General features: G+C 37.3%; 8 protein-coding genes across 12 annotated transcripts; 5 read left to right on the forward strand and 3 right to left on the reverse strand.

The window, feature by feature from the left end:
* Positions 1-10,913: 10,913 nt before the first annotated feature.
* Positions 10,914-24,365, forward strand: arfgap2 (ADP-ribosylation factor GTPase activating protein 2). 2 transcript variants are annotated; one of them, XM_054607766.1, is made up of 17 exons: positions 10,914-11,042; positions 13,359-13,477; positions 14,265-14,337; positions 14,501-14,632; positions 15,572-15,652; positions 16,171-16,276; positions 16,419-16,475; positions 17,717-17,761; positions 18,980-19,032; positions 19,152-19,288; positions 19,456-19,587; positions 19,670-19,798; positions 20,681-20,833; positions 20,917-21,043; positions 21,842-21,929; positions 22,293-22,417; positions 23,042-24,365. In XM_054607766.1, exons 1-17 carry the CDS (start codon positions 10,971-10,973, stop codon positions 23,060-23,062), a joined length of 1,650 nt encoding a protein of 549 aa, XP_054463741.1. In that variant the 5' UTR covers positions 10,914-10,970; the 3' UTR covers positions 23,063-24,365. The 2 variants fall into 2 exon arrangements, with proteins under 2 accessions (XP_054463741.1, XP_054463749.1); XM_054607774.1 differs by lacking the exon at positions 17,717-17,761.
* A 100-nt stretch (positions 24,366-24,465) lies between these two features.
* pex16 (peroxisomal biogenesis factor 16) lies at positions 24,466-34,146 on the reverse strand. Its single transcript, XM_054607785.1, is given in 12 exon segments — positions 24,466-25,027; positions 25,389-25,453; positions 25,814-25,933; positions 26,424-26,496; positions 27,559-27,604; positions 27,606-27,730; positions 28,593-28,673; positions 29,546-29,646; positions 30,392-30,525; positions 30,771-30,847; positions 31,057-31,092; positions 33,881-34,146. Coding segments are annotated over 12 exon segments (1,050 nt in total). The 5' UTR covers positions 34,014-34,146; the 3' UTR covers positions 24,466-24,968.
* A 28-nt stretch (positions 34,147-34,174) lies between these two features.
* cars1 (cysteinyl-tRNA synthetase 1) lies at positions 34,175-52,837 on the forward strand. The gene is made up of 22 exons (XM_054607755.1): positions 34,175-34,295; positions 38,648-38,739; positions 41,934-42,022; positions 42,511-42,607; positions 43,373-43,471; positions 44,056-44,205; positions 44,547-44,687; positions 45,579-45,667; positions 45,756-45,877; positions 46,141-46,253; positions 46,347-46,475; positions 46,643-46,772; positions 47,333-47,436; positions 47,534-47,631; positions 47,744-47,933; positions 49,251-49,319; positions 49,945-50,026; positions 50,372-50,452; positions 50,658-50,725; positions 51,247-51,306; positions 51,386-51,469; positions 52,307-52,837. Exons 1-22 carry the CDS (start codon positions 34,274-34,276, stop codon positions 52,433-52,435), a joined length of 2,238 nt encoding a protein of 745 aa, XP_054463730.1. The 5' UTR covers positions 34,175-34,273; the 3' UTR covers positions 52,436-52,837.
* A 1,901-nt stretch (positions 52,838-54,738) lies between these two features.
* Positions 54,739-61,014, forward strand: LOC129101484 (G2/mitotic-specific cyclin-B2-like). 2 transcript variants are annotated; one of them, XM_054611325.1, is made up of 8 exons: positions 54,739-54,858; positions 55,837-55,887; positions 57,059-57,334; positions 58,142-58,300; positions 58,375-58,611; positions 59,295-59,435; positions 59,976-60,086; positions 60,177-61,014. In XM_054611325.1, the coding sequence occupies exons 1-8, from the start codon at positions 54,745-54,747 to the stop codon at positions 60,285-60,287; spliced, it is 1,200 nt and encodes a 399-aa protein (XP_054467300.1). In that variant the 5' UTR covers positions 54,739-54,744; the 3' UTR covers positions 60,288-61,014. The 2 variants fall into 2 exon arrangements, with proteins under 2 accessions (XP_054467300.1, XP_054467308.1); XM_054611333.1 differs by lacking the exon at positions 55,837-55,887.
* Positions 61,015-61,183: 169 nt separating this feature from the next.
* crybgx (crystallin beta gamma X) lies at positions 61,184-65,069 on the reverse strand. The gene is made up of 6 exons (XM_054618948.1): positions 65,026-65,069; positions 64,647-64,695; positions 63,874-63,995; positions 63,002-63,137; positions 62,120-62,259; positions 61,184-61,316 (listed from the first exon to the last, which is right to left on the reverse strand). Exons 1-6 carry the CDS (start codon positions 65,067-65,069, stop codon positions 61,184-61,186), a joined length of 624 nt encoding a protein of 207 aa, XP_054474923.1.
* Positions 65,070-67,606: 2,537 nt separating this feature from the next.
* lctla (lactase-like a) lies at positions 67,607-76,396 on the forward strand. Its single transcript, XM_054616191.1, has 13 exons — positions 67,607-67,736; positions 67,820-67,980; positions 69,035-69,122; positions 69,502-69,611; positions 69,688-69,816; positions 69,900-69,995; positions 71,261-71,315; positions 71,450-71,611; positions 72,431-72,705; positions 74,122-74,248; positions 74,351-74,550; positions 74,628-74,691; positions 76,281-76,396. The coding sequence occupies exons 1-13, from the start codon at positions 67,607-67,609 to the stop codon at positions 76,394-76,396; spliced, it is 1,713 nt and encodes a 570-aa protein (XP_054472166.1).
* Positions 76,397-78,836: 2,440 nt separating this feature from the next.
* tipin (timeless interacting protein) lies at positions 78,837-84,730 on the forward strand. 3 transcript variants are annotated; one of them, XM_054618489.1, is made up of 8 exons: positions 78,837-78,892; positions 80,447-80,582; positions 80,722-80,818; positions 81,821-81,896; positions 82,014-82,136; positions 82,238-82,295; positions 82,689-82,925; positions 83,734-84,730. In XM_054618489.1, exons 2-8 carry the CDS (start codon positions 80,459-80,461, stop codon positions 84,114-84,116), a joined length of 1,098 nt encoding a protein of 365 aa, XP_054474464.1. In that variant the 5' UTR covers positions 78,837-78,892; positions 80,447-80,458; the 3' UTR covers positions 84,117-84,730. The 3 variants fall into 3 exon arrangements, with proteins under 3 accessions (XP_054474464.1, XP_054474482.1, XP_054474473.1); XM_054618507.1 differs by having other exon boundaries at positions 83,746-84,730; XM_054618498.1 differs by having other exon boundaries at positions 83,737-84,729.
* An 866-nt stretch (positions 84,731-85,596) lies between these two features.
* dis3l (DIS3 like exosome 3'-5' exoribonuclease) lies at positions 85,597-111,204 on the reverse strand. Its single transcript, XM_054611835.1, is given in 19 exon segments — positions 85,597-86,745; positions 86,747-86,859; positions 87,816-87,987; positions 88,929-89,074; positions 89,162-89,340; positions 90,001-90,155; positions 90,817-91,052; positions 92,842-93,130; positions 94,051-94,143; positions 95,038-95,288; positions 96,199-96,360; positions 96,539-96,708; positions 98,432-98,611; positions 98,713-98,791; positions 99,415-99,582; positions 101,661-101,796; positions 103,699-103,827; positions 105,559-105,712; positions 111,029-111,204. Coding segments are annotated over 19 exon segments (3,171 nt in total). The 5' UTR covers positions 111,177-111,204; the 3' UTR covers positions 85,597-86,534.
* Positions 111,205-144,179: the final 32,975 nt, after the last annotated feature.

Below are 144,179 nucleotides of genomic sequence, written 5' to 3' on the forward strand. Positions count from 1 at the left end.
TACAGCGATAGTATTCCTCTCACTCCAGCTTAAATACCTGCAGCACTCTTTTGCAATTTGATCAGTTAGAAATGTTTTTGCCCACCTCAAGTTTTGTCCCGCAGGTGCTGAACGACATAATGCCCACGATGTGAGTGTTGTTGGAGGTGAGAGAGCACGACGAGTCGCTCAGCTTCAGGTAGTTGACGTCGATGCCGGGCATGGAGGTTTTCTCCAGGGCCACAACCATCTTGTTGGGTGAGCATTTGACACTGGCCTTTCCTGTAAATCAAGTTTTGTGTTCAAGTTCCATATCAGCAAGCACAACAGAGCTACAGAGTGTAACTCACACAGACTGCAATGTGGCTCAAACATTAAAACATTACTCAAATGTTAAAGTAAAACAAATTTGGTTGTGTTCATTGCTAAATTAGCTAAATAAAATCCTTGGGAGCATAGTATAATGATTGCATTGCGTTCATTTATACATGCATTAACTGGATGTATCATCTTTATACAGTGCAGTACAGAGAGGAAGAAAATGATGTTTCTCTTGGGTCCCCGTGCAAACCAAAACAAATAAATGATGCAACATTAAGACCCAATTTGGTGCCAATAGTGGCCCCTTTCTTTGATGCAAAAGCAGTTGAATTCCCAACGATCTTTCCAGTGATTATGGTTACATTGAATTATATTTTTTCTTGTTTTACAGTGCGTTTAAAAACAGAGTAGGGTATTAAATCAAAAACAGGGTTTCTCTTCCCTCACGTTTAGAGGATTGCTTCATGTAGCTCACTTCATTGATTTCTTTATCTCTCTGCCATTGTTCTGTCAACATTTATACTGTAGGTCAGCTCTATCAACAGGGTTTGATATTGGTCAAGCAACTGATCAACAAACCTTGAATGAGAGCAGCTTGGGTCGCCATGACAACGACACACCTCATGTCTGATTGTCTGAAAGCCAAAACAGAGAAAATGCATTTTTTTTCACACATATACTGATTTAGATTTAATGGAGAAACGGTTTTATATCATGAGAGAAGATTAAAAGCGTAGTTACAGAAACCAGAAACAAATAATCTCCAAATCAATAGAGGCTTATTCATTGTTAGTTCTCGTCAGTCACTCCCCCAGCTTATTGAAACAAACAAAAGATTTACGCTGTGCGAACGTGACAGAAAGCAGTATTAAGAAAAAACTTTACTTTACTGTACTGTTCCTGTAAATGTAGATAAAAGGACTCACGTTTTATTTGTCTCTGCAGTGAAGCAGACTGGAACAGATCTGTACAGGTCGTATTTATTTGGTGTCCAGCTCAGAGTCACTTCAGCTATTCCATCACTATTGATTTTGAACACTTTGGTCATACTATTGGGGCCGCTCACCTGGAAGGTGTGAATGCTACAGGAAAAATGGAGACAAGTGTGAAACAATTATCTTTATCTGTTTTCTCGGTTACATGTCCATATTAAAGGGTCTTTTTTTAAGTCAGGCAGTTTGGACTTAACTACAAAATGTCACAGATACACACAATTACCACAAGAAAACACAAAAAGAGACTAAACAGGAGTAATAAAGTCACAAAATAGCCACAGCAAATAAATAACTAAGACCAAAACTTCTACAAAGAGACACAAAACTACATCAAAAAGAGTCTTAACAGCTATAAAGTCTGTGATTCTCCTCCTACAGTATGTACGACAGCTGGTAGGTATTTTTGCATGTCTGTGTCCAGGCAGCTCTTTGTCTCATTGGTCTACAGATTGAAGAGGTAAATACCTGGAATTTTGAACTTGTGCTCGGGCAGAAAGCTGGAAATTCTGACCCACGGTAGCATAAAGAACGTCACCATGAGAAGGAGTCCGGGACAAGAACATGGGCAACACATTACCAGGTTCACAGGTTGGTATCGCAGGAAGGACTGAAACACAGACAGGAGATTTTATCAGGACAGGAAACAGGAGATACTTCTTCTTATTTCCTTAAGACTTCAATAGTTTGCAGTGGTTTGTTGTTCCTTTATGACGGCATTTACGTAGCTTGTTTGTGTTAGATTTGGTTGGTCAACATCGCGATAAATCAGTATTTTAAAGACAGTCATTCCAATACAGGATATTAGGACACAGGAATGGGTTTTAATCTCTTACTTCAGTCTCTTACTTGAAAATACTGTCAACAGCCATAAAAGATATTGATTTTCTCCATGTTTTTCCGTAATAAAATGTTTTATAAATCAGTCTATGAATGATATATGAACAAACCCCTCTGTAGAAACCTCCAGAATATAGAGAGGAATGAAGCTGTAAAGTTTGGTGTATGTAAGAGCTACTGAAGTGGAGATTTCTGGATCAGAGTCTGAGAAAAAACTCATTTAGAGAAAACGTCCTTTAAAGATATGTTTAGTTAAATTACATACATGTTGAAGACTCTACAGGTGAATAGGGTAAAAAAATAACTAATAGATATCAACATGAAACTTCACCAGCTGATTACTGACATTAAGACAATTATTTATTGTGTTACAAGTTTTCTGAAATGTTATGCTTGAATATGCAAATTAGGCATTTTCTAATGCTATTTCTTCTCTTCAATAACAGCTTTATTATCATAAACATTTTGACTCTTTTCCTCATAAGAACTGCAGCAAGATTATTCCGCTGTAAAAAATGTGTAAAATCAAGTTGGTTTCCTTGAGGTGTCAAAGAATCACTCGTGGCCTACTCACTCTCCAGGGAGAACTGCAGCGTCACTTTGCAGAGAGGTGTGTTCAAGTCCGAGGCCTTCAACCGCACAGATGATCCACCTGTGTAGGTCAAGGTGATGTTTTTGCGAGGAAAGTCCTCCAGCAGCAGCTCAAACACATGGTGACCCAAGGCGACCTGACCTGTGGCCCTCAGCACGCACTCAGTCTGAGAGGAAGATTAAATGAAGATGATTTAATAATTGTGTCACTTTGGGTATTGATCTACGTAGATGGTTAAAAAAATCTGCATTACCTCGTCCACAGTGAAGTTTGCAGGATTTGAATCTTTTGAAGCGAAGCGGCATCTCACGTGATCTCCGTCTGGATCGTGAGCCAGAAGTTGAAACCTCGAAAAGCAGTTCTGAGGCACCCTGCATGAAAATGAAACGTTATTTTTTAACACAATACACATGTTCAGATTGTGGATAAATGACACGTACATGTGTAATATAATCTGTTCTTTATGCCACTGGTTCCTTACATGAAGATTGAAGTGATAAAAAAAAAAAAAGTACATTTCATTTTATATATTTTTAATTTATTTTTTTAGTTGTGAAATACTGGAAGCTTGCACCATTTCAGACCTATAACAAGAATCCTTCAATAATAAGGAAATTTAATTTAAAATCCCCAAATACTCATGAAAAGGGAGTCGTCTCTGATAAGACAGGAAGTTAGTTACTTTAAAAATAAAAATACATATATGTATGTATGTATGTATGTATGTATGTGAACAGAAATCTAAATGCAACATTTTTGTTTTTGTTCCCATTTTTCATGAGTTGAAATCAAATATCAAAAGTCTTTATTTATGCACACAAAAGGCTTATTTCCCTCAAATACCAAAACTTATAGCGGTTTATGAAATACTCTTAGCTTAGCACGACTTTCAAACTAATGTGTTTTGCTTAGAAGTATCACAACATTTTTTTTTCTGACAGTCTGGAAATTGTATGTACACAGTTTCTGTATATATATATATATATATTTTGTCGTTTGGGAATTACATTTTTTGGGATACAGAGCAGGTCCTGCAGATATTGTATAATGGACGGTAACTTGTGTGCAACATCTGACCTTGTTTGAATGTGTTGCTTTTAAAGCAGCGTCTAAAGCACTTTATTACTATGAAGGAGGCTTTATTTTCATTGTGAAGGCACTTTGTTTGTTCATATTTCTGTTTTATGTCTTTAGGAACTAGTCCTCAGGCTTCTTCCTGATGCGCTATATTTTTTACATTCCTTATGCCCTGACTGACAGGCTGATATCTTACTACTCTGCTCTACCTGCAGAGCTCTGCTTTGTGTGTTTGGAAAGAAAAGGTTCGCACCGTAAAGACGACACTGTGGTCGTGACGGGACAGCTGTTGAGGCCGTGCAAGTCGGACCGACTGCCCAGGTCCGACTCTGCGTAAGACGTCCAGTTAGTCTTTCCTTCCTCATTGGACCTCCAGCAGCAGCCCGAGTCCCTGAGGAGGAGGAGATGAAATGTGTTAAATAAAAACACTGATGCACACACACACACACACACACACACACACACACACACACACACACACACACACACACACACACACACACACACACACACACACACACACATTTTAGCTTTATTACCCTTACCACTCATATTAAACCCAAACATTATGTAATATATATAGAACATTTTTTATTTTATTTTATCTCCCTTTAACATAATTATCTTGTGAAATACTGAACCCTTTCATCATTTCAGATCTGCATAAAATAAATCAAATTAAGTAAATCAAGGTGGACAATAATAATGTATTATAAATAAAATTAAAAAATAATTAAATCTCAATTTCCAAAATGTGCATGAAAAGAAAGGCATCTCTGATGACAAACAAAAATATTATATAGTTGCATTGTAAACATAAAAATATGTGTGAGTTTGTACGACTTACAATCTATGTGATTTTTCATGAGTTCAAATTAAAGATCAAAGACTTTGCACACAAAAGGCTAATTTTCTCTAAAATGTTGTGCAAACATTTGTTTCAATCCGTGTTAGTGAGAACTTCTGTTTTGCCAAGATAAGAACTGCAGCTGACAGGTGATGTTGATCAAACAGCATGGTTATTACCCAGCTGTGCATCAACAGTTTTATATAGAAATAACTACATTTGTAGGATTTCACAGGACTAGAGCTTCTATGAGACGGTTTCTGACTTAATCATGGGCAGATATGGGACGATATCAGAGTTTCATGTCACATTAACGTGGCTAAAATATGTGCGAGGTCACGATATTATCCCAATAATAATCAAATATGATAATATGTAAGATAAACATTAGGTTGCCCTGCATAAATATCAACATTGTGTGACTCTGTTCTTTTTTACAGGATAATTCCTGTATTTTTTAAAAAACAATATAGAGAAAGACAGCTCATCTCATGAGACGGTCTTCATGATTGATTTATCCATAAAGATATCGTCCCATTCCTATCGACGGGGAAACAACATGCCAATGGGAAGCTCCTTCAAGACACAACATCTGAGGAGTTGTCTGACAAAACTGCACAATTCCGAGTTTTCTTTGTTTTGACGAGAAGCTGGAGGCACACCTGTGTCTTATCAGTGAGATGGACAGATAATCTTAATGAAGGGGAAGAGCTCACTTACACAGATTTAAGTACATTTGCATGAATATTAGACAACAGTAAATTATGAGATTAATGCATTTAATAATACATTTACATAAGATAACTAAAAATGTAAAAGTCCCCATGTGGTCCTAAACTGATGGATGACTTTCAGTGTTTCATTCCTTCCATCTTAACAAGATGGAAGGAATGATTCTCCTGTTTCTTCAGAAACAGGAGAATTACCGCCACATTTCAAAAAGCACAGGTGTTCCTGATGACGTCAACGACGCCCGGCAGTGTGGCGTTGAGTCAGCATCAACCAAATTCAACCTTATGCTTTTACTTTCTACTGTCAAAGATATCGTATGATATTTTGTTGTTCTTCCAAGGAGCGCTTTCTATCTTTTTTTTATTTATCTTTCTTTGTATTTATTTATTCATTCATCTATTTTTATTTGTTTTTATTGTCAATTCAGTTGTATTTGTTCTAATCTATTTCTATTTATTTAGTTTTATTACATTTTCTTTCTTATTCAGCTATATATATGTCTTTTCTTTTACATGGCAATACATATATAAGTCGTGATAATTGTTGTTTTCTGAAAACTTCACTAAAATATAAATCATGAAAAAAGAAAACAGTGACCCCTCAAACATCTTTAAAAGTCTTTACAGACATGTTTTGTGTTATAACTGAGGTTTGGTTTATTTAACACTGTATTATACATTGATAATTAATGCTCCTGCATCTGCCCAACATCTGCATTTAGTCCACAGCAAAAGATGAGTGAACCTATAAATGTCCACAGGCCGGATGACTATTTAGAGAAGAAGAATATTGTTCATGCGAGCGCGTCTTACCTCAGAGAAAAGGAGGTTTTATTCGTTGAGATGGTCGCTGCCGTGCGCTGTATAGACTGGCACCACCTTTCCTTTCCGGTGCTGTCGTGGTCCGTTTGCACCACACTGGACTGGAAGCTGTTGCACACCCCACCCTCACATGTGTAGGACGTCTGGTTCAGACAGCTGCTTCGGCCATTGTGTCTGCGATGAAAGATCACCTACAGAAATCCACAGCGTTCATACCATCAATACTTTAAAAGCACTTAAAGGTTCCTCAAAGAAACACAGAAAACAGGATGAAAAGGATCCGCCCACGTCCGTTGACCTTGTCTTCTGTGTCTCGGCAGTTTGTAAAAGTTCCACATAGTTTTGTAAAGGCCACAGTAGGAGGTATGATTGACATGCAGGTGTTTCACAAGCCCAGGAGCACTTCTTCAAAGGTCCCATCTTAAGTTACATTTGTTCTCTGTTTTTCTTAGTTTGCTCAGGCAGAAAGTTTATCAAACAGCATAACTTCATCATTTTTTGCTACAGTAGACTTGTCAAATTGTTTTGCTTTTAATCCTCTGGCAAACCTCCAATGTTATGATTCATTTTGCTGTTCTTTTTTTAAAAAAATGTGATGAAAATTGAAAGAAAACACAATACCTTGAATGTCCCATCCTTCTTCTTGTGCAGGGGCATGAAATTGATGCTGTCTCCGTAAAAACTGAGCGTGAAAGAAGTCCCAAACAGTGCGAACAGCAGCAGCAGAACTGTACCTGCCTCCATGATGTCTGATGATATCTGATGGCCGAGAAGCTCGTTCAGTAAATAGTGATGTGAGAGAAGTGAGAGGCGGCTCCATCTGGAATTCACCAAACTGGACGAACCAGATCTCTGCAGCACTCTAATATGTTTTGGTGCCGTTTTTTGTTGAGGCGAACATTGTTGAGATTTTTTTTAGGTAACCATGAAAACAGGTTCTGTGATTGAGTACATTGACTGGTTTGGGGTTCCAGGTATGAAGTCAGGGGGTGTGTCTGCGTCACTCAGGGCCTGTTTCATTGATGGACAGTGAGTGAAGTGGGGGAAATTGAATCCCTCGACACAGACGAGTTTAAGAGTAGATAACAATCAATAGAAAATGTGCAACATGTATTTATAAAGGGTGACATACATGGTGAGAACAGGATGAGCTGCATGTTTGCATGTGTCCAAAAAAGACATCATGTTGCCTTTGTTGCTTCCTGTTGTGTGTGTGTGTGTGTGTGTGTGTGTGTGTGTGTGTGTGTGTGTGTGTGTGTGTGTTTGTGTGTTTTGCATTGCATTGCTATATAGATAGATAGATAGATAGATATATATATAGATATATATATATATATATATATATATATATATAGATAGATAGATAGATAGATAGATAGATAGATAGATAGATAGATAGATAGATAGATAGATAGATAGATAGATAGATAGATAGATAGATAGATAGATGGATGGATGGATGGATGGATGGATGGATGGATGGATGGATGGATGGATAGATAGATAGATAGATAGATAGATAGATAGATAGATAGATAGATAGATAGATAGATAGATAGATATAGATAGATAGATAGATAGATGGATGGATGGATGGATGGATGGATGGATGGATGGATGGATGGATGGATGGATGGATGGATGCAAAATAAATGCAAAACAAATGAAATGAAATGAAATAAAATAAAAACTTGTGTCAAATAAACAAAGTTAAATTAAAAATAATCAAACCTGGCTGAGCTAGCATTAGCATTTTGATATTGGAGCTGATTGAGGTGGAGCCAATTTCTAAAATGTTGCATGATTTATATATATTGATCTATGACAATGGATCATATTCTTTAAACTTCTTACAGTTTTTTTATGTAACATCTTAATCCATAAAGTAACAGTCACTCTAGCTGTGAAATATATGAAGCTGAGTTAAAAGTACAACACTCTTAATAGGGAAGTAGAAGTACCATAAAAGAGAAACACTTTTTTTGTACTTGAGTATTTCAGTAAACTAACTTTATGCTAACGCTGGTTGGTGAAGAGGAGACAAAAATAATATGCATCAACTGCAAGTTTCTTGTATTGTTATAATTGTCTGATTTGTTTCCAATGCAATCCCATTTTTTTTAAATTCCTGTTTCAACTGTATATTATTATAATAATTGTTGTTATTCACATTATAGGTTATCAATAATAATAATATGGTTGTTGTTATTTAAAAGTATTATTATTAATTGTTTTATTATTATTATTATTATTTTTATCAATACAATTATGAAATGTATTGATTTCTGTGAATTTTCTTTCAATTTCTTCTTCTTCTTATATTTTCTCAACCGGTTTATCACTATGGGAGATTGGGTCCTACAAGAAACTTGTTTCTTCCAAAATTAGACCCACCGTTGTTATTTCAACGTGAAATATTTGGTGCGATGTGATGACAGATGAGGAATTTGTGCTCAATTGATGCCTATTGTGGAGACGTTTCTGTCAATCAAAGCCTGATGACGCAGGTTAGCTGACGTTTTAGGTGTTATGCTGTTAACAAATAATACCTATGTTTTTCTTCTGCACATTATCTTGAATTGATGCTAATTTAACTTGGCCTTATTCTAAGGGAAATATTCCGAAGAGCTTGGTCTCACAATAAAGTTGTTTTTAACAAAAGTGTTGCTGGAGTTTTGACCTCTTTAAATAGTTTCTTATTGAGCAATAATACTAATAATAATAATTTATTCGCACATATATTGTACAGTTGGAAGAAACAAACATAACCACATGATCGCTTGGAGACTGATCATGGTCTTAATCACATAATCACAGGCTTTTATTTTTGTGGCTCTTTTGTCTCCTAGTTTTGTTTTTTGGCCAAAAATCTATTAAAAATAACATAAATCTGTTAGGAGGGTGTGTCTGCGTCATGAAAGCAATAACTGCTGTAATAATTGATTTACTGAACACTGAAATGGATATAAAGTGTTTTAGACAAATGATTAAACTGCCATCTGTTGAAAAATTGATCAACCAGTATTTGTTGTTTTAACAATATCCTTATCCAAAGTACAGTACCAGTCAAAAGTTTGGACACACCTTCTCATTCAATGGTTTTTCTTTATTTTTATTTGTTTCTACATTGTAGATTAATATTGAAGACATCCAAACTATGAAGGAACACATATGGAATTATGTGGTAAACAAACAAATGCTCAACAAACCAGAATATGTTTTATATTTTGGATTCTTCAAAGTAGTTGAATGAGAAGGTGTGTCCACACTTTTGACTGGTACTGTATATATATAAAATAAAAATAAAAATAAAAAAAAAGAAAAACCATTGAATGAGAAGGTGTGTCCAAACTTTTGACTGGTACTGTATATATATAAAATAAAAGAATATATAAAATTAAAATTAAAAATAAAGAAAAACCATTGAATGAGAAGGTGTGTCCAAACTTTTGACTGGTACTGTATATATATAATATAAAAAAATAAAAATAAAAAAAAGAAAAACCATAGAATGAGAAGGTGTCCACACTTTGACTGGTACTGTATATATATAAAATAAAAATATATATATAAAATAAAAATAAAGAAAAACCATTGAATGAGAAGGTGTGTCCAAACTTTTGACTGGTACTGTATATATATATATAAAATAAAAATATATATAAAATAAAAATAAAAATAAAGAAAAACCATTGAATGAGAAGGTGTCCACACTTTTGACTGGTACTGTATATATATATAAAATAAAAATATATATAAAATAAAAATAAAAATAAAGAAAAACCATTGAATGAGAAGGTGTCCAAACTTTTGACTGGTACTGTATATATATAAAATAAAAAAATATATAAAATAAAAATAAAAATAAAGAAAAACCATTGAATGAGAAGGTGTCCAAACTTTTGACTGGTAATATATATAAAAAAAAAAATAAAAAATAAAAATAAAAATAAAGAAAAACCATTGAATGAGAAGGTGTGTCCAAACTTTTGACTGGTACTGTATATATATATAAAATAAAAATATATATAAAAATAAAAATAAAAAATAAAGAAAAACCATTGAATGAGAAGGTGTGTCCAAACTTTTGACTGGTACTGTATATATATAAAATAAAAATATATATAAAATAAAAATAAAAATAAAGAAAAACCATTGAATGAGAAGGTGTGTCCAAACTTTTATATATATAAAATAAAAAAATATATAAAATAAAAATAAAAATAAAGACTTGAATGAGAAGGTACTTTTGACTGGTACTATATATATAAATATATATAAAATAAAAATATATATAAAAAAAATAAAAATAAAGAAAAACCATTGAATGAGAAGGTGTGTCCACACTTTTGACTGGTACTGTATATTCTTTTAAATGTGTCATTGAGAGGAGTTTATAAATAGTTATTCATAACTATAGTTAACAAATAGATTTAACTAATCTCACTCTCTGATCCCATTCAGGGCTTAATGCTGATTGGCTGGTCGGTGGAACAATTAAGCCAATAAAATTATAGCATTTTTAAATGTCTGTAAAGCGTCTTTGAATCCTCTAAAAATCGCTCAATAAATAAAACATATTATTACTATTATTATTATTTAATTGAATATATTTTTTTCTACAGGCAGGGAAATGTGAGAGAATTATTTAAACACACGAATTCTACGCATTCGACGTTGGGTGTGTGCGTAAAAACGGCTTTCGCGTTTCGTTAAACGTGCCACCGGCGGGGACCCGTAGTGACGTCAGAATCGTCCGAGTGGCAAAGATGGCTACGGAACCGACCAAGCCTGAGATCCTGAGCGTCTTCAAGCGGCTCAGGTCGACCCCCACGAACAAGGTAACGACGCACACGGCCCCCACGGCGTGCAAGCGACGTGTGTTCGAGGTGCTAGCGCCGGCAGTTTGTCCGTCACGCTACATCCGGTCCGTCCAGAGGCCCGGTTAGCCGTTAGCTCCCCGTTAGCTCCCGTGTGGCTAACCCCAGCTAGCTAGCCGCACGGGAGCTAACGGGGAGCTAGCCACGTATGCGAGCCGTGCGGGCTAACGGAAGCGGGCTAACGGGCTGGAGGGTGTTCAGGGGGGTTAACTGGGTTAGATGGACTCGGTGTGTACCCGCTATAACACGCGTTATTACGGGTTAACACCACGTGACCCGCCGCAGAGACTCCACGTAGAGAAACACACGCTGCCCGGGGCTGCGCGGTGACGTCACAGCGACGTCAGCGACGTGACACATGGAGGAGAGTGTTCTTTAATATGTACTTTATACTACATCTCAGGTTAATGAAGTACTTTATACCACATCTCAGGTTAATGAAGTACTTTATACTACATCTTAGAAGTACTTTATACTCAGAAGTACTTTATACTACATCTCAGGTTAATGAAGTACTTTATACTACATCTCAGGTTAATGAAGTACTTTATACTACATCTCAGGTTAATGAAGTACTTTATACTACATCTCAGAAGTACTTTATACTACATCTCAGGTTAATGAAGTACTTTATACTACATCTCAGGTTAATGAAGTACTTTATACTACATCTCAGGTTAATGAAGTACTTTATACTACATCTCAGGTTAATGAAGTACTTTATACTACATCTCAGAAGTACTTTATACTACATCTGCAGGGCAGCTGTGGCTCAGTGGAGAGCAGGGCCGTTCTCCAATCAGAGGATCGGCGGTTCGATCCCTGGCAGTCCATGCCGGTGTGTCCTTGGGCAAGACACTTAACCCCAAATTGCTCCTGCAGGCTGTTCCTGTGGTGTACGTGTGTGAATGTTAGTTAGAGTCCTGATGGGCAGGTGGCACCTTGCATGGTGGCTCCTGTCATCAGTGTGTGAATGGGTGATTGATTAGTAATGTCAAAGCGCTTTGAGTGGTCGGAAGACTAGAAAAGCGCTATACAAGTACAATCCATTTACCATTTACATCTCAGGTTAATGAAGTACTTTATACTACATCTTAGAGGTTAATGAAGTACTTTATACTACATCTCAGGAGTACTTTATACTACATCTTAGAGGTTAATGAAGTACTTTATACTACATCTCAGGAGTACTTTATACTACATCTCAGAGGTTAATGAAGTACTTTATACTACATCTCAGGTTAATGAAGTACTTTATACTGTACTACATCTCAGAGGTACATATTGTACTTTTTACTGTACTACATCTCAGAGGTAGATATTGTACTTTTATCTGTACTACATCTCAGAGGTAGATATTGTACTTTTAACTGTACTACATCTCAGAGGTAGATATTGTACTTTTATCTGTACTACATCTCAGAGGTAGATATTGTACTTTTATCTGTACTAAGATAAAATAAGATAATCCTTTATTAGTCCCGCATAAAGGATTATCTTATCTTATCTTATCTTAGTACAGATAAAAGTACAATATCTACCTACATCTACATCTTTACCATTTACATCTCAGGTTAATGAAGTACTTTATACTTCATCTCAGAAGTACTGTATACTACATCTCAGAGGTAGATATTGTACTTTTATATGTACTACATCTCAGAGGTAGATATTGTCCTTTTATATGTACTACATCTCAGAGGTAGATATTGTACTTTTATATGTACTACATCTCAGAGGTAGATATTGTCCTTTTATATGTACTACATCTCAGAGGTACATATTGTACTTTTATATGTACTACATCTCAGAGGTACATATTGTACTTTATACTGTACTACATCTCAGAGGTACATATTGTACTTTATACTGTACTACATCTCAGAGGTACATATTGTACTTTTTACTGTACTACATCTCAGAGGTACATATTGTACTTTTATCTGTACTACATCTCAGAGGTACATATTGTACTTTATACTGTACTACATCTCAGAGGTAGATATTGTACTTTATACTGTACTACATCTCAGAGGTAGATATTGTACTTTATACTGTACTACATCTCAGAGGTAGATGTTGTACTTTTACTCTACTACATCTCAGAGGTTAATATTGTTGATAATAGGTAGTATTAGGTACACTACATCATTGTGAAGTCGTGGGGCACCAGCTCACTGCAGTGTAATTACCATTCAGATGTTGTGTACTCGTGAATCTTCTTAGGGTGTTCCCGGTAATAATAGTTCATGAAATATGCGTGTTGTTTCTGCACAGGTGTGTTTTGACTGCGCGGCCAAGAACCCCAGCTGGGCCAGTATCTCCTACGGCGTGTTCTTATGCATCGACTGCTCCGGCATCCACCGCTCCCTGGGAGTTCATCTCAGCTTCATCAGGTGGGCGGTGGTGTATCTCAACAGTGATGGTAGTTGTCAACCGTCATGTGTGGCACATACCTCTGTGACAGTTTTAGTGAGTGAGTTCAGCTTGCTGAGGGAAAGGCACGAATGCCACTTTAATTATAGCGTGCTGTGTAGAGATTAGTTCTGTGAGAAAAGTTTGTGATTGACTCCGAATTCACAGAAACATCGGCGACGTTCACACTAACATCATTAGTGCTCCATGGATCCGTCGCTAAGCCCCGACACCTGCTGCTACTGCGTGAGAGCCACGTTATCGTGGAGCACTGTCACTAACTGCAACCCCTGAAGATATATTATCTAATATTTGGAAAACAGAAAAAAGGGATTTGAGAGAGAAGTAAACAGAAGGGTCTACAATATGTGTTTGAAGGATACGTCCAGGATGAAAACAGGTTAAACAGACAGAAGCTAGAGTGTAAAAGTAAACCACCACATCACATGGAGAAAGAGATAGAAGACAATACAATTAAGGAACTGTTCCAGTAAAGCCGGGTCTTAATTCACTGTTGTAAGCATTAAAAAAAGCAAAAGCAGCGTATGTTAATATTCCAAGTATACCAACAGTAGATGGCTACCCGAATCAGAATTGAACAGATCAGATTTCTGCTCTACACAAAACCCAGATCGGAGTCACATACGTGCATAAAAAATAATCAGATTTTTTTTTTTCCACTTTTGGTTGCAGTGTGATGATCAGGTCACATGTGTACCTGTCATATCAATGCTGATATTTCTCCATATTCTTCCCGCTTTGCCTCAGGTCCACTGAGTTAGACTCCAACTGGAACTGGTTCCAGCTTAGATGCATGCAGGTTGGAGGCAATGCCAATGCGGTAAGTCCCGCTGAGGGTGAGGCATGAATCAAAATGAATTAATGAGATGCAAGATCTTTAATTTTATGATTCATGTTCAAGTGAGTGTAATTAGCTTGTATTGATTGGACAGATGTTTGTTGTTTTATTGATATGATGCAATAACTCCTCCTTCCGTCAGTAGGCGGCGTTCTTCCGCCAGCACGGCTGCGCCACAAACGACACCAACGCCAAGTACAACAGTCGTGCATCCCAGCTGTACAGGGAGAAGATTCGGCAGCAAGCGAACGCCGCACTGTCCAAATATGGCACCGATGTGAGTATCACGAAGTGGAAACAGTTTTGATTTCTGCCAAAGTTTTTTTTTAAGTTCAGCTTGTTTTTGACTCTGAGAGAACCTCAAGCCGTCAGACAGACTAAACCTGACTTTTTTAATCCTAACAGGTTAGTTTAGTGAAAATGATCTCTGCAGAACAAACTCACACTTCATGCTCCGTCACTACATTACATTACATTACAGTCATTTAGCAGACGCTTTTATCCAAAGCGACTTACAGGAAGTGTATTCAACATAGGTATTCAAGAGAACTACTAGTCACCAGAAGTCATAAGTGCATCTCCTTTCTTAAACAAGCATCTTAAAGCATAAACCAGAGCAAAAGTATAGTGCAGAGGCAAATTACTACGAAAACAATAAGTGCAACAGACTAATACGAATACAATAAGTGCTACGAGGAAGGCTCACTACCTACTGGAACATCAGTACAGTCTGTGAATACAAAGTGTCTGTATTTTTGCACGCACACATCCCCTCTAATCCTCTTTGTGTGTGTCAAAGAAGTACAAACACACTTCTAACCGTTAGTTAGAAGTTACTAACTGAGCTTTTCTGCTCCAGGATGTTTTTACAATCAAGCGTTATACATAGTGTGTGATACGTTGAATACTGATCTGATCTCTGGTTCTGCTCCTGTAGTCTGTCTGCAAACATCAACCATCAACCTGATGAAGTCACAGACATTAACCGGTGACCTGTCAATCATTGACATAATTATATAAGTGATTATCAGAGTCTGAGCCACGTTGGCAGCTCTAGTTCAGAGTCCACATGGTGTTCACTGATCACAATACACCGCGATCACGTTTCTGGCAATATGCCCAATAACCAAGAAAATAAATCGGCCTTGTTAACCTGCAGTGTGAACATCGTTAATGAGGTCATGTCTCAATAATAACGCTTCTTCTCTTTTTGCAGCTCTGGTTCGAATCTTCTGCAGGAAGCACGCCTTCAGCTCCGGAGAAGAAAGAGACCGACTTTTTTGCAGAACTCACACAGGTATATGTTGTTTTTTTCATTTTTTTTGTTTGTTTTTTCTTTCTATTTTTAGTAATAGTGGATTATTTGAGACCCTTGAAGATATTTGTAAAATTCTGGCCAATTTGTTTTTTAATATAATACATAAAATATCTCTTTAAAATGATTATTATTGAACATTTAAGTTAAATATAACAATTAATCTGAAACTTACTTGATAGTAGTATCAATAAACAGGAAAATACAACAAATAAGTCTAAAAAATCAGAACTATAACAAGTTATAGAGAAATATAATCACCATTAAATGAAGTAGTGTTTGTGGTGTTGGAAAGTTTGTATTAATAACATATTGTTGACATTACTGTGATGCAATATCCTGTTACTTATTAGCTATATACGTGTCTATTGATACATCTGTGATAAGCTAAATGGTAAAATGTTTTATTCTTCTAAAAGAGGATCTGGCTTAAGAAATTCTTGTGCGCTTAATTAAAAATTTAAATAGCTTGGATTTCTTTTCTTTTTTTACATGTTCAGCGGGCTGATGACTGGACCATGGCGCCGCACAGCGAGCTGGAGCAGAATGGAGCCACTGTCACCCCACAGCTGACGGAGACGGCGGCCAAAATCCAGGACGACACCCGTTAGTAACACAAGCCTATGTGTTGTCTGATTCACACGTTTTAAAGGGGCATTCTGTTAGATTTAAATATAAAAAAAACTTAAACTTAGAGTTTAGAATAATCAACATGAATAAAAGGACTATTTTGTTGTTGTGTGTGCAGAGCTGGAGGAAGGACCCAGCATCGACGGTCTGAGCACGTCGCCCAAAGCCTCCTTTGGTGAGTCTGTGAGCCGACTCGGCCTCTGAGAGTCACGAGCTCGGCTCTTTCATAACCTCAGCGCTGTCAGACGCATTTCCCCGTCTCGTGTTTGACATTTGTGCTCGTTCACAGTCGTGTTCTTCATGTCTCTGGTTCTCTATATCTTTATCTGAGGTTGTATATCTGTACAAACATCAATCTGCTGATTTGTTTTCCTGATTAATCATAATAATTCAACCTAAATTATGATATAAAAAAAGTACAATGTGCTTCACTGAAAAGATGAAAAAAGATGTGCAAGAAATAACATTAAAAACAGCAGAAGAATAAAAATCATAGAGAGACTGATTATTAATAATCAGAATAGTTTCTAATATGGATCTCGATAATTAACAGCTTGTGGTCTATAGGTTACTTTATGGTCTATATGTTTATTTAACATGTTAACTGAGCTGTTCAGACAGGACGCTGTGTCGAGTAGTGAAAAGTTCTAATTGAGAATGAATGCGTCAGCTGATCGGTCTTCATTAATACCAACGATCAAAATATCTCGAACAAACATCAGCTGATAAAGTTCAGTTATCTGAGCACCTGTGACCTCATCAAAATGTGTCGATGAACTTTATCAAAACCAACAGAAAATAGATGTGAGGTGCACAGGAGTAAAAGAAAAGTCCCTTGTGCATTTCACGTTGTTTTTTCTTAAAAGCGTTAACCTCAGTTATCAGTTGTCGGGCTTTCCAAAGCAAAATGATCCAAAACTGACATCCTAAGTTGCTCATTACTTTATCTGTCGATTGATTCATTAATCGATTGATCCTTTACATGACGAGGAAGTAGAGAGCATTTTCATCTTGTAAACCATTCTTTATTTGTTTAACTGTGTTTAAAAAAAAAAAGATTTTATATGTGTAGCTATATATTTATTATCTTATTATTATTTTCTACAATTTTTTTATTAAAGTTTTTATGTGTGTAGTCAGATGATTTTTAGAGTGAGGTGATGGGAAGAGAACAGGGAGGAAAATGTTTGCTGTGTGTAACTGCTATATACTCTTTTAATCTGATGCATTTTGCAAACTGAAAAACCAATGAATATATTGTTGAAAAGTATCCGTGGCACAAATCCAACCTGCCGTGTGTTTAACAGTCTAACTAGGGCTCATCCTTGTTGATTAAAAAGCTTAATTTTGATGTTAAATCAGCTCCTTCTGTGTTTTGGATCTTTGGTTGTGCTGACGGTTTGTCCCGTCGCGTAGAAGACTCCATGCGTTTGTCATCACAGGACGGAGGGACACCTAAAGGTGACTAGACGCTGTCTGCACCGGCCGGTTTACGCCGCCTGGTTTAAGCCGCCTGGTTTAAGCATTGCTGTGCCGCTTGATTGACAATGACATCCTCCGCTTTCTGCTGATCTCGCAACGGAAACATCTCTCTTATGAGAGCCTGTGATGGCTGTGTGCTGTTTCTGCTGAACACCTGCTGGAAACAAGTCGCTTTTTGTCAAGACGGAGCTTTCCAGAAGAAGTTAGCCAAATCACTGTCAAGTTTAAGTACCTGCAAGTAATCCGTGTAATGCTGCTAGCATTTCAGATGACATTGTGGCATCACGGCTTGTAAAGAAAAGGTTCAAAGGGCTTTAATAACAATAGTCTGGTGTCTGAGCGAATAGTTTCCTGAAGTGTCTGTAATTTAAGGACCAACCAGTCACTTTTTTAATGATGCAAATACCTCTGACTGACGAACATCTCTGCTATGAGAGCTTGAAGGGTTTTTTTGTCTTGCGGGTAGATGTTTTAAAAGCCGATGTGTTTCCACGCGTCCTAGAACACAATTGAACAATTATCCAAGTCATAGAAATCACAAGAAAGATGAGAGAAAGAGTCAAAGTTCCTGGAAAGCTGTACAACATTCTCTGTCTGTTAGAGCTCCGAAAACGGAAACTTTGCCGTCTGAAAGTGCAACTTTATTTTCATATTCAGGATCCTATTAACGTTGAATTGGTAGTTTATGGAGAAGAGTATTTGAAACGTGTTGTGGAAGCGCTCTGAACACACATGGTAGCACATGCAGGTTCCAACTTACCAAAAATGTAAATATTATTCCTTTTTGGTTGGTAGCTGTGGTCATTTTAATTATTCTATCATCAGTTTAGCAATATTTCTAATGATGACAGATAAGTTATGGGTATAGACTGCATTTCTTTTAAATCAGACTTCCACAGAGAGGAACATATTGGTCATACCAGCTAGATCATCACTATAAAATCTTTAGAAAAGAGTGGGAACCCTGGGTGAACTGGTTTACATGTCCTTCACTGAGTAAAAGCAGTTAACAATAAAAGCAACCATCGCTGTGGTTCTTCTCTTTGGGTTCTTTTATGACATCAGCGTTACATTCTGAGCTGTGGTGTTTTTCTTGCTTGGATTTCAAAGCAATTAACCTACTTGGCTAAATGAAAGCTTAAAAATAAAACCATCTATTAGTTTTGTTTTTTTAACAGATTTCCACTTATGTTACAGATGTGAAGCCATCACTCATCGGCAAGAAGAAGCCCATGACGGCCAAGAAAGGGGTGAGTCATATCTTCACCAAACCACAAACCTTGAAGATGAACTTTAACCTTTTTAATATGCATCTTTAAATGTCACCTGGAACTAATATCTTTGTGTATCGCATTTTCCCACAATGCAGCTCGGTGCAAAGAAAGGTCTCGGAGCCCAGAAGGTGAGCAGTAAGAGTTTCTCGGAGGTGGAGAAACAGGCGCAGGTGGCCGAGAAGATGAGAGAGGAGCAGGCTGCCGAGTCCAAGAAACAAGCCGAGGAGTCCATGTGAGTTTACCTCTTACTCTCACTCCTACACGTCTCCATCATTTGGAATATTCCGCTTTTATAAAGGAGATTTTTTTGTTATTGTTGTTTACGTTATTTTCATTCTACAATCCCCTTTCAAAATAAGAGATAAAACAGTCCGACGTAACTCCTTCTGGCTCTTGCAGCGTGGCCTCGATGCGTTTGGCTTACAAAGAGCTGGAGATCGACAGGAAGATGGAGGAGAAGAAGATCCAGAACATGGAGGGCAAGAAGAGGGAGCAGGCCGAGAGACTGGGGATGGGCTTCGGCAACAGGAGGTAAGGTCAGGGATCAGACTCTGACCTCTCGTTGTCACTGAAGCGTCTTGATTCCCCTCTGAACGTGTGCGTCCTGTTTCAGCGCCGTGTCTCACTCGGTGATGTCGGAGATGCAGGTGATCGAGCAGGAGACTCCCGTTGGAGCCAAGTCCTCCTCTCGCTCCAAACTGGACATGTTTGACGAGCCGGGCTTCACCTCCGGACCCCCAAAGTACGTAAGACCCCTCAAAGGACGGCTACTTCTTTATCTACCAGAGTATGAAGGTGTAACATGGGACTTTTCCAAATTAAGATGTCTAAAAAATAAATAAAAAAAAGATCAGATCTATGTTGTGTATTAAAGCAAACCAAAACCTTGCATTCACTTCCGTTAGATGCTCTTACTGTCTTACATATCTGATACTTTTGTGTAGTTTTGTCTAGAGTCATCACTGTGTTGTGTTGTCTGGTGAGGGAACACAGACAAGAATTAGCTCTCTAGCTTTACTCTGGCATATTTTCATTGAGTTGGTAACTGAAACATAGAATAATGTTCACTGTCCCTGGTAAACAGATAAATAAGTGTCATTTCAGTCAAGTAACGCTGCGTTTCATTTGGTCGCCTGTCGCATGGCGTCATATCCTCTTTGTGCAGCCTCAGCGTTGGTCATAAACTGACTTTTTATCCAGTTTCAAGACACATTTTTACGATACATTTTTGGAGATCTTGGAGTTCATCCAGGATGAGGGATTTTAGTCATCTGATGTCTGGATCTCCAGTTATCAGAGAAACCAGCTGAGCTAACGTTAGCGGTAGCGCTCTTCTTAGCTCCTCCAGGATGTCCTGCGTCCTCTGAACAGAGTTGGATAAACACAGATGTTTTTCTGTAAAGCTGCTTCATTCAGTGTTCTAATCAGAGGAGGAGACCTTTTTTGTAAAAATCTCCTGAACCATGAACTCTTGAGGAATCCTAACGACTGCAATGAAGACAACAACTCCCATGATGCCTCACCACGTTACAAAACTGCGTCTGCTTTGACCATATGAATGAAGATTAAAGCATAAAGAGTTGAATAAGACTCCATTAATAATCCGTTGTGTTTGACGTTCCAGGTATAAGGACAACCCGTTCTCAGTGGGAGACAGTTTTGGATCCCGGTGGGACACCGAGGGAGGAACCGCCTCCTTCACCACCTCCTGGGCTCTGGACAAAGAGGACCCCAAAGAGGAGGTCACCATCTCTAGTATTCAGCCAATCGGAGAGAGGTATCCACACCGTCTTAAATGAGTTTAGACCGTCCTGTCCTCTGGACTGTGGTTCAGCGCTGACGTGTTCTCCTGTGTTTCAGACTTCCCAGCAGAAGAAAAGCCGACGTATCGGCTCCGGTGTCCGAGTCCAGCGAGGCCCGACAGAAGTTTGCAAACGCCAAGGCCATCTCATCGGACATGTTCTTTGGTCGGGAGAGCATCGCTGAGGTGAGAAAACCTCAACCGTTGGGTCATTATTACTCACCTCATCAATATTCACTTGCAGAGTTAAATTTGTGATTAGATTTAGGAGCAACAATTATCGAGTGGCTTTTTTCCCCACTTGAGAATTTTTTTTTTTCCTATATAGATGTTTCAAAAGATGCTTACAAGGTCATTTAATTTATGTTTTGTAAAAGCATTCCTTACATATTGTTGTCCATGTATTCCATGTTTCATATTTAATATAATATTTATAGTTGTTTCACTCAGTGATGTGGTTTGATGTCTATAAACCAAAATCCCCCTAACAAGCGCACAAACACACACACACACACACACACACATCACACACACACACACACACACACACACACACACACACACACACAATCGCATCGTTATTGTTGTAATTACATATATCTTAAATCTCTTTAAATGCTTTGTCAGCCATATTACATTTTCATATCTTATGTTTATTAATTTAGTGTTCTCTATATTATATAATATCTATATATTTAACATTATTTAGGTGAAGGTTTCAAACATGCCCAGTGTTTTCTGCATCTTCCTACACTGTGATAGTTTTTTTTTTAATTTTGCAAATACACTAAACTGCATTTCAGTTTATAATAATACCTTAACTCTAGTACTACTTAGGTTATACATTCACATTCTGTATATTCTTGGTAAGTGTGTTGAAAGCAGTAACTCCTCGATGGAGAGAGACTTGTGTGCTTATTGTTTATTAGTAAATCTGTGGACGGTTATTAACCAGGTGTTGACTTTTGTTTCGTCTTCTCTCAGTACGATGCAAAGACCAGACTGGAGACGATGTCTGGAAGCACCTCCATCAGTTCAGCTGACCTGTTTGGGGAGGGAAGTGACCATAAAGGTAAAACACCTGTTTGTTTGTTTGGGGACCTGCTACTCTTCTACTAAAGATATTTATTTATTTGTCAGCAGTCATTTCCTTGACTGTAGTTTTTAATCAAACAAACAGGAGGAAATAGTGCATTTGTTGGGGACTATTTTCAGTGGCGGATGAATCCACATTTGGTGCATGAAGGTGTATGTGGGAATCAATATAAAATATAAAAATAAAGCATATTTTCACCCTCATCATCCAACTTATTACTCACAAAATGAATGGTTAAATGTTTCCTCATTGATTCCCCTCATACAAAGAAAACTAACCTTATGTATGACATTTCCTTAAACATCTGTGACTCTTAATATCCTCCTCCCGTCCTCTCAGGCCGGGCCTCGGGCTACGACAGCGTTCTCCCCTCCGGACCCGACATCGCACAGTTCAAACAGGGAGTGAAGAGCGTAGCGGGCAAGATGGCCGTCCTGGCCAACGGTGTCATGAATACAATCCAGGTGAGACTACAGCAGATTACACATCCTCCTTAAAGGGACAGATCTGATGTTCAGAAGTGAGGTTGTATGAGGTTCTTCTCCATAGTCAGTGTTTTACTACAGTAGATGGAGCAAAGCAATGTTTGTGTGATTGAGTGACTTTAGTGTTTTAAAGGGTTAGTTCAGATGTGAAGAATACACAAACAAACCAACAGATGGAGGCAGCAGTAGAGCAGCAACTCCTGTGTTCTTTGAGGTAAAATTCCTGTTTTTGTGAATGTAGTCTGGTGTCTTTGAAGAGAGCGTAGATAACAGCTTCAGTTCCCGTCATAAAGGTCTGTCTGACAGAAAGGTAAAGAGGTGAAAATAGTCTAAATATAGCGTTCACTTTAACTGATATTGAATATTTTAGTGTCTAAAATACGTCCACAGCAGAACATTGATTTGCTCCAGTTCTGTTTCTACAAACTCCATCTACTGTAGTAAAACACTGACTATGAAGAAGAACCTCATACAACCTCGCTTAAAAACATCACAACTGTCCCTTTTTTAAGCTGAGTTGTTTGACATTGTAGTGGGGTTATGGGGTAAATTAATCATCAAAGTTTGCTCATTTTTCTGGATTCTTTTTAAATGTTTTCTCAGGATCGTTACGGCTCCTACTGATCAGCTCCGTCCGCTGTGAAGATCCAACCGGCCTCCTGACTGACGGTGCATTTGGGCGGAGTAGACGGGACAAGAGAGAGACAGGAAGGATTGCATGGGGAAAACAAAACCATCCTTCTCTCTCTCGACCTCTTCTAGAGACAATTTTACAGGAGTGAGACAGTATTCTTCTTCTCTTGTTTTATTTTCATAAAGGAAACCATCGCAGGGTTTAGTTGTTTTTTTTTTTTTCTTCTAAAACTTTATTATTTTGGTCTTAGTTTTCAAATATTTTAGTAGTTAATTCTACTTCGTTTTATTTCTTTTACATAAATCAAAGTGTTGTTTTGATTCATATTATCAAATGTCTTTTTGTTTTATTGTGATATTAAAGGAAAAGTGCAGTATATATATATTTTAAACGTTAATTTTGAACAAGAATACAGATTTTGTTTTTTGCATTTAGTGTTCGATTCACTGCTGTTCACCGACTGTTTGTCCACAGGTTTTTATTTGTCATTTACACAAAGCACTGACGGCAACTGTCTCGACTATTTCAGACAGTTTGTGAGCTTGGAATTATGTGTTTCTGTCTGGGTGAAAGAATATAATGTAAAAAAACAGCAGAGCATCAAAGAACCGCTCTGGTTATTTATTATCTATCTTTTAAAAAAAAAAAACTAGTTATACCCAGTCGTTAACGACCGCAGAGACCAGAACCTCCTGTGATCCAACAGACACAGAGGGGGGCGGAGCTTTTAAATTAAACAGAAGTTGTTTTAATAAAGTAAGTAGACACGTCGGTTTGGATTCAGACGTCAGATAAAACACGTGAAGTCCCAGCTCATGAAACGACATCTCCACTCCGCTGGTTGAATCTGAAGTCTGCCTCGATGTTCCTTCTCCTCTCAGCAGTAAAACCTTTTGGGCCGACTGTCTTCAGTTTACATTTTTATCTGTTTTGTTCACTCAAGGTTCAAACCCACATCGTGACAATTGTCTTGTCAATTTTAAATATAAGATAAAATGTAATTTCCGAGCCAGGCAGCATGCAAGTCTAGTGCAAACCCCTCTGTGATGACGTCTTTATGTCCCGGCAGACTTGACATTCAACGAGTTATGGACAGAACCGACTGGTCTGGGAAACCGGTTTGTTATGACCCTTTCATAGATCATATATCTCTCCTGTATGTTCCACCACCGTGATAAACTCTCCAAAATATAAAGAAAACGTGAACTGAATGGATGAAACGTTCAACTATTTATTTGTAGGCTACAAACAGGAGACGTATTCAGTATGTTAATAAAGATTTGAAAAACATCAGGCTTGTTCTCGTCGTTGACTCCACACCCAAACCTGTCTCTTGGTGTTTAATCGGTTTCCACAGCTCTCCTTACTGGAAGTTCAGTGGTGGGAATGAAGCCGCTCAGGTTTCACGAACCTCTCTGTCAAGACTCCTGCCCTGCAGCCCAACTGCAGACGCCCCCTTCATGGTCCACCGAGGATGTTCTCTTCAACCGGAGAAACGCTGCAGGGGCCTCCGACAAGAATGGAATGGAACGTCTCTAACAAAAATAGTCGGCCACATATCTGTGCACATTTCAATGTGCACAGGTGTGTCTCAGAATCATGAACTCTAAAGTTGTCACGACATCTCACGAGGCGAACATGTTTTTTAGCATTAGTCACACGGGGTTCTTCTTAGTGTCACGAACGTGTCCGCTCTTATTCCTGAAATAGCCTCTTTTGTTGTTTTTTTTTGTCACTTAAAAAAAAAGAGCTCGCTGTCAGTCAGAAGTGGTAATCAGTTCCACATCATTCTTATCTGATTTAAGGGGGTTAATAAGGAGCGTCTCTGTCCCTGGGCAGCTCCTCTCCTCGTTAACTTCATCAAAGGTCAAAGGTCGGAGCGCCACCAGCAGGTTTTTATCCCCAGTTGTAGAAGTAGATCTTCTGCCAGGTGGGGAGGTAATCCATCAGAGGGCCTGAGCAGAGAAACAGCAGCAGAATGTCAGGAATACACAGAAGGAGAAGGCCATGACCTGCTGATCCAAAACTGGCTAAAGTCACTCAACATGTATTTTACATTTAGGCACTTAGAACATAATGTTGGAGGCTCTGGATGACAATTGTCTCCACTTAATAAATAGAATTATTCCGTTGGGGTAAGATATTTATATTCAAAGCTAAATCAAGAATTAGGTTTCATAAAAAAATGTAAATAAATGCGACAAACAGGAAAGCATTTGTCCTCTAGTGTCCCCCTCAAACTGCTCAAAACAATAAGGATGACTCGTGCTTATTGATGTCATGAATGTTTAGTGTAAACATCTCTACGGTACTTACGAGCCACGAGGCCGATTCCTGGAACGTGATCGGCCAGAAGTCTGAGCAGGAAGAGAATCTTTTCCCTGCAGATCAACAAAATATCAAAAGTTGTGCTTTTTCTGCTATTCGACAAATATTTTAAACAGCTTTAATTCTTGCAAAACAGACTTTTGATTTATCGATTGGCTGGTTTCCAGAAAATGAATCGCAGTCAGTTATGATAATCAATTAATCAAAATGGGAGGATTTAATGCTTTTTTCTCTGTTATATTAGGGTGAATTTAATATTTTGCATGTTAATTTGACAAATTGAAGCTGGCATTTTATAGTCTTAACAACAAATTCATTGATTGAAAATATAATCAAGTAGTAAATCCTCAATAAAACTATCAGTTGCATGGCTGATTGTAAAGATCCTCTCCTCCTGATCCAGACACACTTACTCAGAGTATTTGTCGTAGAAAGGAGAACGGAGGAGGTAGTACAGCAGGAGGAAGGTTCTCCTCCTCATCTCAGCTTTTTCCCAACGATTCAGAAATTTCACATCGTTGAGGACAGCGAAACTAAAGGAAGGAAAGACAAATAACTGACACACTGATGAATAGTGGTAGTACTCTGTGATTTATGACTCAGCATTCACATCAGATATTATGCAAATAAGCTCCTGAATGACTAATGAAACATAAAGCAGCTTCATTCTGTGTGATTTATGATGTTTTGATTGATTCATTTAGATTTTATTTTTATTTTTTTTAAAAGAAGTATGATGCAGCATAAATTACTACTTTAAAATAATTTTACTGTCCTACTCATTTATTAATGAAAGGGACATATTTCAACATCCAGAGTAGGAAAGTGAGGAAAAAAAACAATATTCTGTCTGATTAATATTTGTTAAAAACTAATGATCAAGTTAAAGTCTATCTCTATGGATTAAAAACATAAATAAACATAATTAGTATCCTACATTTTCTGCTAACTAGATAAAGATGTGAGGGTTTATCATTCATTAGATGAATGAGGATTAATATTGTTAAGGGGGAGCTTACAGACCTGGAGAGTTCGAGGACTCCGGAGACGATCCACGGCTTCCAGGACTGTTTTCCACAGAGTCCGAGGCAGAGTACTGCAGTCAGGAGGGTCAGCTTAAGGAGAAACCGTCTCCAGTGCTAACAAGAGGAATCTAATTACAAATACTGTGACACTAATGCTTTCAAGGTTTTAAATGTTTCTGTGTCGATGGTCATACGATGAGGCTTTTATTCTTTCTAGAGTAAATCATTGTGTGTTTTGGGCTTCAAATATATTGGAATGGAGGGTTAATATATTTGGGGGTTAATATATTTTTGTTTACAAAAGCATCTTAAAGGAACACCAATTTATATTTACATCAGCGCTTTTCTTCAGAAACACATGAAACTTTAGCTTCAGGTTACTAAAGTCTGCCATCTAGAGGTCAACAAGACTAATGCAGGACAACTTCACAATCCTCAGGCAGTCGTTATTAAAAATAATAACAATAATACTAACGATAAACTTCATTTGACAGCACCATTCAATAAAAGGAGGACAACAACTGTACAACAAAAACATTTTAAAAAATGTGAAATAGGTTTTTCTTAAGATTTCAGGTCAACAGAAAAAAGAATGTTGAATAATTAATAAGATGCTTTCTGTTCTGGTTCATCAAATAGAAATAGTTGTAATTGTTTAAAATAATGAAATTATGATGCTTTAGTATCGGTTTACTTTTGTCTGAACGGCTCTGCTGCTCTGCCCTGAGGAAAGAATTTGAATTACAACGAACATGAAAAAATGCAGCAGAGATGTTCAGCTGTATGATACAAATAAAAAGGTAATAAATATTCTAAACCTCTAAGAAAAAGGCTGTAAATCCTGTCTGGTTGTCAGTCGGCTTATTTGTTTTGTTGGCAAAATACCCCCGAAAAAGAACAAGTGATCATATTTGATATAATGCCAGGATTTAAAAAGAATTATGTTTAAATACTGCGATATATCCCAAAAAATCTTTTCTCTAAAGAACTTCTGCACAAAATCTACAACATGCAACGTGGGATAATCTTTGTGGACCAGATAATATATTTTATATAAACATTTAGAGGTGAAGGTATGTTTTCATATATATGTGTGACTGTGTGGCAGATGATTGAAGGATACGGTGATGTACAGTGGCTCCCCGGTCCGATGTACACGGACTCCCCAGCGAGGGTCTCCCGGGTGCCCCAGCCGGGACTGAAGGGAGGGAGCTGTTGGTTTGCTGTGGAGCTTCTCCCCACTGAAGCTGCTCCTCCTCTTCCTCTGACTCGGTGCTCCCCACAGCCGGGACTGAAGGGAGGGAGCTGAGACGGAGACAGAGGTGAGAGGAGGGGGACAAGTTTAGCACAGGGACAGGTGACAAAAAGTCTATTTACTGTTGCCTATCATTTTACTATTTAAAAAAAAAATAATTATGTATCTATATGTTTTTTTACTATTTATTAAATTAAATTAAATAAAAATCTGTTTTGTTTTATTTTATTATATTTTATTATTTTATTTTATCTCATTTTATTTTATTATTTACATAAATCCCAAACCACCCTGTACAAATTCCTTGTAAGTGCAAACGTTTATTTACTTGGCAATAAATGTTTTTGGTTCTCAGATTCTGACTGATGTGTTTTCAGGGCCTTTCATTCAAAGAGTGAATGTTTCACGGAGCAGAAAGCTGAAGCCTGACTTCCTCTCTGTGGGTTCAAATTTCTGGCCAAACCTCAAACAGTGACGTCACATTCTTGAAAGTTAGAGAGCAGCCAAGCAGCGGGTTTGTGACCTCTGTGACCTTGTTGTTTTGACCTTTAACTGTGTAAAAGGTCATGTTTTATGGTTATTAATAAGTTACCTTTTGAGTAAAAGAAGAGATTAAAGATTAAAGATTGCTTTGAAGGGACTGACTCAGGCAGGAGAAGAGAGTTGTTGTTTTCTGAGGGATGACTGAAAATGAAACCTAAGTGTTTATAACGACCGTCAAAGCAGCATTTGGCATCCTGGCATTCATGTAGCCTCCAGCTCTTCTGGTGAGCATGTTTCTGTTCAGACGGGAACTGAACGTTTCCTGTTTCAGATCAAGTAACAAGACTTGGCACCAGCATTCAGTCAAACAGGTTCTTAATACGCTTAATTAGGATATCAATCTCAGATGTAAATATTAACCAGTCTTACCGCTGCCCATTGGCCTAATGACCCGGCCTGACCTCTGACCCACAAAGCAGGTGTCATCTTGCTGCTCCCCGTTACCGTCATCTGTGGAGAGGAGAGAAAGAAAACACAGCTTTCAATGCACAGTTTCAATGTGACTGAGAAGGAGCATTGTTTTTGTTTTTTTTATAGTTTTCTTTATGTTTTCAAAGAGCAATATTATCATTCATTTGGAGTCTTGTGTTTGTGTCAATTAGAAGGATTTAGGTCCCAATATTTCCTTCCCTTATAGTCTCTTTAGCTAAACGGAGTCTGGCTGTCTGCTGCTCTGCTGCCAGTGTACAGTGAGTTCATCTGTTTTTGGGGGAAACAGCTGCCTTTGATAAAAGCAGCTTTCATTTTTCCAACGCTGAAAACTGTGTTTTTTTTGTGCTGAGTCATGTCGGGATCAACAAACTGTTTAAATAAATGACTTCGAGTCTAGAGCTGAGCGGAGGTCATTAACTGAATTTGTTCAAGAGACAGAATTTCTCTAACAGACAATGTGAGGACTGGACATTCAAATAAAATATATATATATATAAGTCAGGGTTTGATATTTACACTTTCTTACAAAATGAATGTTACTTTTATGAGTTAGTATCTGTGTGAAGAGAATCCATTCATATTGATAACTAGATACTTAACTAGAAAATGCCAAGGAGGACATTCATGCACATATTTGGAGGTTGGTAAATCCTTCCTAATAAAACTATTTCCATCACAAATGTTTAATGGTAGAACAAAGTCTCACAGTTTCTGAATTGATTAATATTCTGTTGATTATATATACTTTGACACAGTGGTGATTTAAGCTAAAGGCTAACGTCACACTTACAATGCTAACAGGCTGACGTATGAAGAACTCTTTATCAATAAATATCAAGGACAAGCATTTTAGACTTTTTCTAACCAGTGAGGAGAAGAGGAGCACTGACCTTCGCTGACAAACTCAGCGCCTCTGTCCAGGGGGATTATGGGAGGTGAAGTCTGGATGCCGGATTTGTACCACAGAAGAAGCACGAGGCGAAAAACTGCCCTGGAGATAAATGTGAGGAGAAAATCTGGTCAGAGACAGGAGAGAAGACGGAGGATGCCATAATGCTACATGAAGTTTTTAACTATTAATACTATCATAAAGATTCAAACTTAACACTAATTACATACACACGAGTATTATATATACATAAACAAGATATTTAACCAATAAATAATAATGCACACAGTTTAAACTGGGGCACTCTCTTATCTGAATTAAAGATTTATTAAACTACATGGCCAAAAGTATGTGGTATATATGAGGTACATACCCGTCGTACACTCCTAAGTCATGAACACACACGTGCTGCTCTAACAGCCTCCACTCTTCTGGTTTCAGGCTTTCCACCTGAGCTTTTGTGAGGTCCAACACTGATGTTGGTGATCAGGTCTGGCTCTCAGTCCTCATCCTAAAGCTGTTGGATGAGGGTTGAGATCAGGACTCTGTGCAGACCAGTCAAATTCCTCCACAACAAACTGGGGAAACTATTTCTTTAATGAGCTGTTTTTGCATTGTCATGTTGAAACAGGGAAGAACCAAACTGCAACCCAAAGTTGGAAGAACATCAGTGTACGCTTCTATCTGAACGTCTATCCACAAGCTATGCGTCCACATACTTTTGGCCATGTAGTGTTTGTTGAATTCATCATTTCAAATGAAGTCAAATTCCGAAACAACAAAAAAAGTTGAGTTCAGGATTCTAAAAGTAAATCCTACAAAAGGCCACAAGCGGACGGCGCCGTACTTAAATATCTGGATGAGTGCGATCACCAGCCAGCGGCCGATGTCGCCCCACAGCCTACAGGACCCCATCTCCAGGAAAACCTCCACGTGCTCCAACACGGACAGCCATGTGAGGAGCCTCTGCTGAGAGAGAGACTGAGCACACAGCACCAACATGAGTCAGCACCTTTCACATCACAACCACCTAACCAGAGGTACAGGACTTTAAAATGGAGACGAGCTCGACTCTGTACATGAAGAATCTGGTTATTGTCTATATCTGTATGCTGCTGTGTGTTTGTGTGTTGTGCTGGATGTGAAAACAAATCTGCCTCTGAGGCCATAAATCTGAATCTATTTGTGTTTGAGAGGTTGGATGTGTTCCATCCAGCAGAGCTCACCACAGAGATGGCACATCTCAGCCCTTTGCGCAGAATACTGTCATTGAAGAGCACCAGCAGATTGGAGGCAGAGTACACTGAAAAAAGAGACAAGAGTTTATCAGGAAATGTGTCGATCGTGTATAATCATATTTTATAATCATATCTTACTTTCTTGATGAGTAAATAACACAATATAGCTTTATATCTATACAATTTTAATAGGGATAAATAAAGTTTAGGCCTATCTTATAAACCAACTGGCCTTGAAACAAGCAGATTTTTGGGACTGTTGACTTTTACTTACCTAGTTCAGATATTACATGTGAATCTGCAAATCTCCCTGCAAAAAGTAAGATTCAGAATCAGCTTTATTGCACAAATAAAGACTTTAACTTCACTGTGTTTTGCATTGCTTTCTATGCACTTACACAGAAATGGACATAACATATAAGAACACAGAAAACAAAGCTGGACAAAACAAGGTAAATAAGTATGAAAAACAACATGGGTGTATGGGTTTATACTATATATATATATATACTGTATATATCTTGCATCTCATATCCACTGTTTAACTGTTTATACTACTCATACTGTTATTTTTCTTTTTTTAATTATTATTTATCTGTTATGTATCCAGCACACTGCACTGCACCTTTACTGCTTCATTTTGCACTTGTGGTTAGAAGCTAAAACTGCATTTCGTTGTACTAATACCTGTACTCTGTGCAATGACAATAAAGTTGAATCTAATCTAAAAAATGTTTTTAGAAATATATATATTTAAAAGGCACCAATGTTAAATAAAATGTTGTGATTCATTATGTGCTTCAAATAAATGTTTCATTTTTAGTCTCAGGTCATCATGCATGGGGAGAGAAAGTAAATTGCAGTTTCTATTTGACTTTTGGGTTTCACACTGACAAAGGGAAATTCATCCATTTCAAATAGTTTATGTCATGTTTTAAATATAAAAATCGAGTTAGCAGTAGTTAGAATTCAATATTATATTTCATATTAATAAAAGTATATTATATTAATATTAATATTAAATGTAATATTAATACAACAAAGGATTAATATTAATACAATTATATTATACTTAATATTCATATTAATATTGCATATTTAATATTAATAACATATTATATTATATAGTAATATTATATTTCATATTTATAAAAGTATATTACATTTAATATTGTATTTAATATTATATCTAATATTAATATTATATATTATATATTATATTTAATATTAATACTTAATATATATTAATATTATATTTAATATTAATAACATTATATTATATAGTAATATTATATTTCATATTTATAAAAGTATATTACATTTAATATTGTATTTAATATTATATCTAATATTAATATTATATATTATATTTAATATTAATACAATTATATATTAATATTATATTTAATATTAATAAAACTATATTATACTTAATATTAAAATTTAAAATCTGCTCCTTTCTAAAGTTACAATAACATGATAATGACAGGAGAAAGAATGTTCCAGAGTGTTGCACTCGGTCAGACTGCTCTTTTGGGACACAAAAAAGAGATTTGTGTCATATAATCTATCGGACTTCAGGTTTAAATTCTTTGTTACATAATTTGAGTTTAATACTTAATAATGTAATTATTTTTATGTTTGCTTTTACTTTCAGTTTTGCACTGTTGCATCATCTTGTTTGATCTGTTCAGTTTGTGTTTGACAATTTCACTTTGTCACACTCGTGTCTATGTACATTTTACATAAGGTTCAAGTACCAAAGGTACTTTTTCCGAGCTCACTTTGAAAAACTGGTGATCAGCTTTACAACTTTTTATTGAAGGTTTTATAGTTAATTAATTTAGGACTGCATTGTGTCAATAAGCCTCAATAAATCAGATTGTTTATTGTCCCCGTTGCTTATGAAAAAAACATCAACTGTTGCCTCCGAGGCCTCGTGGTCTGTGTAAACCTCTATGTCCATGTTCTTTAAAAGCTGCCAAATTACCACATTCATTTTCTACTGTGTGTTTTGGAGCAAATTATTTTTCACGATCATCCAGGCAACGTTGTGTAAATCTAATTTTCTATCTACTTTTCCTTTTCCAGCTGTTCACTTTGTGGTTAATCTCCATCTGCAGCTTCACTTTGTGTTTGTTTGTTTCTGACTTTGTTTCATTTTTAGTCTCAGGTCATCATGCATGGGGAGAGAAAGTAAATTGCAGTTTCGATTTGACTCTTTGGGTTTCACACTGACAAAGGAAAATTCATCCATTTCAAATAGTTTATGTCATGTTTTAAATATAAAAATCGAGTTAGCAGTAGTTAGAATTCAATATTATATTTAATATTAATAAAAGTGTATTATATTTAATATTAATAAAATGATATATTAATATTATATTTAATATGAATACAATTATATCATACTTAATATTCATATTAATATTGCATATTTAATATTAATAACATTATATTATATAGTAATATTATATTTCATATTTATAAAAGTATATTACATTTAATATTGTATTTAATATTATATCTGATATTAAATATTATATTAATATTAATAAAATTATATATTAATATTATATTTAATATTAATAAAACTATATTATACTTAATATTAATAAAATATATTATATTTAATATTAATAAAATTATATTATATATTATTATATTTAATATTAATAAATTATATTTAATATTAATAACATTATATTATATATTTAATATATATATTAATATTAATATTATATATTAATAATATATATAATATTATATTAATATTAATACATTATATTATATTATATTATATTTCATATTATATAATAATATTATATATTAATATTATATTTAATATTAATAAATTATATTATATGTAATATCATATATTACTATTATATTTCATATTTATAAAATTATATTATATTTAATATATTTACTATTACTATTATATATTAATATTATATATTAATATTATATATTAATATTATATTTAATATTGTATTTAATATAATATTACATTTAATATTACATCTAATACTATATATTCATATCATATTTAAAAACATATGAATAAACTATGCATTAAGCAGCCCTCGGTCCCTGACCTGCTATCAGGTATGACAGCGTCCTCACGGTGCTCTCCAGCTGCGCCGTGGCCGCCGGGTTCCTCCTCACGTACTCGGTGTACCGCTCATACCCTCGAGCCACCCTGTGGATGTGCTCTTTAATGTTCGACATCACTGCAGACCAACCAACCAAACCCTCCACGAATCCGAGTGTCGCAGCTGTGAGGAGGAGCTGGACACTTTAGAAACACTTCCGCCTTCACGCCATGCTCCAAAACAAACTTCCGTGTTGACGGTCCGTCGGTGATTACCGTCCGTCCCCGCGCTCAGGCCGCAACACTTTAGTTCCGCGTTCCTACCTCTTGTATTTAGGTCTCGGGTTCTTCTTCCGGGCACGCTATTGTTGCATCAGCATCATCCAGCACTGTGGACATGTCGACCTCAGCAGAGCCAGGTGAGCAACTCGTGTTTGTGTTTCTGCTCTTATAGGACACGTTAGCCCGGAGCAGCCCGGTTTAATGCGGGTTAAGGAGCTGTCACTGCTAACAGGCTAGCATTAGCACGCTGGAGCTGCTGGTGCGCAGACAAACAGGGCCCCCTCCTCAGAGCTCTGCTTCATGCAGCAGAGCTCTGCAGAGACCTGCAGCAAAACACACTGTTGCATGAGCAGTTTATCATGGAAATGAGATTATCTTTACACATATATATATATATATATATATATATATATACATATTCCATAAAGCAGCATTATATTTAAGTTATTGTCTTATAATTGGGTCAGGATCTTGAATGGTGTTTGGTTTGGTGTCATCATTTACTGGGAGACTGGGATGTAAAAAAAAAAAGAAAGAAAAAGGCAATAAGTTAATTTGAGGTTATTATTTTATAATATAATTCTTTATATGTTTGCTTTTACTTTCAGTTTTGCACTGTTGCATCATATTGTTTGATGTGTGTTCTGTAAAATATAACCATCATAATTTACTGAGCTACTGTGATGTAAAATAAAATAAGTTATAGTTAAACATGTAACTGTACAAAACTGTATTTTACAGCCTAAGAGAATAAAGGATGTTGCAGCTCAGCTGATCTTTTTAGTTTCAGTTTGATAATTTCACTCATATAATCTATAGGACTTTAGGTTTAAATTCTTTGTTATATAAATTGAGGTTATTATTTTATAATATAATTCTTTATATGTTTGCTTTTACTTTCAGTTTTGCACTGTTGCATCATATTGTTTTATAAAGAAGTCTTCACATATGGACAGATGATATTTTACATCCTTTGTTAAATGATGTTATATTTCCAGGGATCATAGAAAAAAAATAGTTTCTTGACATATGTGTTTATTTCTTAATATGCTTGTTTTTGCTTTGCAGTGTTGCATCATCCACTTTGATCTTTTTAGTTTCAGTTTGATAATTTCTCAGGGTTTCACTCTTATCCAGTTTATTTAAGGTTTCCTTTAAACCTGGATCATTTCAGAATCACTTAAATATTAATATAATAATTATTATTAGTGTTTTTTATTCTTATTGTTGCATCCTCTTTACTGTAATAAACATAGCACTACTTCCCCTTTAACTCATCATGTGTGCAGTATTAAATCTGTCCATGGCATCTAAACATAATTTAATATTCTTTTGAGATTTAAAATCTGCTCCTTTCTAAAGTTACAATAACATGATAATGACAGGAGAAAGAATGTTCCAGAGTGTTGCACTCGGTCAGACTGCTCTTTTGGGACACAAAAAAGAGATTTGTGTCATATAATCTATCGGACTTTAGGTTTAAATTCTTTGTTACATAATTTGAGTTTATTACTTAATAATATAATTATTTTTATGTTTGCTTTTACTTTCAGTTTTGCACTGTTGCATCATCTTGTTTGATCTGTTCAGTTTGTGTTTGACAATTTCACTTTGTCACACTCGTGTCTATGTACATTTTACATAAGGTTCAAGTACCAAAGGTACTTTTTCCGAGCTCACTTTGAAAAACTGGTGATCAGCTTTACAACTTTTTATTGAAGGTTTTATAGTTAATTAATTTAGGACTGCATTGTGTCAATAAGCCTCAATAAATCAGATTGTTTATTGTCCCCGTTGCTTATGAAAAAAACATCAACTGTTGCCTCCGAGGCCTCGCGGTCTGTGTAAACCTCTATGTCCATGTTCTTTAAAAGCTGCCAAATTACCACATTCATTTTCTACTGTGTGTTTTGGAGCAAATTCTTTTTCACGATCATCCAGGCAACGTTGTGTAAATCTAATTTTCTATCTACTTTTCCTTCTCCAGCTCTTCACTTTGTGGTTAATCTCCATCTGCAGCTTCACTTTGTGTTTCTTTCTTTCTGACTTTGTTTCATTTTTAGTCTCAGGTCATCATGCATGGGGAGAGAAAGTAAATTGCAGTTTCGATTTGACTCTTTGGGTTTCACACTGACAAAGGAAAGTTCATCCATTTCATTTCAGTTTCTTAGTCATTTCTGAGAATTAGTGTTTTGTGCAGACAAAGAGGAGCTTTGTTATTTCAGAGGGCAGAACGGATTCACTAATAAAGATGAATTGATATATGAGTTTACTTATTAATCATTATGTTATTTTTATTACTTTATATGTGTTTCTCTTTCAAATCACATTTAGAGTCATTTCCCCTGTAGTGTCTCTGATTCATGCCCCGTTTACAGTGAGTCCTGTCCATCCAGCATCAGAGAAAGTTATAACTCTATACATCATGTCAGTTACACGTCTCTAAACTGTCTTGAAAGCCTCGTGTAAGACTATTAAAAAAACACTTCTTCTCCTTTTACTCAGTCATGAGAGCAGTATCTGTCCATACAAAACATATTTGACAATCCACTCTTTTCTAAAGTTATTGCATGATACTGAGGAGAAAAATCTGAATCCAAAGGCAAAACATGTGCCAGTCTGCTCATGTGTGACACTGGGAGTTTGGGTCATATCATTTGTAGGATTGTAGTTTAGTTTTAATGTAGTTTCTAGATACATAACTTGAGTTTGAAGTGTTCTGACAGAGATATCGGTGAGCCTGGTCCCTGATGACCTGGTGGTTCTGTCGTTGGTGTTTCCTCCAGCTGTTGCAGTCTGGTCGGTAACTCTTTTTGCGAACATCTGCCCTCTTGTTTCTGCAGCCTTTGAGTTTGGCTTCTTGCTTCAGATAAATGAGGAGGCCGCGCTGGTGGCGGCCCTGAATGACTACCTGACCCCACGCAGCTACCTGGCTGGGTTCGGCCCCTCCCAGGCCGACCTCAAAGCCTTTAGGCTCCTCGGCAGGCCCCCAGACCCGCAGCATGTCCACGCTCTGCGCTGGTACAGACACATAGCCGCCCTGCAGCAGGACCTCCAGCCTGAGAGCAGCAGTGAGTAGACAGTGTTAGACGTGGTCTTGAGGCTCGCTGAGGTCCGTGAACTGATGGCAGCTCTAACGTGCCCCCCCTGCAGACACTCACATGCATGAACCCTGCATCATTTTTTGCATTTGATTGGATTCAGTTTCAGCTTTCGCTCCTCATGGCAGCATGCAGAACGTGGTGCTGGTAGCTGAGCTCAGTTAGTTTATCAGTGTTCAAACAAAACGACAGCAGCTGGTACAAACCCACTCAGTCAGCGTCCTGCCCGGAGACATACAAAACCACCTGCTGTTGAAACGGCTTTGCAGACACAGAAATGTGACATTTACAGGATTCATTTGTCTCAAGGTTGCATGTGCTACAAAACATTTTGAATATATCAAAGGGGTAGGTTATCCATCCAAAATATAATATCAAGATTTATTATATTTAAAGTTACCTTGAGGAACTTCTATCTGGTCCTGAACCAGTCTCAGTTTAGTCCTGATCCTCTATAGACCTCCATCAGTAAACCAGACCATCAGAGAGAAGATCGTCTGTTTCTATAAAGTTATTCTTAAAGCTCGTCATCGGAGCCACCGGGTCGGATTCTGGTGAAACCAGATGAACTCATGCTGGAGACCCAGACCGTTTATCTGGACCCGCTGGAGGGAAGGGGGGCACCGAGAACCAGAACCAGGACTGAGCGGGTCAGACTGTCAGACCCTGCTGCAGTAAAATGAGAGGTTTTCTAAAGGGACTCTGGTGCTCAGAAACACTACAGCTTTAGTCCACAGGGGGCGCCAGAATCAACATTAAATAAAAGTTCCTCTCAGTAGCTTTAAATTATGTGTAAATGTATATATTTGGCACTAGCTCCTCGTGCACCGTCACCCAGTGAAGAGCGTGAAGACGTCATGTGTCCAGTCAGCATCGAGCCCTCTAGTCGGTCACTTCACTCTGTTAGTTTGTTCTCGTAGCACAGATCTGCTTGTCAATGAGGTTTTCTGAAGTTTGGAAACAGAAGTGTGTGGCGTTGACAGTAAATCCACTAACTGAACGTGTGTGGCTTCATTCCTTTGAGATAAAGACGATCCTTCACTTTTGTGGCATCTGACTGAAGGAACAAAACCAATGAGCAGATTCTTCTCTTTTTCCTGAAGCTGTCTGAGATGAGAAACCGCTCCTTCATTTCTCAAACTTGATTTGCATGTTGTTGCCTTTTGCAAATGTTTTTACTGGAAATCTAAGCATCATGATGAAAGAAATCCACTTGTTTGAGCACTATTCTTATTCATATTAGTAGACCTGAGGATGTTCAGTGTGTTTACTTTGCAGAAAGAGACATTTTATGGCTTCAACATAAAAAGAAAGTAACGTTTATAAAACTGGCTGTTCATTTCTGCAAATTCATGTTAGAATTGTCTTTTTTTTTTTTTTTCTTTCAGCGAAAGGAAAGCGGGTTCAGCCGCCCTGGTCTCCACCAGCAGGAACAGATGTTCCCAAACTACGCCTCTACAACAGCCTGACCAGAACAAAGGTAGGGAGGAGGAGGAGGAGAGAGGAGAAAGAGGAGGAGGGGGAGGGGAGGAGGAGGTGAATATATGAAATCCTTGTCAAAGCGATCTTCATCTTGTCTCTGGCCACGTCCACATTAACCCGTTTTCACTCGTTTTCAAATGAAAACGGGGTTTCAGATCTCCGTCCACACATCGTTTCAGCATCGTTTTTTAAATGATGTGCGTCCAGACTTGCTCCCCTGAAAACGAATATCACGTGACTGTTCACTACACTGTGCATGCGCGTGCCGGTGTAAACGGGAAGCACATTGGTTGCTTGGTTACAGATAATACGATTACACTACTCTTGGTACTCGTCGTGCTTGATACTTAAGAACTTCCTCTAAAATCTTCCTCCATGAACTCAAACAGACACATTTCATGGAAGTTTTTAGAAGTTTTATTTTTCAAGTTTAGTTACAACACTGCAGGTCTAACTCTGTCTCTCCCACACAGACAGCACGTGTACTGTAAATGAACAGTTATTAAAGAAGTTTACTAGATGATGGGTCCATACATCTGGTCAACAGTCCGTCATTAGTCCGTTCTGTAGGGCTGATGACGTCACTGGACACGCCCCTCTAATCGCTCCATAACAGCTGATTCCAGCTGAAGCCAAAGACCGCTAACCTCCTCCGGGTTGCCATGGGTCACCTGTGCTCCCCTGGGTCCTAAGTCCCTACACATGTTTGAACGTCTATGTACAAACATTTGTAACAAATACCACATTCTCCATGTTGAATTAACCTGGTAGTCGATCGGTATCAAGGCTGTTGTTGTTGTTCTCTTCCGGAAAAGGGTCACGTGGTAAGGGGGTGACGAATCAGGGAACGACACGTCATAACTGCTAAGAACCAATCAAATAGCGGACGCCGGTGTCTACGTCATCGTTTTCGGACTTCTTCGTTTTCAGTCATCCACACTATCATGAAAACGCGGCGTTTTCAAACATCTCCGTCCTCGGGAGCGTTTTCAAACTTCTCCGTTTTCGGTGCCCTAAAACGCTGCGTAGTGTGGACGCTCGGTGCAAACGCAGAAAAAGATATGCGGATTCATTTGAAAACGGGTCAGTGTGGACGTGGCCTCTGAAAGAATATAAACTTCCTCACAAAGACGGAGCTCAATGAAGCACCTAGAATTTTAATCTCGTTCCTTTAAACCATCCATCCATCCATTTTCCGTAACCTGCTTATCCAGTTAAGGTGCTGGAGCCGATCTCAGCTGTCAATGGTTGAAGGCAGGGTTCACCTGGACAGGTCGCCAGTCTGTCACAGGGCTGACATATAGAGACAGACAACCATTCACGCTCACATTCACACCTACGGGCAGTTTAGAGTCTTCAATGAACCTAAGCTGCATGTCTTTGGACTGTGGGAGGAAGCCGGAGAACCCGGAGAGAACCCACGCTGACACGGGGAGAACATGCAAACTCCACACAGAAGGTTGTCTAGCCCGGGAATTGAACCCGGGCCCCTCTTGCTGTGAGGCGACAGTGCTAACCACTACACCACCGTGCAGCCTCCTTTAAACCAGTCGTTTGTTAATTAATAACAAGTACTATTGAACCGTCTGCGTTCTTATTGAAGATTTCTTTTATTTCAGCACGATAGAATTAACAACAGCGTCAGTAAACGAAAGTAAAACTTTATCTGTTTCCTGCGCAGACGTTTCAGATGTTCAGGTGTTTGCGGTTGTGAAACTATCCATCCGTTATGATGTGAATCCGTATAAACGCCAAAGGAAGGTTCTCAGTTTACTCTCCTGTTAAAGATGAAGCTCCTTATAAGGCGATAATAAAGAGAAGAGGCAGTGACTGTCAATGTGTGAGACAGCAAACGTCTGTCACCGTCGTGAAACTTGTTTGTGTCCTCGAATAAAAAGATGTGTTCAGCATCGATGCTTTGCAAAGACTCGGTTAAATGCACATTGTTTGTATAAAGATAAAATCGAATATAAATATAAATACATTCATATAACACAGCAGAGACTCTTCAAGTGGCATTCCTTAAGATGTCAATCCCAGTTGATAACTGACATTAAGACAATTCATTAATTATCATGTTTAGATATGGAAATGAGGCATTATCTTATCAAATATGTGCTAATTTGCATAAATCTTAACATTTGATAAAAAGCCAGGTTCAAAATTCTTGTTTCATTATGTTGACATGTTACAGTCAAAGGTTTTTACAGAGGGATGTTAGATAACTTTTTGAATCACTCCATGAATCGTTTTTGAAATGTAAATATTGTATAAATCAGACTATGAATGATATCTGAACAAACCCCTCTGTGTTAACCTTCAGAATATAGAGAGGAATGAAGCTGTAAAGTTTGGTGTATGTAAGAGCTACTGAAGTGGAGATTTCTGGATCAGAGTCTGAGAAAAAACTCATTTAGAGAAAACGTCCTTTAAAGATATGTTTAGTTAAATTACATACATGTTGAAGACTCTACAGGTGAATAGGGTAAAAAAAATAACTAATAGATATCAACATGAAACTTCACCAGATGATTACTGACATTAAGGTGATTATTTTTATTTTTTTTGAATGAAATGTTATGTTTAAATATGCAAATGAGGCATTATCTAATGTTAACTTTTGGTGAATTTAGGTGAAATCTAGAAACGCAAATAGACAAAGTAATATAATAAATGTTTTCTTTCCACTAGTTTGAAAGAAGACATGTTATGGAAAAAGTATTGACCAAAATAAAAATGAAACCTATGTTTTTGCCTGTAGTGTCTCCCATTAATAAATAACTTCATCATCATCATCATGATGAAAATAGAATTGTGTTTCGTCAGTTTAATTATTTTAATCTGAAGCTGCAGCAGTATTATCACAAAATAAAGCATTTTTTTTCTGGGAATTTGGCCTCATAATACTGCAAACCTCTGGGATAGATGGTGACTTAACAGACATTCTTAAAGTTCTTATTAATGACGAATAAAATGAAGTAAAGTCACATTTGTAGTTTTTTTTTAATCAAATCAAATCTCTGTGAGCTTAAAACCTCAACTGATTTTTTTTATTTTGATAAAAAACTCTTAAACCATCACAGGCTATAAATCCGCAAAAAAAACCCTCATCTGATCGTTTTCTTCTTATTTATCACAGTTACATGTTTCCAGAGATTTTCTCTGATTAACTCACAAACTTTATTGTTTCAGGAGCCATTTGTTCCCCAGAATGGGAACCGGGTCACATGGTACTGCTGCGGACCGACGGTGTACGACGCCTCTCACATGGGACACGCCAGGTAAACACATCACAGTACACAGTATGTGAAAGACGCCAGGTAAACACATCACAGTACACAGTATATGAAAGACGCCAGGTAAACACATCACAGTACACAGTATGTGAAAGACGCCAGGTAAACACATCACAGTACATGAAAGATGTGAAATTCATCCTAACAACTTTAGGACTGCAACTTATTATTATTTAAATTGACGATTAATATGCCAATTATTTTCCAAATGAATTGTTTTGTCTATAAAATGTCAGAAAATTGGTTAAAAAAGTTGATTTGTGTTTCCTAAAGCTAATAACGTCTTCAAATATCTTGCTTTGTCAAATTTATTTAATATACTGTCATAGAAGAGTAAAAGAAAACAGAAAGAAATCACATTTAAGAGGATAGAAACAGAGAATTTTGATAGTTTTTAATAGTTGACATCGAATCGATTAATTATTGATTGTTGCAGCTCTGAGCAGTATTCTCTAATCCGTCTCTTTGTTCAGGTCCTACATATCTTTTGATATTCTGCGAAGGATCCTGAAGGACTACTTCAAGTACGATGTCCTCTACTGCATGAACATCACAGACATCGATGACAAAGTGAGTATCAGAAAGGTTTATTAGTCAATTTATTATCTTTTAATTAAATGATCAAATACATTTCACATATTACATTTTCATGTTTTTTTACCTGTTTGCTGTTTCGTCCCTTTAAAATAAAATTGTCGATAAATAAATAATAAAACAGTATTTAAATGATCAAATAAACTTCACATATTCCTTTTCCTGGTTTTTCTTTCACATAATTCATGTTTCTTGTTCCTGTTTTCGTCCTCTAAAAGAAAAATTGTCGAGTTTCTTTCATCTTGACATGAAAAATATTTGTATTATAGTATTTAATACAAGAAAAACTTATTTCTGGACACATGCTCAATACAACATACACGTATAAATATAAATCTTTTATAGCCGTCCAAAAGAAAATCCATATTTTCCAGATATCTTCATATTCTAGACCCCATCTTAAAAGTGTTTTGAGATAAAAAAAAAAAATAAAACATTTAAGATTCAATATTGTAGTTTTGATTGGTTTGTAGTTTTAATAAATGGTTTGTAGTCTTTATTAAAACTTGATCAGCACAGACAAACAGAATGAGTTATAGTTAGTTCACGTGTTACTACATCAAATGGATGAAATCATGAAGACATCATCAGAGAAACATCTACGAGATTATTAAGCAGTAATTTATGAAGATAAATAAGAAAACAGCTACATGTTGATGTTAACAGTTTCATACATAGTCTCTTAAGTTACATTATGTGTCTTTATTTCTTTGACTAAACATCGGTGTTTCTTCCTCTCAGATCATCAAAAGGGCCCGGCAGAACCACCTCCTGGAGCAGTACAAAGAGAAAAAGCCACAAGCTGCTCAAATCCTGCAGGATGTCCTGAGCGCCAAAAAGGTGAGAAGCAGCTGACGGAGGAATAAACTGGTTTTTTTAAATTATTATTACAAAATAATTTATCTGAATTAGTTATTCGTGTTTGAACTACAGACTGTATATAAGAAATGAACGTTGTCATTGTCATTGGTTTTTGGACAGCACGTCTTTTAAATAAGAAATGATATTAATCATACCAGCTAATTAATCACTGAAAAAGTCCTGGAAAATGATCTTTAGAAAAAATTTGGAACCCTGATAATTTATTTAAATATTTAACAATAATTAATAACCCACAATTTTGCATTGTAAACACATGAATTAGTACAAAAAGGTGAAGGAGGGAATTGTTTTGTATTAAATAACTGCATTTAATAGATTAAAAAACATTAATTAAGCTCTGGGAACATAATCCCATAATGTACATTTACATGATATTTCATACACACATAAATCACAGGATCAAATTCTTCATAAATAAAATGTTAATTAAAATACTAACTACACAATTAAACTCCTAAACAGAAAAATAAATGAATCAATAATGATTACACAGTTTATAGAGATTTATAGATTCAAACCCTCATGTTCGTGTTCATCTTCAGCCCTTTAAGGAGGTCTTGGCTTCGACAACGGACCCGGATAAGAAGCAGATGCTGGAGAGGCTGGACGCCGCCGTCACCGCCGCCCTGCTGCCCCTTCAGGCAGCGATGGAGGGCAAAGCAGCACAGGAGGTGGTGCAACCTCTGGCTCAGGTGAGACGGAGCCACTTTAAAAATATAAACGATTTATACTGGTAAATATACATATATATATATTTGAATAAAAGTGTGTGTGTACATATATATCATTCTTTTTATTTATCTTAAAATATAAGATGTCTAATTATTGTTTGATAATTATAATTTTGCTCTCCTTTTTTCTTTTTTACCGTATTGTTTTTTGTGTATTTTTTGTTGTATTTTCTAAACAATGTATGCTTAGTTTTATTTCTTTTCTCTTGTTTTCCATCTCATCTTTGTTACTTTTTATTTTTCTCCTTATCAGGTCTGTTGTGTTACCACATGGCTTTAATTCGTTCTTTGTTTCATCCCAGGTTTTGTTGGAGAGCTCAAAGGACCTGCTCTCTGATTGGTTGGACAAACAGTTTGGAAGTCAAGTCACAGAGAACTCCATCTTCTCCATCCTCCCTAGTTACTGGGAGGGAGAGTACCACAAAGACATGGAGGCCCTGAGCGTAAGTAGAAGCACAGCAAACTGTTTTCTGTTTTCTGACAACATAACACAAGAAGCATCAGAAGGAGGGGGAGAAGTCAGATTGTTTGGTGCTCTCCGACAAAACGATACAGTGTAGAAAACATAAATGCTTTGAGTCCTTTAGAACTTCAGCCTCTTGTGACCAAAATCAACAATCATAGAAATGATCTTAACAAAAAAACCTAGCTGTTTCACCGGTTACAATTAGAGACATTACAGTAAATATAATAAAGTAACCATTTTTAACATTACATTGCACTCATACTTTTGTTAATTTACGTTCAAATATAAAATATGCCCTAAGAATGTGACAAAAGTGACCCTAATCTGCTTTATAAGAACATTTCCAGGGTTTTAAAACAAACAAGTTCCCTTTAAATAAATAAATATATATATCTATATCTTTGTGTCATATATATGACAAAGATATCAATCAATCAATTAAATATACATAATACTGTCCTCATACACAATATATATATATATATATATATATATATATATATATATATATATATATATATATATATATATATATATATATATATATATATATACATATATATATATATATATATATATGTATATATATCCTGAGTGTAACTGTGCCAAAGGGATCTTTGTCTTTTGTTTAAGTTATACTTCACATAAAGTTCTGCAGTATATTTATTCATTATGAGACAATAAGTTCGTAACTTTTGTTTACGTCTTATATCAATAGACCATTTTTCTCTATGCATGAGAAACTGTTTGGTCCTCAATCTCCTAAATATCACAACGTAACCTGTTCTGGAAAACAAATGACCGATCGTTCATATTAAACATAAGTAGTATATATTAGTAGAGTATAAATTGTCGTTGTGACCACCAGGTTCTTCCTCCGGACATTCTCACTCGAGTCAGTGAATACGTTCCAGAGATCGTGGAGTTTGTGAAGAAGGTTGTCTCCAACGGTTACGGGTGAGGAAGATACTCACACTGTTTACACCGACATAGTCAGTTATTAACACTGTCGTTTTTAATTATTTGGGTTTTTTTACGTTTACAGGTATGAGTCGAACGGTTCTGTGTACTTTGACACCTTGAAGTTTGACACCAGTCCGCAGCACTCGTACGCCAAACTGGTGCCAGAGGCCGTCGGAGATCAGAAGGCTTTACAAGAGGGAGAAGGTAGATATCTGCACATTTAAACGACCAGAACTGTTGTTTTATTTACTAGGTTTTGTGTCATTAAAGCAGCTTTAAAATAATTCTGATGGTTTGTAGATAAATTAAATCCATGGTGTCTTCTTTAAATCTACCACCAGGAGTCAGAAATTCTCTAATCTTTCACTTCAACATGAACGCTAAAGATGGATTTCTCTTTTGTGACTGTATTACTGTCTTTACAAGTCAGTTGCTATGGTAACGTTGGTCCATTATGTGACTTGCAGGTGACCTGAGCATCTCCGCTGAGAGACTGAGTGAGAAAAAGTCCCAGAATGACTTTGCCCTGTGGAAAACCTCCAAGCCCGGAGAGCCGTCATGGGATTCTCCGTGGGGGAAGGTGAGAGTTCGTTCTTCTCATGCAGAAAATCTGTGGAAACCTTTTTTTTATGTGATTGTTTTTTTAAATTTGAATATTGTTATTTTGTCACAGGGAAGGCCGGGCTGGCACATTGAGTGTTCAGCCATGGCCGGCTCCATCTTGGGGGAGTCCATGGACATCCACGGCGGGGGGTGCGATCTCCGATTCCCCCATCACGACAACGAGTTGGCTCAGTCTGAGGTACAAAAAAAATCCACCTTTACTGGTTATTGAAAATACTTACTGTACTGTTGGAGCCATTTTCATTCCTAGAAGTCAAAGAATATCAACTGTGAAGTATTAAAAAGGCGTTTCCTGTCAAATAGAAAGTAAAAGAGTTTGATGAGCTTTGGTGGTTTTCCTCGCAGGCTTACTTCGAGAACGATTACTGGGTGAGATACTTCCTGCACACCGGACACCTGACCATCGCAGGCTGCAAGATGTCCAAGTCTCTGAAGAATTTCATCACCATTAAAGACGCCCTGGCGAAGAACACAGGTGACTCATCTGGTTCTGCTGGATGTTCGCAAATCCAATGGAGAAAGGGAAAGTTCAGATAGAGTGTGTTTGTATGAAGTTCTTCTCCATAGTCATTGTTTTACTACAGTAGATGGAGTTTGTAGAAACAGAAAAGAGAACCAGCACGGAGCAAACACTCCTGTGTTCTGAGAGGTAAAATGACTGTTTTTGTCAATGGAGTCTTGTGTCTTTACAGAGAGCATGCATGTAGATAAGGGCTTTAGTTCTCTGACATCAAGGTAAAGAGGTGAAAATATTCTAAATATAGCGTTCACTTAAACTGATATTGACTCTTTTAGGTTTCTAAAATACGTCCACAGCAGAACATTGATTTGCTCCAGTTCTGGTTCTCCTGTCTGTTTCTACAAACTCCATCCACTGTAGTAAAACACTGACTATGGAGAAGAACCTCATAAAGACACACTTCTAAACATCACTACTGTCCCTTTAGGTTCCATCAGAGAGCATCTGTAAGAGTTTTGTTTCTGTGTCTGATAAGTGACAACAGTAAAGATCGTTGCCTTCTCTTCTTGTTGCAGCTCGTCAGCTCCGTCTGGCTTTCTTAATGCATTCCTGGAAAGACACCCTGGACTACTCTTCCAACACAATGGAGTCGGCCGTCCAGTACGAGAAGTTCTTGAACGTAAGTTGACGGGATGACAAACGGGCTGTTTTTACCTCAGTTTGAGCCTATTTGTTTTTTATTAATCAGCCGTTTTGTGCCCCTTTTCATGTGACAGGAGTTCTTCCTGAACGTCAAAGACATAATGAGAGCTCCTACCGACATCACCGGTCGGTTTGAGAAGTGGGAGGCAGTAGAGGTGGAGCTCAACAACAGGTGAGAGAGTAAAGACGTAGTTTAACCTCCTGAAATCTTCACCAAACATGTTAAGAACAAGCTTCAAACACCTGAAGGCTCTTTTTATAAAGGGGTTACTTGTGTCGTCCAGTTTCTTAGACAGGAAGTCCGCCGTCCACGAGGCTCTGTGTGACAACGTGGACACTCGCACCGCCATGGAGGAGATGAGGGTGCTGGTCGGCCAGAGCAACACCTACATCGCCAGCAGGAAGAGCGCCAAGCTGAGGCCCAACCGCATGCTGATGGAGGGCATCGCCCTGTATCTCACCGGCATGCTGAAGGTCAGCACCACTTTACTGCTTTACCGCTGACCTCTGTGGGTTAGAAGGTTCAAGTCTGCTGCACTTCTCACCACAGTGCACACGTTTAGCTTGTTGCATAGCGACAAAACTCACTCTTTGCTGCAACAGAAAGTTCTGATGGTCTAAACTAGACAGAAGGAGGCACAAGAGACTCTAACTATTTAATCTCCATAAGCTGATCAAACAGTAGAAGCAATAAAGGAATTAAAAATATTTCACTTTCCGTTTGGATTTAATGATTTAATTCAAGAGTACATCACAGTACTTTTTACATTTACATTTAGACATGAGACATGTGCAATATGGGGAGCAAAGACCCATTATTCCAAAACCATAATAGTTTGAAAAATGTCCTATTTGAGCAAGAAACCCGACGTCCAACTCCCTGTTACCACGAAAACAAAATCCCACTGCTCTGAAGACACAGAATAGACACACTGTAGAGATGGAGTTCAGTGACTGTCTGCTTTAATACTTTCCAGACTCTGTTAACATTAAGCAAAATTTAACAGTCAACATAAAATCAAAAAGTAAATCATAACGTATGAGTCCTAAAGAAACATGTTTTTCGGGATAACGGGCCGTTGGACATCCGACTTTTGATCAAACGGGACATTGTTTTAACTATTGGAGTTTCAGAATAATTCATCGGTTTTGGAATAAAGAAACGTCATTGTGAAATATGTTCTTGAATGTAGTACTTTTATTTTTTTATCCTGCGTTTGGTCCTCGGGAACAGATCGTGTAGCAACCACTAGATGGAAGTGTAAGCTTTTACTTTTTAAACTCGGAAGGCCCTATTATTACTGAAAATAATCAATAAAAAATAGAGAGAACACAAAAATGTTGATTATTTAAACATGTTTTAGCAAATTAAATTGCCTGCTTTAATGTACCCTGTAGAGTTCTCTTGTAAACAAACGCTGTGATTCTAAGCATTCTGGGTATTCTAATTTTAAAGATTTACAGCACATATAAACAGTATTCATTTTATATTCAGACAAATTGTTGTTATTTGAATTATGTTGATTATTTAGCTTTAATTTGAATATTGTGAGTGAGGTGAAACGTGTAGCTTTAGATGTATTTAATGGACTGTATTATCGGTGGGTGGTGTGATGCTAATGCTAATCTATCTTTGGTGTTATGTGCTCTATTTCATTTTACCCATTTGATTCATGTTTTTATGCTTTTATGACTGTTTTATGGGTATGGATATTATTTTATTATTATTAAAGGATTTGCCGCAGTAAAAGTTTGCATTCAACCCACTGAAATGAGGCTTTTGTCATTTAGGTATTTGGGGCCATTGAAGGATCGGAGCCCATCGGGTTCCCCGTTGGAGGACAAAGAGAGAACGTTGATGTAAGTCAAGAGACACTTTTGCAGGAATTCTTTGTTTTTATTGTTGATGGAAATATCTCTGTTCACATTGATTGATTGATTGATTGATTGATTGATTGATTGATTGATTGATTGAAATAAAGCAGCTTAATTATTTAATATTTATATTGCATGAATATATGTTTTAAAAATTTAAATTTAAAAATCACTTTAACTTGCAAAGTGGATGTTTCTTCTGACTTGATGTCCATCATTCAAATTTTAGATTGTTTTTTTCAAGTAAAATAATTTACATGAATAAAAGTAACTTTGACCAATGACTTCATCTCGACACGCAGCACTATATTAAAATGAAGCTCAGATTACTGTGAGGCAAACAAATGATTTCACAGATATCAAGCTGTTGTTGCTCAGGTTTGGGCAAAGCACATTAATTTATAAAGCACATATCATACCCAAAGTGCTTTACAGATAACACTAGAGAGACATAATAAACACAATAAAAGCACACAGAATAAAAACAATGAAACTAAATAACAAGAAATTTAATTAAACATGTGGGTCTTTAGTTTGACATTATTTCAATCTGCCTCTATTAAAGTAATTTACAGTAAAATGTTTCTCCTGCTGTGTTTGTGTTTGCCAGCTGGAGAGCACCGTGATGCCGTACCTCTCAGTGCTGTCAGATTTCAGAGAGAGCGTCCGAAGAATCGCCCGAGAGCAGAAAGGTAAGAACTAGATACGAGTGTCCAAAAGGTGCTCACAGTTCTGGTCTCCTGTTTACATCTGCTAAGAATATCATGTTAAAGTCGAATCAGAGAAGGTAGAAACATTTCTCATCATAACTTAACACTTTCTACCGTCATAGTTTTTCTTCAGGGTCTATTCATTAAAGCTTTCATATAATTTATTTAATTTTGTTTCTATTTCATTTGACTTTATTTCATTTCCTTTCATTTATTTTATTTTATTTATTTATTTTTTATTTCATTTTACTTTATTTCATTTCCTTTCATTTTTTTATTTTTATTTATGTAATCATATTTTATTTTATCTTATTTTATCTAATCTAGTGACGGAGTTGCTGCAGCTGTGTGACGTCGTCCGTGACGATACGTTACCGGAGCTGGGAGTCCGACTTGAAGATCATGAAGGTAACAGAACTAAAAAACTTTAATATTCTTTGAGTTTTCATCGATATCACCTCTTTATTTTGTTCCATGTTAAGTCAAACAAGCACGAGTGGGTCTTCTTGTTAAGATAAGCGACTCCGGAATCCAAGATGTGATTGAAAAAGAAAAATGAAACATGTTTCACAGTACGAGCGTCTCTTGATTGAATCAGTGACTGTGTTTTCAGGTCTGCCCACAGTGGTGAAACTGGTGGACAAGGAGACTTTACTGAAGGAGAAAGAGGAGAAGAAGCAGGTGAGGGAGGAGTCAAAATGTCTCTTTTTATTGTCCCCACATTAATTACTACATGATTACAAGAAATCATAAATAAGAAAAACACAATGGGTTTCCTGTTTGGAGTAGTTTGCTTCCTGTATAAAAAAAATATATATATATATATATATATATATGACACAACCACACAACACAAAGGATTATGGGTAAATAGCTCAACTCTTGTATAGCCTAAAGCTACTGTAAGCTCTTTTACTGAGTTCCCTTTTAGTAAAATGCTCTGAGTGGGGTGTAGGGCTTTTATTGTGAAAGGTAAGAGCAGAAGGAGTGGATCTGGTCTGCGCTGCGTTTGTCACGGTTAAAAAGAAGTTATAAAGTTTTTCATCTTGTTTCGGATTACGGAGCCTCCTTGTTGTTGTACGATATAAGTGTCCGCACAACGTGATAGTTTGATGCCGCTATTTTAGGTGCGTAAACTCAGAACAATCTATTTCTAATATTACGATTATTAAGTGAACGTTGCTGGTTTTCGTCTCTCACAGATGGAAGCGGAGAAGAAAAAGAAGAAGGAAGAAGCTGCCAGGAAGAAACAAGAACAAGAGGTCACTGAGATGGATCCACATGTTTGGTTTCTCTGATCATGAAACCAGTTCACTCACTGGTGTTTTTCTGCTGTTTCAGATGGGCAAACTGGCGAAGATGAAGGTTCCTCCAGGTGAAATGTTTCGCCCAGAAACTGACAAGTATTCCAAGTTTGACGAAATGGTAAATTCCTCGTTTTTTTACATTTACACTTTTATCATGATAATTTCAAGAAACAGTCACCTCTACGTTTAGAGCTTACCTGCACAGGTACCATAACGTACTGTGTTAACACTAACTAGTTTATTGAGCAGTAGAAAACAGAAACTTGTAAACAGTCAAACACTTAAATATTTGTTTTGGACGTTTTCTTTACAATATTCTGAAAGAAGACACGTTATGGAAGTAAAATAGACCAAAATCTCAACATGTACAAGAATATTTATGCCTGTAGTGTCTCTCCTTAAGTACTCAAAGTACTTTTGAGTATTTTTACTTTCTAATTATACTCCACTACATCTCAGAGGCATATATTGTACTTTTACTGCACTACATTTGTTTCTTTTATAAGGTACTATAAATCAACTAATAAGTGTATTATTGTATTATTATACTACGTAGAAGTATATAAAGTCATTAAAATGAACATTAAAGGGATGAACACATGAATGCATCAATTATTATAATTTAGTAATATTATATATGTGATTCTGCATAATGAGTACTTTTACTTTTGGTACTCTAAGTATATTTTGATGCTAATACTTTTATACTTTTAAGAGTGCATTACTTCTACTTGTGGAAGAGTATAGTACACTATTGTATTGGTACTTTAAGTAAGATCTGAATACTTCTTCCTCCACTGACTGGATAATCAGCTCAACCAGCTGTTTATCCTCATAATATTCATTCACTTGCATTTTCTTTTGCTGTTTTTCTATAAATGTATGGGACTTTGTGCTACACTGAGATAGAAAACTCATCAGAATGAAGTCTAAAGTTGTCGTTGCTGTTAAACAGGGTTTCCCAACTCACGATGTCGAGGGGAAGGAGCTGAGCAAAGGACAAGCCAAGAAGCTGCGGAAGCTCTTCGAGGCCCAGGAGAAGCTGCACAACGAGTATCTGCAGATGAACCAAAGTGGCAACTGATTGTGTTTACAAACTGTCCGAGGCCTCCTCACGCTCTGCAGAATAAATGTTTAGCCAGAGAAGCCGGGTCGTCGTTTGTCTCCTCCTTTATCTGTGTGTAATCAAAAAACAATGTGCTAAAAACTGCAAGTGTGTTTTTGCTTTTTCATATTTTAGAATGAAGGTTAAAATTGACATTTCATAACCAAAGTCCATGCATCATGTTTTTAAATGAGGGAGGAGAGATATCTGAAAAAGCCATCACTGAAAGACCTGAAGTGAGGTTTTTATGATGTTTTTTTATACGTGTATACGATGTTTAGGACTGAAACGCTGCCAGTCAGTCGAAGGATTAAAACTTTTTTTTTTACTGTAACTTTGAGTTTTAAGATTAACTACAAATTAAAGAAACATTGTTCCTCATTGGGTGTCCATAACAGCTTCAGTGATTCTTGCCATTCGCTTTCCAGGAGATTTCCAAACCCTCCAACAAGTGTACAGTGATATCGGAAGAAAGAATAAAGAACCAGTATAGATATTTAAACAAAACAAATTTTATGCAATGCACAGATAAAGGCTACGAGACATGACTGCACTGGGCATTGGTCTTTACCAGCAACTGTTTGAAAGATTATCTGTACTTTCTTTACAGTGTTTTTGGATCATTCCTCGTTTCAGTTACATATTCTGTAAATTCCCTGGATTTGTCTTAAAGTATACGGCTGCTGATGTTCTATAGCTGTCTTCTGTCATTGAATCCTATATGAAAAGACCAAAAGAAACAATATGTTCGTCCATTTCCTAATACTTTCTGGCAAATCTTTAAAAACACCTCACAAATATAAGGATTCATTTACATTTGTTCAGGAGTGAATCAAGACAAAGTTGGTGCTCTATTGAGCTCTATGCCACAGAGAGAATCAATACATTGTTAGTTTTGGTCTTCTTATTGGATTTGTTGACAATAACAAAAATATAAAAGATCATCTTTTAAATCTGTGCAGCTGTTTTCTCACAATTCTGTGAAAATATAACTTCTTAAACTCTCTGTTGGTGTCGTATCTCGTGACCTGAGTGAAACCAACCCGTCCACTAGTAGTCACGTATTTTTGTACTGTGTGTGTATTTCAATTTCATGGTTATGTGAATGCACAGCTGCAGTAATGCTGTCACATGAGAAGATGCTCAAATAAAGAGACAGTGAGCGCTACTGATTTCATTTTGCAGAAATAAAATTGGTCTTTCTTGACCATCCATCCATCTAACAGGGAATCCATGCCTCCAGACAGGGAACGGATTTTGATAACAAACTATCAATTTATACTAATTTATAGCCTGTTTCCATCTAATTTGATAGGAAGCAGCTGCAGGGTGTTAATAGCAACCCACATGTGCAGGTCTGATACATCTTAAAATCCAGATCACAGTTTGTTCTGCAGCTCTAAACACCTGCTTTAAGGCCACAACGAGCTACTGGTTATAAGGCATTCTATAAACTGGTCTCATACAGGACCAGTCAAAAGTTTGGACACCTTCTCATTCAATGGTTTTACTTTATTTTATATACATTTTATTTATATATATTTTATTTATTTTCTACATATACAATGTAGAAGAAAATAAAAATAAAGAAAAACCATTGAATGAGAAGGTGTGTCCAAACTTTGTATGTGTATATATTATGTATATATATATATGTGTGTGTGTATGTATATATGTATATACAGTACCAGTCAAAAGTTTGGACACACCTTCAATGGTTTTTATTTATTTTAATTTTTTTCTACATTGTAGATTAATATTGAAGACATCCAAACTATGAAGGAACACATATGGAATTATGTGGTAAACAAACAAATGCTCAACAAACCAGAATATGTTTTATATTTTACATTCTTCAAAGTAGTTGAATGAGAAGGTGTGTCCAAACTTTTGACTGGTACTGTAAATCAGTAAAAACAGGATTTCATAAAATACATTTTATTAATTAATTAATTTCCATTAATTGATTTTAAATGGAAAATACATATAGTATTATTATTATATATAAAATACAATAATATAAATAAGAAAAAAAAGAAAATCTGAAAAGCCTTAATTTTTAATAATTTAACTATTTCATTAATATATTTTTATTATTATCCTCCTCCCCCTCACAACGATAATAACAGTACAACTATTATTGTTTGATTTTCACACTCCATATATGGGACCTTTGACCTCACGCTGTCAGCCAATCAGGAGCGTCCTCCCAAAGCGCTGACCAATCAGATTTGAGGGAGCGCTATTTGAACGCTGCTCTGTGCGTGTTGTTGACATCAGAGGAGAACATGGCGTCTGTGGAAGCTGGAGCAGAGGAGAACCTGATGAAGATGATGAAGAGGAGTCAGACCACAGCAGGGCCGAGGAGGGCTGCTCTGGGAGAGATCACCAACAACACCAAGGTCTGTTCACCTGTTCACCTGTTAACCACAGCCTCACCTGTTCATCTGTTCACCTGTTCACCTGTTAGCCACAGCCTCACCTGTTCACCACAACCTGTTCACTCACCTGTTCACCTGTTAACCACAGCCTCACCTGTTCACCTGTTAACCACAGCCTCACCTGTTAACCACAGCCTCACCTGTTCATCTGTTCACCTGTTAACCACAGCCTCACCTGTTCACCACCTGTTCATCTGTTAACCACAGCCTCACCTGTTAACATCTGTTCACCTGTTAACCACAGCCTCACCTGTTCACCTGTTAACCACAGCCTCACCTGTTCATCTGTTCACCCTGTTAACCACAGCCTCACCTGTTCATCTGTTCACCTGTTAACACCTGTTAACCACAGCCACCACAGCCTCACCTGTTCACAGCTGTTCACCTGTTACAGCCTCACCTGTTCACAGTTCACCTGTTAACCACAGCCTCACCTGTTCATCTGTTAACCTGTTAACCACAGCCTCACCTGTTAACCACAGCCTCACCTGTTAACCACAGCCTCACCTGTTAACCACAGCCTCACCTGTTCACCTGTTAACCACAGCCTCACCTGTTAACCACAGCCTCACCTGTTCACCACAGCCTCACCTGTTCACCTGTTCACCTGTTAACCACAGCCTCACCTGTTAACCACAGCATCTCACCTGTTAACCTGTTCACCTGTTAACCACAGCCTCACCTGTTCACCTCACCTGGGCTGCACTGTGGCCTAAAGTATGTGGACACAAACACGTTTAACTTCCTCTAAAAATGTCCTTCTGGGATTAATAAAGTTAACTATTGAACTGTGTTAATCCTAGAAGGACATTTTTGTGCCACTTGGATCAAATATTACAGAAAAGAAGTCAAACACAAAATAAAAAAATGTGTGTGTGTACCAGTCAAAAGTTTGGACACCTTCTCATTCAATAGTTTTTATTTTTTTCTACATTGTAGATTAATATTGAAGACATCCAAACTATGAAGGAACACATATGGAATTATGAGGTAAACAAACAAATGCTCAACAAACCAGAATATGTTTTATATTTTACATTCTTCAAAGTAGTTGAATGAGAAGGTGTGTCCAAACTTTTGACTGGTACTGTATCTATATGAAAAATATAACAAATGGGTGTAAAATAAGTAATACTGACACTAGTGCAGAATAGAATTGCAAATGGAAGTAATTAATCTTTTAAGTTTTTAGTGTGTAGCTTTTATATGCTGTTTTTAATTGTCTGTAAAGCGTCTTTGAGTACTCTGAAAAGCGCTCTATAAATAAAATGTATTATTAATTAAAGGTTAAACATTTTGGCTAAAATAGGAGAAGTTAAATTACTACAACAAAGATGCATTGAAAGAGTAAGACAAATAAAGTGTCGAAGAGGAAACGCTTGCACCAGTCACACGTTGAAAATGTAATATTGATGTGAGACTCAAAGATTTAGAAATTCTGACTGACATTTTAAGGATTGCCACTTTAAATAAGATCACTGCAGCTTAACGTAACAAACCAGCCTACAGCTCAAAACTCAGCGACAAAAAGGATAATTTATTGTCATTATGCAACACAGGAATACACCATGAGATTCAGTTTACCTGTTTGTAACCAAACAAAAACAGAAGTAAAGTCCTGTTGTGCATTTTTTGAATTTGCATCATAAGGAATGTAAACAGCAGCAACAAAAACTAGACAAATATGGCCGACATCTTCACGTTAAAAAACTCAACATGAGGAGAACATTCATCAACTTTGACTGTTTGAGCTCCAAGCATCTTGATGTAAACACAGTCCACCTCCTCTCGTCCCACCGGAGTCTCTACTGTCAAGAGCAGCTTGATCCTGGACCACGATGGATCCAGGTCTCTGAAGATGTGGACTCAACAGTCACCGACCTCCTGCTGCTCTCATCCATCTGCTTTTCCTGCTACCAGGCTGCAGACAGCCAGGAGCATGCTGGGTAGTGGAGCAGCCTCAGGTCCCAGCTGGGTTAGCTTAGCCTCCATCTCAGCTCTCCTCCCTGGGACGGTTTGGTGGTGTTTTGTCTGGCTGGTTACCTGGTGATCGTCTCAAAGTCTGCTGCTCTTAATCCCCACGCTATCTCTACAGATGTTGATGAATGTGTTCTGTCATATGACATTTCTGAATAACGCTGCATTTGACTTGTATCCTCAGAGGACGGGACCTTCAAAAGCATCAACCAAACAACCGTGTGCCCAGAAAGCTAAACCGGTGGTGCATCCAGTGATCCAGGTCCCGGAACCTGCAGATCTTCTCCTCCCAGTTTCAAATGAGTCTGCTGACGTGTCCCTGGAGGAGGAGGATGAGCTGTGCCAGGCTTTCTCCGAGGCGCTGCTCACTGTGCAGGACGTCGACGAGCAGGACTCAGACCTGCCGCAGCTCTGCTCAGAATACATCAAAGATATCTACAACTACCTGCACGAGCTGGAGGTAACTCAGTCCCTCCGTCTGCAAAACTCTATCAGCCTGCATTGTTAGGAGATTTGTCAGTGGAGGAAGAAGTATTCAGATCTTACTTAAAGTACCAATACAATAGTGTACTATACTCTTCCACAAGTAGAAGTAATGCACTCTTAAAAAGTATTTGCGTCAAAATATACTTGGAGTACCAAAGGTAAAAGTACTCATTATGCAGAATCACATATATAATATTACTAAATTATAATAATTGATGCATTCATGTGTTCATCACTTTAATGTTCATTTTAATGACTTTATATACTTCTACGTAGTACAATAATACACTTATTAGTTGATTTATATTTTCTATTATTAATCTGAATCAGTACCTTTATACATTAAACAAATGTAGTGCAGTGAAAGTACAATATATGCCTCTGAGATGTAGTGGAGTATAATTAGAAAGTAAAAGTACTCAATTGTACTTAAGGAGAGACACTACAGGCATAAATATTGTTGTACATGTTGAGATTTTGGTCTATTTTACTTCCATAACGTGTCTTCTTTCAGAATATTGTAAAGAAAACATCCAAAACAAATATTTAAGTGTTTGACTGTTGACAAGTTTCTGTTTTCTACTGCTCAATAAACTAGTTAGTGTTAACACAGTACGTTATGGTACCTGTGCAGGTAAGCTCTAAACGTAGAGGTGACTGTTTCTTGAAATTATCATGATAAAAGTGTAAATGTAAAAAAAACGAGGAATTTACCATTTCGTCAAACTTGAGAATATTGTAAAGAAAACGTCCAAAATATTTATTTCTCATCACTCCACAGGTGCAGCAGGCTGTACGAGCCGACTACATGCAGGGTTATGAAATCACTGAACGCATGCGAGCTCTTCTGGTCGACTGGCTGGTCCAGGTCCACTCCAGGTTCCAGCTGCTGCAGGAGACCCTGTACCTCACAGTCGCCGTCATGGATCGTTTCCTTCAGGTACAAACAGTTTAAACAATCTTTTCTTTTAGTTTTTTGGAGCTATGTAAAACATTTTCCCCGTCGCCCTGCAGGTCCAGCCGGTCTCACGCAGGAAGCTGCAGCTGGTCGGTGTGACCGCCATGCTGGTGGCCTGTAAATACGAGGAGATGTACGCTCCGGAGGTCGGAGACTTCACCTACATCACGGACAACGCGTTCACGAACGCTCAGGTTCTGGAGATGGAGCAGCTGGTTCTGAAGGCCCTCAACTTTGAGCTGGGACGTCCTCTTCCACTGCACTTCCTCAGACGGGCCTCCAAGGTGGCCAATGTGAGTTTCTGCATGAATTTGACGTTGGGATGTAAATTATTGAGTTTGATTTATACAGATTCTATAAACCAACAGTGTAAGAAGTTGGTGTAACATGATCTGTTTTCAGGTTTGAGCCCAAGCTGCAGTAAGCATCTGTTGCATTTAGCAGATGTAACAAAATGTGCACAAACTTTCATACTTTTTTTCCAGCAAAATACAAATCCGATTCTTAAAATGGATAGCACACATGTTGACAAAATACAAATCCAAATACAACATTGTTAACTTGTACAGCGTTCCCACACGTCCTGAAAAAGAGTTGACCAATTGTCTAGTCTTTGAAAACATTCTCCTCTAGCTGAATATGAACAATTTGTTTATTAGAAATCCACAAAACGGATCAAACTTTGCCATCTGAAAGGGCGAAGTTATGTTCAGGGTCATATTTATGTTCAAATGGGGGTTTATGGATGACAGTATTTTGGTTACCATGGTAGCACATGCAGATGAGGTTGGATTCTTCCAACTTGAATAGTGTTAAATTGGTTAGCATTAGCAACTAGATCATCTCTGAAAACGCTACGTAGAGAAGATGGAGAACCCTGTTTTCTAATGCCTTTGTTCTAACGTTATTGGACAGCTGTTGTGATTAAAGGCCCACTGGTAGGAAGTGTTCTCAGTGGTCTGGATGTTTGTCTCAGTCTGACGTAGAGAGACACACGCTGGCCAAGTATCTGATGGAGCTGACCCTCCTGGACTACGACATGGTTCACTACCGGCCCTCTGAGATCGCTGCTGCCGCTCTGTGTCTCTCCCAGCTGCTGCTGGAGGGGCTGCCCTGGGTGAGTTTGATGGCTTTGATAAAGAAATGTCTACTCTGAACAGGTGTTTTCAGTTAATCTGACTGATTAGACTTTGTGGTCAATTCTGAATTTACAGGAAGTCCTAGAGAATCAGTTATATATCCTGTTAGATCTGATCTGTAGGATACTTGTTTGCAGAACACGTTTTGATAGTTCGTAATAAAATAAATGTTTGAACCAGGAACCAACATCCGGTTCTGAAAAGTGAAGTCAAAGCTTCATGTCTTAAAGCTGCATTCTCTCTCGTCCATCAGGGGGCGACTCCTCTGGTTGTATAGAAGTCTATGAGAAAATGACTCTACTTCTCTCTTGATTTATTACCAAAACGTGGCATCTGTTGTCAAAAAACTGAGCTCAGGCAACAGCCATGCGTTTCCCATCATGCTCTGGGTCTTACAGTTAGACACTTAATAATGTGGATGCCTCCATGCATGATATCAAAGAGTCTGACACAAATCATCTCAATGATCTTATTGGCAAGTTTCTTTTTGCTGCTTTTTAATTGGTCCATCTCTTCAGTCTCCCACACAGCAGCACTACTCCACTTACGACGCGGCTCACCTGAAGCCGATCATGCAGCACGTCGCCAAAAACGTCGTGATGGTGAACGAGGGGAAGACGAAGTTCCAGGTGAGCTGAGTTTAAAAAAAAACACGTTAACTTTGTAGTCTGTGTTGATGAAACTTAAATAATGTGTTTTGTTTTTTCTCCTCTCTGCAGTCCATCAAGAACAAGTACTCGAGCAGCAAGCTGATGAGGATCAGCCTCATCCCTCAGCTGAGGTCGTCCACCGTCACGACGCTGGCGGCCGCTCTGCTCAGAGAACCTTGAGGAGAACTTTTCATGAGTGGACATTTTTAAAAAGCACTTTATCTCTGATTCATCGCGATCTGTGGAGACACTTATCTAAACATGTTTTTATAATTTATGAACCAGGCTTTGTTTTTTTGGCACTAGTGAGATTTAAAATGTTTTACTGAAACTCTTTATGGTACGACAGATTTTGCTCCAATGCAGCTTCACCTGCAGCGTCCATCAAACCCGGAGTTGAGAAGTTGTGCTGCTTTTAATCAGAAGTTGTCTACTTCTTTACTAAATGGTTTATTTTCTAGTCTACCTCGTGGATGAAACTGGAGCCTTATTGTGTTTTGTTTAAAACATTTGGAACCACATACAACCTGCTTTAGTTGTGTCTCATGTTCTCTATCATGCATTTTAATGTGTTCATATACATATTGTGCATAATTGCATTTTGCATGCTGTGGAATTCATCTCTTTGACTTTGTTGGATATTTATCTGAATCTACTTTGTTCACAACACTAAAATTGTTTTAGACTTTTCTTGTATTTTAGCAGCCGTGTCTGAGGTCTCAGTTTGGATCTGGTTTTTAGTTGCAGCTGTTTGTTTATCCATCACAAGTTTCGTATTTGGTTAGAACTTGTATGTGTTGTGTGCTACCCTGTTTAAAGTGAATTACCTTTTTTATTAATATTTATAACTGTTTTGAACTTTTAAAAAGCTGGAGCAACCCGTTCTAAAATATTAAACATTTTGCAGACTCAAAATAAAAAGAATCAAAACTCTAAACAAAAGTTGTTGGTTTTTTTTATAAACAGTTTATTACTAAAATAGGTTTTGTTGGTCGTGTGAAAAGCTGACAGGTTTCTTGCGTGTTGACGTTGGGAGGAGTCCTGTATTCTGGACTCCGTGGATCAGAGCCGGTGGTTTAGGTGAAGCGGACTCGGCGCATGGAGCCCACGGTGCTGTTCTGGCTGCCCCAGTCGGAGAAGTTGTTGTAATCACGCTTCTCCAGGATGTAATGAGACCCTCTGTAGTTCGGCTCCTGGTACACAGCCCACCTGCACACAAACACACACACACACTAGTGTTTACTGTAAAGCCTAATGATGGCTCATGACAGCTCTTTGGACTTCATATTGAGAATTGACAGCAACAGATTCCAAATGCAAATCCCACACTTGAAATGAACTCTAGACCTTTTTATCTGCTCCTTGTTAATGAAATGAGGGAATAACACACACCTGGCCATGGAACAGCTGATCAGCCAACTGTCCAATTACTTTTGGTCCCTTCAAAAGGGAGGGACCACGTATAAAATGTCTTGTAATTCCTACACAGTTCACCTGATTTGGATGTAAATAACCTCAAGCTGACAGTCTGCACTCAAAGCACATCTCGATTGTTTCATTTCAAATCCATTGTGGTTGTGTACAGAGCCAAAATGATAAATTATGTCAATGTCCAAATATTTATGGACCTGACCTCAAGGAAGCAGTAGACCAGCAACTCCTGTGTTCTGTGACATAGAATTGCTGTTTTTGTCAATGGAGTCTGGTGTCTTTGAAGAGAGCATAGATAACAGATTCAGGTCCCCGTCATAAATGTAAAGAGGTGAAAATATTCTAAATACAGCGTTCACTTAAACTGATATTGATTCTTTTAGGTTTCTAAAATACGTCCACAGCAGAACATTGATTTGCTTCCCTGCTGGTTCTCCTGTCTGTTTCTACAAACTCCATCTACTGTAGTAAAACACTGACTGTGGAGAAGAACCTCATACAAACATCTCAACTATCCTCAGCCATTTTCCTCTTGAACCAGCTGGTCAGAAGTTAGAGACCAAACAGGATGTTTGACTTACGCTCCTCCGAGCACGCGGATGGAGGCGACCCTGTTGAGGCTGTAGCGGCTCATCAGGTTGGGGATGTCGTCCTGGATCTCCATCTTCTTACCGGAGAAGCCGGCTCGCTCGAACAGCTGAGCTTTGCCCGGGTTGTTGTCCTGGAAGAAACAGAAGAAAACAACTCTCAGTGAGTGTGTGTTGGTGGATGAATAAGTTCTAAATAAGTGAATTATTCCTCTAGCGTCTAAAATAATTATAAATTTAGATTCATCTCCAATAAAATGGGACTTTATTTTCTATTTAACTAGTTTATGTTTTGCCTCAATTATCAGCTTTTTTATTAACTGGAAATTTAAAATTTAACAGTCTGAACTTTGACAGATTTTCCTCAAGCAATCCAAACACTTTTTTTTATAGTGTAAACATGTTTTATATACAAACTGTTTTCACCTATAAGAACAAGGAAGTACAGTGAATAAAGGGGTAAGACCTTTATTTTGTAATAAATCATACTTTTAAAATCACCTAATCTTGCAACTGTTGAATAGGTCTTCTGTAATTTAAAATAATTTATTTACACAAAAGTTTTCTAACAAAGTGCAGGTGAACCAACACATTTACTAAATAACTGGTTTTAATTTAAATGTAAAAAAAAAAATCTGTAACAGAAAATACTTTTTATTTCCTGTAATATGTCAGATTCAACAATTATTTCTGTCTATTTTTTTATTTATTTACATGCTCTGATGAATTCATTAGAGAAACATCTGTTAGAGGTGTAGAAGCTGTGATTTCACCTCATTAATCCAGGTGTGTGTTTTCTCTGCACCTGTCCTCCTGTCTGTGTGTGTGTGTGTGTGTGTGTTTGTGACCTTTAACCTTTCGAGCTTCGCGTCTCACCTGTTTGACGGCCCGGACAGAGGACACATGGTCCACCTGAGCGCACCACTTGTCGTAGCAGTTGTACTCCCCCCGGTCGGACATGTCCCACAGGTACTGACGGCCACGGAAGTTCTCATGCTCGTAACCGACCCATCTGTTAATGAAAGAGGAGAGAGAGGAGAGTCAAACAGCAGCAGGAAAACAAAATCTGTTTAGGTTTTGTTCATCTGTCTTAAATATAAACTGTTTTACATTAAGTTTGTTGGACAGAAGAACTCCTAGACTTGATTTTTCCTCAATTATACAATAAGAAATGTCCAAAATATGTTTCCAAACCAGGTGAACCAGGTCCTAAATTCATGTTGAAGCAAAGTCACAGTTATATATATATCCTAGACATTTTGTTTTAATGATTTAAACTCAATCAAACTCAAATTTAGTTTGTTTATTTCAGATTATGTCTGTGTTTCCTTTTTTTATATTAACCGCAATTTCGTGACATGCGTTTTCTACCTTTAGATTTAGTGCAGTTTTTAAACTTCATCTAGACATAGTTTCACCTGCATATTACTGCATGTAACTAAATCTGTTTTTTTGTTCCATTTTCTCATCTGTCCACCAAAATTTGTTTACATTTAATTCTGCTCAGATGAATATGGTGCATATTTATAAGCTCCCATCTGAACCACTGGGTTTTAGGTGAAATAACTATATTTTACATTTATACATTTGGAGTTCATCTCATTATTTTGGGAAAAAAAGTGTGATAATAAAAAATATATATATTTCCATTGTTGTCCACTGAAATACTTTGCTGTTAATCTGTTCTTTCTCTGTCCTTGTCTCTTGTGGACCCTCCAGTTCTTCAGCTGTCGGTGCTGTAAACTTACGCTCCGCTCTCCACCTGCACAGAGTTGCATCTCTCTGGGAAGTTCTTCTCGCTGATCCGAGCGCAGTCCGAGCTCAGGTCCAGTCTTCTGCCAGCGAAGTTACGCTGCTCGAAAAGGGTCACCTGAGGTCAAGGCAACAAAAACACCAACAGTTAGGTTTAGGCAACAAAACCAACACCAACAGTTAGGTTTAACAAAACAACAAAACCAACAACAGTTAGTTAGGTTTAGACAACAAAACCAACAGTTAGGTTTAACAACTAAAACCAACAAGGTTTAGACAACAAAACCAACAGTTAGGTTTAGACAACAAAACCAACAGTTAGGTTTAGACAAAACCAAACCAACAGTTAGGTTTAGACAACAAAACCAACAGTTAGGTTTAGACAACAAAACCAACAGTTAGGTTTAGACAACAAAACCAACAGTTAGGTTTAGACAACAAAACCAACAGTTAGGTTTAGACAACAAAACCAACAGTTAGGTTTAGTCAACAAAACCAACAGCTCTGAAAAACAGCTCTAGCTGTTCCCCCTCGCTTCCAGTCTTTATGCTAAGCTACGTAGCTTTGAATAGAAGAGTTTGGTAAAAAAAAAGAGTAGTAAAGATATTCTACTTTTAGAAAAAAATCCTGCCAGGAAATTTGTATTATATTAAAAAAGAAAACAGTGAACAAGTATGTTAATAAAAACACACTTTTAAAGTTAAATCTGCTCAAAACAACATCCTGCTTTAACAAACTCATAATCATAAATCATAATTGTTGGACTCACCCTCCCACTGGACCCGTAGAAGGCACGTTGGAGCACAGACCCCAGCTTGCTGTAGATATAGAAACATTTTCAAAGAATAATTACCCCAAACACACCACTCCATGATTAAAACAAATGATGGAACAACCACAGAGGAACTTTAGAAACAAACTACAGTGTTTTTGAGTTGAAACTAGGATTAGAAGTGATTTTAAAGTGTCTTCATGCTTCAGCCTTTCAAAATAAAACCATCAACTTGAACCTAAACTGTTCAGTCTGTGTGCATTTTTGGGTAAACTGGTGTTGGAGGCCTCAACACCTCTAACCAATGGGGGGGGCCGCTGGGTTTGGGTTGGTGTTGGGGGGGGTCTGACTCTGGAGCACGGAGCTCTCAACGTACCTTGTTTGTTGGGCAAATCCTGGGACTTTAGTGAAGATGTTCATGTCCGCTCTACGATGCTACAAGGAAGCCCCTTAAATAGAGCGAGGCGAGCGAGGCCGCGGCTGCTAGAAGGCTCACAGTGGTTCTGCCACAGTCGCCATTGATATGCTAAACACACACACCACGCTCATGTTGTCCTCTGTGTCATCACACACACAAACACACTGCAACTGCATGCAGAGCACAAAAAAAACAACATACAAACACACACACACACACACACACACACACACACACACACACAGCAGTAGAACCACAACGAGCAGAGAGAAGAGTTTCTGTTCACACTAACATGTAAATGTGAGTGCAGTGCCAACAGTTTTGGGCTCTGAACAATTCAGCGTTTTTTGTACAACAATGCACCTTATGATAATGGTTGTATTGACGCTTTGTGCCGGGGCAAAGCTCCAGCATGCTGTATTCACTGCAGAGGTCGTGACCCTGAAGGGGTGGGGTGGGGGGGGGACTGACAAACCTCCATGAACCTGAACGTGCAGATTAGACCGCTGCATGGTTCTGTAACGGGTCGGCTGGTGTGAGTTTAAATCTTAGTGAGGTGATGTCGACATTATTTTACATATTTACATTATTTGAGAGTTAACGTAATTTGATTTAATCAGCCTATAAAAAATCACAAAGTTGTCTCAGGAGCTTTTACATTCTGTACAATATTCCAGGACCTTGAGTGACCCGGCAGAAGACCAGGACCCTGGAAGGACATCACCTCTTTTTTAATGTCAACAATTACACCTGAGCTTCTCCCACTAAAGTGAAAACCTCTAATAGTGATCACGTCTGTCACATTGATCACTGTAAGAAGATGATTATTATAACCAATTCTTCTTTTTGTTTCTCTTGCAGATTTTTTAGTTTTAGTTTATAATAAGTTTAATAAGATTATTATGAGCTAACTTTTGATCCATGTCAGCGGTTTCTGCTGTACGAAATAACTGTGTGTATGTTGATGTAATAGACAGTTTTTAATTCAATACAATCATAGTTATTGGTCTATACTTGGTCTGAGAACACAGATTGTCCACCGAAAACAAAGGTTGTCTGTCTTTCAGAGGTTTGGAGCACCTCTTAAAACTTTGGTTAATTTCTATCAGACAACTAATAATAAAATATAGCAATCAGCCTCACCTACATGAGATATATATTATTTGTAGCTGGAGTAAAAGAACACAAGCAATTATAATCCATCATTGCCTCTGTTATTATATTATATTATTATTATTTTTATTTTATTTTATTTTATTTTATTTTATTTTATTTTATTTTATTTTATTTTATTTTATTTTATTTTATTTTATTTTATTTTATTTTATTTTATTTTATTTAATTTAATTTAATTTAATTTAAATTTAATTTAATTTAATTTAATTTAATTTATTATTGGAGGCAAATTTAGTCTGACTTAATCTTAAAATTGTGTCCTACAAAACTCCTCTCTGACATGTAAACTTTACAAAATGTATGAAGTTTAAAACAAGTTTACAACTTTGAATGTGGTATTTATTGGAATTAGGATGAGAAGAGTGAGAATAAACACAGTATGAAGAGTGTAACGAGACCGAGCTGCACACTTTGCTTACAGTGTCAGAATCCCTTCTTCTTCCAAAAGATCTGTTTGCCGCAGCAAATTTACTGTCACACATCACTGACTCCAAATGGAACGGCATTCAGTGTGTGTGTGTGTGTGTGTGTGTGTGTGTGTGTGTGTGTGTGTGTGTGTGTGTGTGTGTGTGTGTGTGTGTGTGTGTGTGTGTGTGTGTGTGTGTGTGTGTGTGATGAATAGCAGTAAATGTCACTGGATGCTTCACTCTGTTTTGTTTTTTGTAGCATTGGCTCTGAACCTGTCGTGGTGGGACACACGGTGGGAGCCATTAACCAGGTCCAGAAGCTTGGGGACGTTTCTTGCACTTTGGAGCAGTTTCCATCGGAGACAAATGCAGGAGGAGCAGCAGGTCAGACATCTATGTGTGGTTCTGAGGGCTGAAACAGAGGCTGGGTGAAGGGGGACAGATGTAGGGAAGGGCACGGCACACAGGCTTTGGAAAGGACTCGACTCAAAACCCCACGTTTTGAATTTCTAATCTCATTTATCTTTTGCATCGCTGGAGATTCACAGCAGATTGAAAATGTCGCTCATCCTGACTGTGCTGGACAAGCTGGCTTACTTTCTGTCTCTGGTGGCGTTTTGTGTCAGTGTGTCCTACAGCTGGCTGAAATAAGACTAGATACCTCCTTTAAATACACAAGATCTGATACTAACTGGGTGTTTTTTCAGTGGATATTTAACAGAATGGTCATGAGTATTTGAGATGATTTTACTCAAAACCTGTGGACACCTGACACCTTTTGTGAGTTTCTGGACCTTTGTTTTGCTTCAAGACATCTGTGATTTGTCCTCACTTCATCTGGCTCAGGGTAGACTAGCAGGGGATGTAACATTTGTAGATGTTTTGACCGGTTTTGGATGCCATTATATCTGTAAAATCCATTTATGGTCCTTCAGGTGTAACTGGAGACAAAGACCATGCTGCTGCAGCGGTGCATCCTGAGGCCGTACCATGTTCTTGCACTGGTGCTGTTTGTATCAGCCAGGGAGGACTTTGACTGGACGAAGAACGAGAAGACGTCTTTCTACTACGGCACCTTCCCCACCGGTACGTCAAAGCATCAAACACAAAGTAGACAAAACATTACAATAATCTGTAAAAGCATGGAGGTTTATGGTCTACTCCTGCAGGGTTCTCCTGGGGAGCCGGCAGCTCTGCGTATCAGACGGAAGGAGCTTGGAACATAGACGGCAAAGGGATGAGCATCTGGGACACATTCGCCCACAAGAAGGGGAAAATCTTCTCAAATGACACGGGAGACACCTCCTGTGAGGGCTACTACAAGTTCAAGGTGACATGTTGGAGAAATTACAGTACACCTTCAGCAAAGAAAAGGCTGGTAGAGTCTTGAAATGAATGTTATCAGGATAGAAACATCAGTAGAACGGACATTGAGCTGTTTGACCAGTACAAAAGAATATGGAAATTGTAGCTATTTGCTGCTGCTCGGCTCACATTCTGTAACCAATGTAGTATTAAAGCACGGCTGAATTAGCAAACTAGATAACCAGACGATTGTCAGCTAGTTTGCTAATTCCACCATGCTTTCATGCTACACTGGTTGCAGAAAATGAGCCGAACAAAGTTGTCATTCATCTGTTGAGCATTAAGTTGTTACTTAAATTGTACTCCTTTCTCTGACTCCCTCTACGCTTCGTAACGTGACTACCACTGCTCGTTGTAGTCGTTCCTGTAGAACCTCAGTGAGTCAGTGATTTGCTGTAAGTCGGTTTAGTTTGTATGGACGTTATCCCACTACAGTCCAGTAAACTTAAAAATGTCCGTCCTTCTGATCATCCTGCTACGTTGATTTGAATGGGAATGTCCCTTATACACCTTTTTTATTTCAGACAAATTTCTTATTCCAGCAAATTTTGCTAACTTTGGGATTTCCAATAGAATTTAAAAGGAACAACATTTTAGGAAAATCACCTTTTCTCTTTCTTGCTGATGGTTAGATGGAAATATTGATAGTACTCTTGTAAATATGGTAAATATAAAGCTACAGCCAGGAAGCATTTAGCTTAGCTTAGCAGAAAGACTGGAAACTTAGGGAAACAGCTAGCCTGTGTCTTACTAATGTAAAAGAAAAGATTGAATGTGTTCATGAGTGTGCTGTTAGGCAGATTTGAGAGAGCCAGGCTAGCTGTTTCCCCCTGTTTCCAGTCTTTGTGCTAAGCTAAGCTAATCACCTCCTGGCTCCAGAGTGCCATTGAAGTTCTCTATAAATATCTATCAGCTACTACGCATAATTCTGAAAACGTCTAACTATTCCTTTAAATAAAGTTCTGTGGGCGTGAACAAAGTTTGATTCTCAAAATGTTTTTTTCTTTGTTTGTTTTAAGGATGACATCACCTTGATGAAGGACATGAAGCTGAACCATTATCGCTTCTCCATTTCCTGGCCAAGGATTTTACCAAGCGGACTGAAAAGTGACCATAATCTATTTTATAATTGATGATTTCTTCAGTTTTTCTCTCATTCTTTACCATTTTATTTGTTTTTCTTATACTTTTTTTCCTGTTTTTTGGTGATTGAAATCGGTACTGAAAATGATTAAAGATTGAATCTAATAACTAGAAAAATAATCAACATTAATCTTCATTCCAGCGTTGCTTATCTAATACGTCTCCTTGGGCTCAAAAAATTTTCATAATTTTTTTACATTTGAAAAGATAAACAAATAGTCAATAAATACATTTAAAAAACACTACAAAGTCAAAATAATCATTGGAGCAGCCCTAATTGTAATAATGTTTTATTTTACTATAGTTAATATTGATATTAATTATTAAATGGCAACTTTTTCAGGTGAACAAATCAACGAGAAAGGAATCAAATACTATGACGACCTGATCAACATGCTGCTGGACAATAAGATCACCCCCATCGTTACTCTGTACCACTGGGATTTACCACAGGTGAGCACAAATAAACACCTTTTTTTATTTATTTCCATTCACAGACTGGGACACTAACACATTTTTTACTCCTCAGGCCTTACAGGAGAAGTACGGCGGCTGGCAGAACGCCACCATGGTGAACTACTTCAACGACTTCGCCAACTTGTGCTTTGAAAGATTTGGAAGCAAAGTGAAGTACTGGATCACCTTCAACAACCCGTGGGTACGTTGGGTTTAAAGGGAAACGGTGCGTTCACTGTCCTGTGACACAGAGGTAGTGTTTGACTTTGTCTTGTGTGTTTTTAGTCCATTGCTGTGGAGGGATATGAAACAGGAGAACATGCACCCGGACTGAAGCTGAAGGGAACGGGAGCTTACAGAGCGGCTCACAACATCATCAAGGTAAAGACTCAAGAGACGAGTCCAGTTTGTGTGGTTCTGTGTGTGCAGAACTCAAAATCCCAGTTTCATTGGATGTCCATTTATCTCAGTAATGATATTATTAGAAGAGGTGCCTGTTTCAAATCTAGTTTTATGAGATTTTAGATTTTAACCACGATCTGCACACAACAATATCAATGTTGTTTCTCGTTCTTTTAGGTTCCGCAGATGGAATAAGTTAAAATTGCACATTTAAATATGAAGTAACCAAAATATTTTTTTAAAGAATGTGAAAATTATGACTCACGAGAAACTTCAGAATGTAAGCTTACCATCTAAGTTATAATAACAATTTTTTTTTTTACAGTTGTTTTATAATATTTTTGGGGGGATATTTGGCTTAGAGGCATTTTATTGATTAAATAAAACTTGCATTTTTTTAATCAGACAGTCAATCAAGTTGTATTTATAAGGAACCATTTCAATCAAATCGAATGTGTTTTACAAGTGACTGACAATAAGAAAACAAGAAGGAAATTAAGAGAAGATGAAGAGACGCAAACCAAATTTTGTTGAGTAAAAATAAAATAAATAAAATAAAACTTTATTATGGTAAAACATAAAAAAAAGTAAAATGAGAGTGAAATTAAATAGGTATAACAATACTAAAACCATAGCATAAAACCACATAAGACACTTTGTAAAATCAGACATAGTAATAAGCAATAATGAATAAACTAAAACTCGTTCTAACATAAAGTGTTTACTAGGTGGAGTTTTACGCATCACTAAATTAAAGTTCAGATGAAGTGAAAAAAATGCCTTTTTAAGATCACATCACCGTTAATATCTTGCACCCGTTATACAATATATGCAAAAAACTTAAGCATAATTTACCATAATCAGATATTTTCTTAACAGGGAATACTCCTAACTCTAAAATACATATTTCTCCATGTATGCAAACTAATGTCTAGTTTACAAAAGGTTTTTACTTTGTGATGCTACCGTGACTTCCTGTTTACATTTCAAATTTTAAACTAATTAGTAGTGACTGAGAATTTATAAAGGTCTTTACACTCAAAGCTATAAATGTATTTATCAAAGAACTCCTGCATCTTTGCTCTCTTTACACCAATGACGACAATGGAAATATGTTTTGGACTTTTTAAGATGTGTGTGATTTTAATGTGTCTAATAGTAAAAACAAAAATGTCAAACAAAATAAACTAAAGTAGCAAAAACAAAAACAGACACCAAAGTGACACTTTCTGTCTTTGAAACAGGCCCACGCTAAAGTTTGGCACACGTACGACATAAAGTGGAGAAGCAAACAAAAAGGTAAACAGAAAAAGCTATTTCCTTTTTTGTGTCAAAGATAAGTTTCTGCGATGCCATGCTAAAAATGTGTGTGTGTATTTGATTGTGTGTGTATGTGTGTGTATTTGATTGTGTTTGATTGTGTGTGTGTGCAGGCCTGGTTGGGATCTCGCTCACGGCTGACTGGGGGGAACCTGTAGACATCACCAACCAGAAGGACATCGAAGCAGCAGAGAGATACATGCAGTTCTACATGGGATGGTTCGCTACTCCCATCTTCAACGGAGACTACCCCCAGGTCATGAAAGACTACATCGGTACGCCTCCGTCCAACCATATCTCAGAAAAAGAATATTTTTTCTTTTGCTACTTTGGTTTAGTTTGTTTGACATCATTATTATTACCCTTAGACACATTTAAGGCTTATTTCCATCATCGTCATTGTAGTATAAATAGCAAACATGCAGGAGTTCCTTCAGAAATACATTTCTAGGTTTGAGCGTAAACTTCATAACTTCTCAGTCAATGCTAATTAGTTTTTAAAGATTTACTAAATTAACTTGCACAATTAAAACTTAAGAAATATCTCAGCTGGTGAAGACTTCAGTGGGGTGTAAAAAGGTCCAATCAAGAGCAAGTAATCATGTAAACAGGAAGTCACGGTAGCATCACAAAGAACGCAAAAAAACAACTTTTGTAAACGTAGGTATTAGTTTTATTTCTGTTTTAATATATATATGTATTTTATTTCACACAAAGAAATCTGTATTTCAGAGTTAGTGGTACTTATTCTGTTTAAAATGAGAAGGAAATATCTTATTATGCTAAGCTAACTGATGGTTTTTAGTTTTATATTTTGATATAAACCACAAAGAATTATTTTTCTTTGCATATATTGTTTAACAGGTGCACAATATGACCATTGACGTGATCTTAAAGGCATTTTTCCATTTCATCTGAACTTTAATTATGTGTAAAACTCCACCTAGTAAACACTTTATGTTAGAACGAAGCTTATAAACAGCTGGTGTAACTGACTTTAAGTAGAGTTTAAAAGAAAAAGTTTGTCTTAAAGAGAATGTGCTTGTTGTATCTGCTGCACAAATCAGTTATCATCCCTGACCTTTGACCTTTAGGCAGGAAGAGTGGCCAGCAGGGCCTGGGAGCCTCTCGGCTGCCCGTCTTCTCGCCTCAGGAGAAGAGCTACATCAAGGGGACCTGTGACTTCCTCGGCCTCGGCCATTTCACCACCCGCTACGTCACCCTGAAGAATTACCCAGCAGGCCTTGGGGACAGCTACTTTGCAGATCGTGACCTCGCAGAGCTGGTGGACCCTCGGTGGCCCGATCCCGGCTCTGAGTGGCTCTACTCTGTTCCCTGGGGCTTCAGACGCTTGTTGAACTTTGTGAAGGTACGAAACATAAATATCCAGATATCCAGGTTCATAAGATCTATTGAATATAGATATCATGGTATTATATCATTTATCAGCTCAGTTACGCTGCACAGCATTAACCCCTGATAATGCCACAATGTGAAGAACAAATGTGTGTTAAATTGGAAGGAGAGCTAAAATGAGCTTCCTCCTAAAATGTTAAACATCCTACAAATAAGGATTTTTTTTGTAGAGAAATTCAACTCTGTAATCCCAGATTTCAAATAGTTTAATGTCTTCTCAAAATAAATTATAATATTGTATATATTATTATTATTATTATTATTATTATTATTATTATTATTATTATTATTATTATTAAACAATCCTACTGTCATGTTAATGTTTAATTTATAGTCACGTTAATATTATTGTATAATTTATTATTTTAATATTTTGGCAGCATTGTTTTCTGAAACTTTAATGCCAACTAAAGCGCTTTGAATTGAATTGAAATAGTTAACGAGCTGTTAACGGAGGATTAACTGAGTTATTACATTATGATGCGTTCAAACTCAAATGTAATCTTGTAAAATTCCATTTTTGGGATAATCTTCCGTTGTTTGAGGGAGATGTTTTAACAGCAATATAAAATAGATATTAGAGAAATATAACCTGTTTAACTTCATAACACTGGCTCTCAGCAGCTTTTAAATACATAATTTAAACTACTAATGCCTAGATTTTTTTTTTAAATTAAAGCAAAAAATTTTAAATAAATACAATCTTATATTTCCTAATCTTTTTAACTGTGTGTTTTCATGCAAATAACCACAATAGAAGATTCTAAAAAAGTCAAAGGATTTATTGATAATGTTTGGTGGGTTACACTGACTTCAGGGTGGTTGGAATTATTATATTGTACAAATTAAAAGAAAAATGGCATTTAAGTGTCGCAAAACAAGGCAAAACAAGATCAGTTGATTGGAAATTTACCAAATATATATATATATATATATATATTTATATTTATATTTATATTTATATTTATATTATATATATATAATAATAATAAGAAGTTTTTTAGTGTAATTATATTTATGTTATTTTTATACCGTTATCCATCCGCCCAGCACTTTGGTGCATACATATGTTTGAACGCTGAGGAGAGCGAGGCTAGCCATTTCCCTCCACTTCCAGTCATTATGCTAAGCTAAGCTAATCATCTACTAGTTCCAGCTCTGTTCACACACATAAGAGTGATATCCATCCTCTTATCTAACTCTCTGCAAGAACAAACCTATTGAAGAAATGTCACATAAATACAAGTACTACTTTGTGTCACGCCAACACAAAGATATGAGTTATGAAATATATTGTATAAGTAATTACATAATGATTAAAATCAGTATGTTTTCCCTTTCTCTATGTGACACGGTGTCTCTCCTCCAGACTCAGTATGGAAACCCGATGATATACGTGACAGAGAACGGAGTGTCGGAGAAGATGCACTGCACCGACCTCTGTGACGACTGGAGGATGCAGTACTTCAAAGATTACATCAACGAGATGCTCAAAGGTGACACAACAACTTAACACAAAGATAACATCAGAAACATCGTCCCCTGAGATAAAACCAAACATTTTCATTATTATATGTTGGTTTCCCTTCCACCCGCAGCGTTGAAGGACGGGGTGAACGTGAAGGGCTACACGGCCTGGTCCCTCCTCGACAACTTCGAGTGGGATGAAGGATTCTCCGAGCGGTTCGGACTCTTCTACGTGGACTTCAGGACCAAAAACAAGCCGCGCTACCCGAAGGCCTCGGTCCAGTTCTACAAACGCATCATCAGCTCCAACGGCTTCCCCAATCAGAGAGAGGTAAACTCTGACGACACACTACATGTGGAGCACATCATGCTGTTTAAATGCTTAAAGAGTTGGTCTGATGTTCACAGGTGGAGAGTTGGAAGAGGAAAGCCGTGGAGACGTGCTCCTCCAGTAACCAGCTGCTGGCTGCAGGTCAGTACCGTGAAGCTCTATATGAAGTGATGAAGTGAGAGGTCGGGGGGGCAAACAAAGAAAAGATTCTGTCTCAAGCTTGTTCTTCGGCTCTCTAACGGAGGTTTTTCTTTGTTTCGCCCCCTCCAGCTAGAAGAAAGTCCCAGGGAGATCAGGAACAGGCTTGGCCAGTGCATGATGAAGTTTAGGTACAAGAGTTGCTTCAACTGGAGTTTCCTTTTAATGCATTCCTTACTTCTTTATTTCAGGGGCAAATACTACGTGTTTTGTTCACCAAGTTTAAAGAGCAACTTAACTAAGAATGAGAAAACCTGACAAATTAAAAATATATATTCATTACCTAATTTATTTGATCAAAAGAAAAATACACATTAGTTATTGTTATTTATAATTATATTTATAATTATTATTTATAATTATTACTTATAATTATATTTATAATTATTATTTATAATTATTAACATTAATTTAAAAAACAAGCATTGAAATATGGAAATGCTGCTAAATGTATATATTGTTAGTATACAGTGTGAAAATATGATTCAAGGTTATATAAAAGATAAAATAAAATAAATAGATAAATAAATATATTCTAAACTAGCAAATAAATTAAGAAATAATGTAAATAAATCCATAAGATGCATGCCTTTTAATTAATGTTTTCTAGATCCATAGCAGCCATTTAAATATATATATATATTAAATTAAATATGTTTATATACACTTGACACTTTAATAATCAGACTTAATGCAATGCTACTTAATTCTTTATTTTCAGGGGCAAATACTACATGTTTTCTTTTCCAAGTTCAAAGAGCAACTTAACTAAAAAAATAAAAATAAAAAACTACTTAATTAATTATATCAAAAGACAAATACACAACAATTTATTAGCAGCAAATAAATGAAGAAATAATGTAAATAAATCCATAAGATGCATGACTTTTACTAGATGTTTTCAAGTTCCATAGCAGCCATTTAAATATAAATATATATATATAAAATATTTACGTTTATACTTTAATTAACAGACTTAATTTAACACTCTTAATTTGTTTGTTGGTTTATTCTATTGTACATTTTTACATTTTTATTTTTAAATAATTCCAAATTCCTTGTATGTGCAAACTGACTTTTAACTGTGTTTATTGTCATTTAACAGAACTAACAAATCTCTACACGCATACATACGCACATCTCTGTACAGACATTAAAACAAGAAATAACAACAACACTAATAAAAAACCTGAAGAATAAATTGATAAGTAAAATATTGTGGGAGGGGTTGATTCAATTAAAAAATATTAAATAACATAAATAGATAAATAAATATATTCTAAACACGTACAGGTCCAAAGTATATGCAATATAAACTTAATCAACATAAAATGTGACACCATTGTCGAGTCTCTGTGACCTTTCGTGACCTCTATTAAGTTGCTTGTCACCCATTCTGTCCAGAGCACTAACATCTTAAATATTGAGATCAATCACTACAGGTTCAATAAACTGATTCTGATTTCCAGTCTTTTGAAGGTGGGACTGTAAATGGAGACATTTGCTCACATTTCTGTGTTTTTGTGTCTCAGATCCGCTGATTGGTCACATGGAGATGGTGACAGAGATCGTGGTTCCCACCGTGTGCACGCTCTGCATCCTCCTCAGTGCAGTGTTCCTCATGTTCCTGCTGCGAGGACGCATCTGAACACACACACACACACACACACACACACACACACACACACACACACACACACACACACATGGACACATGGATCTGAGAGTGACTTCAAAGCTGTGAAACTTTATCCTGTCGAGAGCCTTTTGTTGATTTAACTGTCCTGCTGTTCTGTTTTGAATAAACACTTCTTCAGGTTGTCACCATTGAGTCAAAAAAGCCTTTACATGAAACAAATCTGAAAGAATGATTTCAAGCTTGGTATATTAATTATTATTATTATTATCTTTTTTTAACAAACTGGTCTTGTGTGGTTTTTGACATAGCTCACTTTTATAGGCTACTCAAACTTACTGCAGAGAAAATATGTTTTTTTACTGTCAAAAAGTTTGTAAACTTAAGAAATAAAAGTGATGCAGATAAAGTGTTTTACTCTCTATGGATCATACACTTCAATTAAATCAATTTTTAAGACTTAAATGGAGCTGGTTATTGATTGAATTGATCAGATAAATCACAGAAACACCTTTCACAGCACAGCATTATATCCTTCAAATTAAAAGCCCTTAAACTGGAAGTAAATAATAAGAGAGGGAAACCAACATACAGAAAATGTAATTATAGTTATACAGTAGCAGTCTAAAGTTTGGACACACCTTCTCATTCAACTACTTTGAAGAATGTAAAATATAAAACATATTCTGGTTTGTTGAGCATTTGTTTGTTTACCACATAATTCCATATGTGTTCCTTCATAGTTTGGATGTCTTCAATATTAATCTACAATGTAGAAAAAAAAAAAAAAAATAAAGAAAAACCATTGAATGAGAAGGTGTGTCCAAACTTTTGACTGGTACTGTATATTTAATATTTTTCTTTTTTAAGTGAAACTATTTTTGAACACTGAATACTCAGACAAATTAAATACACATTAAAACAATTCATAGGAACTTTAATTATGTGGTTTCATGCAAAGTCATAGCCAGGAATGTATTAATACTGAAGTCTTGTATAATTAGTCCAAAACCTTTTTGACTTGCAACCAGAATTTTTTTATGGTTTTTGACATAGCTCACTTTTATAGGCTACTCAAACTTTAACTGCAGAGAAAAGATGGTTTAATGTCAAAAAGTTTGTAAAATTAAGAAATAAAAAGTGATGCAGATAAAGTGTTTTACTCTCTATGGATCATAAACTCCAATTAAATGCATTTTTAAGACTTAATTGGAGCTGGTTATTGATTGAATTGATCAGATAAATCACAGAAACACCTTTCACTGCACAGCATTGTATCCTTCAAATTAAAAGCCCTTGAACTGGAAGTAAATAATGAGAGAGGGAAACCAACATACAGAAAATGTAATTATAGTTATACAGTACCAGTCAAAAGTGTGGACACACCTTCTCATTCAACTACTTTGAAGAATGTAAAATATAAAACATATTCTGGTTTGTTGAGCATTTGTTTGTTTACCACATAATTCCATATGTGTTCCTTCATAGTTTGGATGTCTTCAATATTAATCTACAATGTAGAAACCAAATAAAAAACTAAAAATAAAGAAAAACCATTGAATGAGAAGGTGTGTCCAAACTTTTGACTGGTACTGTATTTAATAATTTTCTTTTTTATTATTATTATTGAACACTGAATACTCAGACAAATTAAATACACATTAAAACAAGTCATAGGAACTTTAATTATGTGGTTTAATGCAAAGTCATAGCCAGGAATTTATTAATACTGAAGTCTTGTATAATGAGTCTATATATATATATATATATATATATATATATAAAATATATATTATATAAATATATATAAAATAAAAATAAAGAAAAACCATTGAATGAGAAGGCGTGTCCAAACTTTTGACTGGTACTGTATTTAATCATTTTCTTTTTTATTATTATTTTTTATTATTATTATTTTTGAACACTGAATACTCAGATCTGTATTTAATAATTTTCTTTTTTATTATTATTATTATTTTTTATTATTTTTTTGAACACTGAATACTCAGATAAATTAAATACACATTAAAACAATTCATAGGAACTTTAATTATGTGGTTTCATGCAAAGTCATAGCCAGGAATGTATTAATACTGAAGTCTTGTATAATGAGTCTATATATATATATATATATATATATATAAAATAAAAATATATAAAATAAAAAAAAATAAAGAAAAACCATTGAATGAGAAGGTGTGTCCAAACTTTTGACTGGTACTGTATTTAATAATTTTCTTTTTTATTATTATTATTATTTTTTATTATTATTATTTTTGAACACTGAATACTCAGATAAATTAAATAGCCAGGAATGTAGTCCAACCAACCTAATACACATTTAACTAACCACCAGGAAAACATGTATATTAACATTCTTTAAATATATAATTATTAATCATTCAGTGGGCTTTTATTTTGAAAAAGGGAAGTCCGTGACCCGGATGTTGTTGTTGTCGTCGCTAAAGCTCGCTTCCGGTCGCTGCCCGGACGGCTGGAGACGGCTGAGTGAGTATCAACACGTCAGAGGCGTTCAGGTTCTCCTATGACGTAGTATTCCACAACATACATGTACTTTAGTCACGTCTACGTCACGCGTTAATCAGCTGACTGCGGCTACGTCACGTGGTGGCTAACTCCAGCTAGCCGTGACGTCACAGCGGCTGGTAGCTAGCCTAGCCTAGCGTTAGCATATCTTTAATAAAACTACAAACGGACTACAAAACATGTGCGTTTGTTTCGTCCGACGTGCAGGTTCAACACCTGAACGCCTCCTCCCGTCTTCTTCGTGTCTGTGAGTGACGGGGGAGCAGAGAGAGGCGGACACGTGGTGCTGTTGTTGTTGTTGTTGTTGTTCCCGGATGTGGTTGAGTTTCCCGCCATCTGCTGATGACGCGGCGGTCGACCGATATCTGAGCGTCACAACCGGATGTGAAGAAATGGAGAAAAAAAAAATAATAATTATTATTTATTTATAATTATATTTATAATTATAATTATAATTATTTATAATTATTATATTATAATTATATTTATAATAATTATTTATATTATTATTTATCATTATATTTATGATTATAATTATATTTATAATTATCATTTATAATTATTACTTATAATTATACTTATAATTATTTTTTATAATTATATTTATAATTATTATTTATAATTATTTTTAATTATTTTTATAATTATTACTTATTATTATTATTATTATTACGTAAAATATTGTGGGAGGGGTTGATTCAATTAAAAAATATTAAATAACATAAATAGATAAATAAATATATTCTAAACACGTACAGGTCCAAAGTATATCCGATATAAACTTCAACATAAATGTGACACCATTGTCAAGTTTTGGTGACTTTTCATGGCCGATACCGATATCACAACCTGATATGAAAAAATGGAGGAAAAAAAATTCATAGCAACATTAATTTCAAAAACAAGCATTGAAATATGGAAATTTATACATTGTTAGTGTACAGTGTAAAAATATACATAGTTTAGTATTAATAATACTTAGAGTTTATATTCTGTTGTTTAGTTTAATAAATAAATATTTAACATGTTCTAAAAGTCATCTTTATTGTCCAAGTATATGAACACATACAAGGAATTTGACTTTGTTTTTTTTTGTTGCTCTCAATGTATTTACACAGAAAAATGTATCTTAGTTGCGTTTTAGTAGATTTGTGTTTATTATCTTGACCATGTTGGTTCCCGTCAATACCACTTTACTTAAGATTCAAGTTGGGTATAAATGGGCCTCTCAGACATTTAATAACGCTGATATTTACACAAAAATATGCTTTTTTCTACAGTTATTAACAACACTTCTAGTTCTATAATCAGCCAAATATCAGCCAAATGAATGTGGACCTAATACAGCGTAACTCCCTGTGTTTTATGTGTTTAGTTTTTGGTTTTTACTTCATTCTCTTTTGGTTTTAAATGTGTTCTGTTACCGTAAAGCACTCTGTTGGTAATATCGTTAATACTATTTATTGTTTTTTTGATCTGATTGTGTCTGATCAGGTTTTTTACTTTCTCCTCCAGGAGTTGCTCATCATGGAAAACGGCCGGTTTGAAGCTCCTGACTTCGACAGCATTAGGGATGAATCTTTGGCTCCACTCCCGCCTCCTCACTCCCCGGGCCAGGGAGGACGAGAGGGGGGAGACCACTTTGACGACGGTGAGAAGAAGCTGCCTCAGTCAACACAATATAAGCCAAGTCATACCGAGAAATTAGAAAGACAAGATGAGGTAAATTCAGATGTCTTCAGATGGTAATTGACCAGCTGTCCTGTCCTCATGTGTTGTGTTTAATGCAGCGGAGGACGACGACGGAGACACGTCCAGGCTGGTCGACGTCCCTGCTGCTAAAAGAAAAGGAGTGAAGAGGCCTCAACCCAAGCTGGACTCTCAGAGGTAACGACAGAGGAGTTCCATGTGTTGTCAGTTTTTGGACATCACATTACAGATTTAGCAGAGGAGTTCCATGTGTTGTCATTTGATTTTTGGAAGAAAGACACCAGGATGCCTCAAAGTGTAATTAAAGCACGGACGTTTAATCAAGAGAAAGGCCTGATATGTTTGTTTCAGGCTATTTCATTTAATTTAAGCTCTAATTTAAGGTTTTTGGGGTTTTGTTTGCATTAACCCTCTGAACCCCAAAACCCCCCGACAGGATGGAAAAGCATGAATACACAGTAATCACAGCCAGAAGCTACAAGAAAACGTAATTATTGTCAGGTTTTAATCTTTCCGGCGGGCCTTGAACACGTCATGTGTGGCAAACGGTTCTGTCAGGAAAGTAGCCAAAAATAGAAGCTTAAAATTGTGTTTCATTTGAATTTACGCCACAAATAAGCAGTTTGTTTTAACCTGTTTCTGTTAAAAACATTAAATTCTGAGCTCCTCAGTTCAACTATGAAGCCATGATTGATTCATCTGAAACCAACAGTCACGTGAGGAGAATTCTGTGAATCTTACACTGAACTGCTGCTGAACACAGCAGAGAGGAGAGGAGAGGCTGGAAGTAGAGGATGTAAAATACATATAGTTTAATATATAAAACACGTAGAGCCTCCACCTTTTTCCGACATTGGTAACATTTGTGGACAAAAACGTTGCATGTTTAGATTCCAGTGTTTTCTAATTTTTATATAATAAAAAATATGTTTTTCTTTTTTATGATTTATGTGATTATAACTGTGTTATTCTGCACAAAAGACACGTTTGAGTTCTCTCAAAAAAATCAAGACCACAGAGAGTACAAAGAGCAAAAAACACGCCGAAACAGCTTTTGGTTCAGAGGGTTAAATACAGTTTTTATACATACCATAACGTCTAACCTTAAAGCTGCCCTCATCTATATTTTTTATATATAAACAGTGTTCAATGACGGAGTTTTTGTTTATTTCTCCTCAGGCTGACTTCAGAAAGAGGACTTCCAGCTCTACGGACACTTTTTGATAACGTCTGCTTCAAAGGCAAAGGACACGAGGTGAGAGCTGCCAGCAGAAGACCCTGTAGTCTTTCATGTTGTAATGAACCATATCACCTAACGTTCAGCCAAACGTCTGACGGTGTCGGTGTGTTTGTGTGTTCTTTGTTCCACCAGGCTGAAGACCTGCGGCTGCTGATGCAGAAGATGGAGAACTGGGCTCACAGGTTGTACCCCAAACTGCAGTTTGAAGACTTTATGGACAAAGTGGAGAAGCTGGGCAACAAGAAGGACGTTCAGGTGGGAGGAAGATGTTGCTGCTGATTATTTCAATGAAATGTACTTATTTTCTACAGTGCAGAATTATTAAGTAGAGTAACTATTTTCCTTCTTTCCTGCAGACCTGTCTCAAACGGATTCGACTGGACATGCCGCTGACACACGAAGACTTCATGGGTGGTAAGAGATAAAAACACACCGTTGATTTATGCGTTTTAAGACCTTCAGAATTGATCTGAAACATAAAACATTTACACAATATTTGCCGGGATTAAGGGTCTGAAATAAGCACCTGCAAATTATTGGCAGGTTCCCTTTAATATCACAAAGCATAATAATCACAATTAGATCCTTTTATGGTCGTAATGTCCCACTGAACTCAGTGAGGGTCTGTCTCAGGAGAGGGATGAAGCCTTCAGAGGAGCTCTCCTAAAGTCAGCAGCAACCATGAGAGTTAGAAATGCCTTTTTTCAGATATTATATGTTTTGCAAAAAATAAGAATGATATGCGAGAGAGTAATGTTTAGATGTTCACTCTGAATCTTTGTTTCTGTTAAATGTGTCTTTGTTTAGGAGGCGAAGAAGAAGCAGCAGAAGCTCCTGAATCTCATGTCTTCGGGGATCCGGATCCGTTCAACAGCTCGAGCTTTAACCACCTGCAGGCTCCGGTCCACTCCACTCCGGCTCCGACTGCTCCACCCGCTCCGTCACCAGCTTCCCCCTCCCTGACGGAGGAGCAGCGTAGACGCATGGAGCTGAACCGGCAGCGAGCCCTGGAGAGGAAGCTGGCCCGCCAGCAGCAGCAGACGGGTGAGAGGAACTTCTGTTTCAGCCAAACCTCAGCCAATCACCAACAAGATGCATTAAGATAATAGTTGCATCACCATCAGGCCAGTTGGTGCATTTTTTTAAACATTTAAAAAATGCAGTGCTAAAATAAAATAAAAATAATTCTGTGATAGCTAGAATCACATTTTTACTGCGAAAGAAAGGCCGTTAATTAAACAGTTATTCCTTGAAACTGATTCACTGTTTATACCACATTTAACTTCTGAATCTTGACGTCTCTTGAGCACATCTCCTCCTGCTTGCAGATTATATGACTTATATAGTCTGTTTTTTTCTGTATATTGGAGTGTACAGCTTATTTAGGGGCTTCATAGCAAAGCGGGTCAATACATATACTTCATTTCATCAATATTTATCATTTTGTGGAGGTCCATTACTTAAAATCCAAATAAAAATACATTTAAATTCCAGTTTGCAATGCAACATAATAGGACACTAACACTAAGCGAGTTGAATATTTTTGCAAAGCTCATCTGTCATCATCTATGTGTGATGACAGATGTGTCCGTTTAGTCTGAAGGAAAAGCTCAGAGAGAGAGAGAGAGAGAGAGAGAGAGAGACGTTGGATACACTGAGAGAGATTTAAAATATAAATATTGTTTCCCAAACTAAATATGCTCTGCATGAACTGAGATGGTATATCTTTGCATGTAGACGGTGCATTCATCTAAGCGTATGTTCAATACCCTCCCAGCACCCAAAGAATCGACCTTTGAACCTTTGCAATATACTGAACATTGATTGACATCAGATCTAAAATGTCGCCCAGCAGATCCCTCAGACTCCCAGACCGCTGACTCGTCCACGTCAGCAGATGAACCCACATCTGTCTCCTCTGCCAACGTCCTCAACAGCTCTAAAGATCAGGATGAGGAGGTGGAGGCTTTAGACGTGGAGACGGCAAACAGCAGCACACAACAACAACAAGAAGAACCACAAGAAGAACAGGAAGAACAGGAACAAGAAGAACAAGGACAACAACAGGAAGAAGAAGAAGGACAACAACAGGAAGAACAGCATGAAGAACCCAGCCAGCTTCCACACACAGACTCTGATCCTCCTGCTGAATCACCTCACAGTGAGAAAGAGGAAGAAGAACCGGGCCTCAGTGAGGTCCATGAACCCGACAACAAGGGTGAGGACGAAGATTAACGCTCTGAGTTCGGACACGGATAGATCTACGGCCAGAGTTTTCTTTTTCTTTTTGGCAATGAATATATATATATATATATATATATATATATATACTTTTGCATAAATTGTCTTCTTGTAATTTGCAACTTTCTTCAAATTCAGAATTCCTGTTTCCATCTGAAAAACACATCATTTCACTGATCCCACATCTGTTCCTGTGTTTTTTTTGTCATACCAGCAGCTTTAAAAGGAACTGAATATTTTCAGATTTGATCATTTATTGGCAGGATTTTGTTTGGAATAAATTTCAGTATTCCTGAACTTTACAACCTGTTTCTTATAAATTGCCCTTTTTGTTTTTCACGTCATCAGCGCATCATGAGGCGTCTAAAACCTTTTGTATTTGTCTGGAGCTTACTTGGAGTTTTGTTTTTCATTAATGGTTCGGGGCAGTTTGTTGGTGTCCTTACTGTCTTTTTAAAATGCCAAACAATAAACGTTTCCTTAAAACTGTTCAGTATAAAGACGAGTCTGTGATGTCATCTTCTCACTCAGATATACGACCATTAATACAGCATAATCACCACAAACTCATAATGTGGATAAGAGATGATTAAATCTGGTTTAACTACTTTACATTATTTTCAGACTTAATTTATATTTCATGAAATAAAACTTTTTTCATAATTTCAAAGTGGACAATCAGTGCAGGTGAGGCTGTTACACAGAAATGTAAAATGTGTTAAATGCTTTAGATTTGTGAAACCTGAAAAAGATGTTATTTCTTTTACAGTATGATATGTAAATATTACTGTTAATTACCGTCTACTGCAAATAAATATGTTAAAGAGTTACACTGTAAAATATTTTAAATTACTGGCTACTAACTGCAGTACTTTCAGTTTATACAGTACTTTTACAGCAGCATCAAATGTAACCGTGAAGCTGCAGTAGAGTCGTTTTTATGATTTACTGTAAAAGTACTGCAATGAGTCGCCAGTATTTAAAATATTTAAGAGTGTAACTCTCAAAGTATTTAGTTGTGTAGAAAAATACAATAACTAAGAGAATCTTTGAATCCTTAATTATATATAACTTCAGATCAAAGTTGAAAATTCTTACTATGGGTAACTTCGAGTTAATAATAAAGATTTAAAATAAAGTTTTATCTTACTAGGTTTTGCAGTAAAGGTGAAAGCTAATCATGATTCATCGTTCAGACCAGATGTCTCTTAACTTAATACAATACCCGACATAAAAGGCTTCAACTCCAAACATACACAACAGTTTAATATTCATCCATACAGGCTAAATAACAAACCACAAGGAAACATCAGTAACCATGTAACAAAAATATATTCTGTGGAAACACTTTTATACAAAGAACCATAATCTACAATAAAACTTAAACTAATGCAGCCATGATTCTAATAAACCTGAACAGAGTTTATCTAAACAGGATTTATTTACTACTTAAGAGTGTTTACTCTTGCTGAACTTGTGGTTGAACAGACAGCTGAAGGAACATCTGAAATGTTTTATTAAAAAATAATAGTCTTTTGAGAAACATCCTGATTTCTGTTTTAAGTTTCTAAATTTAAAATTTGCAGAAAAAGTTGTTCCAAAAGTCAAAGTTTGATAAACTATTAAGAGCAATTATTTACAGCCAAAACAATTCACAATGTCGTCTTAACTTTAAAGTATTCATATAAACCTAACATCATGTTTGATTATTTGTGTCTTTTACTTTTTCTATTTATCTGTAATATTGATTTATTTGTGATGCTGCAACAACTGAATTTCCCTGCTGGTGATCAATAAAGGTTTATCTCGACTTATTAGTGATAATAAACTAATATTGGCCCATACCTTATATCATATATAAATATTAATATTGGCATCAGGCTCATACACTGATAAACGTTTTCTGTTATTAATAGTTTTGAAGAGTATATAAATCAGATTATCATTTGGGTGCTTACTTAATTCTTGATGGTAAACATTAGTTTATGCTTTAATAATTTATCCTCATTCATGTTTTATTCTTATTTGTATCAGCAGTAATTGAAGTGTCACCTTTTCTTATTAAATGTCAGTGCTACGTTTCATTTAAAGTCTTATTTTTCCATCTTTATGAACAAGATGACATCACCGTTAACCTACAGTTCTTCTCTATTTACGTAATAATCAAAGACAGTATATTTTTCCTCATTTAATATCATCAAATAATACATTTTACACTTTGCATTATCCAGCATTTGTCCGTTAAATGATAGAAAAATATGCAGATGACAAAAATCTTCCGTCATGATTCACAAAATGCTGAAAAACGTCAAACTTTTAATTCATAAAAAGAGAAAATCCTCTCTGCTGGTGTTTGTTCTGATTATTAGGAGATTATTGTTCATGTTTCCAGTAGTCTCTCTATTTTTAAAACTATGCTGTAGTTGCACAGACCTGTGAAACCAGGTCCAGGTCCAGCAGGGCCAGCTCCCGGACCTCCTCCAGGAGGGAGTACAGGTTGGGCGTCTTGCTCTGGCTGAACTCTCGCTCCTCTCTGGAGAGTTTGGCCCGCCGGCTCTTCTTCTCCTCGGCCTGCTGCGACGCCTCCTCGGCCAGACGCACCACCTCCTGGACCAGCTGGCTGCGGCGGCCCTGGGGGCGGCGGCTGGGGCTCCGGGACGCGGTGGGGCTCGTTGCTGACGACCTCCAGGTTTAGACCGTCGGCGTGGGAATGCGTGGAGCGCACGGAAATACGGACCTGTGGAGAGGCACTCAAACGTCACACCAAGTCCTCCATATGATCAGTTAAATAAATAACAAAACATGTTTCCATCTGTGGAGAACTGGATGAATTAAGGACGGGAAAGTTAATATCCTAATATTTGTAAGAATATTTATCGTAATATAAAGATATTTGTAATAACAAATGATGCTTGTAATGAATTAAACCACTTGTAGCACTTTGGAGTAATGTTTTAAAGAGTGGGTCTGTGTTTTTGTAAATGCAACATAAAGACCAAGGAAAGGCAAGTACAAATAGATTAAAAAAATACAGGATTTTAAATATTAAAAAATACGCTGTGCAAATATTATTTTTTTACGACTGAAACATCTGACACTGACAACAATAATAACCACATAATGTGCAATATTGCTTCTTTCAACATTGTGAAATATTACATTTAAATTTCATGTGCAATATTATTTTCATTAACTTTCTAATACTTTTTCAATATACTGAATATTACTTTTCCTATTTTAGTTTCCATTAAGCTCTGGTGTTTTATTTTGACTCTTGCTTTTAATCCTTGTTGTTGATGTCTATATTTATTTACTTTACTCTTATTGCTATTGTATTCTATTTTGCAATTGTGTCAATATTATTTATTTTACACTTAACAATTGTTATTCTATTGTTCTTATTTGTTTATATTTATAATCTATGGTTTTTTGCTCTTTTGTTGTAATCTTTAATGAAACTGTTAAAAGTTTCATCAAAGTTTCATTAAAAGATAAAGTTATATCTTATCTTATCTTAATATGTGATTTGTTTAGAGACACAGAGTAAACTAAACTATAGAGGGCACTTTTTAACTTTTCTTTTAACAACACAATACGATAATTTTGTTTCAATTTGATTTCCCATAAAGTAAGAAATATCCAATTACTGTCCTAAAATAATAAATGCAATGATAGATGCATCCTGTGACTCACGGTGATGTGGTCGAACAGTCTGAAGGTGGAGGTTCCGCAGCTGGAGGTGGAGGTGATGTGGTCCGAGTGTCTCCGCACGGCACCGCTCTGCCACTCGCACCGACCGCCCGGTCCGACCGCCACCACCTCACCCTCCCTGTTCTTCAGGTACACCGGCCCTTTAACTCCGTACCTGCAGAGAGAGAGAGAGAGAGAGAGAGAGAGAGAGAGAGAGAGAGAGAGACAGAGAGAGAGAGAGAGGAGAGACAGAGAGAGAGAGAGAGAGAGAGAGAGAGAGAGAGAGACATAGAGAGAGAGAGACAGAGAGAGAGAGAGAGCACAGGTGTGTCAGGAACTATTTTATTACACGTTTTTATTAACCTCAGAACTCTAAAGACACAAGAAAAAAGATAATCAGTACAAAATGTTTCTTTTTCTTTTTAAGGTAACTTCCTCCCAAACATTAACTAGATAAAGTCTTAATATTATTTATTATTACAAAGATTAAAAACACGTTAAGTGTAATTTACATAACTTTCCGTATTTTGAAAATGCAAAAAAAATATTCTAAATACTAAGAATGTTTTTTAAAATGTTCAGTGGACTAATAATTACTTGATTTCTTTTCTTTCACTTTAAATTTTTTTAATGGAACTATATTTTTCTGAGGTGTTTTTTAAAGATATATATAGTAAGCATGAATCAGTTTGGAGCTGAGAGCCAAAGAGGAATCAGTCCTAAAACAATTAAATGAGTCACTTCCTGTTCCTCCGTCTGGAAGTCAAGGTGTTTTCTGAATGTTATTTATATATATATAATATATATATATATATATATATATATATATATATATATATATAAATAAATATATTAAATAGGTCAGTAAATATCATTCTGGTGAATTTAGAATCTTTTACGTGTCTTTAAAAAGTGACCTGAAAGTCATGTGACCGTGGTGTAGTTCCTTTACTTTACACTTTACAAAAAATCATAAAAGTGGGGTTTATTTGTGAAGATTATCATGATGAACAGAACCTGTAAGTATCATAAACGCTTATTTGTCACATCGCCTTCATCCTTTAAAAATGTAACTTAGATGTATAATTATTTTGACATAAACATCTGTATTCGTACTCTGGGACAAACACCAACACGCCGTTGTCTCTGATGGAGTAGATGACGGCGTCGGCCACACAGCGCTGGTCCGTCTGAGGGTCTCTCTCTTTGAAGTAGAGACACTGAAACAACTCTGTGGACAACTTCTGGGCCTGCTGGGCGGCCTGGAGAGGTCACACAGAGGTCAAAGGTCAGACGAGTTCATTTATGTACAGAAGAAGTGAATTACGATAAAAAACAACAGCACCGACCCGGTTCTTGTTGTTGATGTGATGAGCCGTTTCCTCCAGCTCTTTGTTACTGGTTACCGCTCTGCCCGGGTCCGACCCTCCGTCCACCTCGATGGCAGCGGTGAGAAGCCGGTGCACCACGATGTCGGCATAGCGACGGATCGGTGAGGTGAAGTGAGTGTACCGGTCCAGAGCCAGACCTAAAAAGAATCAACACAATTGGCCAGAAACAAATGACATTTTCTTTAAGTCTAAAATATGGACTGAGGAGGAGTGACGTAGAGACGCCGTATATCGACCTGTCAATCACTGTGTGTAGCCCCGCCCTAAAGCATCCCCTGCTTTATGGTCTGTTTGACTCTAAATGGAGCATCATTTACTAAATGAACATCATGCTGTATTGAAGAAGACTTGAAACTAGAGATTGAGACCATAAACTCATGTTTACAATGTTTACTGAGGGAATAAATCAAGAGAGAAGTAGAGTCATTTTCTCATAGACTTCTATGCAACCAGAGGAGTCGCCCCCTGGTGGACAGCAGAGAGAATGCAGCTTTAACACAGGAAGCTTTGGCTTCACTCAGCAGAATCAGAGGTTGCCGCCTGAACTCAATGCAAGCTCCATTAGCGTTAACTGCTAACGTTAACTAGCTCTCCTCCTTCCGATTTCAAAACAGATTTGTTGTTCATAATATATCATTATCAGGAAAAGAATACGGGCAGGATGTATGGATCAGGTAGCCAGTGACATGCTTAGAAATGAGATAAATGAATATGCCGCTAAAGATCGTTTGAAATGAGGTTCAGCTGAATGATGCAACAAAAATCTGAGGATATTGTGAAGATATTGACTAGTGTACCGTAATGGTAGAACTGGTCTGTAGACTGGAGACCAGTGGAGAAGTACACGGCCTGAGACATGGCTGTGGTGGCCATGATCCTCAGCATCCTGTTCACCAGCGGGTCCTGTGGGTCCACAGCCTGATCCAGAGAGTCCGCTAGAGCCTTGTTGGTCCTGGAGGAACAGAACTACCTGTTATATACCTGAATATTAACGGAAAAACCACGATGGAGGAAAGAAAGTGTCGATTTTAACTGGTAGAGAGCAGAGTTGTTTTGTTTTTTACTCCAGAATAACATTACAGAAGCCCTGAGAGTAAAAAAAGGTGTTTATCCATTTTCCAAGTCGGATCTAAAAAAAATTCTCTCCTGTATTTATAATTTAAGAACAGGTGAAAAAAATGTATAATCTTTATGAATATCTTTTTATTATTCATCTGTGAAAACAAAAGTTTTGGCAGGTGGACATTCATTTTTTGTCAGGATCATTTTAAAGTTTGTTGTTGAAATACTCGGTTTGACCACAAGAGGCACCACTACTCCATGTTTAAATAGAGAACCAGAGGTTGGAGCCTGGATGGACCTCAGCCTCTTGTGGCTAAAACGAGTATTACAACAAAAAAACACTGAAAAAACCCCCCCAAAATAATTTACATGGCAAAACTTGTTCCCCAGCAGATGAAAAAGGGGAACTTGGATAGATTATCCTGGCAATTATTTTTTTCCACCTGTTCTCAAGTCATATACCTTGGAGAGAAAAATAAAAATCACTCTCAGGGCTTCCGTACAACATGCCTGTAAAATGAGCGTAAACAGCCAGCTTCATAACCAGTCACCTGGTGTCGATGGTGAACCCCCGGGCCGTGGCGCTGTCCACCAGCTGGCTGAAGAACTCCTGCCGTGGAGGCGGGTGACGCCTCAGCAGGGCCTGGTGGGGGAAGGCCTCCTGGATCTTGCGCGCCACCCAGTGGTTGGCGTAGATCATGCACTCGGCCACGGTCTCGTGGACCTCCAGAGGCTGACGGGGGACCAGGGCCGTGATGTTCCTCGCCTCGTCCAGCTGGGCTCGCACCTGAGGGGGGGGGACAGGGAAAGAGTTTGAGCCAGAACATAGGGTAGGATTGCAAAATTCTGCTGCTGAAAAAAAGTCCCCAACAAATGCACCATTTCCCCCTGTTTGTTTGATAAAAACAGCTGTTTCAGGAATCTTTTTTTAAACATGAAACTATAAATTTGTGACCGTTTCTTTAAAGGTGTACGACTTGAACTGAGAGAAGGGAAGTGGGAAAAGATTTAGAGACTCAACACATTAATGGTTTTGGTCTCTTTATGGGATTTGCTGACAATAAGCCCCAGCCTAACCCTTGAAGACAATAAATTTTCATTTTTTATTATTATATGTATTATTTTTATTTGTATAATAAATATATATATATATATTTTTAAGTCTTTAAATATTATATATTTTTTTATAATTAATATATATAAAGATTTTTTTAATATAAAAATATATATATATTTATACATTTATTTGTTATTCGTGCAGATCTTTCAGGGAAAGTCATTGGTCCTAGTCGACAAGTAGAACATAAAGTCATTATAAGAAATACTTTTAAACATTTTCGTTTCCAAAATCCTCACTGGCCAAGAAGTTTTATCTCACAGTGACATATTTTCACAACTCCACCAGGTAAAGGAAATAGAGAAACTCTTATTCTAGTAGGTTAAATAAATAATGGTTATCTTGAACACAATAACAGTATTTTGCAACAAAAGAAAACATGTCATTTTATGATGAAACCTATTGTGATACAACTCAATCCATCACACGTATCTAAATAAGGTAGAAGACATTTTATTAGAACAACAAGAAGAACTCGTATCTTGTTTTGACGGATGAGCAACCAGGAAACACACAGACTGCTCTGTATTCACACAGACTTTACGTTTTTACTTTAGATTAACGTTTTCCATGCTGCTTTTCTGGTTCTAGTCTGTCCACCTGATTTTAAAACCTGCTGCAGGCTTGTTCAGTTCTTCCACATCAAACTGGGAGGAAACATTTTATTTATAGAGCTGGTTTTGTGGAGAGAGGCAATGAAATGTAATTTACCACTACATCTGTAAACAAGATATGAAGATATATATAAAAAACAAGAGAGACGAATAAGCCTGGTACGGCAGATAAATTAAATGTTCTTTAAATCATGATCTATGGCTTTTTGGTGGAAATGAAAAAAAAAAAGACATGTTATCTGGATAAGTCATGGTCACTGGGAAACTAATGTATGCTTATTACAAAAGCGTATTAAGGCCATTGTAAGTAAAATAATAAATAATACAGAGCCGTGGACGGGGGTGGAGGGGGGGTTATATCACAAGAAGAAACTCAGAAATTTAGAAGAAAAAAAAACATGAATATTCTGAGATTAAAGTGATACTTTGACCAAAAAGATAAAACAGTTTTCTTCTCGTAAATTTGTGACTTTAAGATCTCAAAGAATATTAAAGTTATTTTTCCACTTAAATATACAACTTTAATTTCAGATTTTTCCCCCAGAGAATAATACCTTCGCTCCCCTTGCTTTGTAATTATTAACTTCACTTAGAACTTGAAAGTCAACTTCCTGAAGTCTTTATTTATATACAGTATTAATGACCATGTGGTATGAACCATTTTAACGGTATGACATGAAAGAAAAAGAAAATTAATTAATTTACTGGAAATTATCTCAGTGGAATATGAACAATACTTTATTTCATGAATGATTTATAATTTATTTCATGAATGATTTATATAAAAAGAATAATTTTGAATTTTGAATAAATAAGAAAGAGTAGGATAAAGGAACCACTCGTACCTCCACCCCTTCCAGCTCCAGCGCTCCTCCTCTGTCTCTCTGAGCCCGGAGGTGTCTGGCGACCCGAGTCAGCGTCTCCAGAGCTCCGGTGAGCCGAGCCAGCGCCGCGTCCCTCTCCTTGGACCCGAGCCTGTCCAGCTCCGGCACCTCGGCCGGCTCCCCGTTGAGGAGCGCCTGGGCCAGCTCGTAGTGCAGCTGGTAGGAGGAGCGGATCAGCGTGCGACCGTACCACACCTTGACCACGGCGAGGGTTTCTGCGTCGAGCTCCCACATCACGCTCATGGCGTACCTGGAGAGCGGACACGGATGCATTTCAATGACATGTTAAAAGTTAGAAGGGTTTTTATTTGTCAGTAAACGACAGGGTTGCAGAACGAAATTTATATTAAAGTGCCAATTTGCCACATAGGAAAGAAAACATAAAAAACTATATTAAATATGAAGAATGGTGGATGAATTAAGGAGTCCCACAGTCAGAGGAAAGAAACTGTACGGAAGTCTGGTTGGTTCATAAGATGATTGAACAGATTGTAGCTGTGGTGGGATGTTTGTTTTAATATCCTTTTAGCTCTGTGCAGGCACCTCTTGTCATCAATATCACTGATGATCAGTAGATGGGTACCATTGACCGTCCATGCCGTACACATCCCATTCCAGTTTGTAATGTTTCCAGTCAGGATGCTTTCTATTGCTCCTCTGTTAAAAGTTAAGCAGAACTTGGCACTTGCAATTTTGTCCATTTAAGTTTTCTTAACAAAATACAGCCGTTTATAAGATGTTTTCACCAGGATGGAGATGTGTGATGACCACGTCTGGTTGTTTGATTCCCAGAAACTTAAAGCTGCTAACTTGCCCCACAAGTGTGCGTCTTCCCCTCCTTTCCTTCTAAAATCAACGATCAGCTCCTTGGTTTTACTGACGTTGAGCAGCAGGTTGTTTGTCTGAGCACCACTCTGCAAGACTGTTGATTAACTCTAAATATGAAGTCTCCTTGTTTGTAATCAGCCTGATTACGGTAGTGTCATATGCAACCTTCACAACAGAGTTCTCCTCATGTTTGGGATGTCGCGGTCGTTGGTGTATGAACAGGAAGGGGGCCGAGCATAAAGCCCTGGGGTGCTCCGGTAATTCACTGTTATGTCTTTTTGTGTTCCTGAATGCCCGCTAATTATCAAAACGTGACGTAGAAACAACGTGGAGTTTACTAACCTGTCGACTCCTCCCAGCAGAGAGCAGAGGTCCGCACTGAGAACAGAAGGCAGCATGTCGTACCGGCGGTCGGCCAGGTAATACGTCGTGGCCCTTTAAAAGACACAGAAGAAGAAGAAGATTAATTTACCTTAATTTCCGTTGCCATTGTTCTGTCTACAAAGATGACAATTATAACCTGCCACATGGGTCATTTAAATCAACAACAAAGAAAGGAAACGCTTTATGGGTGTGTTTGAAATTCAATATCATTCATGCTGTAATATTATTTGTGAATCAGACCTTGAGACGAGGCAGATAGTGGCTGCTTGCTTTTAATACATTTTTCTTTTAAATATCATGCATTTATTTTGTTTGTATTCGACATAATCAACACAAAATGAAAGCTCTTTGTAGTAACTTTAATTGGTAATAAGGTGATGATGCTTAATAAAGGTAGGACAATTTAGACAATCATGCTGTTTCATACTTTGTGTTTGAATCCTAAATAATTCATCTTTTTAGTTCTAATAACGTCCCTGCAGGCGACATTTTACACCCAAATTTGTTGAGTCAGCAACAGGTCGTGAAGTATTTTCCCCGCTCTGAATCAAGAGATGACAAGTTTGATTTAATGATACACTAAACAATCTTTAACATTGAAACATTTGTTTGCTTTTATTGTTTTCATCAGGTGTTTCTTGTGAAATCCTTAAAGCACTTTGGGTAATAAATGTGCTATGTATAAAAGAAAAGTGCCTTTCTATCAACTCCTGGAATTCATTCTTTTGATTGATTTGCATCTTGATAAGTGCAAAAAGACCAAAGTTTCAACAAGAGAAACGTTTAATTCATCTGAAGACGTTTTCTATTGTCACAATATTGTTTCTCTGCATGTTGGTTTTGATTTAGCAAAAAAACAAACATAAAATGACATCCAGGCAGCAGCGTTCTGGCCTCTTTATTCTTCTCCATCTCACCTGAACTGTCACTTTAACCTGATCTCACCTCGTCCGGGCCTCCAGGTCGGTCAGCGTTCCCTCGTTGACGAAGTGCGTGACGTCTGCGATGTGAACCCCGAGCTCCAGCAGCTTCCCGCCGGCGAGGCTTCGTACCGACAGCGTGTCGTCCACGTCCTCGCAGCCCCGCGGGTCGATGCTGAACACCAGGTGAGTCTCCCTCAGGTCACGCCGCTCCGCCACCTGAGCCGGGTCCAACGTCCATGGCCTCTCGGGGGAGTTCACCGGCATCTCCTTCAGCTGAGGACGGACAGCATTTTATTTCACTTGTGCTTAGACTCTTCTCTCACCAGAGGACACTCTTTAAAAATATAAAGGTGCACATATTCCTTATGAACTGAAAAGAAAAAAGAAAAACGCAAGGCTGTTCCATTAATCTGTGTGCGGAGCATCAAGACTACCCAATAATGTGTCCTCGTCAGGTTAAGAATAGATTCATAAACTCTCATGGACTTAGAAAACAATGTTCAGGGTCGTGACCTCTAAATCTGCTCATCTTCATCGTGCTGTTTAAAAAGTTTCTTCAACAAAAAGTGACGTTTGTACTGAGTGTTTCCCAGCACCGTGTTTCTCCTCGAGGTGTAACAAGTCTTACCTTCCTCATTAAAGCTTTGCATCGGTTACCACACAATTAATTATAATTAAAGATTCATTTATGGATTTTTCTAGACCGTTGAATTGCAAAAAACAGCTCCAAATGAAGAGATGCAGATTCACAAGTGAAGGAATATGGTCAGTAATTTGCGGTGGAATATTTTACTTGAAAAATTACGGACATGGCAGATTTACACGAGATTAAAATCACAGACGACCTCTTTTATTAAAAACTAGTCGAAGTCGTATATATATATGTATATATATATATATATACTTCGACTAGTCATCTGTGCAATATTAACAAGCATTCTGTCCGTTTTTTACATCATATTGTAGTTATTGCTCTTTTAACGTTTTTTTTTATTATTTATTATTCTTTACTGTGTGATTACTTATTTATAATACCTGTTTTTTTACTTATGTCTCTTGTGTGCATGTCCACTCTGCTGCTGTAATCCTGCATATTTCCCCCCTGTGGGACTAATAAAGGATTATCTTATCTTATCTTATCTTATCTTAACCCTCAGAGAGCGAGAAGCTTCCCCAGTCTCACCTGTGCGTCGGAGAAAGGCGGCACGTGGATGCAGTTCTCTATGAGGATGGTCTGGACCTCCGTCTCCAGCTCTCCAGCCCGGCCCAGAACCCGAACGCTGTGGCCGTTTGGATACAGCGACGTGCTTTCCCAGGAATCAATGCGCACAACAACTCTGTGGTCCTGATGGGGGGGAGAAGACAAGAACCAACACGTTTAGCCGTCTTCAAACCCGTCTCTCAGCTTCTTAATGTAGAGAACTATTCTGCCTCAACTGAACTGTGAAATAGTAAAGATATCCCATCTTATATTAGCGGAACTAGTTTCCTGATCCGAGTGTATAACTTGTGGAGGAGCAGACCTGCAGAGCGTCGGCCTGCTGGGTGCTGATGCGGATCTTGGGGATGCGGTGGTCCCAGGGAATCGCCAGGATGCGCTGGGAGTTCCTGCTCTGAGGCTGAGGCCCGTCTCTGGGGGGGAAAGTCACCACGTAGTCCCTCCAGTTCCTCTGCAGGATCCCCACAACACGGCCTGTGGATATTTGTTCAGAAAGAAATCATTTATTGTGTGTTTTATTGTCAAAATTCTAATTTTTCTTCCAGGACATTTGCCTCGAAATCATCTAAGTATATGATCACTTATATTCACTCAGAGGTTTCAATGGTTTCCATTAAGTAAATGAAAGTGGACCTTTGAGTTAGATTATTTTGTTACATTTACCATAAATTACAGATGAATGTCAGTGCTTAAAGTATTAAAATATGCATTAAAAAAAGGAAACGTGGAGTTTTGGAACGCTAATAGCATTATGAAGAAATGCTTGATGACATTTGTTCCTTTGTCTTAAAAAAACGATACATATTCACTCAAGTGGTTTCAGAAGTAATCAACAGCAGTTTGTGTTTCAAATGCATTTGACATTAAGTAAGCACACGCTGCTTTTTGGCGAAAAACACTGAATGCAAATTTTTGTCCATCCATCCATCCATCCATTTCCTTCCGGGGGCGAAAAACACTGAATGCAAATATAACTTTGTTCAAGAGAAAATCTTATTAAGAGAACTTTTTTAACAAGGGTTCATAAAAACATGTCATGTATCAAAGCAGGTAAAACTGAAATGTTTTGAAGACAAAACAAAAGATTTTGCAAAAATGGTAAATGTACTTGTATAGCGCTTTTCTAGTCTTCCGACCACTCAAAGCGCTTTTACATTACATATCATTCACCCATTCACACCCATTCACACCCATTCACACCCTGATGACAGGAGCCACCATGCAAGGTGCCACCTGCACATCAGGCCTCTAAGTCTGACTAACATTCATACAACACCCACACCGACGGCACAGCCTTCGGGAGCAACTTGGAGATAAGCGTCTTGCCCAAGGACACATCGACATGGACTACCGGAGCTCGAACCGCCGATCCTCTGATTGGAGGACGACCCTGCTCTCCACTGAGCCACAGTCAATAGTGTAAAAACTAACTCACTCCTGTAGTTTGGTTCATTTGTATTAGTTTTTACTGCCAGCCAGGAGACTTTGAAATACCTTTAAAAGGCCAAAGTCTGACACACCTTCAAACCTAAAAGAGTCCTCAAACAAGAACGTGTTCGTATTCTTATCTTTTCTTTACAATTGGTGAATTCGGAAAGTTCTCTTAAGAACTTAAAAACGGAATCTGTCTGTACGAGTGCTCCTTGAGGCTCAATGTCTTAAGTCACAGAATTGTTGGACTGGGGGATTTTTAAAAATAATTTATATTTATAATATTGTGAAATGTAAACATTATTATACATTTTTTTGTTGTATGAGGTTGTTTGAGATGTATCTATGTTTTATTTTGTATTGTATTGACTTGCCTGCTGTTGCTGCCTTTTTAGCCAGATTGTCATTGTAAAAGACACCTGGTTCTCCATTTACTTATCTGGTTAAATAAAGGTTAAATTAAGTGCAGTGGGGTTTTCTGCCTCTTACTGCACTGTGATATGTTTTGTCTCCATGATGTTTGTGTATTTTTTTAAATTGTGCAAATAAAAACAAAAATTAATTTGAACATGTTTGATCCTATCAGAATGTCTAGACGAGAAAATACTTAACGGACTGAGTTTTATAACCACAATTCACAAAATGATCAAGATCACAGGAGTGAGTTCTAGTTTAACTCTTGTGAAATTGTTTGAAAAGTTGTTTTTGGTGACAGCATAAATAAATACGTGGCGTTAACGAGTCCCGCTGCTGTAGACGGACTCACCCGTGGGCATCGGTTTCCTGTCGCCGTCCTCCCCCCCCTTCTCCTCCCCCTGACCCTCAGTCAGAGCCGTGTCCTTCCCTCTCCACTCGCTCCTCGGCAGCAGCTCCACCACGACCACGTCGCCGTGCACCGCCCGGTTACGGTTCTTAGCGCCGCACACCAACACGCCCCAACTCAGATCTGGAGAAAGAGAAGAAGAGAGTGGGGAAGGGGTTAACGACGGCGGATTAAAGAGAGAGAAGAAGACTGATGAGAGGAATTCTTCTGCTGAAGTTCTGCACCTGAGTTCTTGTTGGACAAACCCTCCGTCGAGATGGAAGCTTCGCTGTGCGCCCGATGCTTGCTGACATTCAGAGAGCCCTGATGAGAAGGAAAGAAGGATGAGATTTATTTATGATGTGAGGAAGCCGATACAGAAGAGTCCTAAAGCTGCATTCTCTCTCCTGTCCACCAGGGGGCGACTCCTCTGGTTGTATAGAAGTCTATGAGAAAATGACTCTACTTCTCTCTTGATTTATTCCCTCAGTAAACATTGTAAACATGAGTTTATGGTCTCAATCTCTAGTTTCAAGTCTTCTTCAATACAGCATGATGTTCATTTAGTAAATGATGCTCCATTTAGAGTCAAACAGACCATAAAGCAGGGGATGCTTTAGGGCGGGGCTACACACTGATTGACAGGTCGTATACGCCGTCTCTACGTCACTCCTCCAAAATCCAGATATGGTTATTTTAGTTTATTGCTTGCAAAAAAAATAAACATGGCGTCGGCCGTAATCAAAGACGGCGCCCGTCAGTCCAAAAACCAATGGATGACGTCACCATGACTACGTCCTCTTCTTAAATACAGTTTAAGTTTTCACTTTTAGGGGATATTTTGTGTTTTTCCAGAATTATTTCTAGAAGCCTTATGTTTATTAGAACATCTGTTCTATGTAAAGACTCTCTGGTCATAAACCCATGTAGGTGGACTCGTCCTGTACCTGAATGTACCGTCCAGACTTGATTCCAGCCTCCAGGACCTCGGCGGGCAGATGTTCGGTGTACTCTTTCTCCGTTCCCTCGCTCTCCTTCTCTTGCAGCGCCTGGGAGATGGAGATGTACAGCTCATGAGCCGCCTGCAGCTCCGGCAAGAAGTTCTGCAAGAAATCCTGGAAAATACAGAGAGACATGAGTGAAGACGTGTCAGGAACAGATTAAAGGTACTGTGAGGAACTTTTAAATGGTTCTGAAACAGACCCTGCTGCAGTAAATGAGGTTTTCTAAAGGGATTCTGGTGCTCAGAAACACTACCACTTTTGTCCACAGGGGCCGCCAGAATCAACACAAAATGAAAGTTCTTTGTAGTACCTTTAAATAATAATAATGTATATATATTATGATAATAAATTATGGGTTTAGGGTCTCCATATGTCAGGTGTTGATACGTAATTAATGCAGGACAATTTAGACAATCAGGCTGTTTCATACTTAGGGTTTAAATCGAAAATAATTGGCCTTTTAAGTTCAAAAACGACCCTTCCGGCGCCTCATTTTTGGTCATTTTACACTCAAATTTTATTAAGTCAGCAATTTGCTTCAAAGTATTTTCCCCCACTCTAAATACTAAATGAGAAAAATTTAATTTAATGATACACAAAATACTCTTTAACATTGAAAACAGTTTGAATAATTGTATCGTGCTGGTTCTCCCGTCTGTTTCTCTGTTTCACCTCTAAACATCTCTAATGTCCCTTTAATATTAAAAGATATTAACAGCCTCTGCTTATCCACCCATCAGCTTATCTTCCAACAATATAAACTTATTTCCATAAAAACATGAGAACTGTTAACAGATAGACCAAAAAAATAAAGTGTTTGCTCAGAATTCCCATGTTTTTGAATGAATTTCAAGCTTCTCATGCATTAAAACAACTGTCAGCGCTCCACTGAGTCGTAATAAAACTTAAAAAAAAGAAACCATAATGAGAGTTTAGTTTTGTGACATTATTTTTCCTTCACTACTTTAACACCATTTTAGTTGTCGAGCAGCTCAGTGGAGCGATATGTATTAATTTAGATACGGGGAATGGCAACGCAAGATAATAAGACAAAAAACTACTTCAGCATTCTAAACAATACATGCTGTTCTATAAATAACATTTAGGATACAAGGGGTAATTAAAGAGATTATTTATGTAAATATCTAGATGTTTAACAGTGTTTTGTAGTCTGTTGGTCTTTGACTCGTGTACTTATCTTCTATAGTACATACATTCTGTGATGTCTTAGTATTTAAGTAAGCATTTAATCTGAGTTAATCAACTTTCAGAGGAATCATAGTGTGATGTTATGATCATATGATGTTATTAAACTACACATTTCTGTTGTCAAAATGAAAGTTTTTTTGCTTAAACTTCTCATTATGAAGTAAAATGTTGATTGCGCAATTTAACGTCTGTAGAATAATGACATCATCGCGTTTAGATCGGTGTTACAGTAACTCTCGTGATAAATTCTAGACTTTGGAAACATCAGATCACATGATCCTCATTAGCAGATTGAGTTTTTCTATGGAACTGTAGATGTTTAAATCTTCATTAGTACAGGGCTTCAACTTTGTTCCCGCAAAAATGGGGCATAAAAGGGCCAAAAAAATATATTAAATGACAACGGGGCTCCATCTGCTGAGGAAGGTCATTCGATTCGAGAGCTCCAGAAAAAGCAATAAATTAACCTTGAAGTAAAACAGTCTGAAACTCAAATTGATGTTAAACTCGTAAAAGGGTTTCCAAAAATATTGAAAACAGCACACACACACATATGTTTGTATATATACATATATAAAAATAAAAATAAAAATAAAACAGGGTGTTCACATAAATCCTGGATAAAAGAAGCAACATTTTTGAACTGTCCGTCCAACTTAATGTTAATGTTTTTAAATCCTGACTGAAAAACACTGTAAGGCACACCTGTATTTCTTTTATTTTTCTAATTTATTTCCTAATTTTTTAAAAGCCTTCTGTGGACAGGTGTTGTAAATTTGTATTATCACCACAAACACTAAACGTAGTGCATCTGGTCTTAATGCATAAAAAACAGTGAAGGACTCGTCGCCCTATTTTTGGACCAACGCAGCGCTACAACTTCGCCCAAAATGAACATCAACGCCCTCAAATTAAAGCTTTAACGTCGGCTCTTTAACCTCACAGCTGTTTGTCACGACCACTCAGTGAACGTCTCGTACCTGGATGGAGATGACGTAGACTCCAGAGTTGAGGCTGCTGTACTGAGCCACGGCCTCCCGGTCCTCCGTGATCATCACCACGTCCCTCATACCGGCCAGGTGGTTATAGTACCACACCGCTGCAGAGTACACACACCTACACACACACACACACACACACACACACACAGCTTATGAAGTACAGCTTGCCTCTTAAACTTTCATATGCTGTATTTAGATACTTTTATCACATAAAGTACCTGTAACAGACATGACTTCTCTGGTAAATGTCTAGTTTATGCAGTAAACGACTCCAGATTGCAGCTTCAGCGTTAAAAAAGTATTTAAAAGTGGATCTAAAAAGTTGGGGATGACTTAATGCGTAACACAGGTGGACCACGTCATCAAGAGCCACATAATTAAATCTTTATCATAGGAAAAATCTTGGTGGTAAGCAGTACTTTTACTGTCTCTCATTATCTCGTCCTTCTGTATCGGAGGTTTTGCGCCAACAGGAAGCTTCCTCGTTGGCGGTTTAATCTCTGCAGCAGATGATCTACAAATGCATCGATAATAATTATGCAAATTAGGTGAGAATACCTTCACACACACATATTGATTTTTGTTTGGTTTTCTCAGTTTGATATCATTTTGATTTGAGCGTTGGGGGATTTTGGGCACTAGTTTGACTTCTTTGCATAAAAAAAATCAAAGTATCAGCATGCGGCCGTTTTATCGACCGATCCATACGTCAAACAGATCGTTGGCAAAGGATCAAATATTTTATATTAATATATTACTGAATGGAAGAGGTGCTGCAGGAGAGGAGTACTCCACATCTTCATACACTGAACCCTCAGAACCCCGAGCAGCTTTGGGTTAGAGTTAGAGAGAACTCAAAAATGTCTTAAAACAGAAAAAGTTGAATTCCTTTGATTATTGATTTTACAAAAATTGGCAAACAAGTGTCCACAAGTGTTACCAAGGTTAGAACAAAAATGAAGGCTCCACGTTCTAAATATATTAAGTTATTCATATTTTTACAACCTCTACTTCCAGCCTCTCCTCTCTGCTCTGTGTTCAGCAGCAGTTCAGACTGTTGGTCTCAGATGAATCAATCATGGCTTCATAGTTTCACTTAGGAGCTCAATTTTTTTTTTTTACAGAATCTGTTTAAAACAAAGGGTTTATTTAGGCAAGATTTTAAATGAGACACGTAGAATAAAATGTTATTGATGAAATATCACTAATGTAGGCTTAGTTTTTGCTGCTTCCTTGTCTGATGGAAGTGTTAGTCGCACATGATGTGTTCAAGGGCCGTCGTAAAGAGGAAAATCTGACAATTATGAGCTTCTGGCTTTGATAAACGGTGTAGTTTTAGCGATTTATTAAAGAAAACATGCTTTCCCATCCCGCCGCCGGGTTTAAGGTTTCAGAGAGTCTCAAATAATTGCCGAAGTCCATATTTAGGTCTCATGTGCCTGTACTTTCTTTGTTATAACACCTGTTTTCTATCTGAATGGAGGAAAAACATCTTTAGAAAACAGTGTTATTGCCCCTGAATCCCCAAGGAGACAAGACACTGTCACTTTTTGATTGACAGCTTAGCCAGGAGGCGGGCCCTAAGTGCCGTGTGGTTCAGAACCAGCAGCTTGTTGCACAAGTTGAACTAAAGTTTACGTGAATTCAGGGTTTATACATTACTAAACTGCATCTTTAAACTTTCATCTCAAATCTGCTGAAGGACTTATTTTTTAACTATTTTATAATTGAAACTACAGAGAAAGTTCAGTAATAAGTTGAACATTGTGGGTCTCCACTAAGAAATAGTCTCGGTAAAAACTACATATTTAATCAACATTTAAATAAACATAAGTATCGTGTTGGATTGTCTGCAGATCCCAAATATCAAAGGACACACATTTAGACCCCACATCATCTCACTGATTGTCTCTTCTCTCTCTGAACTGGATTTCTATAAAGTCCTGTATTTTCTAAATACTATGACTACATGATTGTACTTTATATACAGTACTTTTGTGAGGATATGAACACTCACCTGGTCTGCCACTTCTCCTGGCTCTCCCCTTTCTCTCGTGGACAATAGGAATACTCCTGAAACTCGTTGGCGAACAGCACACAGTCGTGTCGGGGGTCTTTGATCAGGTTTCGTAGACGGTTGTATTGCCTGCACAGACACAAACACACAAAAACAAAAGGTACTCTTACAGTCTGAATTCAAAGAGAGAACTACAACAATTAAAATGACAGATTAAAAGAATAGTGTGACATTTTGCAACGAGTCATGAGTCAAATTTGTGTCTTTGCAGCTGTTTTATATCTCTTTGTTGTCATTGTTCTTCTAGTTGTAGTCTTTTTGTGTCTCTTTGTAGTCTTTTTGTGTTTCCTTGTAGTCATTTGGAGCTCCTTGTGTTTTTTTGTATCTATTTTTGGTCATTGTCAGTCTCTTTGTTGACTTGATGTGTCTCTATGTAGTCTTTTTGTGTTTATTTGTAGTCAGTTTAAGACTAGTTGTAGGTTTTTTTCTGTATCTTTGTAGTCAGTTTAAGACTAGTTGTAGGTTTTTTTCTGTATCTTTGTAGTCAGTTTGGGACTAGTTGTAGTCTTTTTGTGTATCTTTGTAGTCAGTTTGAGACTAGTTGTAGTCTTCTGCGTTTCCTTGTTTCTGTGTTTCCTTTTTTGTATCTATTTTTGGTCATAGTCATTCTCTTTGTAGTCTTTATGTATTTATTTTCAATCAGTTTGAGACTAGTTGTAGTCTTTTTGTGTATCTTTGTAGTCTTTTTGTGTTTCCTTGTAATCATTTGGAGCTCTTTGTTTTTGACACTGGGCCCTTGGGCCTGTGCCTGGTGGTTCAGTTATCCATCCGTGTGCACAATTAAACAAATGAGATATGAATCAGTAATTAGTAAGTTCGCCTGCTGGTTGGCTGATTTTCTTTCCTTTGGACGGAGTCAGGATAACAGTTCCCCCAATCCCAGTCTCTAAGCTAAGCTAAGCTAACCAGCTGCTAGTAATAGCTTCATATTTACTATAAAGACTTGAGAGTGGTGTCCATCTCAACAAATTATTCCTTTAATGTAGAATGTTTACAGAATTGTGGTTTCAGGGAGTGAGCATCACATAGCTGGATATTTCTTATATGCGTCCGATAAGCATATGACGCACTTTACAATATATATGAGCAAAGTTTTCAAAGAAACTCAAAGGTCATGCAACACCCCCCCCCCCATACACCCACCCACCCACACACACACACACACACACACACACACACACACACACACACACACACACACACACACACACACACACACACACACACACACACACACACACACACACACACACACACACACACTGCTCGTTTCTTGTGAGCTCCCTGTGGGCTGGAGTGAATTGGAAAACTGCAATTACTGACACAGTATGGCATCAGAATTTGCTCCACCAGCTTTGTCCACCTAATCAAAAGTGAAGCCTCATCATATAGTGATGCAACATTTAGAAAAATGGCCATGTAAGCAGAAAAAAAATCCCAGAAAGAAAACCCGTGTGGGACTCCTTATTTACAGCGTTCACCCGGTTTGTCAGAAAAGGGTATTGTGTGGGAGACGTGTTTGAAGTCAGAGGCGGCGTCTCGTTCAGCTGGCGTCAGCGGAGCTCCGATATAATGAGGTTGACCTCTGCAGGTTCTTTTACACTCTGGTGCAGGACGGCTGTAATTAGAGGCCTAATTCAAAAGCAGCCTCAGGAATTAAAGGTCTTGACCACGGGAGCCGTTCCCATCGCCCTCAGGGTGCCTGGAGCTGCAATGTTTATTTCTATTTGCTGCAAGAAAAATAAGCCGGAGCTACCGAGCAAATGATCAAACATGTGCGGCGTGTCGGTGTGAGCGTACCTGCGGCCCTTGCTGTGCTGCACGGCCTGGCAGGCAGTCTGGGTGAAGACGATGCCCTGAAGCTCCCTGAACTCCAGGATCTCCAGGTAGTCCACCACCACGCCGACATCCGGGACCACGTAGTGGGTCAAGTCTCCAGGCAGCACTTTGCCATCTGGTTGGAGGAAAACAGATCACTATCATGGTCATTTTTGGGGGCTTTTTTTTACTGATTCACTTCAACATTTAACATCCAGATGTGCACAGTAATCAGAGTTTACCGGTTTGTAAAACTGTGCTAAATTGGTGCTACTAACTTTTTTTATTTGCACCTGCTCTGATCAAGTGTCAACATTTCTAGAAGGAGGTAATTACTTTGACTTAAATGTGAGAAAGTCCAACATTTCTTTCCCTGCATTCTTTATTTCTACAGCTTGTTGCATGTAGAAGATTGTCAGAAGCTCTAAAAAGAGTGAAAGCAGACATTTTTATGTAAATTGTATTTCAAAGTGTCTCGGATAAACATCTGTCACCTCACATTAGTTGTGTTCCAAGTCACATACTTGTTTATTTTTACATTTAGTGCATACTGCAGCTGCCCTTACAAAGTGTGTACTGTTGCATGCATTATGCATTGATTTCGGACGTAATACTTCCTACTCATACACCGTATATAAGAAGTGGACGTAGTTGTCGTGATGTCACATCATGCTGTATTGAAGAAGACTTGAAACTAGAGATTGAGACCATAAACTCATGTTTACAATGTTTACTGAGGGAATAAATCAAGAGAGAAGTAGAGTCATTTTCTCATAGACTTCTATACAACCAGAGGAGTCGCCCCCTGATGGACAGGAGAGAGAATGCAGCTTTAACACATGAAGCTTTGACTTCACTTTTCAGAACCAGAGGTTGCCGCCTGGTTTTTAACCATGGCACCTTGAATTTTAACCTCTTGCTCATACAGTATATGTGCTTCGCAGAGGATTGTGGCTCAGAATTGACAGAAAAGCATGCTGGCTTAAATACTGCAATGTAGTAGAACATCCTGGTATTTTTGACATACCACATTAAACATATACTATGTACTGGGACAAACTAAATATATCAGTATCGGAATGAAAAAGTTGGATCATGCATCCCTACTGAAAAGATACTGCTTGCTGTCAGACAAATGTAGTGACGGTAAAAACTACAATACTTACAATCAAGGTACAAAGTAGCATAAAATGGAAATACCCAAGTTAGGTACAAATAACGACCAGAGACATTCATAGTCGACTAATTGATTAGTTGATTTAATTGACAGTGAAAGAATCACACAATAGCAACACTTTAAATCCTAAGTTAACCAGATATGTGCTCGTGAGTTACCTAGAAATAACTCCTGCAGCATAAAAAAGGCATTATAATCGATTAAAGAGAGCTTAAAACGATCGGTTAGTCGACTAATCGACTGAGAGCGAGCAGCCCTGAAAATAACTATACCTCAAATGTTTAGTAAATGTGCTTAGTTGCATTTTACAGCTGGTTTACACTGATTTAACTCTGTTTTAATGGCTGATAAACCAGCGGACACATGATGTAAACAAGTTAATTATGCAGCATGATGTAAACAAGTTAATTATGCAGCATGATGTCAACAAGTTAATTATGCAGCATGATGTAAACAAGTTCATTATGCAGCATGATGTAATTATGCAGCATGATGTTAACAAGTTCATTATGCAGCATGATGTAATTATGCAGCATGATGTAAACAAGTTCATTATGCAGCATGATGTAAACAATGCAGCATGATTCATTATTATGCAGCATGATGTAATTATGCAGCATGATGTAATTATGCAGCATGATGTAAACAAGTTCATTATGCAGCATGATGTAAACAAGTTCATTATGCAGCATGATGTAAACAAGTTATTATGCAGCATGATGTAAACAAGTTCATTATGCAGCATGATGTAAACAAGTTCATTATGCAGCATGATGTAATTATGCAGCATGATGTAAACAAGTTCATTATGCAGCATGATGTAAACAAGTTCATTATGCAGCATGATGTAAACAAGTTCATTATGCAGCATGATGTAAACAAGTTAGTTAAGCAGCATGATGTAAACAAGTTAGTTATGCAGCATGATGTAAACAAGTTCATTATTATGCAGCATGATGTAAACAAGGATGTAAACAAGTTAATTATGCAGCATGATGTAATTATGCAGCATGATGTAAACAAGTTAATTATGCAGCATGATGTAATTATGCAGCATGATGTAAACAAGTTAGTTATGCAGCATGATGTAAACAAGTTATTTAAGCAGCATGATGTAAACAAGTTCATTATGCAGCATGATGTAAATTATGCAGCATGATGTAATTATGCAGCATGATGTAAACAAGTTCATTATGCAGCATGATGTAAACAAGTTCATTATGCAGCATGATGTAAACAAGTTCATTATGCAGCATGATGTAAACAAGTTCATTATGCAGCATGATGTAAACAAGTTCATTATGCAGCATGATGTAAACAAGTTCATTATGCAGCACGATGTAAACATGATGTTCATTATGCAGCATGATGTAAACAAGTTATTTAAGCAGCATGATGTAAACAAGTTCATTATGCAGCATGATGTAAACAAGTTCATTATGCAGCATGATGTAAACAAGTTCATTATGCAGCATGATGTAAACAAGTTCATTATGCAGCATGATGTAAACAAGTTCATTATGCAGCATGATGTAACAAGTTCATTATGCAGCATGATGTAAACAAGTTCATTATGCAGCATGATGTAAACAAGTTCATTATGCAGCATGATGTAAACAAGTTCATTATGCAGCATGATGTAAACAAGTTAATTATGCAGCATGATGTAAACAAGTTCATTATGCAGCATGATGTAAACAAGTTAATTATGCAGCATGATGTAAACAAGTTAATTATGCAGCATGATGTAAACAAGTTAATTATGCAGCATGATGTAAATGCAATGTTTAGTTATGCAGCATGATGTAAACAAGTTCATTATGCAGCATGATGTAAACAAGTTAGTTATGCAGCATGATGTAAACAAGTTAGTTATGCAGCATGATGTAAACAATTTAGTTATGCAGCATGATGTAAACAAGTTAATTAAGCAGCATGATGTAATTATGCAGCATGATGTAAACAAGTTAATTATGCAGCATGATGTAAACAAGTTAGTTATGCAGCATGATGTAAACAAGTTCATTATGCAGCATGATGTAAACAAGTTCATTATGCAGCATGATGTAAACAAGTTCATTATGCAGCATGATGTAAACAAGTTCATTATGCAGCATGATGTAAACAAGTTAATTATGCAGCATGATGTAAACAAGGATGTAAACAAGTTCATTATGCAGCATGATGTCAACGAGTTCATTATGCAGCATGATGTAGTTATGCAGCATGATGTAAACAAGCTCATTATGCAGCATTATGCATGTAAACAAGTTATTATGCAGCATGATGTAAACAAGTTCATTATGCAGCATGATGTAAACAAGTTAATTATGCAGCATGATGTAAACAAGTTCATTATGCAGCATGATGTAAACAAGTTCATTATGCAGCATGATGTAAACAAGTTCATTATGCAGCATGATGTAAACAAGTTGATTATGCAGCATGATGTAAACAAGTTCATTATGCAGCATGATGTAATTATGCAGCATGATGTAAACAGCATGATGATAAACAAGTTCATTATGCAGCATGATGTAAACAAGTTAATTAAGCAGCATGATGTAAACAATTTAGTTATGCAGCATGATGTAAACAAGTTAGTTACGCAGCATGATGTAAACAATTTAGTTATGCAGCATGATGTAAACAAGTTGTAATTATGCAGAATGACTTAAACAAGTTCATTATGCAGCATGATGTAATTATGCAGCATGATGTAAACAAGTTAGTTAAGCAGCATGATGTAAACAAGTTATGTATTATGCAGCATGATGTAAACAAGTTATTATGCAGCATGATGTAAACAAGTTAATTATGCAGCATGATGTAAACAAGTTAATTATGCAGCATGATGTAATTATGCAGCATGATGTAAACAAGTTCATTATGCAGCATGATGTAAACAAGTTAATTAAGCAGCATGATGTAAACAAGTTCATTATGCAGCATGATGTAAACAAGTTCATTATGCAGCATGATGTAAACAAGTTCATTATGCAGCATGATGTAAACAAGTTAGTTATGCAGCATGATGTAAACAAGTTATTATGCAGCATGATGTAAAAACAAGTTCATTATGCAGCATGATGTAAACAAGTGTAAACAAGTTATTATGCAGCATGATGTAAATTATGCAATGATGTCATTATGCAGCATGATGTAATTATGCAGCATGATGTATTAATTATGCATGATGTAAACAAGTTCATTATGCAGCATGATGTAAACAAGTTCATTATGCAGCATGATGTAAACAAGTTCATTATGCAGCATGATGTAAACAAGTTAGTTATGCAGCATGATGTAAACAAGTTCATTATGCAGCATGATGTAAACAAGTTATGCAGCATGATGTAAACAAGTTCATTATGCAGCATGATGTAATTATGCAGCATGATGTAAACATTATGATGTAAACAAGCAGCATGATGTAATTATGCAGCATGATGTAAACAAGGATGTAAACAAGTCAATTAAGCAGCATGATGTAAACAAGTTCATTATGCAGCATGATGTAAACAAGTTCATTATGCAGCATGATGTAAACAAGTTAATTATGCAGCATGATGTAAACAAGTTCATTATGCAGCATGATGTAAACAAGTTCATTATGCAGCATGATGTAAACAAGTTCATTATGCAGCATGATGTAAACAAGTTAGTTATGCAGCATGATGTAAACAAGTTCATTATGCAGCATGATGTAAACAAGTTCATTATGCAGCATGATGTAAACAAGTTCATTATGCAGCATGATGTAATTATGCAGCATGATGTAAACAAGTTCATTATGCAGCATGATGTAAACAAGTTCATTATGCAGCATGATGTAATTATGCAGCATGATGTAAACAAGGATGTAAACAAGTTCATTATGCAGCATGATGTAAACAAGTTATTAGCAGCATGATGTAAACAGGTTAATTAAGCAGCATGATGTAAACAAGTTCATTATGCAGCATGATGTAAACAAGGATGTAAACAAGTTCATTATGCAGCATGATGTAAACAGGTTAATTAAGCAGCATGATGTAAACAATGATGTAAACAGGTTAATTAAGCAGCATGATGTAAACAAGTTAATTAAGCAGCATGATGTAAACAAGTTCATTAAGCAGCATGATGTAAACAAGTTATTTAAGCAGCATGATGTAAACAGGTTAATTAAGCAGCATGATGTAAACAAGGATGTAAACAGGATGTAAACAGGTTCATGCAGCATGATGTAAACAAGGATGTAAACAGGTTGACTATGATGATCAGCTGGTTTACCCTGCTGGTCGCAGTCCGCCGCACACAGCGCGCTGTAGCACGGCACGGCCTCCCTCAGGTAGTGCTCCCGGACCACACGCACCCTGCGGCCGCGGCAGCTCCTCAGGTGGAGCACCTTCTCCGTCTTTACCATCCTCACCGCCTCCATCAGCTCCAGCGCCGTGTAAACAACCCCACGCTGCACTACCAGGAAGTGCGTACGCAACGGCGAGCCCCGTGACGTCATGACGCAGAAGCGACGTCCCCCCCTTCTGTTGATGCGTTCAGGTGCTGTCGGGAATAAGGAGCGTTCGTGTGATTAAATTAGATTAAATTAGATAATCCTTAATTAGTCACACAGTAGTAATGTGTAGTGTTAAAGCAGGGCAACAACAACAAGGTATCAGTCAAGAAATGCTAAATATAATAAATATCATGCTGACCAGCCCCATGTGGATATACTGTACATTTTAATTATGCATTTTTTTATTTAAGTTTTTTTATTTTTATTTTTATTTTTATTTATTTTATTTTATGTAAACAAGTTATTTATTTTATTCTATTTTATTTTTGATTTTTTATTCTATTTTATTCTTATTATTTATTTTTATTTATTTATTATTTATTTATTTATTTTTATTTATTTATTTAAACAAGTTTTATTCTATTTTATTCTATTAGATTATTATGATAATTTTTTCAAACAAGTTATTATGTAGTGTTAAACTATAGTTATATAATAAATATATGATGTAAACAAGTGGATATTTATTTATTTTTTTTAAGCATAATTTTAACAAGTTTTATTTTTTTTTTTATTTTTATTATTTTTTATTTTTATTTATTTATTTTTATTCTATTTTATTCTTATTATTTTTTTTATTTTTATTTTTATTTTTATTTATTTATTTTTATTCTATTTTATTCTTATTTATTTATTTATTTTTATTTATTTATTTATATTTTATTCTATTTTAAAATTAGATTAAATTAGATAATCCTTAATTAGTCACACAGTAGTAATGTGTAGTGTTAAAGCAGGGCAACAACAACAAGGTATCAGTCAAGAAATGCTAAATATAATAAATATCATGCTGACCAGCCCCCATGTGGATATACTGTACATTTTTTTAATTTTTTATTTAATTTTTTAATTTTAATTTTAATTTTCTATTTTAATTTTCTATTTTAATTTTTATTCTATTTTATTCTTATTATTTATTTTTATTTGTATTTATTATTTTTTATTCTATTTTATTCTTATTATTTATTTTTATTTATTTTATTTATTTATTTATTTATTTATTTATTTATTTATTTTTTTATTTATTTTATTCTAAATTAGATTAAATTAGATAATCCTTAATTAGTCACACAGTTAATGTGTATGTTAAAGCAGGGCAACAACAACAAGGTATCAGTTTAAATATAATATATCATGCTGACCAGCCCCCATGTGGATTACTGTATTTTTATTTTATTTAATTTTTATATTTAATTTTATTTTATTTTTTATTTATTTTATTTTATTTTTCTTATTTTAATTTTTTTATTCATAGAATTTTTAAACCCTCCCCCTATTTTTATTTATTTATTTATTTATTTATTTTTTGTTTGTTTATTTATTTATTTTTTTTTATTTTTATTCTATTTTATTCTTATTATTTATTTTTATTGTATAATATGTTGTATTTATTATCTGTTTCTGTAATTGAGCTGCTGCTACAACCGAATTTCCCCCATGGGGATCAATAAAGGAATATAATAATAATAAATAAGTAAACAGTAAATGGAACAATAAAATAAACAGACATTAATATTTATGATAAATATTTGATTAATATGTTAGTAATAAATGATCACAAATAATGTCACAGCCTGCAGTTGTATATCAGCTTTTTAGGGGGCATGTGATGAAATTTGCATGCTGTATCTGAATATGTTTGTATAAAAAACACAAGTTTGAGAATGTTAAACTGTATAAATATTTTGTGCACATGTGAAAAAGTTTTGTGCACATGTGTAAAACCTTTAGATATTTTTGATAAATATTTTATTATATTTGATTAATATGTTGGTAATAAAGGATTATCACAAATAATGTCACAGCCTGCAGTTGTATATCAGCTTTTTAGGGGGCATGTGATGCAATTTGCATGCTGTATCTGAATATGTTTGTATTACATTAAAATTCAAGTTTGTGAAACTTAAACTGTATAAATATTTTGTGCATGTGTGAAAAAGTTTTGTGCACATGTGTAAAACCTTTAGAAATATATATTTATATATTTTTTTATGTATAATTCAAAATTCTGCTTTATTACTTGCTTCAATACTCACAGATGTTCTAACTAAGAGGGAAATAATGAAACCAGATATTACCAATGTGTGATTATGTTGCATCTTAAAGAACAAATTACCTTTAATTTATTCTAGTATTTAAAGCCCATATCCAGTAGATGTGTAGCATCAACCCAGGACCAACACAACATGTGGTGGATTGTAACTAAGTACATTCACTCAATTGTAGTCAAGCAGAAAATTGTGGTCTTTTACTTTGATTAAGTATTTTATTTTCATGCCACTTTGTACTTCTACTAAACTACATCTCAGAGGGAAATACTGACTTTTTACTCCAATACATTTATTTGAAGCTTCAGTTTCTCAACAAATTAAGATTTTTTGCACACAAAACATACAAAGAGCTTCTGAAATATGATGTTTTGTTTTACCCAACAGTATATAAAAGTACAGCTGACACGATAAATCGATTAAAAATGTAGGTCCAGCTTAAAATATGTGAAGATCCACTTAATTTCCTGTTTATTATTTAAATCTAGTAACCTTTTCATTGCAGGACTTTTAAGTATTTATTAGTTATTTTACTTAAGTAAGGGATCTGAATACTTCCTCCACCTCTGAGCTAAAGTATAACCTGTAGTGAGAGAACCCAAACATGTCTGTTTATTAAATCTTTAGTGCTTTTGAAGATCAATAACAGTTTGATATTCTTTTAACTTTTTTTTATTGTCATTTAGTGGATTTTAATTTCCATCTTATGTTATGTATTATAAGTATTCTATTTCCACTATTTTTTCATCTTATTTTAACTAGTATTATGTTTATGTGTATTATATGTTTTTTTCATTTATGTCATGCATTTTATTATATTATATATATATATATATATATATATACGTATTATATTCCCTCTTATTTTGGATTTTATTTTTATATTTGTCTTATTCTTACTAGTATTATGCTTTGAATGTGTTTTATTTTCCATTAACTATGTCTTTCTATGTATTTTTTATGTTCACACATGTACTGCATTTCTTGTATGAAATATGCGTTAAAAATAATGTTTTTAAAAATTAATTATTTTAATTATTATTATTATTATTATTATTATTATTATAAAAATAATGTGAGTTTTTAAATTATTTTGCTTCTTCCTATTATTTATTAAATTTATTATTATTATTATTTTTTCATTTTTTTATTATTATTATTATTATTATTATTATTATAAAAATAATGTGAGTTTGAGGGGACTGACATCAAGCGAGCATGTGATTATGTTTGCTTCTTCCTACTGTACAATTTATGTGTGAATAAATTATTATTATTATTATTTTTTTTTATTTATTTATTTTTTATTATTTTTTTTTTATTATTTTTTTTTTTTCATTTTTTTATTTATTTATTATTATTATTATTATTATTTATTTATTTATTCATTATTATTATTGTAATTGACGGACGGGGGTTTGTAAAGTACAAAAGGTGGATTAAATATTAAATCTATGAGACCCATGTAAAATCCAAGATGGCGCTCACCGCTGCCCCCTAGTGGTCGGGATGAGCATCTCCCCGCCCGACTCTTCATTCAAACTGTGAACAAAACATCTAATACTGCTTCTATCTCCTGCTACTAAACGCATAATGAAGGCCAGACTGATGAATAAACCTGTAGTTAACAAACCAAACTGAGGAGTTGACAAGTTACTACACTAAACAAGAGATAAAAAACACCTCCGCGTCGTTTTTCACCCCAAGAAGCGAAGGCGGCGGTGAGGAGGGGGGGTTGTCCTCTCGCCGCCTCCGCTGCTCTTTGGTCGGCTGTGGAGAGATGCTGCAGCATCAGGACCAGACTCAAGTTGGCTTCTGCTGGAGACCGACACGGATGCTGAGGACTTTACTCCTGTTATCCACATCCACACCTTTTAAGAAAAACATTTTTTTTATTTAATATATTTTTTTGCACGTCATATCTCAAGAATCTGCATATTTATTTTGCATAGTTAGTCTACTGGAATGAACTTTATTTAGGACGCATCTCTCCTGCAGGTAAGGTGTTATGTTGACCCTGTCATGCTTTTACTAGTTTTTAATACAGATAAACATTTAGTGATAATATAGAAATGTGTGGAGAGTTTATAATCATTGCACTCATGATTTTATATTTATATTCTACATTACTGTATTTGTTTTAATCCTATATCTATGTTAGACATGCTGCTGAAGTTGATTATAGGATTGTAATTGCACTACTTTGCACCAGACCTAAAACAATCTTGCAGTGTATATTTGTCCCTTGAATTACCTGCATATTTTATGAAAAATGAATCAAATTTTGAAGCTAAATGGGCAAATTCTAAAATTGATATAACTCAAGAAAACTCAACATTATTGCTATTATTCTTTTTTTAATTTAAGAAGGTCCTTTATTCATTTAGTAGATTATTTGTCAGTTCTTATTAGCTTATTATTAATTCACATGATTGCTGTTGTTCCTGTTTTTTGCATCAGTATGAGGCTGAACTGCCTAAAAACAAAGTTTGTCTCACAGCTCATTTTCTACGAATTGATACTTTCTTTACAGTCACTTTGGGTTTTTTTGTTCTTATTTACTGCAAGTGGATACGTTCTCAATGTCCTTAATTTTTTGGCATCTGTTTTGATCATCGATTATTCATTTTCTACAGAAAAAAAGGGCAAAAATCTCTCATTCCTGCTCCTTAAATGTGAATATTTTCTGGTTTCTTTACTCCTCTGTCACTTTGGGCTTTTGGGAAACACAGTTTCTAGACAAAACAAAAAATCCATTAATCAAGCAAATAATCTACGGATTCATCAACAATGAAAATAATTGTTTTTAGCATCCCTGGTCCTCCAGTCCCGGACCTCAGCTGGGCTTTACTCCAGTGATCTAATCTGGAAATAGTCAATTCAATAGAGTTGTGATAAAGAAGTGAGCAGCTGCATAAAGTTAAAAACTGCATTTAGCTGCTCTGGTTTTGGAGTAAACTGATGGTGTGCATTGAGACAGGTCTGGACTCTGTCTGAGGGCTTTGACGTTAACTAGATTTGTCATTCATTGCTGTTGTAGTATTTTCCATTGATTTCCCCCTGAGGCGTCACAGCAGGCAGGCTTTACACACAGGAGGTAACACACTGTCTGCACTAGATGGCGATCTTGAGCAAGGCACATGTGAGCCAACAGCTGGGACCAAACAGTGGTGTGCAGATGTTTCAGGTCTTAGAAGATTAAATATGAAGTCGTTAAAATAGATTGAATATTCAGAATATTTGTGCACGTAAAGCTCAAAGCTAAGAGAGAGAGAGAGAGAGAGAGAGAGAGAGAGAGAGAGATCTTGTTGAAGCTGTTCAGTTTCTCTGTGTTGTTTTCTCTCCTCCAGTAGCTGCATTTTTCTGTGCTGCGGCCCAATATGTCACGGAGACATTTGTCACAAATGTGCCTTGGCAATAAAAGTAATGCAGCTTTTGACAACTCCGGAGCTCTCACTTTAATTAAATGTGTCCTTCTTTCTGAGGTGGTGCTGTAGGTGGAGGTTGGTCAACAGCTCGGTTGAAGCATCATTTCAGGACCGGAAGTTGAGTCTGTTTTTGTGTGCACGGAGAGGGTTCAAGTAGTGTTTGGCTCCAGAGAGCTGAGACACAAAGAGCTCATCAGAAATGCACATTTATAAAAAGCTGCATTCAGGCTCCTGATCGCTGGAGAGCATCGCTTGTACTTGGAACTATTGAAGCATTGCTTGTTTGGAGGAAGAGTTCTGTTTGATGTATAAATGTTCCCTGTTGTCATCCAGGATCATTTAGCTGTTTTAGTTTAAAGTGATTATTTGTGTTTAATAATCCATGTGAAGGAAAGCTGCTGTTTAAACACACTTCATGCTGATTTTGAACCACTTAAAGACAAACTTGGACACCGTTAAGTTTTGTCTTTTTTATGCATCGTCATGTTTAAATTATTTAATGTCAGCGCTAACACGTTTTAATTATGATTGGAGCTGCAACAATCGATTAGTTGATCAACAGAAAATTAACCGCAAATGCAATAATTAAGGTGAGACACTGCAGGCAGTAATATTGTTTTTCTCAGACTGGTGGAGAGAAAACATTAAGCTGTTTATTTAACTTTTTTGTCTGTTCGCATCTGTAGATTTCTCCAAAATTCATCAAAAGTTACAATTAAATAATGACTAATTTACATATTTAAACATAACATTTCAGAAAACTTGTAATACAAAATGTAATTGTCTCAATGTAAGTAATTACCGTGGGAAGTTTCATGCTGATATCTATTATTTTTTCTTCTTCACCTGTAGTGTCTTCAACATGTATGTAATTTAACTAAACATATCTTTAAAGGACGTTTTCTCTAAATGAGTTTTTTCTCAGACTCTGATCCATAAATCTCCACTTCAGTAGCTCTTACATACACCAAACTTTACAGCTTCATTCCTCTCTATATTCTGAAGGTTTCTACAGAGGGGTTTGTTCATATGTCATTCATAGCCTGATTTATACAACATTTTATCACTGAAAACATGGAGAAAATTGTTTTTTTCTATGGCCGGTGATAGTATTTTCTGATTTATGGAGTGAAACAAAGAGAAATCTAAAATGATCTTTGTAAAAACCTTTGACTCTAATATGTAGAACAAGTATTTGATAAGATAATGCCTCACTTGCACATTTCAGTAACAAGGCTTTTTAAAGACATCACCTTGAACTTTTTAAAACTTTGATTGACATTTTTCACTTTTTTCCGACATGTTATAGACCAAACGATTAGCCGACAATGAAAATAATTGTTAGTTGCAGCCACAAACAAAACAAACTTAAAATTAAAATGCTCAGCCATTCTTTGTAAAAAAAAACCATATATAATTATTGTGAGGACAGCCTTCAGTAGTCTTGCTAATTAGTTGTGGCTGCAGCTGTAACAGTCATTAACTGAGAATCCCTTAAAAAATAAAAAAGCATCCCTTCAAATGCTCGGTGGGCCACATCTTTAATAACTGTCCCCTCCACACTCCTGCACTTGTGATTTAGCCGTCTAATGGTAAACATAATTCCAATCACTGTTAAAGAATAAGCGTCTGTCGAGGGCAGAGAGATGAAGTGTGTCGCCAAGCAGAGAAATAGTTCCTCCAGGCCAGCCGCTCTCTCATGCATACAAACCAAACAGTCCAACCACAAAGCCATTAAACACCTGATGTTGAGCACAATACAGCAGGGATATTGGAGCAAGCCGTGCACCGTTCCTCTGGGCTTTCTTTCTTTTTTTTTTGGGAGCATGTGGAAGCGTTTTGTCCTTGAAATTCAATGATGTCGGTGCAGACGGTTGGGAGTTCTATTTGTCAGTCTACCAACACATTTAACCAGACTTTTCCCATTTCCATTCCTATTTCATTCTAAAAAATGCTCTTCATATTCATGCTCATTTCGGAGGGGGAAAAAAATAAAATAAATGCTGCCTGAAGCACGTCAGGCAATATTTGCAAAAGATAAACGATTCTGGGTTCCCAAAAAAAATGTTCTATTTTACATGCAAATGTCTTATGAAGATTCAGAATGAAGCTGTGTGAGAGAAGTTCTGAAAGGAAGGTTCTGATTGGGATTTTGTGTTTGTCTTGCACGGAAGTTTTACAAAATGTTCTCTTTTATTTTCTCATGAACATGAACCGATAATTCATGCAAACACGATACGACCAGACTATAAAGGATGACCTCATCTAACAGCTGATGGCAGATGGATTACGGCGTGTCTAAAAATGTTCTGTCTACCTCAGACCACGATCCCCGGCGTGTTTTCCAGTCTGCTGAACCCTTTCAACTGGGAATCCTCCATGTTCCGTCGGATCAATACCTGCAATCAGTGTTGATAAATGGGAGAACACAGCCGGTTGTTTCTCAAGGACGTGTTGTATTGGAGTCCCGACGACTCGCTGCCTTTGAATAACAAGTTGAGCCTGAACCTCTTCAACTGGGTCGACCCAACAAGGATCTATTTAATCTGAGTCTAGTTCCGATCAGAGTTTAAGTAAAATAGTTTTAAATGAGAAAATAACTTTAAATGAAGCAGAGCTCTGTTGCACAACTGAAAACAAATCTCTTTTTAGTCCCTAATTTAAAAAGAAATCAATCAATATGATGCTTGCTGACCCAAATTAGAATAAAAAAATACTTTATTTTACTTTTATGAACTTTGGTGCAATGAAAAAATTTGAAAAAAGGTAAACTTCTTGCTGCTCTGTTCTTAAACAAAACTTTACTTTGTAAGCTAGCTAGCTATCTAAAAGTCCGTTAGTTAGCCTAACGCTACTCATGATGATTCCCTTAAGTTTCCAAGAGGAACCTCATTATTAAGCCCAATTCATCTCAAAATGGCAGCTCTTTGAAACCCACTAGCGGAATGTAAAACATGTTTTCTATAAACAATCGCCAAAACCACAACTAGCCACAAGCTGTAAAAACCAACATTATGGTCAGATTTCTATCTTACAGACAGTCGTTGAACAAATCATGTGTGACAAGCGCTCCCGTCAGTAAAAGCAACCAAATCGAAAACCAATCTTAAAATTGTGATATTTTATCAAAATAAAACCTCAATCATGGCTTGGCGGTAAGCCATAATTGAGTTTTTTTTTTACTTGACTGAGTAAATGAAAAATTTCATGCGTCGATGTTTTGTTTATCACTTTGAAAAATGAAGATGAAAATATGAAAATCTAACAAGTTATTTATGGCGAACAGCTGAAAAGGTTTGCGACTGGAGTTATGAATTCTGGAGAGACTTTATTAAGAAGATATTTGGGTGCTGTCCTCTCATTCTTAGGACGAGGAAACATCAGTCATGAAATTCAAATAGCTCATAAGGTGGAGGTAAAAGGGAGAGACCATTAAGGACAGCAGCCCATCAGCTCTCAGCATCTTATTCATCCTGGAACAAAGGCCGAGAAAATAAAGGAGGAAGAGAAAGCAACATGAAAGACTTTTAAGTGGTTCTGCCTGGTGGGTACTTTGGAGTGGACGGTGGTGGTGGTGGTGGTGGGGGGTGATGGAGCTGACCATTACAAAACATCACGAATGCTCTCCTCGGGGTAAATGGAGAAGCAACACATTATACACAGAGCATCCAGGGGCTGCATGGTTCATGTTGTTGTTGCTCAGAGAGAGACGTAGTTTCTTCACTCGGTCACGTGTTGTTTTGTTCCAGCAAGTTTGTGGTTTTGATCGCTGAGGTCGGATTGGAGTGATGGATGAAGAAATGTGTCCATTAATTGCATGTTTGACATTTTAATTTAAAGCGAGATGTTGAAGTCACTGATTCCAGCTTCTCAAAATGTGAATTTATGATGTTTGTTTTGTCTTCTAAAGAAGTAAATTGAATGCGTTCTGGGTATTTTTGTAACTGTTGATTGGACCAAACAAGACAAATCGTCAGTTTGAGTTCTGGTAAAGTGTCGTTCACATACTGAACAATCAATGGGAGACACTACAGGTTAACAGGGTAAAAAAAAAAGAACTAATAGATCAACATGAAACTTCCCCAGTTGATTACTGACATTAAGACATTTATCTCTTGTATTAAAAGTTTTCTGAAATGTGCTAAAAGGGGGAATTATGCTATAAAATATGTGGGATGAAGATTGGATGAAGCCAGGTTCAAAATTCTTGTTTTATTTTGTTGACATATTAGAGTCAAATGTTTTTTAAAGAGGGAACTTAAGATATCTCTTTGTATCACTCCATAAATCAGAAAATACTGTCAACAACCATGTAAAAATAAATGTTTTTTGTGATAAAATGTTAAATCAGGTTATGAATGATATGAACAAACCCCTCTGTGTTAACCTTCAGAATATAGAGAGGAATGAAGCTGTAAAGTTTGGTGTATGTAAGAGCTACTGAAGTGGAGATTTATGGATCAGAGTCTGAGAAAAAACTCATTTAGAGAAAACGTCCTTTAAAGAAATGTTTAGTTAAATTACATACATGTTGAAGACTCTACAGGTGAATAGGGTAAAAAAAATAACTAATAGATATCAACATGAAACTTCACCAGTTGATTACTGACATTAAGATGATTATTTTTTGGAATACAAGTTTTCTGAAATGTTATGTTTAAATATGCAAATGAGTCATTATCTAATGGTAACTTTTGGTGAATTTAGGAGAAATCTACAGACGCAAACAGACAAAGTAGTAAAATAAATGTTTTCTTTCCACTAGTCTGAAAGAAGACAAAATTGATCAGTTCATTAAAAAATGTTTGTTTTGCCTGGGGTGTCTGGCCTTAATCCAGAAAGTAATCAAGGAAATAATTGACAGTTGAATCAATAATCGTTAGTTGACGCTGTAGACAGTTTCCCCTTTAATCAGACATCATCATGTTCCTCGTTTGTTGGGCTCTCAGTGGTGTTTCGCTTCAACAATCCTCACCTGAAACATAACAGCATCGCTTGTTTTTAGGGCTGTAACTAACGGTTATTTTCATTATCAATATGGATGCAACGTTTTCAGTCCCGTTAACGATAATTTGTCTTCGGGCCAAAACCATCGTTTAATTAATAAGCTGTATGTTTCACTGTGTGGAAGGGACTGGGATCATTATTTAATGTGTAAGGCAATCAGGCTGGACTCAAACATTGCTTTGATAACTTTGTAAATCAAAACGGACAAATAAATACATAGATATAAATTTACTGAATTGTTATTTATTGTTAAAATAATAAATTGTGCACAAAAGATCATCAAAATTAACAGGAATTACAAGTCAACAGTAAACCTTTTTAATGTGTTATCAAAATGGTCAAAACTTTTACAAGAATACAATTCCAGTAGATGTCTTATATAGCATATAAACATATCATTTAATTGAATATATGGGCTGCATTGTTATCAATAACCGATCCAGCTGTTGGAGTCAGTATCGGCCTGATATCTGATATCAGTATCGTATCGGTGCATCCCTACTACTCAATAAATCAAATAATCAGAGTCCAAATGAATTGTTTGATTGTTTGGGCGACAAAATGCCAGTAAATTGTAAAAAATAAATTCACAATTTTCTAAAGCGCCAGATGGATTTGATATGTTTGAATGACCAAAACTCATGGTTAATAACCTCCACTGCCCTTTTCCCTGAAATGGTTGTTTTGGTGCCCTAAAAACCTAACTGATCAGAAAACAGTCCCATGAATCATCTTTCGTCCTGTTTTGGTTTGTAGGACTTGTTGTTTTCGTTTCTAATCCTCAAATTTGACAAACCCGTCCGCTGTTGCCGAAAACAACGACGTTCTTCCAAAGTCATTTACCAAAATCAATTTTCCTGAATACATTTGTTGTGGGAAATAGGCCACAAAGTTGCAGATGATTGGTTTATCCAAATTATACCAAAACATATTTCCTTTAGTGAAATCTACTGTTTCTTTGGTTGATAGAATAGTTCCATTGAAAACTGTTCAGATGTTATTTTCAGGCTATCTGAAACAAAGTTAAATTACTCAATTTTTTTTATCTAAGCACAACTGTTTAAGAAAAAATAATATTTGTGCATCAGAGATAAGTGAGTAAATGTTTTTGTAACTGGGTGAACAAACTTTTTTAACATCTACAATGCCTAGTTTGAATTATCATGTAGCCTAAACATTGTTGGATCGATCTAACCTGGTGGATCGAGTCTCTGGTGGATGTTTTCTGGACTTTTTAATATCAGTTATGTTATTTATATCTGGTATTATTATATAAAGCTGAAAATACGTCTGAATAGGTCGTCTCTGCAAGCATCTTACTACAACCCAAAAGCGTTTGTTATCCAGTGATCTCTAAATTGTAATTGGACTTTACTTATATTGCCCCTTTCTAGTGTTTTGACCACTCAAAACTTGAAAGAGGTCTTTGAAACAAAAATGAGTAAAAAATACAGGCGCAAAGGAGGAATTCTGTTGATGTTGAATAAAGATTGACAAAGTCCACATATTGAGGAGGTCAGGGCGGATGACCGGGTCAAACAAACACAGGACTGTCACCCAGGGGACCTCTGTTAGTGTCACGTGTGAAACCAGAAGGAAACAAGTTGAGTTATAACGTTACGTTACTGCCACGTACATGACAAACTTACTTATTTCAACCCAAACAATGCTTTTCTCCTAAACCAAGTAGGTCTATGTGAACCATGTTTTTAAAAACTGCGACTACAATAAAAGGTTATATGGAACAGTCTTATATGTGTTTTTTGTGAGTCATTGGCAAAGAACCTGTTCTGTCGTTCCGGTTTGAGGACGTGTATAATAAAGAGAGGCTATTCTCTGCTCTCATGTGGAGCATTGAGTCACGGCTTTAAGGCTCAATGTGTCAGCGGGGAGGTGAGTTTCTTTATATCCTGTACCTTGTGTCCAGCGGCGACAGCTATGCTGGCATTGTTTTTACCTTTTAGAGTCTGTGTGTGAGCCATCATGGCATCACGTGGTTCCGGAGACACTGACTGTATCAGGAACTAAAACTTTGCCAGGTGTTTTAATGTCTGTCCGTCTGTCTTTGGACAGATTTCCTCACGGCTCGGACCAAAACCTTTCAGTTGCTTTAACAGCGAGGAAAAGACCTGCTGTGTGCATGCTTTTTGGTGTATATCTTCTGAGCCTTGATGATAGTAATAACTTTATCTAAAATGACTCATTTTATACACAACGCATTACAATGTGTTACAAAACAGATGGAAAAATAGCAAGAAAAAGATTAAAAACAATGTAGACAAATGAAATGATGATCTGAAACCGTGTTTTCTCCACAGTCATCTTCTGAGGTTCACTTCTGTGTGCGTCGTTAGCAGTTCTGTTCTCTTGGCATGATGCGGACCGTAATGAGATATGGATTGAAGCGTGACAAGGCTTGTAACTCCGATGGAGGCTGAAGTTGGTTTTATATGCAGGAAGACTCCTGTAATAACATCCCTTTGCATAAAACACAATCCAACATAACAGACTTATATTTTTGATGGAATGGAAAAAGCATTTTACTGTTTCGGTCTTATTCAATAGGATTCAAGAATCATTTATTGTTACTATGCAACAAATGGATGCACAAGAAATGTAGTTGTGGCCCATTTGTAACACAACAAAGACATAAACAAAACAAAACAAAAAAAGTAGAACATTCCTGTAGGTCATTTTTTGAATTTGAATAATACGGAAGGTGAACAGTAGCAACAAAAACAATTCTCTGCACAGATAATATGGCCGACATCTTCACATTAAAAAATTCACCATGAGAAAAAAACACTGTCCATCAACTTTGACTGTGTTTGAGCACCAAGCATCTTGATGTAAACACAGAGTCCGCCTCCTCTGGTCCCACCGGAGTCCTGCTGTCCAACCGCCAAGTGTAGCTGGATCCAGGATGAACGATGGATCCAGGTCTCTGTGAAGATGTGGGCTCAACAGTCATCAACCTCCATCTTATTTTTGCATGCTGGGTAGTGGAGTAGCCTTAGGCGCTAGCTGGGTTAGCTTAGCCTCCATCCGGGCTCTCCTCCCTCTCCTTCTTGGGGCAGTTTGGTGGCGTTTGGTTGGTCGGCCGTTGGGCGGTGATCGCTTCCTCTTTAGATGTTGGTGAATTTATTCTGTCATAAGACATTAGCTATGAACACGAAAAAACAACAACAAATAAAGATACAAATGTAGCAGAATTCATGGGATTTACCGGCATGTACATGCGCAGCCGTCGTAGATGTACTATCCTAAAAACGGTAACTAAAAAAACTACACTAATACTTCACATTAAACTTCACCTGTAAAAAATACTACTTTAGTACCCGATTTGTCTCAGACGGCCTCAGCGGGACTCAAATAGTGAGGTAATCATAGCATCCAACAAGCCTGAAATGATGCCAGCTGGGAGTTTGTGTGATATTTCTTTTTTTTGGTGTCATTTTTTCACTGCTTTCATTAAACACGAGAGCCTGGAGACGGACAACCCAAATCATTATGTTCCTCGTAATAAGTAATGACCTTGCTCGCTCCGGGAGACGAGTGGAACCAAATTATAGCAGAGATCTCGTTGTGACGCTGCACCAGACACCGGTACTGAGCGAGGGAAGGATTTAGTCCTGCTGTTGCATTTATTTTGACTTGTTTTACCCCCCGAACATGTAGAGAGCACTTGTCAGTGTCCTCTGAAAGAAAAAACACAAGTCAGATTAGAGAAGTGCTCGCCGGCTGAATAGCTTCTGTCATCTTAGTGTTTAGTTTCTTTTTCCTCAACTTGAAGTTGTCGACGTCGAGCTAACCAGCTTTTGGCAGCCTCCCTCGTAGGAGACCCATAAAGCTGGAAGCATTATGGAGGATTATACTAAATCCAGCACAGCAAGACTTGCTCATTGTAAAGTGATCCTCCTGCTTTTCAATCAGTCTGTAGAGAGTCTCTCTGTGGTGAGTTACTGACCGATGTGTGACGGCTCCTATCTGAAAATATGATCGCCACTATGACGGACTCTGCCCATGTAGAAGTAGCCTTAACTCCAGCAGAGAAGATGTCTGCTCTTGCTAGCAACATTTTTTTCAAACGCACCCGTTTGGCAATTCTTTGGTTTGAAACCAGTAAGGAGAACCAAAGAACGTGAAGGAAGTGATTTGTTAGCTTTGGGATAAACAAAAGATGGCTTACATCTTGAAACTCACCATCCAACAGAATTTGCATGTCTGCCACCGACTCCATCCAAAAAAGAGCTGTGAACAATTGATTATCAGGCTGTACCGAATAGTTCAAATCTTCGATGTTGACATTGAAAACATTTATATCATAAGCTGAGCGGAACATTGGGTACTAAAGCGGTGGCAGATCAGAAGATTTTATTTTTATTTTTTTTATTCAAACTGCACAAACACATCAGCTGTGCTAAAAAACATTGTATGTTCATTCAAAGTCACAAACCAAAATCAATTTTTCTCAATACATTTGCGGTGGGAAATAGGCCACTGCGTTGCAGCTGATTGGTTTATCCAAACTACACCGAAACATGTTTCCTCTCGGGGGAGGAACATCTACTGTATCTTTGTTGGAAAGTAGTTCCAATGAAAAGTGTTCAGATTTATTTCCAGGCTGTCAGAAACACAATTAAACAATATTTGTGTTTTTGTAACTGGGTGAACAAACTATTTAACGTCTACAAATGTCTTGTTTGAATAGTCGGTAACGGTGTTGGAGAAGGGTGGATTGGTTTCATCATGGAGCTTAAACATTGTTGGATCAAGTCTCGAGTGGATGTTTCTGGACTTTTTCCGTATACATTTTTTAATAATTAGATTTTACACAAATTGATTTTGGGATATCCACCTTGAAAGCATAATATAATGTAAGATATTAAAGGTACATTTTGACACAAGTCATCAAGACTTGGTATAAAATACAGCAGCCACCTTAGACCCTCTAGCATTTTTCAGTTTTTAATTGAGCTTCAGTGAATGGAACAAGACAAATTACAACAAAGTCTGGGCATCCTGACGGCCGAGGGTTAGGGCATCATCTCTCTCCACTCATTTCCTGACATCTCTCTACTTTAAACTATCCAATAAAAGACATAAAATGGCCCAAAAAATATAACTGCTGCTTAGATAACTTGGGACTTTTGGTGCTCCGGGGAAGTGGGAAGTGTCAGTCTGGACAACAAAACCTTGGCACAGTTTTCATGAATCATTTCCACCGTGTGTGTTTTTTCTCCGAAACCTTAAATCTGCTGTTGCTGCACCTTACTTCATCCGAGAATCTGCCGAAGCATTTTCATATGAGCTGAGACACTACAGATGACCTTCAGTCTGCTAATGAGGGAAAGTGCTGATTGCCGCGTGCTGCTGCGCATCGGAAACACCTTTGTGCACTCTGATGTGAATTTTAAAAGTGAATATCTGAAGGAACTTTGGAGATGAATTTGCTTTCTTTTGATTTAGTGTTAGCAGCAGGGCAGCGACAACATACTAATTATGACTGACAATCCTGAGAGACTTTAAATGCTGGTAGATTTGGATATGCATGACTCTAATGAGGAGACCGGTGATAAAGCCCTGTTAGCATTAAAGGGTTTGCTCAGATTTAGTTAAGGATTAACATTTCCCCTCCTCAAGTTAAGAAGCAATTTGTGCAATCGGCTTATTTGGCTTTTGAAAAGTAAATATTAATGTTATGTATCCTGGATAAGGGTGTCTTCCAGCATCTACAAATGCAGATTTTTAATGTAAAAAATGCAGAAAATAATCTGGAATCACATTTCTTTTGAACATAGCATGTGTAAATCATCACAAAATATCAAATAACTATTTAAAAACTCCATTTCTCATGAAACTCTACATTGTTCAGGTTGTTTCTGTTAAAGAGTATTGATAAATCTGAGAAATGAGATCTGCTTTCTGCTCCAAAACAAAGTGTGGGAGGGTGGAAAGGATGATTTAATGTGGTGAAACAATCTTTACATCTCTGCTCGGAGCTACAGCTATAACATTATATGTCACAAATACTACATCACTGCTGATTCACAGTTCATTTGGAAGAAGACTAAAGAGTCTACAGCCAAACCAGCAGCTCTGTCAGGCTCAGCAGGGGTTCCTTTTTAGCTATATGCTAATATGCTAACAAGCTTAGGAGGTAATGTTTCCCATGGTCACCATCTTAAGCGTAGTTTATACTCACCGTAGTGAACGAGACGCGCTCCGGAAAATGTTACACACAAAAGCACTATTTACATGTGTAGGGATTTTACAAAGAAGGCCAACTTGTTTTTAGATGCTTAAGAAACAGGAGGTCTTAAAAATCATAATTTGAGTAAATATTTTGCAGCCTCATCAAATAGTTTTTCAGGATATTCAACCTTTGTTTCTTTATAATACATTTAATACTTGACTTCTTTCTTTACAGATCTTGTACAAAGTAAATAAAGTAGTCCATGAATATGAGATATAAGTTTACAGATAATTACAACCCCTCCTCGTTATTGTGGAGGTTGATTTATGACTTTTTTCAAGTTACAATTATAGTCTGTTGGCATATCTATGTGTTACACTCGTTGTCTTTTTCATTCTTCACAGTTCATGTTGTTTGTACGCCCTTATTTCGGAAAATAATAAATGCCTTCGCACATACTCACAGCTTTAGTTTGGCATGTTAGCATGCTAGCATTTGCTAATTAGCACTAAACACAAAGTACAGGTGAGGTTGATGAGAATGTCAAAGAATAGAATAGAATATAACTTTATTGAGCACAAGAATCAACAACATAATGTCACAGTCACGCCTGTTCACTCTTCCTGCACTATTTCTCTCAGCTCACTCTCCCTCACTCACCTAATCAGCCTCATGCAGTGCACCTGTCTGCCACACCCACCTCATCAGCACCATCACTCTCACCTGCTCACTCTGCTGCACCTACACCCTGCAGTATTTAAACCCCAGTCTCACACACTCTCACTGCCAGATCGTTCTCCGCATTATGCCAGACCTTCCAGCGTTATTCCCCGGACTGATTTCCCGTTGCCGACCCCGCTTGTTTGGACTTCTCCGCCTTGCCTCTGCCCCGGTTAACCGACTCAGCCTTCCGTCCCAGACCACGAGATTTGCCTTTGCTCCTTTTGGTTTTTGTCTGCCCCGTGAGTTATCTCCTGCCTGTCTACCTGCTGTTTGTTCCGCTTTGAATAAAGCTCCAGAACATTACTCTGTCTCCTGGTCGTACTGCACTTGGGTCCACACACCACCCGTTACAGTACGATCTGGCCAGAACATGGATCCAGCACACGACACCTCGCCACTGGCTCGGTTCGCGTCTATGGAGGAGGCGATCCAGAGACACGGTACCCAGCTCGCCACCACCACCGCCGAGGTTCACCAGACCTTAGTGAACCAGGGACAGGCTGTGACCGCCTTGACGCACCAGGTTCAACAACTTACGGCGGCCCTCACCCAGGTTCTCGTGGTGACACCGCCGTCATCTGCTCCGACTCACCCGGAGCTGTTACCAACGCATTCACCGCCGGACGAACTGCTCCATTTTGTTCGCGTTACAGCCATACACCTTCGCCACTGAGGAAGCACGAGTGGCGTATTCTATCAACCACCTGACGGGGAGAGCCCGCCTGTGGGGAATGGCGGAGTGGGACTGTCCGAACTCCCGCCTGCGCTTCCTTCCAGACGTTCTCCGAGGAATTACGCAAGGTTTTCGGGGTGGTTTCCTTGGGACCGGACGCCACCGGTGGTTTGTTGGGGCTCCAGCAAGGTAATCAAACTGTCACAGACTATGCCATAGACTTCCGAACCAAGGCGCGGCTAAGCTCATGGAATAAGGCCGCTCAGTGCGACGCTTACATGCTCGGCTTGGCGGACTACATCAAGGATGACCTTATCTCCTTCGAGCTGCCCACCTCTTTGGACGGTCTGATCGAGGTGACCTCTCGACTGGACCGCCGCATCCAGGCCCGGCGGCTGGTGAGACGCCAGGGTCTTTCCAGCCACGATCGATTCCCCAACGTTATGCACGCCACAACCCAGCATCATCCGCCGACCATTCCGCTGGACGAAAGCCCGAACAGCCCTGCTTCGGTCCACCGACGCTACTCGAATGCTGCCAACCGACACCGCACTCCAGCCCCCGTCTACCAAGTGGGGGATAAGGTGTGGCTGTCGACCCGGGACCTACCACTGCGGGTAGAATCCAAGAAGCTGGGGCCAAGGTTCATCGGTCCCTTCGAGGTCGAGAAAGTCATCAACCAAGCGGCAGTAAGGCTCAAGCTCCCCAGGTCCATGCGCATCCATCCCACGTTCCACGTCTCCAGGGTGAAACCAGTCAGGGAGAGCCCCTTGATGCCGGCGGCTCCTCCTCCACCGCCTCGCCTCCTCCACCGCCTCCTCGCCTCATCGAAGGAGGACCTGTCTACACCGTCCATCGCCTGCTTCGCTCTCGTCCCTGGGGTCGGGGTATCCAATACCTGGTGGACTGGGAGAGATACGGTCCTGAGGAGAGGTCGTGGGTTCCAGCTCGTCACATCTGTGATCCTCGACTCATTGTTGCTTTCCAGCTACAGCACCCGGACCAGCCCTCCAGGAGAAAGACCCCTGCCAGAAACACTCAAGAGGCCCCCGAGTCAGACAGTGAGGCCTCGTCGTCCGGGTCCGAGGAACCCTTCCTCCAGACCCCCTCCACCCACCCTACTGAAGATCCGGACTCTGCGGCCTCGGAGGAGTACTACTTTACTCTGTCTCCTGGTCGTACTGCACTTGGGTCCGCACACCACCCGTTACACATAAGAAGCAGACGAGCAGTTAGTAAAACAAACGCATAGAGAAGGGCTGTTTCACAAAGTCAAAGAAGAAGAATCCTGAATTTCAAGGACAGTTTGCACATATCAATAAATTGAAAACATCCCTTTCACCAAGGAACCTTTACAGACGGATTGTAGTAAAGAATTCCTTGTTACATTCCCGTATGCATTGTATAAATGTTCTCTGTAGAATGCCGCACTTAAATACAAAGATCTGGAATGTTGTCACTGAATCTGTGTCCAGCACAACCGCATCAACAAAGTTTTATTGAAGAAGTTTAAGGCTAGTGTCGACTGTTGCAACAAGACATTCTCTACAGCAAATGTCTCAAAGGACTAATTCTTTGTTCTCTTTTCAGTTATTATAGTGTCAATGGTTTTCACCCTACCTTTTTTATTCATAAGATAGTTGGCATTTCTTTGGTTTGACATTGGGCTCCCATTATATTTTATAATTCTCACATAATTGGGATGATAGACACTGAAACTTAAAACGAACAATCACTAAAATGGATGCTTTGTTGAAATCAATATTTCCCAAAAATGTAAGCCAGGCCCTCCAGTGTGACATTGTTTCAGACCATCTGAACACCACGTGCTGTGGCACCAGATGCATTCGGACAGTTTGAAATTGAGACAGAATTGAAAATGCCTGCAGCTTCCCTGAGAGTACATTTTCAGATATGGCCATTATTATGCAGAGAGTGCATTTCTCATTAAAGAAACCCCCACAATCTAGCTGAGCGAAACCAAACTCTTGTCTTTCCATCGCAGGACACACACACTCACGCACGCATACAAAATAACTGAATTTTTTTTTTTTTCCCCCCCTGTAACCTCACTGATCCCCTCTTTCATTTCTGTGACGATCAATTATTAGCCAGTTTATCTCAATGACAGGTGGACCGTCCTCTGCAGGGCCGTGTGTGACTTTTTACAAATAGTGCTGATATGTCCTGTTATGTGTGCCAGCTCACCTCGGGGGAATATCACCGCTAACCTGTATCCACCCGGCTTAACTCCTCTTACTGTCTGTCAATAGGCGCGTTAAGAGGAACCGCTGAACTCTATAGCACAGCTCTGGGTGCAGCAGATACAGCTGCCTGGAGATATAGCTTCAAATAGTTTGGAAGTTATGTATAATTTCATTTAGGTGTTAAATATTCACCGCTTGCAGGAGTTAAAGTTCCCAATGAGAAAATAGAAGTTTAGTAGGTATTCTTAAGGGTATTCTAGAGTTTGTAGTTTCCTGGAAAACAACATAAATGACCTTTCCTGCACTCGTAGGCGTATACTTATTTTGCAAATCTCGGCTCGTACATGTACGTCTTCTCTCCAAAAACATCTTCTTCCTTGTTTTTCCTTCAGTGTCCGATTCATCTTAAAATCCGCTGGCGTAGATTTCCTGGACACCAGAGAGAAGCCCGGCCTGAAACCTAGAAGCTACTGTCAGTCAGAAATGTGTAACGCACATTCAGCATTATTGGCTACTGTAAACGCCGGTCAATATCCGTGACAAGTGCCTTCCCTAGCTTACTGTTTTTACAGCAAACGCATAAATATGCAGAATCTAATAGAAGGTTTTATGGGATGTTTAAAGCTGCGCTAATCAATATGTTTATATTAACACATAAGGGTCAAATGACTTTGTGACAAACCCATAAAAGATAATGACCCAATTCATTCATTATCACCACTCTGCAGTTCCCCTCAGATCTACACAGCATTTTTGGCGTTAAATTCCATGCAGGAAAATAAATCTCCCAATTGACCCTTCTAATGGCCTCCCTGGTTACTGTTGCTAGGCCCGTCAATATGGCGTTTTCAACAATATCAGCTACTCCAAAGGACATAATAGGTATATTTCTGGAATAATAGTTTTGAAGTATCAAACTAAATTCAAAATATTTTTTGTCGGAGTATTTTGAATGAAGAGGCCATTAAAATATGAAGGACAAACATACAGCAACAACAATGTCAATATATTGTCGTTGTTTTTTAAGGAAAGGTTATTTATGACTCACTATAGCTTTCATTATCTAATAAAAAAATCTAACATAAAACCAACTTATCCTTCTTTTCTATTTGTTTAAAACTCATAAGGATATTGCTCGCCCATTGTGGGCTTGATCCATACTCTGGATATAATAAATTAATGATAATTGATGTTTACAATGTTTACTGAGGGAATAAATCAAGAGAGAAGTAGAGTCATTTTCTCATAGACTTCTATACAACCAGAGGAGTCGCCCCCTGGTGGACAGGAGAGAGAATGCAGCTTTAAGACACTTCCACATCGGCTTCGCTCTGCAGAACCGGAGGTTGCCGCCTGGTTCTAGGAAGGTGCTTTAAGAAGGGTCAGTTTGCAGGTTTCTTGGAGACTTTAGCAGCTTTTCCTCCAGGATTCTTTCTATATTTTTTCTGCTCTCATGTTCCCCCTAACGTTTATTAGCTTCCAGAGAAACCTTCCCTACTACATAATGCTGCCACCTTCCCAGCAGCTTCATGGTCAGGACGGTGTGTTTCAACTCAATTCATAGAAGTTAATGGGAAAGCTTGTAGCCAAATGTAAGTCGAGTTTCTCTTTTCCACTTTTCCCATAAAGCTGTCTGGTGATTCACCAAGGCAGCGACTGTTATCTCCCGTCTCAGCCCCGGAGCCCCGCCGCTCCTCCGTCGCTGCCGCCGCTCTCTGGGGGCCTCACGTAACTTATGAGTTCCTCATCTCTCACAGTCTCTCAGTTTCTGAGGGCGGCTTGCTCGAGGCAGATTTATTGCTTTGACATATTCTTTATGTTTTTATGGTAGAAGTTACTGCACACTGAGGGATATTTTGAAACTTTTTTTTGTATCCTTCGTTTAATTGACTTTTCAATTACCTCGATGCTTATTAGTTTTGTTCCTCTGCTTTTTTAGGATGTTTTATTAAGCAGTAAATTTACTGACCAGCAGTTGATACAGGTGTTTTTAATCTAATCATTATCAGTGATCACAGATGTTGAATTTCTTATGCAACTTTAAAAACAATTGGCTCGCTGTTGATGATTAAAATCTGTCATAAAATAGGCTGAAGCAGCTACAATAAAAGGTGTGTATGTAAAAGACTAGTTAGCTCTGCTCATAGGGAGCCACTTACGACTTATTTTCTTTTGATTATCTATGGACTATTTTAAAGATGAATATACAGTACCAGTCAAAAGTTTGGACACACCTTCTCATTCAATGGTTTTTCTTTATTTTTATTTTATTTTTTTTATTTTATATATATATATATATATATATATATATATATATATATATATATATATATACTACATTGTTTGGACAGATTAATATTTTGAATTGTAGACATCCAAACTATGAAGGAACACATATGGAATTATGTGGTAAACAAACAAATGCTCAACAAACCAGAATATGTTTTATATTTTACATTCTTCAAAGTAGTTGAATGAGAAGGTGTGTCCAAACTTTTGACTGGTACTGTATTATTCTAAACGATTCATTGTCTTCCCAAAATATTATTTTCAACAAATTGTATGTCATTGCATAATGTAGCACATGACATAATGTATACAAAGGTTTACATAGTAATTTGCCAAAAACTGTAGGTTGATTTGAGCTATCCAGATGTGCTGCAGTTCTGCACATGTCAAAAATATTCCAAGGCAGTTTAAATCCTGAGAACCAGAGACTGTAGATAAGAAGTGGACGTAGTCATAGTGACGTCTCCATTTGTTTGTGGACTGATGTTAGGGAGCCTCGAGTTTGGCCGTCGCCATCTTGACTTTTTGCAACCAGTGAACAGGAAGTGACCATATTTGGTCTGAGGAGGAGTGACGTAGAGACGCCGTATACGTCTCTGGTGTGGACCTGTCAATCAGTGTGTAGCCCCGCCCTAAAGCATCCCCTGCTTTATGGTCTGTTTGACTCTAAATGGAGCATCATTTACTAAATGAACATCATGCTGTATTGAAGAAGACTTGAAACTAGAGATTGAGACCATAAACTCATGTTTACAATGTTTACTGAGGGAATAAATCAAGAGAGAAGTAGAGTCATTTTCTCATAGACTTTTACAGATGGTATGATGGTATTTCCAAATCTCTACTGGTGGACAAATGAATACCGTTGCATGGTATATCTCATCATACCGCCCAACCCTACAATGCATCTTTCAGTGTTTTTAAACCCTTCATGATAAGAGTAAATGGAGAAAGATCAATTTCACACATTTTGTCCTCCATTAATGATGAAGCACTGATTAGGAAAAACCCTTTAAAATTGAGCTGTTGGTAGTTTTGGTCTCTCAGGGTTTGAGATGTTGACTCCTTATGATCCTGGTACCATCTATCTATTAGTGTGTTTTTACATCAGAACACTGATATAAAAACACCCTCCGTCCAGCTGAGGTAGCTCATTGAGGTAAAAAGTTGTATCTTCCATGATGCCGACACAGTGAGGAAATCATCACTATGTTATAAACCTGGGAGATGCCTTATTCCTCAAGGAAAATCGTGATTGATGGACTCAAATAAAATGACACGTGAGAAAGCATTTTAGATGATGTCATCATTGCCATCTGCCCTTCTTCCTCAACATTTTAAATATGTGCAGACTCTTATATACTACCTGCTGTGTGTGTCATTGGGTGTGTTTTAAGCTACAAACCTACAAGTTTCAACCAGACGGAAAGAATTGTATGGTTTGTTATTTTACACTGGTCTGGTTTACCCAAACAGGAAACAGTAGTGTGTATGGGGACATATTAAAGAAGCTAAATCAGATCAAAACCAAAGTAATGCAAGGAAGTCTGAGCTCTATGATAAAAGAGAATGTACATGTGCAACAGGAAGAGAGTTAATCCTAATGAATGACAGTGCCTATTAATCCAAGCTGATGTCGATGTTTTTCACATCATGGTGTGAGAAGTCAGAAAACAAGCTCTTTATTTTTAAATCTCATGAACTTGAAGCTCTCACAGAAAAGTATTAAATGTGTACTGAACTTGAAAGAATGATTCCTTCATTGTTTTTTGATCTTCACTGTCTTCAGACCCGACGGCCCGAGATGTTTACGGTCCAAAACATTTTGACCCTTTGAAACATGAAATTGGAAATAAGAGTCTGTTATTACCTCCACCAAGGAGGTTCTGTTTTTCGGTCCAGTTTGTTTGTTTGAAGGATAACGGACAAACTACTGGACCTATTTTTTGGAGAGAAGGACCAAGGAAGAACCCGTAACATTTTGAAGCAGAACAAAGCTCCGTTTGTATTCTTCCTGCCTCCAATATTCTGTGATAAACATTTCATTTCCTACAAAACTTGACAATGAAAGTCCCCCGTTCATTTGTGATTTAACAGCTTTTATTATGAAGCAGCAAAATCTAAAAAATATTGGTTTTCATCAGCAGCTGCTGTTGACATCTTCCTCTCTGGTTTGCTGCAGACATGAATTCAGTCACATGCATGTTTGAGGGCGCAGACGTAACAGCAACGTGTTTGAAAGGCAGGTAGGGCTCACTGTTAGCCCGACTCTTGCGATGGTTTATCTCGGGCATGACTTTTTATCAGAGCTGGGTTTGGACAAATATATCCTCAGCATCACAGGGTTTATCGTTCTCCCTACAAAGCGTTTTCCTTCGCTGTGTTTTCCCCTCCTGTCTCTAACTCATTAGACGCCTGCTCAGTGTTTGACATGGTGTTACTCAAACTGTTTGTTAAGCCTGGGGAGGAATTGGGAGCCTGTCATTTGATGCAACATGTCTTCCTGCTAATGTAAATATATGGCAGAATTGATGCCATTTAACAGATCCTTTGAGGAATTAATCATTAGTTTATTGCGATTAATTGTACAGCCCTCTAGCTTACATGTACAATTTTAAACACTACGGAACCAACATCACATTGTCTGTATGCAGGTTTTTGTGATGATTTGCTCAGAGCTGCCTGCATCGTTTATAAGTTCACCTGGTAATAACTGTGACGACAGATGGTCGTGATCGGTCTAAGAAAGTTTCTAAAGGCGTATATTCATTCAGAGTCAAACAGTTCCAGAACTAACTATGTAAGTGTACATAAAATCCATACGCTGCGATACATTCCTGATTGAACCCTTTAGAGCTCAGTGCTGAATCAGCATCATACTTAGAGCTTCTAATCAATGCAAAGGTGGGTGGAGTGGTGGACCCGCCCGGCCTGACAAATTACCCAGAGTGAGTAGTGCCTCACACAGCGGCTCGGCTTCCCTGACAGGCTTCACTCATATATTACGCTGCTGACACCGCCGCGCTCTCTGGAGAAAAGAAAGTTCTTGCTGGGATGTCGAGAGTTTGCATCAGCTGTTTGCTCTCGCAGACCTTGATTGCCGTCACCTTCTTCTTCTCTGTGAGCCGCACTAAACGCCTTTTCAAGTCTGAGAATTTAAATACAGTAACATCAGAATAGTCGAGCTGTCTTGCATGCTGAGATTTCATCACTTTGATTCAGTTTTGCATGTCATAACAGTGTTTTGGGATCGAGAAAAAGGTGGTTTACATAGAACCCAGTGGACCACGTCGGTAACTGTGTTGTCCCCCCGTCACCTTGTTCAGTCCACTGAACCAGAAGGAGAAGAAGAATCAGAATCTGGGGCGCCCATGTGTGAGACTCGGGCCACATGAAGTATTTATACTCTGCAGACCGTACACAGGCGTACGCGTTCAAAGGGGAAAGTGAGCAGCCGGTCATTATACAGCTTGTACTCATTACGCCGTATTGTACATTGATCTTTCTTTCATTTGCAGGACGTGTACTAGTTTGTATATTATCGCTGCGAGATACTTGGGGAGATTGGAGATTTGTAGTAATATATCATACTGAGCACGCCCAATATGTCATCTGGGAAAACAGGTCAATTACCGTGGGGATTCTTTTTTCTAATCATAGTGAATAGATCTGGGGTGTTGGCAGGGATTCAGATTTTAGGTTAAATTTGCTTTTGTGCTTTGTGACGGAGAAGGCCGATGTAAAATAATGAAATCGATTCTTCAATTTGTGCTATTTATGAAAACTTTGGATAGATACAGGGCTCAAAACTAACTTTGAAAAGTAGTTTCGAGGTTGCAATATATCATATTACACCCCCGTCTGACTGAAGTGTTTGTGAAGTAGTGAGCGTACAACAGGATAATTAAGACTTAATCTGCACAAGTTGTGAGAGAGTTCAAAAACAGATCTTTTGTTTTGTTTTGCTGTTGTTTTAACGCGGCCCCATTAACTCCAATCCATCAAGACTTTTTTTATTCTCCACTCACCACAGAGTTATGTGAGAAAATCAAAGCAGTCTTCAACAATTCAAGGTAACACGGGTCTATTTAATGCTATACATAAATAATTCCTTTGATGATGAAAAATGTGACATACATGTCATGGACAGCTCAAACCTTTTGACTTTGTCTTACCTTGACTTTTTTTTAATGCGCTGCAGAACGATTCATCTTTTGTTTTCAAATGATTATGTACAAAGATGGCTCACAGATACCAGGTATTGAAAAGATGCAGCTCTTTATATTACAGTCTGTTATATAAAGACAGATTTTTGAAAGCAATTTCTTGTAAAAAAGGTGTTTAGATTTACTGACTGCTTGTATTAATTGATGAAAAAGTAGCCATGTGCAACAATATAGAATATTGGGATACATTGAGATGCACATGGTTGTGCATTTGAATCGTTGACAGGTGAATTGTAGACAAACCAACTCGTGAAGATTCACACCTCTAGTAGACGGGCAGGTCGGCCGCCTAATCAATCTATGCAGATTGAATGAAATGATTGGACGGCCTTGTATTGGCCCTGCAACATCCAAAAATGATGGATTATTAATTATGAGCAACGGATCTTTAAACTCACGGTTTGGATCGGTGTCATGGATCGGATCAGCACTGAATAATAAAGTCAGCAAATGTAACTTTTAGAGATCCCTGATCACGCTTATTTGCCACCGATACCGATCATCGATGATCCATATTTGCAAGTACGGATCGTTTTTTATTGTTTTTTATTGTTTTTTATTGTTGTAGCAGCTGGTCTACAAGGCTCCAGATCTTTTTTTCCCATCTATCCCGAAAAACATTTGAACTGCTCTGAAGTCAGTAAACCATCAAAAACTCTCAACGTTATCCTTTTACTTTGTTATAATTATCTATAGTTGTTATTTGCATAAAAACACAAAATTCAAATGATTAGGAAACAAAAGATTGTATTTGTGTTGATAAAAAAAATATCGTCATTAGTATTAATTTGTTATTCACGATGTAACTTTATCAGCGAACGCATAATTGTTGATGTCCTGATCAAATATTCTTACTGAGTATATATATAACAACGATTGTTGGTAAAACTTTATTTCACACTTTGATGGTTAACGTTAAACTGTGTAATTATTCCGGTTTCACATGCGTCCCGAACCGACAGTCCGTAACACCACGGGCATTTATTGATTGCGGTTGGGATCTAAAGAGAATTTCAACAATATATAACAAGAAAAGCTTCTAAGATAATTGCCTACGCTAGCTTTAATAGCAAAAGTTGTTAGAGAAAGTGAAGTTTGCAACTTTTGTGAAGAATCAGAAAAACTGCTGTCTCTTGCTGACCGGGTTGCTTCATGGAGGTTTTACCACAAGGGACAGATTCAGCTCAGTGATTTGTAGATGCAACATTAAAGACTTTCTAGACCGGCCCACCTAGCCTCACATCCTCGTAGTCTGTATTAATGTCTTTGGGCTCCCGGGGCCATTTCACTTGAACTCAATGTATGATTAGCCTCTGGAAAACCCCCAGCTTCTTTCCCTGCTTTGCAGCTCCCTCTTGGTATCAAGGACAAACGTAGTAATGGCTTTTTAGGGAGAACACAGTGTGCAAGAGAGAGCTGAGGAAGCACTTCTGCCTTGCAGGACAGAGAGGCGGGCGAGTGAAAAGCATCCATCACCCATGTTAACATGATCTACGACAAAACAGCACAATCTCTTCACTTACAGCTGAATCTATTCCCAAAACACAGACCCCCTGCTGCTTTATTAGCAGGATAACTTGTCTCTTGACATTCAAGAGATTCTTGCAGCTGCAGCTATTTCAATGTAGGATGAGGAATGATGTTCTACACTGAAGGCAGCCTAAAAAAAAGCTTCAGAAGCTCCGCCGCTGACTTCACCGAGCAGCGGCGATGTCATCTTTCACACTCTTCTTCTCATAAACTGTTGTCAACAACTAATGGCTGTCCAAAAAACAAGATTTCAGCGTATGAATCACCAATCATGTCATGCGCAACCTTAAAGAATGGGAGCACTTCAGAGTAAATAGGCTCCCTCCTCCTCCTCCTCCTCCTCCTCCTCCTCCTCGTCCTCCTGCTGTCAGGATGTGAGTTACTCTGCTCTTTCTCTGATTCTTAAGAAGGTGGGATGGAGCGTTTGATGATGTTTTGAAATGACATGACAAATAAAAACCCCTCTGTGTTGTGTTCCTCAGCCCACGATTGTGCTCACAATTCACCGATTCCCAGAAGGTCCCGTTCAACTGAACTCGCTGCCGCACAAAAATATGAATTCACCTCGTTTAAACGTTCCCCTGAGTAGAGCCAGCCTTTCTCCCGCTGTCCTCAACCTCCATTCTTGTGTTGTGCTGGAGAAGGACGAGGTGGCTTGTTCTGTTCCCAGAAAAAACACTTAAATGCATTAATAGCCAAATATATTTCCTTCCTACGTTCATGTGAAGGAGAACGAGGCTGGACCGAGGGCTGGGAGGCGGGGACAAAGAAACGCTACTGAGCATGCTCAAGTTCTCTTTATCCATCCATGCTTCAAAGCCAATAGACTCTTTCTACAAAAACAGCATCGATAAGTTTCACTTTCACTTCAGCTCAACTGTCGGTAAAATATATATATAATATAATATATATATAGCATAGCGAAGACTTAAACTGATATGTCTAAAATATGTTTTGACTCTGCCCCCCCGTCCACAGCAGTATTTGCTTTGCTCTCTGTTTCTACTTTAGGTATTACACTGATTGACTATGGATAAGTTCCTCATACAACCACGCTTAAAAAAGAGGCCAATAACGTGACTTATGGTGCTACATAATATTTAATGCCAAGGGGGGATTTGTTGACATAAAAATATAGATGACCACACTCATCCTTTGAGTCACTTGGCACATTACAGAAGCAGCAGAGGCTTATTATGTATGTATTATTATTCTGATAAAACCTCCCTTTGTAGTTATTGTGACCTGCAGAGATCTCTGCGCTGTTTATTGAGCCTGCTTTGCAAGTTTAATAGAAGCTAATATTTGAAAACCATCTGCGATGAAATGCAACCCCCCCCCCTTCAATCGATTACAGTAGTGCGTCTTAAAGGTAGAAGGGACTAAAGTGATCAATGTATTGATCGAGCTCCATGACCATCAATACCGCCCCTCCACCCTCAGCTCCCATCTGCCCATAGGTGACCATTGATCACGGCGGGATGAAGGGTGGAATGGACGGATTAGGGTGATTTCACAGATTGGTGCATTGAGCGTAGATCTTAAAGACCTGAGCAGAGAGAGAGAGAGAGAGAGAGAGAGAGAGACAGAGAGAGAGAGAGAGAGAGAGAGAGATCCATGTGTTGTTTGATTATAGCAGCTGGTCTATGAGGATTTATTTTTCAGTAAACCATCAAATATACTAAATGTTATACTTTCACTTTGTTATAGTAATTTATAGTGTTTTTCTTCATAAAAACACACAATTCAAATGTGTATATACAAATCTATTCATTATTAGTTTTAATGATGTATTATAATCTTAGAGCTAGTGTTAGGAAGTTAAACATCATAACTCATCTCTAATATCTATTTTATGTTAATGTGAAAACATCTTCAAACTACTGGATTTATTCTAGTTAGTTGGTTTAAACACAGGTTGGTTGTTTACAGTGTAACATCATCAGAGATCAGAGACTAGAGAAGCATAAATGAAGTCCTGATCTCATGTTTTACTGAATATTGGAGGATAACGATCGTCAGTAAAACTTTATTTACACTGTGATGGTTAACGTTAAACTGTGTTATTAATCCATAAGGGGGATCCGGGTCCGTTTCACCACTGTTTTCTAAAAACAAGTCATCAGTTTGTCTCTCTTTGCCGACGGTCATCATCTGTTGTGAGAAATGCTCTGTAACAGTGCGATACTTTGACAGTTCCCATGATTTATGAAATGTGTTTGAGGATCTGAAGGTAGTGTGATATTTCTTTGATGAACCATTTGATTAATTATTAAATCTGTTGTTGCTGAAAGCATCTTTCTTATATCGCTGAGGCATGTTGACCCATTTAAGCTCAAATTAAGAATCATTTAACACAGATAAAGATGCATTTGATGGTGTTTTTTCCAGGAGTAACCCTCTGACCCGTCTCAGCTGCAGTTAAGTGTGCTGCTTTGCCGTCATTTCTGAGTTTAGATTACCAAAGAGTCCTCTGAGACCACTGAGGAGATGGACTGGTCTCTTTCTGCTGTCAGTATTGGCCACAGGGGAAGCTGCAGGTCAATGAGGCTTTGAGTCACATATTAAAGAGCCGTACTGGTCTTTGGTAGCACAAAAACATGTTTTCACTCACTATTGTTTGACCTTTATTTAACCAGATAAGTCATTTGTTCACTCGTTCTCATTTACAGTGACAACCTGGCCAAAAAAGGCAGCAACAAGAGGCAATATAGATACATCTCACACAATCTCATACAAAACTTATAATGTATAAAAAAATACGTGTTCCTCAAGAAGCAAATAAGGAAGCATGTGCAGTTATCAGAGGAGGGTAACGGAATGAGGGTGAGGAGTTTGAGTTTCGCTTGCAACTCATTCCAGTCGCAAACTGGAGAAACGGCCGAAGGCGGAGCAGACTGTTATTGCCATGTTGATGAAATTTCTAGAGCATAAATTGCGGTTTCTGTTGGAGATGATGAGTAGTGAGTGGACATGTGTTGGGGTGTTACTAACAATAGTTTTATAGAAACCTGAAGCAGACATTTGGTCTATTGGATCCATTTATTAACGGTGCATAGATTGGGCCAACCATTGGTGTGTTATTGGTTTGATATTGGCTTTGCTGATTCCCCATATGGGAACAACTCTAATTAAAACCATGTTGGACCTATTTGTCTATTTGCCATGTTTTCATTTTCTCCTCTCTATCTGCTGGGACATTATTTTATTCATTACTTCCATCAAATACCTGGTTTTGTGTTTCCTGCTTCGATAAAGGCTGAACTATACAGAGCTCTTTTAGAACCATCTTGATTTTTTTTCCTGCTTTAACATTGGGACCGTTGATCTATAAAGAATAAAAGCACAAGATCCCCACAGAGTTAAATATTAACTAATCAATAAAAAGTCAAGAGGACATATTTTTGTTCAAGTTTGCAAAGGTTGAGAAACACTCCTATTTGGATTGAGGTGGGTTTTTATTTCTATTATAATAGGTTTTTTTTTGTTGCACTAAATCAGTATAATGAAGTCTGACAGATAACAGACTGAGTTTTTGGGACGCACAGAACTGGAAAACAGTACAAAATGTATTTCTGTAAAGTCAGTATTTCACAGCAGCATATCAGGCTCCATCATTATGATCATTATTAAGCTGCGTCTTCAGCCGGACATCCCGATGACCACAGTGACAGAAGAACAGGCTCACGGACGCTGAAAGCTTGTAAAACAAAAAAATAGAAATATCTTCAGGCACCAATTCAACCATCTAGAGCCGTATGTGGCAAATAATGACTCACTACCAAATGTTGGCAACTGGATCCAGTTTGAATTCTTCCCTTTAAGGATTTGCAACAGAACCTTTCTATTATGTTTTAAATATCTACTATATTGCAAATTTCCCCGCTGCGGGACTAATAAAGGATTATCTTATCTTATAGATCAAAAGAAAAATACAAGCTTCCTGCTAATCTCTACATATGACCTTGTGTCAGAATAGCAATCCATAAATCGTCTCTCAAACACAAATACATGGCGGTCTAATAGAAACAGCACTTCAACCATAAATGAAGTATTGTACACTAGTAGAAGTTCAAGATACTAGTACTTTTTTTGAATGGTGCCATTTTCTTCAACTTTATACGTCTTCGTCACTACATTTCAAATGTAAATTTTGTACTTTTTACTGTACTTCATCTCTGAGGTACATGTTGTACTTTGTGTTTGTGATAAACTGAAGGATGAAGTGTTTGTGTTCAGAAAATCTTCCTACTTCCTAAAGTGCAACGTACGGGGTTACGAGCATTCTTTTGCCTCTCAACATGGAGACAGCTAACAGGGCCAACTACGGCCAAACGTATTATCAAAGGTGGACATTACTCCACTATGTCTTCACATAGACAATAGTTGTTTTCTGCTATATTAATGCTATGATTTTCATATATTGCACCTCTTTGATCAGCCGGAAAAAGCTGAAAACATGCTGTTCTTTTCTTTTTTAGAGATACGTGGTTCTCACAGGACATCGACGCTAGAAAACATCATTTTATATAGAATATGAT

The sequence above is a fragment of the Anoplopoma fimbria genome, chromosome 2, assembly GCF_027596085.1.
Source record: "Anoplopoma fimbria isolate UVic2021 breed Golden Eagle Sablefish chromosome 2, Afim_UVic_2022, whole genome shotgun sequence".
NCBI classification, from domain to species: Eukaryota; Metazoa; Chordata; class Actinopteri; order Perciformes; family Anoplopomatidae; genus Anoplopoma; species Anoplopoma fimbria.

Excerpts from the sequence above, each read along its gene's own strand:
- crybgx (XM_054618948.1), bottom strand. The coding sequence starts at position 65,069 with ATGAACATCTTCACTAAAGTCCCAGGATTTGCCCAACAAACAAG. Across the intron at positions 63,996-64,646 it reads TCTACGGGTCCAGTGGGAGG|GTGACCCTTTTCGAGCAGCG; the intron begins GTGAGTCCAACA and ends CCTTGACCTCAG. Across the intron at positions 61,317-62,119 it reads ATCCGCGTGCTCGGAGGAGC|GTGGGCTGTGTACCAGGAGC; the intron begins GTAAGTCAAACA and ends GTTTGTGTGCAG.
- LOC129101484 (XM_054611325.1), top strand. The coding sequence starts at position 54,745 with ATGGCGTCTGTGGAAGCTGGAGCAGAGGAGAACCTGATGAAGATGATG. Across the intron at positions 55,888-57,058 it reads AACACATATGGAATTATGAG|AGGACGGGACCTTCAAAAGC; the intron begins GTAAACAAACAA and ends TTGTATCCTCAG. Across the intron at positions 60,087-60,176 it reads AGGGGAAGACGAAGTTCCAG|TCCATCAAGAACAAGTACTC; the intron begins GTGAGCTGAGTT and ends TCCTCTCTGCAG.
- arfgap2 (XM_054607766.1), top strand. The coding sequence starts at position 10,971 with ATGGCTACGGAACCGACCAAGCCTGAGATCCTGAGCGTCTTCAAGCGG. Across the intron at positions 19,033-19,151 it reads CCATGACGGCCAAGAAAGGG|CTCGGTGCAAAGAAAGGTCT; the intron begins GTGAGTCATATC and ends CCCACAATGCAG. Across the intron at positions 22,418-23,041 it reads GTGTCATGAATACAATCCAG|GATCGTTACGGCTCCTACTG; the intron begins GTGAGACTACAG and ends ATGTTTTCTCAG.
- cars1 (XM_054607755.1), top strand. The coding sequence starts at position 34,274 with ATGTCGACCTCAGCAGAGCCAG. Across the intron at positions 45,668-45,755 it reads GTTGTCTCCAACGGTTACGG|GTATGAGTCGAACGGTTCTG; the intron begins GTGAGGAAGATA and ends TTACGTTTACAG. Across the intron at positions 47,934-49,250 it reads ATCTCACCGGCATGCTGAAG|GTATTTGGGGCCATTGAAGG; the intron begins GTCAGCACCACT and ends TTTGTCATTTAG.
- tipin (XM_054618489.1), top strand. The coding sequence starts at position 80,459 with ATGGAAAACGGCCGGTTTGAAGCTCCTGACTTCGACAGCATTAGGGAT. Across the intron at positions 80,583-80,721 it reads GGGAGACCACTTTGACGACG|CGGAGGACGACGACGGAGAC; the intron begins GTGAGAAGAAGC and ends TGTTTAATGCAG. Across the intron at positions 82,296-82,688 it reads ACACGAAGACTTCATGGGTG|GAGGCGAAGAAGAAGCAGCA; the intron begins GTAAGAGATAAA and ends GTCTTTGTTTAG.
- lctla (XM_054616191.1), top strand. The coding sequence starts at position 67,607 with ATGCTGCTGCAGCGGTGCATCCTGAGGCCGTACCATGTTCTTGCACTG. Across the intron at positions 69,123-69,501 it reads TTTACCAAGCGGACTGAAAA|GTGAACAAATCAACGAGAAA; the intron begins GTGACCATAATC and ends CAACTTTTTCAG. Across the intron at positions 74,692-76,280 it reads TAACCAGCTGCTGGCTGCAG|ATCCGCTGATTGGTCACATG; the intron begins GTCAGTACCGTG and ends TTTGTGTCTCAG.